At 51.8% G+C, this 134,252-nt stretch overlaps 3 protein-coding genes across 7 annotated transcripts in view; 1 reads left to right on the top strand and 2 right to left on the bottom strand.

The window, feature by feature from the left end:
- Positions 1 to 15,205: 15,205 nt before the first annotated feature.
- On the bottom strand, positions 15,206 to 24,814 carry Izumo2 (IZUMO family member 2). 3 transcript variants are annotated; one of them, XM_026406426.1, is made up of 7 exons: positions 24,583 to 24,814; positions 24,341 to 24,415; positions 20,619 to 20,705; positions 20,358 to 20,378; positions 19,399 to 19,479; positions 16,848 to 16,974; positions 15,206 to 15,248 (listed from the first exon to the last, which is right to left on the bottom strand). In XM_026406426.1, the coding sequence occupies exons 1-7, from the start codon at positions 24,812 to 24,814 to the stop codon at positions 15,206 to 15,208; spliced, it is 666 nt and encodes a 221-aa protein (XP_026262211.1). The 3 variants fall into 3 exon arrangements, with proteins under 3 accessions (XP_026262211.1, XP_077649477.1, XP_077649476.1); XM_077793351.1 differs by lacking the exon at positions 19,399 to 19,479; XM_077793350.1 differs by lacking the exon at positions 20,358 to 20,378.
- Positions 24,815 to 56,522: 31,708 nt separating this feature from the next.
- On the top strand, positions 56,523 to 127,911 carry Myh14 (myosin heavy chain 14). Of its 3 annotated transcripts, none has more exons than XM_026406419.2 (41): positions 56,523 to 56,581; positions 61,385 to 61,792; positions 65,812 to 65,968; positions 68,439 to 68,466; positions 68,594 to 68,696; positions 70,495 to 70,587; positions 71,148 to 71,211; positions 72,645 to 72,743; positions 73,580 to 73,720; positions 83,254 to 83,349; positions 85,490 to 85,608; positions 86,072 to 86,224; positions 86,375 to 86,548; positions 86,836 to 87,009; positions 87,876 to 87,990; positions 91,945 to 92,132; positions 92,281 to 92,402; positions 93,039 to 93,108; positions 93,234 to 93,394; positions 94,136 to 94,244; positions 95,356 to 95,487; positions 96,457 to 96,663; positions 97,667 to 97,804; positions 99,077 to 99,200; positions 99,678 to 99,849; positions 101,362 to 101,574; positions 101,987 to 102,131; positions 102,529 to 102,735; positions 104,047 to 104,151; positions 104,235 to 104,387; positions 105,224 to 105,472; positions 110,163 to 110,375; positions 112,716 to 112,928; positions 114,350 to 114,511; positions 116,111 to 116,239; positions 116,764 to 116,852; positions 116,938 to 117,061; positions 120,854 to 121,062; positions 124,677 to 124,785; positions 126,338 to 126,510; positions 126,966 to 127,911. In XM_026406419.2, the coding sequence occupies exons 2-41, from the start codon at positions 61,388 to 61,390 to the stop codon at positions 127,120 to 127,122; spliced, it is 5,994 nt and encodes a 1,997-aa protein (XP_026262204.1). In that variant the 5' UTR covers positions 56,523 to 56,581; positions 61,385 to 61,387; the 3' UTR covers positions 127,123 to 127,911. The 3 variants fall into 3 exon arrangements, with proteins under 3 accessions (XP_026262204.1, XP_026262207.1, XP_026262205.1); XM_026406422.2 differs by lacking the exon at positions 56,523 to 56,581 and adding an exon at positions 57,093 to 57,130; XM_026406420.2 differs by lacking the exon at positions 56,523 to 56,581 and adding an exon at positions 57,178 to 58,179.
- Positions 127,912 to 131,411: 3,500 nt separating this feature from the next.
- Positions 131,412 to 134,252, bottom strand: part of Kcnc3 (potassium voltage-gated channel subfamily C member 3) — an 11,900-nt gene continuing 9,059 nt past the window's right edge. The window contains 1 exon segment of the mRNA XM_026406385.1: positions 131,412 to 131,548. Within this exon segment, the coding sequence (XP_026262170.1) occupies positions 131,412 to 131,548 (137 nt within the window).

Here is a 134,252-nt window from a genome sequence, read left to right as displayed (position 1 = left end):
TTTCAAATGGCATGTGTTTAATTATCTAAGTTTTTGTGGGTCCCTGTAGAAATACCCTCCATGTGTGCATGTTGGTTGGTTCTCTGATTAAAGTTTTGAGTTTAAAAGTATTTCCTTCTTTGGGCTGGGGTTGTGGCTCAATGGTAGAGCACTTGCCTAGCACATGGGTTCTATCTTCAACGCCACATAAAAAATAAATGAATAAAATAAAGCTATGAAAAAAAAGTACCTCATTTTAAAAAAAAAAGTATTTTTTCTCTGGTCCCGATGCCACATTGCCTGGCTACCTGCTGGGCCTGCAGAGTCCCTGGCTACCAGGTGCTCATGTGCCAGTGGGGAAGGGCTTGTGAAAGTGAAAGGTTCCATCCAGCTGGAGAGACAGACAATAAAGTGAAGTCAGCAGTCCTCCAGTAGATGAGAGCAGGGAATGGGTTCTGGGGTGTATGGAAGCCCAAGTGTATTGGGCTGCTGTAACAAATGGCCATTGACTTGGTAGCTTGTAAACAACAGAGGTGTAGCATTCATATTCTGGGAAGTCTAAGATCAAGGTTCTGGCAGGTTCCGTGTCTGATGAGGGCCCATTTCCTGGTTCCTGGACAGCACCATCCCACTGTGGGAGGGCCAAGGAAGCTCCTTGGGTTCTGTGATAGGCGCACTAATCCCATACATGAGGCCCGGAGGCCTCATGCAAACAATCACATTGGGGATTAGGTTTTAGAACATGAATTGGGCTGGGGGGACCAGCTGTGTGAAATGAGTGCTGAAGAAGGGCTTCTGAGGTGACTAGTGGAGGTGCAAAAGCAAGGAGGAAACCCTGTGAATGTCCAGGCAGAGGGAGCAGCCCGGGAGAATGTGGAAGGATGGGAGGGCTTGGCACATTCAGGGGAGCAAGGAAGCCTGTGTGCTGGAGCAGGAGCTGTGGTGTGCAGGTCAGGTCTAGACTGCATGCCTCAGGCGGCACTGAAGGGCTTGACAGGCCCTAGCAGAGATGTGGGCTACTGCTGGAGGGCTGAGGACAGAAATGGGATTGACAGGCCTGTTTAGCAGGATTTCCTCGCTGTGTGACAAAGTGGGGCAAAGGTGGAAGAAGGGATCAGTGAGGAGGCAAAGGAGTGTAGTGGGAGGGGTAAGAGGTAGTATTGGAAGGAATGGGGGGTGAGGTGCTTTCTATATTTGGGCTGCCGAGTTGACAAGAGAGAAACCTAGAACTGCTGGTGGGCACTTTGCCACCATGAAGAAAGACCCTACCGGAAAATGAACCAAGGGAGCTCCCTGGGGTCTTCGATAGGCACACTAATCCCCTTCACAAGGCCCGGAGGCTTCATCCAAACAATCACATTGGGGATTGGGTTTTAGAACATGAATTGGGCCAGGAGGACCAGCTATGTGAAATGAGTGCTGAAGTTAGAACTGAAAGCAAAGAACAGATTACCAGCAGACCATGTAAGCACCTGGATTCATCTGTACCTGAAGGTGAAACTTTTTAATCATCTTAGCCAGTGAATTTCCTATTTTCCCTGAGCACCACAATACTCTTGGCTGATAGCAAATCTCTACTTCATACCATTAACCATTTAAAAACCTGGTTGGATAAAGTTTTAATTCTAAAAAAATCATAAAAAACTCAGGAGAACTCCCCCCCCCACCCGCCCCCATAACCTTAGGGATGAGAAAGGCTGATTTCTTAGCATGATAGTTGGTTCAAGAACTAAAAAGGAAAACAGATTTGAATGCCTGAAAGTTTAAAATTTCTGTATAGCAAAATACACCATATAAAATTGAAAGAGAAATAACAGAAAACATTAGTGACATATCAAAGGGTAAGTATACACATATATAAAGACTTGCTGTTATGTAAAGAGTGAAAATGGGCAAAATATATACATAGGCAATTCACAGAATGCAAAATATAAATGCATAAAAGATGATTAATCTTTAGGACATTTTTACCTGTAAGATTTTAAATGTTTTTTTTTTTTTAAAGCAACTAATACCAAGTGTTTGTGAGTAAAGTGGAGGAGCAGAGGAATAGGTACTCACATACTTCAAGGAATCATGTAAAATGGTTGGTTCATCCTTTTGTGGAGGACTTGAGCAGTAACTTGGAAAAAAAACCAAAACACTTTTCCCAAAAAAAGTACCAATACTGGGGATTGAACCCAGGGCCTTACACATGCCAGGCAAGTGCTCTGCTTGAGTCATGTCCCCAGCCTCCCTCCCCCGCCTTGTGAGACAGGGTCTTGCTACACTGCTGAGGCTTCCCTTCAACTTGTGGTCCTCCTGCCTCAGCCTCCTGAGTTGCTGGGATTATAGGTGTGCACCACTATGACCAGCAATAACTGAAAAATTTAAATGTCATTTTATGACCTCACTTGCATGTTTGGAACTCTTCTTATGCTACACATGTAAAATATGAATGTCTAATGATGCAAAAGAAAATGGAAACCTAAATGTACATTCGTGGGGGTTGGTTGCATAAATCAAAGAAGTATGGCATGAAATATGCAATTGTTGAAAGATACATAAGTACATGTTCATCTCTTTGTATAATGTGTTTAAGGTGTACAGACTTTGTGCTCTCATGGGAAATCATCTACATTATGTCAAGTAAGCTAACTTCTAAGATCAATATGTGCATGTGATTATGTGACATAAAAATACCACACATCTGAGTAATTATATAATGTTTCATAAAAACAAAAAGGGAGATTCATATTTATAGAAAAAGTCTCAGGCCTTTGGAATGAAGATTTACTGGGCACAATACATTTTTTTCAGTTTTTGTAGCATCTGAATTATGCACAGTGAATATTTCAATCATGAAAGAAGCCCCAAAATATTAGAAGAAATACCAGGCAAAGGCTTTAAACCATAATGTTACCACAGGTTAGAATTAGGGTTAGACACAGCACCATACACTGCTGGCAGAGTGCCAAGTGACACAGGACTTCTGCAAAGCCACTGGCGATGTATGTGGAGACTATGACTTCACTGCCCGGATTTCACCTGGCAAGTGATCAGGTGCTCATCCCTGCTGCAGAAAAGATGTTCCATGCCACATTTATAAAAGTCAAAGAAAAAAAAAAAAAAGAGCTGGGCCCAGTGGCACACATCTGTAATCCCAGCGGATTGTGAGTTCAAAACCAGCCTCAGGCACTAAGCAACTCAGTGAGACCCTGTCACTAATACAAAAAAAAAAAAAAAATAGGGCTGGGGAATGGGGCTTAGTTGTTGAGTGCTCCTGAGTTTAATCCCTGGTATCAAAAAGGAAAGAAAAGAAAATTAGAAAGCTAGAACATCCAAGAAGGTCTTGATACTATGTAGGTAGAGTAAGTGGCAACTGCAGAAAACTGCAAAACATTAGATGTTAAGGATTACTTAATGACACATTGATTGACATTTGTTGCCATAGAAATGCAGTTGTGGTCCTCACATCCAGCTTGTGTGAACTGCATTGACTCCAACTGCCCCTTTGGAAAGCAGTTTGGCAACACATTTGAGGAATCAAAATGCTTGGAGCCTTGGTGCCCATCATTGCCACCCTGGGAATCTGCCTACAAGAAATTATCCCCCAAAGAAGCTGGAGGAGGTGAGCTTGGAACTGCTCATTGCAACATTATTCACAATTGGAAAAGCTGGTGAACCTGTCGGTTTTAGGAACTTAGGAGAAAGAGCTAATTGGGAATGGATCTGTGAACTGTCCTCAGTGATCAATCATTATCATTAACGATGAGTGTGATGCATGGGCGACAGGAAACTGCTCATGGTATGATGAGGGCAGATTGACTCTCTGGGACTCCAATGAAATAAAATTACATTTGTTTAAAAGATTTGGAAGAAAGTATGAAAAAATATGGCTTCTGAGGGCAGCTGAATTGTGAAATTCAAAATTTCTGACAGTTTAACCATATGAATATAGAATACAGACCAAAAATAACCCACAAAGAAACACCCAAGAATGACTACTAAATCTCTCCGAGCTGTGGTTTTACAGGGAATTGATGTTTTATTTCATACTTCTCCGTACTTCACAAATTATCCTTTATAATGAAAGTGTATTATTTCCTACCAAAATTGTTCCTATTATAAAAGTATAAGCATTATTTTTAATATAAAATAATTATGTTTAAAATATGAAAAAAGTCTCCTTTAGACCTGAATAAACATGATGTTTAGTGGGATAACAGCTTTTTAAAGCATAAATCCCAGAAATATAATAGGCACAAATAATAGGACACTAAAAGTAGCTGTGTGTGAAAGATGTTCACTATTTAAACCAACTTTACACTGTGAAATTTGTTGTTTAAAGTTTTTAAAAAATTGCCTAGCATGTGTTTAGCTACATATACTTGAGACTTTTACTCTCAAGGGTCAATTTTCATAACTTTCTTCTCTTTCTCTTGACTTTTTGGGCTACAATTTAAGGGAAGAAAAATCAATTTAAAAAGCTCAGAGAGACCTGTTCCTGGGAGACCCCCCAAACAATGAGAAGCTCTCTTGGCTAGTGATAACCCGTGACATCCTCCTTCTAAGAATGATGTCAATATATGGGGTTAGTGTTCCTCTCTGGAACTGGCCTCGAAGATGAGCATTTGTTGCCAGTGTGAATCTGATGTCGGAGAAGGTTTGAGATCTGGGTGTAGGCCTTCCCACAGTCCTCACATTTGAAGCGCTTCTCCCCGCTGTGGGTGCTGAGTCAGGTGGCTGCCCTGACGGAAGGCCTTCCTCATTCCTTACAGGCACAGGGCTTCTTGCCAGTGTGGATTCTCTCATGTTGGATGAGGGATGTGTTGTGGCTGAAGCTTTTCCTACACTCCTTACACTTATGAGGCTTCCTGCCCGTGTGGGTCTTCTGGTGCTGGGTGACATGGGTGCTGTGGCTTAAAGCTCTCCCACACAGTCCGCACTTGTAGCACTTCTCCCTGGTGTGGGTCCTCTGGGGTTCAGTGAGGTGAGGGATCTGGGCGTATTCCTTCCCATACACTTTACACTCATAGGGCTTCTTCCCAGTGGGGGTCCTTTGGGGCTGAGTCAGGTGGCTGCTCTGACTGAAGGCCTTCCCGCATTCCTTACAGGTATAGGGCTTCTTGCCTGTGTGGCTTCTCTGATGTTGGATGAGGGATGAGCTGTAACTGAAGCTTTTCCCACACTCCTTACATTTCTGAGGCTTCTTCCTGGTGTGGGTCCTCTGGTGGTGGGTGAGAGAAGAGTTCTGGTTGAAGATCTTCCCAAACTTGTTACATCTGCAGGGCTTCTCCCCGGTATGGACGGCTTGTGCTGGGCCAGGGCGGAGGAGGGGCAGAAGGCCTTGCTACACTCACTGCATCTGTAGGGCTTCTCCCTTGTGTGGGTTTTCTGGTGGTGGGCAAGGTAGGAGACCTGTGAGTAGAACTTCCTGCACTGGTCACATCTGTGGGGCTTCTCTCCAGTGTGGTCTTGCTAATGGAAAGCAAAGTTTGAAGGATAAATGAAGACTTTCCCACATTCCTGGCAGTTGAATGGCTTCTCCATGAAGGTTCTCTGGTGTCTCAAGCTCTTTCCTGGCCCTCTGCCATTCCGGGTTCTCTCTCCACCAGGTGCTATGTGCTTCCTAAGGAGGGCCACTGCCTGCCTCCCTACCCAGAGGCATCTCCCTTGGGAGTGGCCAGTAAACACATCAAATGCCTCTGCTGCTTTCCTAGGTTCTCTGGTGGATGGCGACTGCCGGGTTTCTGTTCTCGAGACTAAAAGGCTCAGGGGTCACTCTAGTTAAACTGGGCTGACTGGGCTGCTCGAAATAACCACACAAGAGACACAAATACCTTTATCTTTGGTGTTGCTGTGATGGCTCCTCTGACCTTAAGGGTCCACAGAAAGAGAGTGAGCGAGAGCACGTGCTGACCCCTTTTATTGAGGAGAAGCCATTCAAATGAGACAAGGGGTCAGGTTTCAGGGGGCTGAGTATCTTCATGATGTCCACTGTCAGCAGGTTGACTGACACCTGGGTAGGCCACACCCAAGGGCACAGTAAGAGGAGGGGACACACACAAGGCACTTCCATAGGAGATTCTACCCTAAACAGGGAAGGGGTTATATTACAAAGGAACAGGTGAGCATAGCTTCACCCATGGGGCTGTAGCAAGACACACCCATTTCTGTGATTGAGCGCCTCAGCACCCAGCTGGGGAGTGTAACACAGTCACCGTAAGGTTGGCCTCCCACAGGCGACACCATGGAGCCTTGGTCTCCCCAGTTTGGCATCTCTAAGCCAGTCCTTACAGCGCCCCCAACTGGGGAAGCTGACTCCTCAGGACGCTCTTTGTGGAGGCATCACAGAGCTCATTTCCAAGTCTGAAAGAAATGGAGAACATGAATACCATTTGTCTCAGGTCAGAGGAAGCTGATTCTTCAGAACTGGTGGTGCAACTCTAAAAAGAAGGGTGGCCTCAATATATTCTAAAAACAAAGAGAACCACATTGTCACAAGCCGCCCATGGGTTGCATGTGGGTCACCATGCATGGAAGCCTAGTGGATAGAAACATCTCGTGTCTGGGAATGACCAGTGGACATTTTCTCTGGTCAGCTGCCCAGAGACAATGTGAATCTCTATCCTGCTTTGCTGTGGCCTACACAGAACCTGAGATGAGTGTGACCTGCCAAGATGTCAATCAACCTGCTGACTGCAGAAATCACAAAGCAAGACTCTGTCCTTGAAACCTTATCCCTGCCTTTGATGTTTCCCCTTAAATAAACCACTGGAGCCACCTTTTCTTTGTCTCATTCCAGCTCCCATATGGATTAGATTTATCAGGGGCTTTGCTATTTGTAAATGTATTTCTGGCTATTTGTGTTTTGTTATTCACTAATTATTTGAGACTTTAAGTTTTAGGGTGGCTTACATCCTCCTGGACAGGAAGAAGAACCCCTCAATGAGATGCTGGCCATCACCCCAGTACCACATTGCAAAACAGTTCATGTGCACATGGGTTGATTAGCTACGATATAATAAACATTTACAAATCAATAAGAAAAGTGACAGAAATAATCTAATAAACTTATGAAGAATAAATATGAATAGACACTCTCAGAAAAAAATAAATGCCTGAAAAATTCATGTAAAGACTGGAACAGGGGTAAAGCCAGTGGTGGAGCACACACCTCACCCGCACAAGGCCTGGGTTCCATCCCAGCACCACACATACACACACACACACACACACACACACACACACACACATAAATATGCTCACCATCAATAAGGGGAGAGAAACCTAATTGCTAAAATGGTCTTCTATCCTTTCTAGATGGGAAATTGTTAAAAATAATCCCACGTTGGCAAGTGAGTCTGGTGTGGACATTCTCACCTGTGTTTGTGGGAGTAGGCAAGGAAAGAGCTAACACAGAAGGTCTATTGTGTTTAGTTTTTGCTCATCTCTGCAGCTGTGGCAATGACCTCTGGCAATGACACCTGGGTAAGAGGATGAGATGTTTACACAGTTACTAGTTAATGATGCTTTTCTGTGGGCTCAAAACCATGGACATTCTGGAGTCCCTATAAATGGGTGGGGTAGAGATCCAGCAGGAATAATCAAAATTACTAAGGCCTACACCCAACCGGCTGACAAGCAACACACAACATGGCCCAACCATACTAAACCCACACCTAGACCCCCTCGGCGCACATTTCCCAACACAACCATGCAACTCCTCACTAATTCCCATCCATCCTATACTTTGTGTCTCTGCGGCCCTCTTACCCCCAGCTCATTGATAGCAAACCCTATCCCTCTCCATGGACTTCCCATCTACGCCTCTCTTCACCACTTCCTCATGTAATTTCTTGGGACCACTGTATTCCAATGTCCTCTACTTTGCTGCACCCTCTCCCACCCTATGTCTCTATTCCACCATGCTACTAACAGTGTCCTGTGTAACACAGCTGACAACGTCACTCAGCCACTCGGGAGCCAACCTGGCATCTTCTTCCTCTGCGGAGCTTCATTCTTTGCTGCTGACACCCCTATTCCCACCTCTGCCTCCCTGTCCTCTTCACACCAGATATAACCACATACTCTGAGGGGGAGGTTGAACTGGCCCCTTTCCTCCACCTCCCGGACTCCATTCAAATCCCAGAAGCCAAAGAGCCACCCTGCCCCAGTCCTCATTGGATCAGGCATATTGGCAGCAGTTGGCACGGGGACAGCAGGAATAGGCAGAGCCACCCATCTGTACTAGAAACTCTCCCAAGAACTGAATGAAGACTTTGAGCAGGTGGCAGACTCCCTAGTCTCTTCAAATTCAAGTCACCTCCTTAGCCAATAATGTAGGTATCCAAAACAGGAGAGGCACTGACTAACAGCAGGGAAGGGAGGCACTTGTGTTATTTTAGGAGGGAAATGCTGTTATTTCGCCAACAAATCCATAACAGTCCCAGGAGAAACAGCCGAGCTCTGAGAGAGCACCAAGAAACACCGCCCGGAGGACCACAGCCATCCCCCTGGAACCTTTTGGGCCAGTCACTCCCCTGGCTGTTCCCCTCTCGGGCCTCTCCTTACATTCATGACAGTGCTCTTAATAGGACCTTGTCTGGTAAATTGCCTGAAAAGTTTTTTGAGAAACAGAGTAAAGGCACTCACTAACCAGACCATAAACCAGCTCTTTCTGAGCCAATATAGCCCCTCCCTGCAGCTCCAGCCTGCACCCTTCTTCCTCCTTCAGCTGCAAGGAGCCCAGGCCCTTGTCATTAGAAGACAAAGGGCTGGAATGCTGGGTCCTCGGGCCAAAGTAACTTCTGACGCGACCTCCCCGTAGGCCCACCCCAAGGCGTCTGACTACCGAAACCACAGCAAAGGCGCCAAGTGACCATCACAGGGGCAGACAGGTATTTTTAAGCTGTTTCCAGCAGGCAGAAGGGCAGAAGGGCAGCCTGGCAGATGGTCTCTGTCAATAAACCTTTGCTTGAACCCAGAGCTGCGTCTCCCTGGATACTTGCGCCACCTACCCTAAGACCACTTAATGGCTCTGTGACGTGGGAGGCATGGGAGAGCCTCCTGGAGTCTGCTCCTTCACAGCAAAGTGAGGAAAGGGGCGCACCCATTTCTGGGAATTGGCAAGCGCCCAACTCCCGCGTGGTCTGGGCTGCGAGGGCGCTGAGGCGCTGGGGCTGGCTCGCGTGAAACAGGAGGGGACGACGCGCCACGCACAGCCGATTGGGTCCTCGGGCTGACCACCTGCCCGCCTACCTAGCACGGCCCACGCTCTCCTGCCCTGGTCTGCCCTGCAAGGTGCTGACTCACCTGGGCGCAGCCGCTGTCCTGATACTTGGACGTAGGCCTCGCGACTGGACTACATTTCCCAGAAACCTTTGCGACCCGCGCTCTTTGACCCTGAAACCTCTCTTTGCCACCTCCCTCTCAGTCTTTCCCCTTCTTATGATGAACTCTGTGACGCTGGAAGTTACAAGTTGAGATGGAAGTAGCCTACGACCCTGAACTGTCACTTTAAGGAAAGCTACATTCACTCAGAAGCACCAATTATAGGTGAACTCAGCCTAATTCCGTTTTAAAATTAGGAGCCATATCATCACAAAGTCAGGAAAAAGTTGATTTCTGTTTTACTATAAATTACTAAGATTTCTAAACTTGTTTGGAATTCCCGCCCGTGTTCTGAACTCACCCATGCCTGGCTCTCCTTGACAAGATAACAATCCTCTCTGAAACCTCAGCAGCGTCTCATAAATTCTGATGTTGGGATCTGAATTTACTCCTTACCTTGAAGTATCATGCATATAGATCATTAATCTGCCATCTGCCCTTGTATTATGCTTGCCAGAACCCTGTTAGCTGTAAGTTCCCAAGACTCCCGCTTTGTAACTTCTTGTGCTATTGAAAAACCAGCCTCTATCTCAGAGCAAAGCCTGTCCAAGGAAGGGACATGACCTTTGTCCTTGGAAAGACCCACAGAGCACTCCTAGGTACATTCCCACCCTGCTAAGTTGTTTATCTACAAATAACAGGAGAGATCTGCTGCGCCAGGTGTCCCTGACTCAGTCAGGCTAGGTGGAGATCCATAGCAACCCCCTAGCAGCCACCAATCAGCATGAGACAGGGAAATACCTGGGATACCAGATGACCCTCCCAGTAGTTTATGGTGGTTGATAACATTGGGAAACCATGTAGTTCAGCACGTACACCCCTCTTGGCTCAAACCAATCAGTTCAAACCAATACCCCTTTTGTTCTGACCAATCACCCCTACCCAACTTGTTCCCACCAGTGAATGTGCTAATCATGTTTTAGAGTTGTTATTTGATTTTCCCACGGTGTGTGATGATTTGCTATGATGTATGTGAAGTCACTGCCCTCTCCAAAAAATGTATAAAAATGCTGCAAACCCTGGGCTCAGGGCCTCTCAGCGTCACCAGTTGCTGTGTGTGCACGCGGAGGCCCAAGCTAGCTCGCAATAAACACCTCTTTGCTGCTTACATCGATCTTGGGTCTCTGGTGGTCTTTGGGGGTCCTGAATTCGAGCATAACACTATATAAACCTTTTCTTCCGAGAGCTGGGCTGATCTCTAGCCTTGCTTTGGGAGAGACAGTTGCTGGCCACCTTTTGTGTACACAAGTTTGCTTTAATTTGATTTAAAATTGGAGTCGGTGGTTGTTTCTTTGCATTGTGGTTCAACAATATACCTTACATAAGAAATCAACTTTTATGAACTCTGGTCTAGTATATATTTTGGAAGTTTGTTTGTTATAGTAGCTAGGGCCATCTTGACTAAAATATAGTCAAGTGTCAAACCACGTGTAAAAGAGGATGAATATATGCCCCCAAATTTCATGCACAAAGAAAAAAAAACTTTTTCACTGTTTAAATCTCAATCTCATTTTCCTTTGGAGCCACCGATTCCGGGGCACAGCAGGCGAGAGAGGGTGAGGTGTTTTGCAGAAACTGTATCTCAGTTATTTGCTCAACATAAAGTTTTATTGGGATGCAGGCATGCCCATTCATTTATTCATAACTGTCTACAGCTGCTTTCAGGTGCTCTAATGGCAGAGTTCAATCAATGACTTGGAAAGCCTAACACATCTATCTGGCCCTTCACAGAAAAGTTTATTGACTCCTGGCTTAAACCACCTCTAACTGGGAGAAATGTTACAGCTAAAGAGAAAAAAAAAAAATCCCGGTACCTTTTCTTGTCTGTCGCCTGTCTCTCTCTTTTTTAAAAATAAGATTAGAAAACTTCAAAGCTCAGAGAGATTACGTATTTAGCAAGAACAGAAACCTGAGTTTGTCTAATTTCACTGTGCAAGTTGTTAACTTTATAGTCTCCCAGAAAATCTTGTGCAATAAGGATAGAAGGCCATTAAAGAAGGTAGAGAAGCAGCCACACGAGGCGGAATGTGATTGTATGAGGCTGAGGCAGGAGGATGGTTTGAGCCCAGGAGTTTGGGGCCAGCCTGGGCAACTCAGCAACACTAAAATAGAATGGTAGAGAAGAAGAGATGCACTGGCTCCGCTGTATGTCCACCTGCTGCAGCATCTTGGCTGATGGCTTTTTTTCTTTCCCTGAGAAGAGTGAATATTACTCTGTCATAGCCCAAGACCTTGGCTGGGACATGTGAAGAGGGGTCAGGGTCACTTCATTAACAGGGACTCATTCTTGCCCTTGCTGTCCAATCGACGGGTTGAGGCAGGGCTCCTCTAGGCTGAGCCAAGAGGACTTCACCAGAGACCTCTGCAGCATCCCTGAGGGATCGCTGATTAATTATAAAATTGGAATTTGTTTTCCAATGTGCCCAGTAGGGCAGGATTTGGAAATCCTTAGGTCTTGGTTGTGACAGCTTGGAAACCTATCTTATGAAAACAATTGCAAAGAAGTTGATTGGCCATAGTCCACATTATGTTCATCATAGCATTATCCAATATTAATAAAAGCTGAAGATTACATTGAAATGGTAATAAAACTAAATAGGACATACAGTTGAAAATAACCTTTGATTCCAACATCAGGGAATCTATGAAACAGCAATACATCCTGCCCATGTGAAAAAACAATTATGATGACAACCAATGACATAGTGCTTATAAAAGAATGTTTAAAGTCCTAGTCATGTACCTTGTATGCTTATAAAGATATAAACCATATGTGTGCGCATGAGCCAAAGCCAGGTGGACCGCTGCCAGAATGAGAACAGCAGCCATCACTTACTCTGACCACATGCTACCAGCTTTATTAGCTCATTTACCTGGCACGGAGCCCCTGTGGAAGGACCATTGCTCTCTCCATGTTATACACAGAGAGTCAGAGACAGAGGATCTGTGTAAGCTGTCCTAGAACTATGGAAAACAGAGGCAGAGTTCAGGTCCAGCTCATATGGGCCACCGCTGCATTTACTACCACCGAGTTCACCTCTTTTCCCTGTCTCAGAAGGCTCCTAACACAGGCTGCTCTGTCAGCTGGTGCCCTGGAGTCGAGGTGGGCATGGAACTAATATGCTGTAAGTTACTGAGCTGTGAGATTTGGAGGTGTTTTCACTGTAGCATTAACCAGCCTATCCTGGCTGATACAACCATCTCCTAAGGCTCAAATCTGATGTCGAATACAAGCCAATTTTCAGTGTTTGGTAGCTACAGAACACAATAACTCCTGGATCCTGTAATAAGGACAGCACAGCATAATGAATTCTGCTTCTTGTGGGACCCCCTGAAATTCATTAACTTCTCTATGCTTTTGTTTCTTCATGATGGGCGGGGAGACAATAAATACCCTTATCAGCTTATGAAATTTGAATATAAAGCCATTTGAACAGCATGTAACAGAAAACACCACAGAAGTGTTTGCTATTATTATTAAAAACAAGTTTTTAATAGTTCCCATGGTATGACTTTGCTGTCCTTCCTCCTCTACTTCTTGTAGTGGAAAACCCCCACCCTCCTTGCAAGAACAAGTTCTTACAGCCTCTGCTATAGTTAGCTTGTTGTCATTCCCACCCAGGCCAGCTGGGGTTGGCAACTCCCTCCTGGGGTTCCCACAGGTACACCCCAGTATCCCAGCGCTGGCATTGTAATAATCGCTGTGTTGTCATTCTTTAATAACTGTCTGTCTCCCCCATCCCAGACTGCGCTCACCGGTAGCTCTCATCACACTATAATGTATGCACAATTTAATTATCCCTGTACTGTGCACTTCTAGGAAAATCCCACGAAGTGAAGGGAGCCTCTGGACCTGTAGCGGGAAGATATTAACAAACAAAAAACCCTCACAACATTGCTGGCTGCGACCCAAACAAAAAGCACTAGTTTGCAACCTTCAAGCTTGGGCTTTTCCCAGATGGGATGAGGTGTGGCTGCCCTGTGTGAGGCACTGTTCCATTCTCAGCACGGCATATAAATAAAATAAAGGTCTATCAATAACTTAAAAAGAAGGATAAGAAGAGGAAGGAGGAGGAGGAGGACGAGCCAAGATGAAGTCAAGCATCTCAAACAAGCCTGCGGTGGCCACGTCCCTGGACCATGACTTCAAACGCGCTGGGGAGGGAGCGTCGCCATGGCGACCAGCCTAGTAGTGCCCGGCAGATGGTGGCACGAAGAAGCCCAGCCGTTGGTTCCCTCGGGATTTTTTTTTTTTTTTTTTGGAGGGGGGGTACTGGGGATTGAACTCAGGGGCCAGGCACTGGACCACTGAGCCACCTCCCCAGCCCTGCTTTGTGTTTTATCTAGAGACAGGGTCTCACTGAGTTGCTTATTGCCTCACTTTGGCTGAGGCTGGCTTTGAACTTGCAATCCTTCTGCCTCAGCCTCCCAAGCCGCTGGGATTACAAGCCTGCGCCACCGGCCGGCTTTCCCTCAGGATTTTTTCGGTGCCACAGAAAGGAAGGGGTCGCAGCAGGTGAGCTGGCGCGCTCCATTCCAAAGGCGCTCAACTGCGCAGGTGGAAAAATTGGTGTCTTGGCAACAGGCGCGCTGGAACCAGGAAGTCAAGTTTCCGCCTTTCATATACCGCCTCCACCACCTGCGTTTAACCTGACTGGGTGACAGTATCTATGGCGACAGACGCTTTCTCAGGAGAAGAGCATTCTGGGAAATGTAGTTAATTAGGGAGTCTAAGGCCGCTCAACAAAGCTGGAAAACCCTAACATACAATCTACAACCCCCCAAAATTTCCGGTCATCTCACAGAAGTAACAAGACATGTTTTGGTTTATCTGCAATACTTGAAATACAGTTGTGGAGAGTGCCAACACTAGTGATAGAGAAATTGAATGTACAAATCTGAATATGTGTTCTCTGGAAAAATCTTAAGATCTGAAAACACTGGGGCTGTTTCTCCATGACCACAGTAGGATGGAGCTGAGTAGAAAATTCTATTTCATTCTGAGATAGAAAATTTCATCACTATGAATTGGGATTTGCAGTTACTTTACCTATCTGGACCCATAAATTATTTAAGGTCTCAATCCCAGATCCTGGGAAAAACCACCAAATTCCTTTTCCTGGCATTTAAAGTAAGTCTTAGTTTATGGATCAAAATGTCTGTGTGGACTTTTATACCACACACACACATGCACACACACATGCACACACACACACTCATTTATTCAAAATTTACTGGGCACAAGGTCCAAGCCAGGCACTGTGTTAGGTACTAAATCTTCAGCCAATCAGCTTTTTTTGTCTATCAGTGTCCATTTCCTCATAAATCCCTCATTATCTGAGCCCTGAATTAGATAATGATTGTTCTGATGGCAGATTAATAGAAGGGATTCCATGGTTTATGGAGTAGCAAGAGTTCCACTTACATGAAAATGTATTAGAATCTTTTCCGGTACACAGTAGGGTAAAAAAACAGGTTTAAGATAGAGAAGGAAACTTGGACTCTTCCCTTGATCACTGCTCTTTTATTTAACCACACTTGAGGGTCCGACCACATCATCTTCTTTAGGGTGCATTTTCTCTCCCAAAGAAGAGGGTTGTCCCTTCAAACCTCACAAGAGGTTGTCTATCCCCTTTGAAGGTCCAAATCACTTTGGCCTTGAATCAGGATAATTGGTGGCTCCCAATGAACAAGTTCTGATCTCAACCCTCAAGGAACACATAACCATTATAAAAACAGTTGGACACCAATTGGTAGGAGGGTGTCCAGGAAACTGTCAAACACATGAAGAATTTGTCACAGCTTTTATTAAACTTCTTTCCTTTCCCTTCAGGAACCCCAAAGCACCATCCTATTGCAAGAGGAGTTTTCGGTTTTTCCTGTATGTACAACCCCTGGTTAACAGAGAGAAATTCTGGAGGTTAGAAAGAGAATTTCGGGGTCCCTCCAAGGCAAATTACCTCCCCCCCCCCAAGGTTCCCCCTAGTCACTGGTCTGATTTGGCCAAGCCAGTGACATCATGGGTTTTGGGGAAGATTTCCAGCCAATTCATGATGGTACTTGAGGAAGGAGAGGAAAGTTGGAATGGAAAAGTTGGAGTTATGGCAGAATGTGGGGAAAAGACCAAGAGATAAGAAAAGGCAGAAATGGAGAGACATGAAAAGACAAAACCAGAATGTAATGGGTTAAACTGTGTCCTACTTCTAAAAATATAAATCCAAGACTCAACTCCCAGTACTTGTGAACGTGACCTTATTTGGAAATAGGATAATTAAATTGAAATGAGATCATCTTGGACATAGGCAGGGCCCTAGATTCAGAGACCGGTGTTCTTATGTGATAGGAGAGGGAGCCCTGAGGCACACACACAGAGGAATCATGAATGCAGGATCAGAGACTGGGGGAGAGGCCATGGGCTAAGGAATGTCACCAGCAGCTAGGAGATAGGTATCCTCCAAGAAAGAACCAGCCCTGGAAGCCTTGACCTCAGATTCTCGGCCTCCAGAATTCGGAGAACAAATTTCTGTTGTTTTAAGACACTTAGGTATGGTCATTGGTTGCAGCAGCCCTAGGCAACTAATACACAGGGAGAAAGAGAAATGGAGAGTCAGAGATGGAAGACAAGACAGAGCCAGCTCACAGTAAGAGCAGAGACCCATCAAGCCAACTGCTGTGAAGAGCAGTTCCTTTATTGATTTATACGTGGTGCTGAGGATCCAACCCAGTGCCTCACACATTCCAGACAAGCATGCTACCACTGAGCCACAGCCTCAGCCCCAAGAGCAGTTCCTGATTCATCGATCATCACCACCCCTGAGAGGGGCCAAGGCCAATGATTCCCATTTTGAATATGGAGAAACTGATGTGTTCAGGAAAGGAGACTCGTGGGGCAGTACGAGAAGACACAGAGGGAAAAAGGACAGAAATCCAGATGGAGAGGAGAGGAGAGAGGCTGGGAAAGGGGCTGAGGGGGCACAAGCAGACAGAAGCCGAGGGAAACCCTTACAGGAGGAGAGAGGAGAGTGAGGTCCACCTCTCTCCTAGGCGCTGTGCCTGGGGCTCATGGAAATGTTTTCATTTTACTTTCTCTCCAAGCAAGAAGGAAATAAATGAATAGAACAATAATGACGATGATGGTGAAGAATGCATAAGAATGAAGCCAACTTGGATGATAATTGTTTTTATGCCAACACGTTTACCAAATATAATTCCAAGTATTTTTTAATAGAATAAGGGGCTCACAAATGGAAAATTTCTGAAAACTCTTGTATGTGCTGAAGTGACTCCCGGGTGGGGGAAAGAAGAGATCGGAGAGAAAGAGACTCACAGATGAAAAGGGAGGAGAAGAGGGAAGAAAAAAGAAGGGAGAGGAGAAACAGGAGAGCAAGAGGCAGGAAGGGATCAGGGAGAAGACTCCCAAAACACACAGTGAGGGCATTTTGAGGGGCCCAGTGAGGCACTCGGGGACTTAGCAGGGCGCAGGGATGACTCACGCGATCAGGATGACCACGAAGAGAAAGATAGCCAGAATCACAGACACGATGATGCCCAGCAGAGCCTGGTTCTTCAAGTAGTCATCATCCGTCTTGTACTGCAGGGACATGCGGGGCTGCCCGTCCACTGGGGCGGGTGGCGGAGACAGACCCAAGCTCCAAGTTACCACTTTTCTTTAGCCTTGCACCCACCCCCACATGCGTTCACTCGGCCACCTGGGAGGGCAGGGTGGAGCTTGCCTGACCTCCCCACGGGGTCCCTGCCCTTTCCTGCCTTCTGACCCTCCACCTATCCATTCCTCCAGGGCTGCGTCTCAGGCACCGTTCTGGGCACTAGGGATCTATCCTGGAACCAAGCAGGCAAGCGTCCTCGCCCTCCTGGACCTGAAGGTCTGCCACCGTGACAGTGAGAGCCTCTTGATGGGGTGGGGGTGGAAGGCAGCAAGTAGGACTTGGGGAGTTCAATTTAAATTTAAGAAACACCATGCGCAAGGGAAGGGGTGCGGAATGCCCTCAATCTCCCAAGCTGGGTCCGCCTGCGTCTTAGCTGTGAACCCCGAAGGTGGCCTTGGGAGGTGAATTCTGCACCTTCCACTCTTTCCGCCCCGACTTTTCTAGCAGCAAAGCCTTTTGACTTGGCCTCTGAATAGTAACCAGAATCCAGAATCCAATCCACCGCTATAGCTACCAAACTGGTCTAGCCCCGACTCACGAGATTCCCTGCACCTTCCCCACATTTCCTCACATGGCCTCCAGAGGGCGCAGTCAACACACCACCTCCGGTCCCTCCTGAGCCGAGTCCTGCCGCGGAGGCTCCCATTGGAGTAAAAGTCCAAGCCCTCACCACAGCCCACCACGACCCACCTGGGCTCCCAAGTGGCTTGTCCCGGATTCTGGCTGCCCACTTCTCTCCTTAACCCACTTGCTCTCTTCACGCACTCAGCGCTGGCCACGCCAGCTCACCTTCCCTGTGGTTTAATCTTGCTGGATCTCTGCACGCTATTCCCTTCGACATTCTTACTGTTCCCCTCACTCATTTTCTCAGATCTCAAAGCTCAGACCTCTTCACAGAGGCCCCTGAGTCTGCACTTTTTTAGTGACTAGGCTCCCTCTTCCAGACTCTTTCCATCAAGTCGTTCAGTTCTGTTTTCATCAGAATGCCTTTTGCTGTCTTGAATTAGTTCATTTATTTGTTCATGTAACTATCATGTAACTGTAGTTCTCAACCAGGGACAATTTTGAAATGTGTAGAGAGATTTCTGATCATCCTGGCTGGTGTCTGGAGGACCAGACTAGGGAGGACTAGGCTAGGGAGGAGAGTAAGTATCCTCCGACACACAACTCAGGCTCCAATGAGGGCCGGAACTCCATCTGTCTCCCACTTCAATGACCCACAGTTCGGGGCATTACAGGGTGCTCAAAATATTTGTTGTTAAACTTCATAGAAAGGAAGCTGACATATGTGGAAATGGGACAGTCAATAGAACATGTCAACTCCCCATGTCACCGAGGAAAAATTAAAAGGAGACATTTCTGGATTAAAAGAAAAGTGAAAAAACGAACAATTGAATGATACGGGAAGTCCTTTTGTTGAATCCTGATTTGAACATCAGGTGTGAAAAATATTCTGATGACCATCAGAGAAGCTGATAGAGGGACTTAGAAATTATTTGCTATTGAGGGATCACTGTTAGGTTTGTTGGGTGTGGCAACAGCATTTGATTGTGTAAGGAAATGTCCTGGAGCCAAGTATGGTGGCATTCGCCTGTAATCCCAGCTACTCAGTGGGCTGAGGCAGGAGGATCACAAGTTCTAGGTCAGTCTTAGCAAATTAGTGAGACCACCTCAAAACAAAATAAAAAGAGCTGGCAATGTAGTTCAGTGGTTGAGTGCCCCCAAGGTCATTTCCAACTACTGCAAAACAAGAAAATCCTTATTTTTAGAGGCTGACACCATGAATGTGTGTGGTTTCTTTTAAAGTACTATGGCAAAGAATAAAATAGGTGAAGAAAGTGTGGAATAATAATAATTGTGAACATAATTTCATGGAAAGTACCATTTTAGGGAGTGTGATCAGAGAGGCTTTTCTGGAGAGAAGCCTTTGAGACCTCTATGAAGTGTGTGTGTGTTGGGGGGGAGCAGTGTGACAGAAAAGGAACAGCATGTGCAATGATCCAGCATGGCTATTCAATCCTGAAGGACGGACGTGGATTCATTCTACTATTATCTCTGCTATAAGGAGATATAGAGATTTCTGAACAAATGAATCAATTTGGCACATCTTTTTGGACTTCTAAAAATGGCAAAGGTAAGAAAAAGCTATTTTTCTAGCACCTGCCACTCTGGTGTTGGGACATTGTAAAGTTCCAGAGGATTGTTCACATTCAACAGAAGAGACACAGTGAGTTTCAGAATGGGGAGGCAACACCTAGGCAACGCCATATGCAGATGGTAAGGGCAGAGCTCAAGGCCGCATGGGTAAGTCTCAAAACACATATGCACTGCCTCCATCTCATGCACTGTCCCATGTCTCCTTAACCCAGAACCTTACCAAAGCAGAACTTTTCATTGATACACGCGGGATTGATTTTCTGGCATTTTAAACAGTCCCAGACCTCTTCTTTGAGTAAGCCTAAACAGGGGGAAGGGGGAAGTAGTAGGATGAGGTTGTGTCCAGAAAACTGGCAAGGGGCGGAAAGGAATAATGAAGAAGTGAGGGGGGGGTCTCTTGATCCTCCTTAATTTCGGAGGACCCACTGCACTGCAGAGTAAGTTGAGCAAAATGCACTGACAGTTCACGTAAAAAATAACCTTTGTATAATTATTGAAGAGTTAAATTGAGTTGCATTAGTCCAGTTGATCCAACATTCCATTTGTAAAGATTCAATTAAACATTTGTTAACTTTGAATTTGGGATTTTTCCCTATTTTAGAACCCCAGGGGCATAGACAGGGTGATGAGCATTCATCTGTCTTTTCCTCTAACTGTGGACACAGGAAAACTACATTTCCCAGGCTCCCCTGCATCCGGTTGCAATCATGTGATACAATTCTAGCCAATGAAAATGAACAGAGTAGTGTGTATCATTTCCTAGCCTGAAAAGAAAACATCCGGTGTGATCACTATTGTCTTCTGAATCACGTTTGGAAGGTACAGTATGGGGAAGGTACAGTAAGTGGTGACTCCCGATGTTACCACTTAGAAGAGTTGCCTCTCAATGGAATTTAGATCAGAGAGAAACAGATCCTTATAAGCCCCCATTTACATCTGGGGGCTTATTTGTTGATTCAGTACCCTATCCTATACTGATGTGACTCCCAAAATACTTTTTTGCAGGTTGTAACCACTTTATAAGTGCCCCCAAACCAAGTTTTCCTAAGTACTATGCTTGGGGCAGGGGAATTGCCCAGTGGAGTATGTGTGGTACCAGGACTTGATATGGGGGGAGAACAGTGTAAAAACTGTGGGAAGGTAGAGAAGGGAGGAGTAGACAATAAATCCGGGACTCACGGCAAGTTTTTCGATCACAGGCTGCAAGAGAAAAGAGCGGGAAGTGAGTTTACTTGGGACAGCACTTTGGGGATTTAATTGGGAAGGAACCAGAAAAGGGAGGGAAAGGTGAATCTAGGCAAGGAGAGAAAAAGACTATTGAGGAGAGATGAAGGTTGAGTTGCGGGGGAGGAGAAGAAGAAGTTTGGAAGAAAAAAAATAGGAGAAGGGATTCAATGGGGAAAGGGAGGAGGGGATTTGGAGGAGAGAGCTATATTGCACCTTTGGATTCATAGGATTTCAAAACTTTCTTGAGTTCCTTGGTCACTCTCTCCCTAAAGTCCACCAGTTCTTCCAGCAGAGGCCCATCTGAGAACAGAAAGACACGCTTGTGGGGTGGAGTATCCAGCAAACCCAATCCAGCAGCTTCCAATAGTAAGGATGAGGAAGTTCCTCTCCATTTACCAACAGTAACCAAGACCAGGGTTCCTTGGGAAGATACAGGTTGGACCACCCCTAATCTGAAAACCTGAAATGCTCCCAAATCCAAAAGCTGGGGGTGCATTCTGGATTTCAGAGTTTCAGACTGTGGATGCTTAACTGGTAGTCTGTAAAAACAATCCAAATCTGATAAATTCTGAAGCCTGAAACACCTCTGGTCTCTGATAGTTGGATAAGGGATGTTCAACCTGTGTAAGGCCTGGCCGATACTGCATCTACCTTCTGATCCACTGTGGGGGCCTGCTCCAAACCACACTCTCTTGGCCTCAGTTTCTTTATCTTGTAAGTGGACTTGATATCCTCTGCCCTAATCTTTTCTGTCTCTATGCCAATTTCTTTCTGATTTCAGTCCAATCCAGCCAATGGCTTTAGTATTACCTGGACTAGTATTGTCCAGTATGGTAGCCACTAGCCACATACTTGGATGGGCTCAGATGGGCTGAAATGTGTTTTGGGTATAAAACTGGATTTCAAAGACACAGTAATAAAAAATGTAATCGCATGTTGAAATGGTAATATTTTTTATATTTGGTTAAATACCATATTCAAATTAATTTCACTTACTTGTTTGCTTTTTATTAAAATGTGACTATTAAAAATTTCAGATTAAGGATGTGACCCCAACTGTGAATCACATCCTGTTTCAGTGGGACAGAGCTGTTCGGTACACTAACAACTCTCAAATTTTACAACAGCCTAGAACGCTCACTGAAGTCCTGATTCATATATCCAACGACCCCCTCAAGGATATCTAAGGAATCTCAAACTCCTAAGTCTAAAACTGAATCCTGGATATTCTTGTTCAATTCAATCCCAAGTCACTGGTCTCTTAGTAGATAGAGGCACTGTGATTCTAATAACATTTTGAATCTTTTGTTTTTCCTTCTGAGCAGTGGATCTCAACAGGGGATTAAAATAAACCATGCTGTAAATACATGTGCTCTCATGCAGGCTTTGTTGTCCCCTCATAGAGCATCGGCAGAAATTTAATGAAATTCTTAAGGGTCCAAAGATTTCTGGATATGGTGAATGAACACTGGTTCCAATGTGGATTCATCATTTGAAGATTAGAAGGCAGGCACTGACTTCTAGCTGTGGAAGTCCTAGACTCATCGACTTCTGACATAGGGCCGTTTCGTCTGTGTTGGTAACCCACTGGAGAGTGCAGCCGCCCCTCTCCTCCATCCTAGCTGCACCTTCAGGATAACCTGCTGCAGCTTCTCCAGCAGCACTTTGCTGATATGGAGATGGCTTCTTTCCTTGAACCTCATGAACCAGCTTCTGCTAGGCTCTGACTTTTCTTCTGCTCTTTCCTTACCTCTGGGAGCCTTCACAGAATGGAAGCGAATTTGGTTCTCTCTCTGGATTAGTCTTTGGTTTCAGGGAATGTTGTGGCTGGTTTGATCTGCCATCCAGATTTGGCATTGAACTTGTGATCCTCGTGCCTCCGCTTCCTGAGCTACTGGGATTACAGGCATGAACCACCATGCCCAACTGGAATACAACTTTGTTTTCCTCCAAGAACTTTTCCTTTACATTTGCAATTGGCTAACTGGTGCAAGAGGCCTATCTTTTGATTGCCTTGTTGGCTTTCAACTTGCCTTCCTCACAAAGCTTAATCATTTTTAGCTTTTGATTAAAATGAGATCGGCTCTTCCTTTCACTTGAATACTTAAGAGGGCTTTGAAAGGTTATTAACTGGCATAATTTCAATACTGTTGTGTCTCAGGGAACTGGGAGTTCTGAAGAGAGGGAGAGAGATAGGGGAACAGCTGGTCCTTGGAGCAGTCAGAATGCACACACACACACTTTTACCAATTACAATCATACTATCTTTCATGGGTGCAGCTCATGGTGCCCCAAATAATTACAATGGTAACTTCAAAAATCACTGATCACAGATCAGTATAAAAGACAGAACAGGGGCTGGGGTTGTGGCTCAGTAGCAGAACACTCACCTAGCATGAGTGAGGCCCTAGTTCAATCCTCGGCACCACATAAAAATAAAACAAAGTTTATTGTGTCCACCTAGAACTAAAACAAAACTTTTTAAAAAATATTTTATTCATTTATTTTTATTTTTTTTGATAGAGATAGAGAGGAAGAGAGAATTTTTAATATTTATTTTTTAGTTCTCGGCGGACACAACATCTTTGTTGGTATGTGGTGCTGAGGATGGAACCCCGGCCGCACGCATGCCAGGCGAGCGCGCTAACGCTTGAGCCATCCCCAGCCCACAAGACTTTTTTAAAAAAGACAGAACAATGAAAAAGTTTGAGACACTGCAAGAATCACCAAAATGTGACCCACGGATGGGAAGTGAGCACATGCTGTTGGGAAAATGGCTCCAACAGACTCCCTGCTTGCACGGTCCCCACGAATCTTCAGTTTGTAAAAAAATGCAGTATCTGGCAAGTGCAATAAAGTGAAGCAAAGAGAATGAGGTTTGTCTACAGGCCCTGTGAAGGGCTCTCTAGGAGTGGCTGGGGATTGGGGGCAGGAGTGGTTAGTGATAGGGAACAGACAGTTGTGAGTGGTAGGAACATTAGATGAGGGGAATAATTTTATAAACTGGGCTAACTGTGCTGACCTCATATGCTTTCACTTTTAAAAAGCAATTTACCAGGGAGCTCGGGACATGGTTCAGTTGGTAGAGTGCTTGCTTTGTACGCATAAGGCCTTGGGTTCGATCCCAGCACACAAAAAAATTTGCTCTCTCTCTCTCTCTCTCTCTCTCTCTCATATATATATATATATATATATATATATATATATATATATATATAAATTTACTCAACTGGGATTGTGCTCAGTGGCAGAGCACTTGCCTCCCATGTATGAGGCACTGAGTTTGATCCTCAGCACCACATAAAAATAAATAAATAAAATAAAGGTATTATGTCTATCTACAATTAAAAAATAGATTTTTTTAAAAAGCAATTTACCTGCAACTTGGGGCTGGGGATATAGCTCAGTTGGTAGAGTGCCCGGCTTGCAAGCACACAGGCCCTGGGTTCAATCCCCAGCACCACCACAAACAAACAAACAAACAAAAAATTGTCCTGCAAACCTGCCTGGTTTAAGTGCAGAGGACATGTTACAGTCCTCAGCAAACTACCTGTTATCTGCAGGAGAAATATAGTCCCGAAAGGCCAATGATAAGCAGAACACAAGTTGTCACTTTTGTGACCCTTATGCAGACCAGAACTCCGGGAGATAAGGATAATCCCTCCAACCATAAAACCTGTCAGAACATGTTCCAGTTAGAACTGGTTAGCGTGAGCCAAAGTGACCTGGAGTTGTCACGGCAGGGGGGACTTGAAAGTCTGATGTCATAGGAGCCTCAGCCTTTCTTCCTGTGTAAAGGGCAGCTCCCACCTGCAGGAACGGTCACCCACACCGGCGCCAGACACCCAGAGAGGACAGACAAGGTGGCTTTTGTTTTTCTAGCGGAAATGGAGGAGGGCGAGGAAGGAGCTGGGGAAGGCTTTCCAGGCTCCTACCTGACAGAGAGCTGACCTTTATGTGCTCGGTTTGGTTCTTGATAAAGGTCGCCACGCCTTCCAGTTGGTTTACCTCTGGCGGGAGAGGAGAGAAAATTCCAGAGGTTCCTTACGCAGCCCAGTGACCCCCACCCGCCTTGCTCCCGGCCGGCCCGGTGCTCCCGCTTTTGGGGAGCGATCCCGGGGCTTCCCTCCCACCCCGCTGAGGGCCGCCGGCCTTCCTCCTGCAGCCCCGCGCGCACCCACTTTCCCCACAAACGCGTTCATCGAGTAGTCCCGGAAGAAAGGCCCCTCCATGCCCAGCAGCAGGGCCTGCGCGCGGGCCTGCAGCCGCTCGCGGTGGAAGCGCCCGGGGATGAGCGCGGAGCGCAGCTGGCTCAGGGCGTCCTGCACCGAGCGGTCGCACTGCAGGCAGCCCCAGCCCCCACGGGCGCTCAGGCCGCAGAGCAGCACCAGGGCCAGCGCCAGAGGCATGGCGGGGGCCTTTGTGACGTCACAGGGAGGGGCGAGGCCCCAGAGGCCCCCCGGAGGGCGCTGGGGCGGTGAGGGCAGGAGCTGGCTGCGCACCTACTGTGTGCGGCACGTGGTTCTAGGAGCCAGGGAGACACTCTCTGCTCTGCTCTCCTGGAACTTCGTAATTTCTCTCAAGTGCATTCATTCCGTGTACACATATTTGTTGAACACCTACTATGTGCCAGTCCCTGTTCTAAGAACCAGATGCAGAGCTCAGACAGTGTTTTCATCCACACGAAGGTCCCATTCACTCAAGTGTCACCAGCACACCTACTATATGCTAGGTGCCCGAGATTCACTGACCTAAGCTGCGTCTTGGGGTTTAGCCTAGCAGGGGTGGGAAGGGCTGGGAGAAGAGAAAGGTCTGGCCTGGTAAACATTTTAAAATGCAATAATGACAAACTGCACTCCAGGCAGGAAGCCAATAAGCGGAGGTGGGGTCTGGGGGCTCCTGGCTCCAATCCAGTGAGTGGCACCTTTTAGATGGGAGGCCACCCCGAGGGGACTGGTGAGGGAAGTGTAGCCTGAAATTTTATCTTGAAAATTTTCAAATCAAGAGAAAAGTTGAAACGATACTACAATAAACAATCAAATATGCCTGTCAATACTTTGCATTTGCTGTTTCTATTTCTCCCTCTCTCTAATGTCTTAAATGACATTAAATATCAGTTTAAACAGACACTCGGTAAGGTGAAATTAATCCCTATTGCTATAATAGTTAAGCATTCATTTAATAAAGATTAAATTAATAAAAACTAAATATTAGTGTGTGTGTATATATATGGAGAGAGAGAGGGAGAGAGATGGGGGCAAGAGGGAGAGGAGGAGGAGGAGAGGGGAGGAGGAGGAGAGGGGGAGGGTGAAGAGGGGGAGGAGGAGGGAGAGGAGGAGGGGGAGGAGGGAGGAGAAGGAGAGGGGGAGACATTGTCTTAGTTCAGGCTGCGATAAGGAAGTCGCATAGATTAGGTCTCATATTCAGAATTTATTTGTCATAGTGCTGGTGGCTGGAAATGCCCCACCTGGCTGCCCATGGTCAGACCAAGGTCATCTTGGGGGGGAGTAGAAGGAGGGGGGGGAGGGAATTGCCTTAGTTCGGGCTGCCATAATAAAGTGCCATAAATTGGGTTTTATAGAATTTATAAGAAGGACCAAGGCCCTTCTAGAAAAAATCACAGTGGTTGCCACACTTAGGAAATGTAATATCAGCACTAATCCATCCACACTCAGACTTCCCAGATGCCTTCTACCCTTTGGGTCAAGTCACCTCTTCCCAGAAGCCCTCAGATCACCGTCGGTAGAGCAGGTGTGCTGGGCACAGTTTTTCTGTGAGGAGCTGGACTGTCAATATTTTAGACGGTGGTTCCTAGGTTCCCTGTCAATACTGTAAAAGGCAAGCAGCCGCAGTGAGCATGGTGGGTTTCTATAACTTCATATGTGAACCCTGAAATTTAGAATTTCATGATTTTCATATGTCACCAAATATCATTCTCTTTTGACTGTTTTGAACCATTAGAAAAGTAAAAACCTTCCTTAGCTCACAAGCCATAGTTGGGCAACCCTTGCTCTAATTCATCATGTTGTTGGCTTGTTCATAGCACTAATTATAATCTCTCTCTCTCTCTCTCTCTCTCTCTCTCTCTCTCTCTCTCTCTCTCTCTCCCCTCCCCTCCTCTCCCCTCCCCTCTCCCATTCCTTGAGACCAGGATTTATGTCTATCTTTCTTACCATTATGTCCCAATCCTGAGAAGAAATGTGACATATGCTAGGTGTTCAATAAATATTTATGAATGAGAAAGAAGAGGAAAAGTCAGTTTCCCTTTCTGAGCTGTTTCCCCTCTGTAAACTGGCCTCCAGGACATCCCACCTTGTTCCCAGGGTGAGGTGGTGTGAGCCCATGGTCCTTCTCTTCAACATTGTAGCCACTAGTCACCCGTGCCAACTGAGAACTGGGAATGTGGGGTGACTGGCAAGCTGAACTCTTAATTTTACTTAATTTAATTTAGACCTAAAATTGAAAAAAAAAATCTTATAGTCAGGGAAACATAGATAGAACAACATAATTCTTGATGCAAGGAAATTAAAGTAGCTTGTCCATCATTTTTATATTGGTTATAAGTTGAAAGGATAATATTTTGGATATATTGGATTATTTAGAATGCATTCTCATAATTAAAATCATGTCTTTCATTTCCTCTTCCTAATGTGGCTAATGAATTAAATTAAAATATAGAGATTAAATTATATATAGAACGTCCATTATATTTTGATTGGACATTGCTGGCCCAGCATGTAGAGGTACCCAATACCACTCGAATTAGATGTGATTAAATTAGCTGGTTGCTAATGGACATTCTCAGGGTGTATTGGAGCCATCGTACCACGAGGGGGCGCTCACACCGAGTAAAATTCTCTCCTCTTCCCCTTGAGGGAGCTGGTCTTGGCTTGCAGCTGTGGACACCTGCCCTTTCCAGCATTAGCCCGTGACAATACTAGCTAAAGCAGTGGGGACAGTCATTTATTATTGACGTGCACATTCTTTCTCCCTTCCCCTCTTATCATCGCCTTCCAGGCAGCTGGTTAAGAGGCTGTTATTGGTCCTAAGAAGCAGCTGTGGGAAGGGGATGGGAGACCAAGTTCACTGCCAAACCCCCTCCTTTAGGTTCCTGTCTTAGATGGGAAGAATCAGGACACAGAACTGGCTTGGTTTCTCTGCTGAGCCATGCTGAAGAGCAATTTGGTGAGACGTACTTCAATTAAGGTCCATCCAGTTCCACATTCCAAAGGTTCTACCCCTTGTTAAAAGCACCTGAAGGAGTTTCCACAATTTCCCTCCAGGCACAAAGATGTTCACCACAGCGTTGCTTAGGGCGGCCGGTGTCCAGCACTGAGCGGGTGGGGGCCGTGGCAGAGGGCGGCAGCAGCCAGCAGGGACAGACCAGATTGTCCACCTGGCCACAGGAATGGATCTGAATGAAAGCCAGCACAAACCAGAGTGACACCTGTAGCTCCCTACCGTTGACATAAACTCAAGAGGAAGTAATTGCATCCATTCGAAACTAAAATAAACAATGTGTAAAGAACACCTACAAACAAAAAGCCACACAGCAAACCGGGTAGAAGAGTGGCTTCTGGCAGGAAGGAAAACAGAGCCATGGGGTGGTGAAGGAGGAAGTAAGAAATAAAATCAGAGCAGGACTATATGTGAGCCAGTGGTGGCTCCAGTTCAGCTGGGGTCAGACTGCTTGGGTTTGAATCCTGGCTCTGTCCCTTCATAGCTGGGTAACCTCACCCTAGCTAACCTCTGTGCCTCATTTGCCTCACTCATGAAATGGGAGAGTAATCATACATACACTGCAGGGTTGTTCTGAGGATTAAATAATATAATGTGTAGTGAGAGTAGTCAGCACAATTTAGGTTACTGGCTATTTAATTTAATTCATTTATTTTTTATGTGGTGCTGAGGATTGAACCCAGGGCCTCACACATACTAGGCAAGCGCTCTACCACTGAGCCTCAACCTCACCCCGGGTTACTGGCTATTTTAAAAATAAGTTTTATAAACTAAAGACTATAGTTTACTTAATCTTTTCTACTTGCTGTTACTAAATATGGAAGGGAAAAAGGATACTCTTGGAGTTGTGGGGATGGGATCAGGCAGGGAAGCAAGTAGGAAAGAAAACAATGTCTTTGGATATGAACATGGGGCTTCCTGAGTCTGGCAGGGATAGGGGATGTGAAAGATGTCATATTAGTCAGTATGGAATGGGTTATGCTGATGTAATAGGCATCCCCAATATCTCAGTGACTTAAAACAATATTTTTTTTCTCACTCATATCATGATAGTTGGCTGGTCTGGAGTCATCCAGAGAGAAAAAAGGTGAATCTCACAGTCATCTTAAATGCTTTCACTCACAAATGACAGCTGCTTATTGACTCAGCTGAGTCACATGGCCACACCTAACTTCACAAGCGTGAGCAAGAACAATCGTTTAGGTGCCCAGAGGAGACAAAACTGGAGAATTTGTGAATAGCTCAAACTCTCTTTGAGTTTAGGGATCTAAGAACCGAGACAACTGGTGCCTGAAGTCTGGCTCACAGAGAAGGTGAACTGTCAGAGAAGCTCTCTCATGCCTCATGGTTGGAGAGTGTAATAGTCACTCATTGCTGCACACCAAATCCCCCCAAAACATAGTGTCTAGAAGCAACAAGAAATGCCTATCCTAAGGTTGCAGTTAAAATGTCAGCCAGTGCTGCAGTGCATGCAGAGGCAAGACAGCGCTGGAGAATCTGCTTTCTGATGGTGCACTGGCAGGGTGTGATTTCAAGAAACGGGGAATTAGGCTCCACCTTTTAAAGGGAGGAAGGTCAAAGTTTGTGGGTATATTTTAAAGCCACCCCAGGCTGCCATGTGATGGAATGATAGTGTGTGAGTTGGAGACAGCTCTGTTAATGTTCTATAGGCTCACGTGCCTTAAGCAGGTACTAATTGTCAGGCACTGTTCTAGGTATGTATTTGTGTGAATTTCAGTTACTCTGCCAACAGTCACGTGTGGCACCTACAATACTAAAATTTGTTGAACGTTTACTATGTGTCCTGAGCGCTTCATATGTATTAAGTCATTTAATCCTCAGGACTGGGTGAGACAGGTACTGTCCTTACCTCCAGTGATAAATGAGGAAGCGGAAGCTCAGAGAGTTTAAGTTACTATTCTAAGGTGGCTCAGCTGGCTAGTTAAAGAAGTAGAATTGGAACCCAGGCAGCGTGTCTGCTGCTCTAAGATTTGTATTTGCAAAAGATTTTCTGGATTCCGTGAACCTTGCGTGGTCATTCCGTAGAAGCGTGTGTTTTGCTGTCTTGGAGGTCTGCCTGATCACATTTAATTCACACACCACTTGTGAATGTTTGGATTCCCACTTGACAGGCTTGGCGGGACCCAATAGCGCAGGCAGAGGCAGAGGCAGGTGTGGGGCTGCGGGAATGCCCTGCTGGCCTGAGGCAGAGGAAGGAATGCGGGGACCTGGCTCGAGGGAGCTGGCCGCCCGCCCGGAGGAGGAGGAGAGGGGATTAGAGCACGCGGCTCCGGTACCAGCCGGGAAAGCCGTTCCCACCGTCCACCGCCGGCCGGGCCCTCCCCCACTCCCTACTGCATTGTCGCAAAAACAGTGGCCCATTCTCCCGCACGCTGCAGGGGCTGCACCGGGACAGCCGCGCGGGAAATCTGCTGGGCGGGACCCAGGAGAGCGGGCTGCTTGCACACGCCGCGCGGTCGTGCGGGTGAGACGTGGGCGCTGCCAGCCGCGGGACCCGCGGGCAGGGACCCTCGCAGCAGCGCTCACTGCGGGGAGCCCCCGCTGGGAACCGGCCGGACACCCACCCCAGGAGGCCCTCCAGACAGACCCACCCGCTCACCCGTGGAACCGCCCAGGGCCGCGGGGACGAGATGCCCGCACAACGACCTGGGGACCTCGACGTGAGGTTGAGCGGAACCCCCCAGGGCCGATCAATGACCACCGGCAGCTCGAGACTGGTGAGGGGTGCCAGGCGCTACGCCGCCCCCCGCCGCCCGCCTCCTTGCGGGGCGCAGCGGAGGAGGGACGTGGTCTGCGGCGGGACCCGGGGCTCTGTCTGACCCAGGCTGAGGTCCAGCCTCTGTGCGGGGGACCACGAGGAGTTCGTTTTATATTCATTAGTGAAACTGCACGTCGTGGCTCTGTGATCATTTCATGCTAAGAGGACAAATGACGAGATCCAGCTGACACCTTTGAAAGCGGCGGTAGAACACACGTTCGCCCAAGTTCACCGTCTTCACCACCTCCCAGTCCGGGAGGTGAACGCGTTAAGGTGTTCAGTGTTGTACCATCGTCCTCTCCGGAACTTTCCAACCTTGCCAGTTTCCCTCGGTCCTTTCCCCTCCCGTGGCCCCGGGCACTGGGCTTCTATTTTTTTGGGTATGAATCCCCACCCCCAGGTGCGGGATCTGAGCGGCTCCCGCAGCGTCTGCCCCTCTGCGGGGCTCCTTTCATTTTGCGCAGTGTCTGCAGGGCCGAGTAGGAGCGCCCACCGGGAATTCCTCCCTTTTTAAGCGGAGGGAGCCACCTTGCTTCGCCCAGCCGCCCCTCGAGGGGTCTCTTGGGTTGCTTGCACATTATATTTTATAGCCTTTTCTGGATGTGTGACATATTTCACAATAAAAAGTTTCAAAAATAAAATAATATGCTCTGTTATTTGCTGAGTAAATTGTGCGCACACACCCACACCCACACACACCCCAGGGTAGGCCTGGGTGTTGCCCTAGGCGAAGGTGGGACCCATGCCCTGTCTCCTGGGTCACTTCTCCCCTAGTTCAGTGACTCTCACGCCCACAGGCAGGTCAGGACCCCACCCAGCTTCCTCTCTCCATCAACCGCCCAAGGGCAGCTCTACCAATCTCTGCTCAGTCACTAGGGGGCTGGGAGGCTGCCCCTGGGGTCAAAGTGCCCGGGTGTGAGGGACAACAGGTCGACCACCTGTCTCAGCTGTCTCTCCCGTCCCTCTCACTCTGTGGCTCATTCCGTGTTTTTCTCTTTGTGTCTGTTCTTCCTACCTGGGATCTGTCCCTTTCTCTCTGGGCCTCTGCTCCCCACCCTCTCTGAGTCTCTGCCCCCCCTCTGAATCTCAGTATTTCTGTCTCTCCTTTCCCAGTTTGCCCTCCCTCTAGCCCCCTCACCTGTCAAAGTAAAGTAGGGAATCAGGGGTGGGACCTGGAATTGAACCCAGGCTACCTGGCCCCAGATCTGGGCTCCTAACCCTGTGTCCGAGGCCTCCCTGGATGTCCAGGTCTCCACACATCTCAGGTTTGGGGCTGGAGGGTTCTTCCTGGTGCCCACCCCCCCCCCCCCGCAGTGCACTGTAGGTTATGGAGCAGGAAACTTGGCCTCCACCCACCAGATGCCAGGAGCATCATCCCCTGCAGATTCTGGAGCACCCTGGGACCTGCTCCCCACTTCTGCTACATCCCTCTGCCCAGGATACCCTCCCCATCATCCTTGCTCCACCCTAGGTCCCAGGTTAGCATATGCCCTTTGACCCAGCCAATTTTAGGAATTTTGCCTCCGATAAGATAACACTCACTCGTAAGCTCAGAGAACTAAGCAAAAGGGTGTTCATTGCAGCACTCCCAATCTTAGCATTGGGGGAAATGACCTCTATGTTCACTGGGCCTGGGGGGGGGGCTGTTAGATAAATCCCAGGAAGAGGCTGTTAAAACTCAAATGTGAGAGCTGAACACAGTCACAGGTGGAACCCTCCTCGAGATATAGCACAAAGGGAAAATGCAGGGGGCAAAACCAAGTGTGTTCTGTGCCCTGCCCCTCCCTCACTTGCTGTGAGATCTCCAGAAAATTGCCTCCCCTCTCTGAGGCTCCATTTCCTCACTTGTAAAAGGGGAGAGTCCTAATTTCAAAAGTTGCAGCGAACACTAAATAATAAAACATGTAAAGAACCACAGAGGGCATCCAGTAAGCATTCAAAAAAGGGTGTTTTAGCTTTTAATGTTAAAAAGAGGTTGGCCAAGGACTCCTGTGAAGGGCCGGATGGTGAGCACTTTGGACTCTCTCTTGGGATAACTCAGCCCTGTTCTTGTAGTGCAGGAGCAGTTGGTGGCAGCGTGTAGACGAACTGGTGCAGCTGTATTCCAGCAGCATTGTATTTAATAGACACGAGGCCCCTGGGCCACCGTTGGCCAGCATTTGTACTGGAACCGAAAAGAGGCAATAATGTACTTTTACAGGCTTTGGATGCCTAAAAGCCTCATGGAAGTATTTGCAAGAAATTTTGTTTACCTATAGAAATAGCTTCTGGGTGTTTAGGTGGGAGGGAACTTTTGTTGTATATCCCCAATTTTTTCACTATGTACATACACTATTTTGGTCCAAAATTTGGAGCTTGATTATGGCACAGCCTTTCATAAGAAATAAAAGTATTAAAGATGGTAAGGCATTGTGCAATTATCAAAAGCTAATTATTATCTGTTCCTCTGAGACAAGAGGTCATAATCTCAGTCTAAAAGAGGCGTCTATAAAATGCACATTAACTCTCTGACATAATGAGCTCTTAGGTGTGGTTTTGAGTTGCAGAGTTTGGCTGTCATAAGTGACATTTAAGTCATTCATGCTGGAAGCACTCTCAGGAATGGTGCTGGGGTTAACAATGAGAGGGTATGACTTCAAATACTCACACTGCTTTTATGGAATTGATAAGTGATCGTTCATTACACATTCACCAGTATGGCTAAAATGAGAGACACTGCCAATTCCAAGTGTTGACAGGGATGTGGAGCAACTAGAACTCACACACCGCTGCAAGGGGTGCCACATGGTGCAGCCACTTCGTGACATCATTTGGCAATTTCTTGTAAAGGGAAGCAAGCAGTCTCCTTTGACTCTATGTCACTCCTGGGAATTCACCCTGGAGAAGAAAGCTTGTGTTCATAAAAAGACTAGTGCAAGAATGTTCACAGTAGCTTTATTCACAGTAACCATAATTGGAAATGATGCAAATGTCCTTCAGTAGGTGAATGGCTGCAAAGACTGTAGTGGATCCACAGAGCAAAATGCTCAGCTCTAAACAGGAGGAACCACCGAGACACACAACGTGGATGAACCTTAAATGCAGAGTGGAAGCAGTCAGTCACAAAAGATGGTAGACTGCACCCACCATCTTGTGCAAAGAAACGGTGAAGCAGATCTGTAGGGACAGGAGCAGATTAGCATTGCTTCTGGAAGGTGAGCAGGAGTATTGACTGGGACAGGGCACAGGGGAGCCCTCAGAGGGCTGGAAATGTCCCACATCTTAGTCTGAGCAGCAGCCCCAAGGGTGTGTTCAATTTGTACAAACTCATTGATCTGCACACTTAAGAGTCAAGGACATTACTTACACCACAATTTCAAAGTAAGACAAATAAACAAGAAATCCACTTTAAAAGATAGCATCTTTATGAAATTTGGCCTGTCTTGAAATTCAGTTTGTACTGGTCCCTGGCAGTTGATAGAGTGCTTAACCTGTGAGTTCTGTTTCACCCACAAAATATTTCTCACTCAGTTTGAGTTTACATTAATTGTTCCAGGGGTGCAGCTGATGAGTAAATTGAAAGAAGGTCGTACCCCATCTTGCTGAGACCACCAAGAGTTGGCTGCCATTTTGGAAGAAAAATCCCACACATGACAGCAAAGCTGTCAGTTGGTAATATAAGTGCCAGGTCAGGCTGGCTTGGTAGCTCTCACTTTCAGGACAATTGTATTATCCCATGGATAATAATAATTGTGTAACCCATCTGGCTGCTTCATTATTTCACAGAAGTCAGTGATTCTCATGCTTTAAAGTGCACACAAATTCTCTGGGCATGGGGATGAAGTGCAGATTATGCTTTGCTGGGTCTGGTCTCAGGCCCGAGAGTCTACATTTCTACCAAGTTTCAAGGAGTTGCTGATGCTTCTGGTCACTTTGGGAGTAAGCCTCTGGGCAGTTTCTCATCCTTGGCACTAGTGACCTTTGGGGCTGGATGATTCTTTGTTGTAGACACTCTGCTGTGCATTGTAGGATGTTGACAGCATCCTTGGCCCCTACCCACTAGATATCAGCAGACTTCACCACCAGTCATGACAATTAAAATTATCTCCAGACATTGCAAAATAATTTCTGAGGGACACAGGGTTGAGAATCACTGATCCAATATCATAATGGCAATAGCATGAAATAGTCAGAATAAAGTGGGTCATGCTGCAGTAACAAGCAAACCCCAAATCTCAAAAAGACATCACACTGCAAATATGTTTCTTCTTCGTGCTAATGCCTTCAAAGTTGACTCAGGGCTTCACTTCCACAACCTCGCAGTCTTGCCTATTGCACCCAGGCTGAGGAAACATCTACTCTTGGGATTCTGCTGCCAGTCATTAAGTAGAGGAAGAAAGCAAGCATTTGTTGCTCCTAGAAATGGCACCTATTTCCATTCTCATTTCATTGGCTGGACCAAGTCACACTTCAGGAAGTATACAATCTTATGTACTTGGAGGAGAAATAAACAAAATATCTGTGAGCAGTTTGTCATCTTACCTCAACATGTGCATAATGAATTTCTGCCAAATGCCAATGTCTCGGCTTGGCACAGAATCATGAGCCACCACACAGCTTTGTAGGTTCAAACAGCAATTCTTTATTCCGGATCTCACGCCAGGCTCCACACACGTTCAGGGGAAATTCTCCAATATATCGTCCCCAAATCCTACTCCACGAGGCTTTTTCCAAATCCCATTTTAATCTCACGAGAACTCCACAGGAACAAGCAGCAGGAACACCCTAATCCCAGCAGCCATAATCTTCAACCTCTAACTTTCCTAAAACTCCTATTGTCACGCCCTAAACCCAAGGATGGGGATACTTCCTGTAGGAATACACCCTAATCCTGGATCCACCCTGGTGATTGAGCAGGGTCACCTTTCTCAAACACACAAACAAGGTCTCAGCAAATTTCCAAGGCAAGTCCATTTAACATGGGGTACACTGGCAAGGATTATGATGCGTCATACCTACTTGGTAATGGCCCTCAGCAAATTTCATATTATTTTATTATAAATTACCCTCACTTTATCCTTTGTTTGGTGATTAATTGAATTTTTAAAATTATATGTGAATTTCATTTTAGCAAAGTCAAGGGGAATAACAAAACATTTGTTATAAAAAGAGGACGTTAGCATGCCAAGCAACAGAATGTGTGTGTGTGTGTGTGTGTGTGTGTGTGTGTGTGTGTGATCAAAACGCATGCACTAATGCAGGGACTGACAAACTGCAGCTTGAGAGCCAAAACTGTATTGCAGCCTGTTCTTATATGGTCCAGAGATAAGAATGGCTTTTTATACTTTTGAAGGATTGTTAAAAAAAAAAAAAAAAGAAAAAAAGAAAAGAACATGTAAGAAAGATTGTATGTGACCTGCAAATTTGAAGTATTTACTACTGATCTTTACAGAAAAAGTGAGACAACCATGTTCTAGAACATTCTTAAGGGTCATATGGTAACTATGCCAAACTGGAAACTAGGAAAACACCCACCCTCCATTAAATAGAAAGACTGCTGTTATTTGTGTTTTTGTCACAGAATGCCACACAGCAGGCGTGAACAAACTTCTCCTAAGGGCGGAGAGTAAATATTTTTAGCTTTCTGGACATAAGGTCACTTCTGCAGCCACAGGCCGCTGCGAGGGGAAGGGCGAGGCTGTGTTCTAGTAAAGTTTCACTTACTCAAGTAGGCAACGGGCCAGGTGGGGCCCCCAGACCCCGCGGTCCCACAGGAGCATGGACAACAGGGTGGAACCTACTTCACTGGAGATGGTCAGACTCAAGAGCACAGATTGCACGGTCCACCCAGGGAAATCCAAGAGCGGGAAGAATCTGAGGCGTTAGGAGTGGGACAGTGGTGACCGTGGGGGCGGGGGCACCAGGAGGCTTCAGGGCTGGAGTCTGTCTGCTTCCCAGGCTGGGTGCTGGCTTCACGGGAGAGTTGGCGAGTGGCGACCCCCTGAGCCGTATGGTTATGGCGTGTCCTCTCTTTGGTGTGCCTGTTGTTCTAAATGAAGGTGGCAGGGGCGTTGGCCGTGACAGCGTGAGACCTGGCAGAGCAGCTGGTGCTCAGCCGGGGCACAGACTCTCCCTGGAATCAGGATCTGGTGGCCTCTCTCCTCACAGCTGTCAGGGCTGCCCAGAGCTGCTGATGTAGTTAATTTGACACGGCGGAAACATTCTTGGGTTGTTAGGGGACCCCGCCTCAGTGACTCCTCCTGATGAATCTCACCAGGAAATGAGAGGGGACAAAAATCAAAAACAATTGAAATACCTCCGAGATGCCGAGGGAAATGTCTGACATGCCGGGCAGTGGAATCCATGCCCTTCCCTCCTGAGGAAAGCTTGGTTCACAGGTCTCCCTCGGGCCTGTGACTCATGTCCCTTGCACTAAGAGGCCTCCCCAGGCCACCGGATCCAGGGGAGCAGCTCCTCAGGCCACTGCTTCCTGGCTCTCTTTTCTGCATCTTATTTGACATTCATGTGTCTTAGTGGTTAAATTGTGTGTCCTCCAAGACAAAATAATACAGCAGAAGAATTGTCACCCTAACCTCCAGGACCTCTCGGCAGGTGAACTTTGTTAACTGGGAAGAAAGAAAGATTGCTCCAGAGGCAAAAAGGAAATAGATTTTATTTGGGAAACAAAGAATTGCAATCAAGATCCCCTGGATCAGGGGCAGGCCTAAGGCTAGCTCAGGAGAGGGTTTCCACGGGGGATTTCCACAGAAAGTTGTCTTTGAAAAATCTGTCTTGATTGGTGAGTTGATGGGGGTACTCCCAGCTGAGAGATGGGGAAGGCCATGGCTATTGATTTCTATTGTTTATCCATCAATTGGAATATTCTGTGGCCGGGCCTTTAGCAGATGTTTGTGAAATCCTCTCCCCTTGAGACCCCTCTTAGAAAGTATAGGCTGAGTCACTTCATTTTCTCTCATACCTTCTTCAGAAACAGTCACTGAAGACGTCATTAGTTCAGATGAGGTCCTGCCAGAGCAGGGTGGGCCCCAAATCCAATACAATTGGTGCCATTTAGAAAAGAATACTGCGTGAAGACAGATAGACCAGAAGGACCAGGTGACAAGGAGAGTGGAGACCTCAGGGATGTGGCCACGAGACCAAGAGGGACAATGGTTCCAAGCAACCACAGAAGCTGGGAGAGATGGCAAAGATTTCAGAGTTGGCTTGACCCTGCTGACACCTGGATTTTCAGACTTCAGCTGTTAGAATTAGAAGACAATACATTTCTGTTGTTCTAAATTAGATTGTTTGTGTGCGTGGTTTTTTTTTTACAGGTTGTCTTAGGAAATCAATATAGTGTGTATCACCATCTAACTTACTTATCTTGCTTATTCTCTTTCTCACCTGTTGGGGTATAAAATCCAAGAAGGAAAGGATTTTTTTTTAATCTGTCTTGATCACTGCTGTGCCCCAGAGAAGTAGCACAGGGCTTGTTCCTAGTAGGTGTTCAATAAATATTGAATAAATTTATTGGTTCATTCTGAAACTGTAGACTGAGCATTTTCTTTCTACCAATGCACTGTGGGGACAAAAACAATTACAAAACCCAGATGAAAATTCCTAGACAAGTCTGCATTTAATACAGACTGGAAAAGGAAGCTCTGGAGATTCGGTGAGCAGAGTAGTGAGTGTTGGGCGATTAGAGAATTTTTTTAATATTTATTATTTTTTTTTAGTTTTAAGTGGATATAATATCTTTATTTTATTTCTATGTGGTGCTGAGGATTGAACCCAGTGCTTCACAGGTACTAAGCAAGCACTCTACCACTTGAGCCACAACCCCAGCCCCGAGAGAGAGAATATTTCAAGGAGGAATCAGGAGCTAGCATTTGCAGCTGGTATTATGGGTCAAAAGATGTCCTCCTCTCCCCCAAAAGATGTTGAAGTCCTAACCCTTAGTAACTGTCAGTGCAATCTTATTTGGGAATACGGCCTTTTCAGATAACCCAGTTAAGATGAGGTCCTTAGAGGGCCCCCAACCCAACATGACCAGTGTCCTCATAAGAAAGGGGAAACTTGAATACAGACACAGGCCGAAGGAGGATGAGGAGGAGATGCAGGGCGAAGCCATATGTAGTTCAAGGAATACCTCAGGCCATAAGGAGCTAGGAGAGAGTCCTGGAACTGACCCTTGTCATAGCCGTAGGTGGTCACCAACCCAAATGACCCTTTTATTTTAAACATCTAGCCTCCAGACTGGGAGACAAGCGATTTCTCTTGTTGGAGGCACCCAGTTGGTGGTATTTGGTTATGTCAATCCTAGCAAGCTAATATGGATGGGAAAGATTCGGATGTGTGGGGAAGGGTTCAGCCTGTCAGTGGCACACAGTCAGGATACCATGGAGCTTCTACAAGGAACACACAATTTAGTTTCATGCAGAGCTACAGGGTGCTGCATCCTGAGGAACCCAGCCTTGGCCTTCTCAGTTTCAGATTTGTCTCCATTTTCCAGGTGACCTGAAACCACGTTGGGTCTTTCAGTAGAAGGTGACTGAAAGTAGGGGACTGGTCACCTTGGGGAGCCAAGCTGTGCACAGGGAGGCTTCCAAGAGAGAGGCTGAGGGTGGAACACAGCACTCTGTAGTCTTTCAAGTTCTCCAGGTGATTTCCAGATCTGCTCAAGTTCAGACCCTGGGCTTGCTGCCCAAAATATGGTCTATGGAGAATCGGAATCTGCTGATCTATGAGGGATTGAGGGGTTCACTATATGTGATTCATTTTCTTTTAATTTTTCCTTCTGAAATAATTTCAAACAATGAAAAAGTTGCAAAAATAGTGCAAAGAAGTCCCATGTACTCTTCACCCAAGATTCTTTGAATGTCCCCACCTTAAAAATGATCAAGACCTTGAAATTAGCACTGTCACATTCCTATGAATTAATTCCTTTGTCAAATTCCACGGAGATTCCCTCTCGTGTCTTTTTTTCTGGTCTGGGGTCTCACTGTGCATTTAGAAATCAGGTCTTCTTAATCTCCCCCAGCGTGTGGGGGGGCTCAGCCATGGTCTTTCTTTGATGGTCAAGATCTCGGCTCTTTCTAGACGTACTGGCCACCCAGTTTGAAGGCTGTCCCTTGGCTCAGCTTTGGCTGTTGTTTTCTTTACAGTTGGACCCAGGCCACGCACCTTGGGCAGTAATGCCATGGCAGTGATGCTGTGTCCTTCTCCCTGCAGGACATTGGGATCCCTGGCCCTGGAAGGTGACATCACTGATGATCACTTACCTATGATGCTGTCTTCCTCACTTTTTCCCTGGAAAGTTCCCATTCTGCACACAGGGTTCATTTGAGGTTGACGGTCCTGAGTGCCTATGACGTGCTAGGCTCTGGCCTGATGTCGTGGTTACGAAGAATAAGAATTTGCCCTTCTGGGAGATCGACTCTCAAAAGGAAGGTTTAGGAGAGGTGGTCAGCAACTCCTAACAGACCAGGTCGACAGGGCAGAGCCTCAGAGGAGGTGTGACCTGGCTGATCTGAAGGGATCAGGGGAGGCTTCTGGGAAGAGGAGATGTATGATTTGGGTGTTGAAGGCTGAGTAGGAGTTCACCAGAGATGGAGAAAGAGAGTTCTCGGTACAGGGGAATGTGCTTTTGCAAAGAAACAGAACATTTCCAATGCCACATGGAAAGACTGGGATATTGTCCTACAAATACTGGGGGGCTGTGGGAGGGCTGTGAGCAGAGGCGGGCAGAATCAACACTGGGTGTGGAAAGACCCTCCAGAATGTGTGAGTGTCGGGGGATGGGCTGGAGGGGTGAATCGGAGGCCTGGAAGGAGGCTGGGGCAAGGGACCAGGTGGGAGAGGCTTGAACTGAGGCTGTGCCCATGAGGGTAGGGAGCAGGAAAGCCACCCGCAGGGCTTGGGCGAGGGGTGCGGCAGTGAGGATGGGCCCCTATATCTAACACCACCGGCTCTGCTCACTGGGAGAGGCCCTGCTCTGTGAGGGGAAGGGCCAGCCTTAGAGCAGGTTTGGCAGGGGAGATAGTGAGCCCCGTTCCAGCATCTCAGAGAGATCTCCTCGCCAGATGGCTGGCCCTGGGGCTGGGCGGAGCTGACCCTGTGCGCCCCTCGGCTCTTTGGGAAAGAAGGGGCCTGGGTGAGTGTCCCCTCTCCTGCGGGTCCTAATTCCCTGAGCACAAACACAGGTCAGATAGCGCAGTCCAGAAGGCCCCTGGCGCTCAGGAAGCACTCATTAGACGGTTAGTGGTGTAGTTTTGCAGATGTAACGAGTACTTAGAAAGCGCCAGAGGATTATTGTAATTACGGTTGGATGGTGTTTTCTCATTCTCTCCTCTCCTTGATGTCTTCCCTTCCTCACCCCCAGTGGGAAAGGCAGGCGTTGAGCATAATGACACATCTGTGCGGTCTTAGAAAAGGCGCTGGCTAGGAGAGACAGGTTGGTCCTCCCCCAGCCCGGAGACTTCTAGAACGTTCCACCAGGACGGGAATGTGGAGCCTCTGTGCTGCCAGCACGGTAGCCAGCCACGGCCTCCTGTGCCTGTGGATTGCGTAGGAGAGGACAGACGAGGCCCAGGAACCGAATTGTTCATCTGACTTAATCTTAATCCATTTATATTTCAGTAGCCTCCCGCGACCTGTGGTTCCCATGTCAGACAGGAGGGTTCCAGAGCTAAGCCTCCTTCCCAGGAAGTGTCCGATTGACCCTGTTGTCCCCAAAGCCGGGAAGACTCTTGAGGAAGCAGGGGAGGGAGCTGGCAGAGACTGAGGGAGAGGAGGACGGAAGGAGGGCGAGCGAGACGCGCAGTTGTGAGTGGAGCCAAGGTGGCAATTAGTTCCTCTCCAAAACATGCTCCTCCTGGAACTCAGACACACAACCCGATGCAAATAGGAGCAAAGGATCTGAACGGACACACCCCAAGGAGGAAAAGCATGTGAAAGTGAAGGCTGAACGGCACCGGTCACCAGGGAAGAGCAACTGAAGGCACACTGGGGCGCAGCCACCGGCGAGAACCACAGGACCAGGGTGCAGGAGGAGGAAGATGTCGGATCCCTGGGGAAAGACCTGAGCAGAACATCCCCCAAAATGTCCCACCCCAACCCCAGAGCCTCTGACCACGTTGTCCTGCCTGGGAGAAAGGACTCTGCTTGTGTGGCGCGTCAAGGCTCCTGAGACGGGATCCTGGGTTGCCAGGGGACCCGGTGGAGCCACAGGGTTCCTGGCAGGAGACAGGCAGGTGGGTCGGAGTCAGGGAGGGAGGTGTGATGACGGAAGCAGGGGTCAGAGTGACCAGGTCACGAGCTGAGGGGGAAGGCGGCTTCTCAGACCTACAAATAAGATGCAAAACACTTCTTCAGAGCTTCCAGGAGAAGCAGCCCCCATGACACCTAGACGCCCACCCTGTAACGCCCACTCCAGACATCGTGGTCTCTACAATTACAGGATAACAAATCTGAGCTGTTTTAAGCCACCAAATTTGTGACAATTTGTTATAGCAGCCATAGGAAGCTCATACAGACACCCTGGGGAAAGTTCTGGCATTTTCTTGTAAATTAAAACTACACTCACTCTATCACCAAGACATCCAACTCTCAGATATTTCTTCCAAGAGAAAGGAATGCAAAATATCTTCGGACTTGAATACCCCCAGCTGATCATCCATAAGACAATGAATGAACACACGAGTACAACCGTGTCTTGGAATATTACACAGCAATCAAAAGGAAAATGGCTTAAGAAACATTCCTACAACAAGATGAAGAAATACCAAAAGTGTTATGTTGAATTAAAAAGGCAGACACAAAATTATCTACGATAGGATTCTATTGATAACAATTTCTAGAACAGACTAGTTTACACTGATTAAAACCCAAACAGTAGCTGTTGGGACAGATTTGGGAGTTTGCAGGGGCTGATGGCAGAGGAATATGAGGCAACTCCCTCAGGTAGGGAAAGGTTCTCTATTTTTGATGATTGGATGTGAACATTTGTCAAAACTCATTGCCTGGTATAGGCAGGAGTTATCTATTTTATTGTATGTACCTTTTACCTCAAAAGGGGAACTGTAGGGCTGGGGTTGTGGCTCAGCAGTAGAGCACTCACTTAGCATGTGGGAGGCCCTGGGTTCGATCCTCAGCGCCATCTAAAAATAAATAAATAAAGGTATTGTGTCCAACCACAACTAAAAAAATAAATATTAAAAAAGGGCAGCTGTAAACAATCACTGAGCTTGAGTTCATAATGTGCCCAATGATGTGTTTATAACTGAAGCACACTGTTAGTCTAGAGTCATTCTTTTTTTTAAAAAATTATTTATTTATTTTTATGTGGTACTGAGGATCGAACCCAGGGCCTTGCACATGCTAGGTGAGTGCTCTGCCACGGAGCCACAGACACAGCCCTTGAGTTATTCTCATAAGCAGATTGACTGCAGAGTCCCTCAATGTTGGCACTTTTGACATTTGGGGCCAGAGAATTCTTCATTGTAGAATGCTGTCCTGAATTATAGGACGTCACTGGCATTTTGGATTCTACCAAGCAAATGCCATCACTCTCTCCCATGCACAGATTGTGACCGTAGTAAGTGATCCTAGACATTGAATGATCCCCTGGAAGGCAAATTTATCTCTGGCTCAGAATCATTGAGATAAGAGAGGCAGACAGGTGGATATACATGGAGTCAAGGAAATGCATCTGGAGAGGCTCACAAGCGGAGAATCTAGCCAGGGCCTACTTGGGTGATCCTCCCACAATTCTTTTCTTCCCAATTTTCTACATTTCTATGTGCTCCACAGTGAAATGTGTGTGTGTGGGGGGGAAATGCACGGAGATCCAGCAGTACTACTCACAGTTTCCATCCCAGGGGAAGGAACTGGCCCGTGTTTGTGAAGAGGCACGGTAACACCGTCTCCACTTTCTTCTCTATCAGAGCAAAACACTGGGAATGATTTAAACCTCCATCAACCCATCTGTGGGTTGTTTAAAATAAACCACGGGACGTCCGTGTATGGAATTCTGCGCAGTAGATTTTGTTTTTAATGCCAAAGAAAAGAAGCCTGCACCCACAGAGAATCAGAGTGCTGCCCAGAGACCCAGGGAATCCCTGTGCCGGGAGCTGAGTCGACGCCCTCTTACCACCCACATGCACGTTGGACTCCGGGAGCCAGGGCACCTTCTCCACTCAGGGTCTAAAATTTAATTAGTTTTTAAATTTTTTTTATTTATTCTTTTTAGATATACATGACAGTAGAGTGTATTTTGACATAAATTACACATGGAGTGGAACTTCCCATTTTTGTGGTTGTCCATGACGTGGAGCTACCCTGGTCGTGTATCATACATAACATAGGACACAGACATAAATGTTATACGTACATAAAGTGACATTCTATTGTCTTTCCCATTCCCATCCCCCTTCTTTTCCCCACTCTGCCCTGTCAAATCCAGCGAACGCCTCCCCACCTATTCTGAGTCAGTATTTGCATACCTTGGGTTTTTTTTGGAGTTGGCTTATTTTACATTGCATGATAGTATCCATCTCCATCCATTTACCAGGAAATTTCATTCTTCTTTATGGCTGAATAATACTCCATTGTGTATATGTACCACATTTTCTTTACCCATTCGTCTGTTGAGGGGCATCTAGGTGGTTCCATAGCTTAGCTCTTGTGAATTGAGCTGCTATCAACGCTGATTCCACTCAGAATCTAGTGTTCATTGCCGACACAGCATGACCCAGATCCCTAAACATCCACTCTGGTGACCAACATTGTTTGGGTCCCAGGATGACACAGCTTCATAGCTTTTGAATTATGTCCTTAAAATAAAGTCTGCACCCAAATGCCAAGACAGTTTTGGGGTGTATTAGTGTCAGGACACAACTTTAGGATGAAAAGAGAATTTTGTACATGACGGTTCTTAGGTCAGAGGAAACTCAAGGTAACACATTGTCAAATTCCTTCCCCCAGATAACTTGACAGTTGTTATTAAACTGCAAAGTATTGTTGACGGCTAGGGATGGACAGCTAATTCCTTTTGCACTCCTTGTCCCAACGTGTGGTTCTGGGGGTGGCCCAGTGGTGCGCAGAGCTGCTGAGGAACAGCTGTGTTCAGCTTGGTACTTCTTTCTCCTCCTGCTCATCCAGCCATTGTCCGTCTGTCATCAGGACGCCCAGACATGCGGTAATAAACTCAGCCACTATTTTTTTTTTTTTGAGTATCCAAAAATCTCAGACAGCAAAACCACAGATAAGGGAGACGACTGTATAGACACACAAAGATTATAAATTTGAACATCAATTAAATCTTGACAAACCTGACTTTAGGAATGTCTGCTTGGGAAGGGTCCGTCAGCTTTATCTGAGGCCAAGGGACCCACACACATGCACAAGACTGAGAGTGATTGTTGTCCACTGTATCACACCTGCGTCACCTGACACAATGACAATGGAGAAGGGGGAAGGAGAGGTGTCCCTCCAGGTCCAGGCTGAGGCTCAGAGCCGGCTGTGGCCTGGGTGTGCTTCCTGGGAGCCTGGAGGGCAGGGGCAGCCCGGGGGGAGGAGGCGGGTGGGTTGAAACCGGTCGGGACTCTGCAGGCTGGTCTCCCCGTCAGCAGGCTCTTATCACACACAGCCCGCTATATATTCGTTAATTATACACCTGCCTTATCTGCCCTCCTTGCCCGCATTCCGTTCCGATGGGCAGATGGTTCTAGAGGCCAAGGGACACCAGCCACTATGCCAGGCTCTGAGGAACTCAAGGCCAACCCACCCTGGTCCCGGACCTCGAGGAGTTCCCGGTCCAGCGTGGGAGACCGACAGGTGAGCGGGCAGTGTCCACACCTGGGGGAGATGTGGACAGAGTGGCCACAGGAGCTGGAGGGCTCCCTGGGAACGATCAGGAAGCCTCCTGAAGGCGGGGGCGTGGGAGCGGGTCATTCTCAAGACCCCGAGGCCAATCCCAGTAACAATATTAGTGATGCTGAGGATAACGGTGGCCACTCACTTTTACCGAGGGCTCGCCATGTGCCTCAGTCGCTGTGCACAGCGCAGGAGGTGGCTTAGTTAGCTCGCTTCCCCAGCAGCCCATCGGAGAACTGAGTCAGGGGCTGGATTTCCTCCTCCAGCGCCTTCTGCTCTGGCTGGAGACGGTCACCGACATTCAGTGAGACGGTGGTGTCTCGGTGCAGCGGGAGGCACCGGCAGGATCTGAGAGGGGACAGTGGCTGGTTCTGGCTGAGGAAGGATTGGAGGACAGGGGCACAGTATGGGGACAGCTCCTGCGAAGAGACGACCCTCTAAGATGGACCCTTTGGCAGCGGGGTGGCGTCTGGTGCCTAGAATCTGTGTCATACGTGCATCTCTTGGCTTGTCATTTGTCCGTGTCCCTCTTTTGCTCTTGTTTATTTTTCTCTTGACGTCTCCATCCTACTTCTTGCCGCTCCCCTGCCCCTGACCCGTAGACCAACCCCAATACCTGGAGCCGCCATTCAGCTTCAGATGCACAGACCCCTGCAGCCCCGGAGTGCCGCTGTGGGTAGTTACGTCTTCTAAGTTGACACCAGAGATGATATCGTTTAAGTTGTGCTGTGGACCCCGTTTTGTTTAGGATCCTCTCGTTACCCTGCGGAACTCTTGATTTATTGCTTCTAGAACATTGGAGGGGAATCCACCTCCTTCTAACTTATTCATTCTCCAAGTGACAATACCCAGGGTGTCTCCACATCCCCCTTCTGCCCTGGGCATCCTTGGGCATGTCCTTGTGCCCACTGCATGTGCCTCCCTGTGGGTACCCACCAGGGGCTGGGATTGCTGGGTCCCAGGATAATTGCACAGTTAAGGCCACAAATCCTGCCCTGTCATTCTCGATGGATTTTGAAACCTTAGCGACATCTCAGCAGGCAGAGAAGGGCGGAGGATGGGACAGTCAGCACAAAGGGCTGAGAGTCTGCGGTGTGTCCTGGGGTCAGGGAAACCTCCCAAGGGGTGGAACCTCTCGCAGAATAGCCATGTAATAAATACCTTGACCGGACTGGTTTCTTTTCCATTAGTTTTTTTCCTAAGAAGGAAAACAGTACTGTTGTGGGCTGCAGCTTGGCAACACCTATTAAAATCTTAACTGCACATACACTTTGACCTGGCATCATCCCCCTGCACGCAGAAGGAAGCAGGAAGAAGGGTGTTCACTGGATTGCCATTAGTGAGGGTGAAAAAACAGAAAGCCACTTAGAGCCCCACCAAAGGGAGAGGTGCCAACGGAACTGAAGGCTGTGGTCATGGAATACTATACACATGTGGAAAATGATCAAGGTTAATCCAAATGTATGAAATAAAAATTTGCCAAGACATATTGCCAAGTAAGAAGAACAAGTCAGAATTCCCTATGTCACATATCTTCCTATTTTTCTAAACATGAGAAATCAATAAGGGATATTTCTCAGCTATTTGTCCTTGACTCTGTCCTGGTAGCCTGAAAGTGGCCTTAGACAATAATGAAACCCAAGAGCATGGCTGTGTTCCGATAAAACTTTAATGACGAATAACAGGTGGTGGGGGGACAGATGTGACTTGTGGACTGTCATTTGCTGATCTCTGATGTAAATAAATAGTGGAAGTTTCTGGAAGAGTTCACACTAAAATATCATCAGGGAAATACATCTGGAAGGGGAGGTGGGAAGGAAAGAGCTGGTCAGGGGAACTCTTACCTTCTTTGAATTTTCCACCTTTTTTTTTAATTCAAAAAGAAAAGAAGGTTTACAAAATATCTTTGATGGCCTTTTCCCTGCTCCTGATCTTGGGGTAATAATGGTCACGTTAGATAATGCCAATGGCACAGAAAAGCAGTGAGGAATTTGAAGCTCCTTGCATTCTACGGGCTAGAGCAGAATTTCTCAAGGGTTAATGTATTTAGTTCATCTGACAGAGAGTTACTTAGCTCACTGTGTGTGCAAGGAACTGTCCTAGGTGCTGGGAAGACAGAATAGTGGATGAAAGAGAGTCCCTGCCCTTTATGGGACCGATGTTCCTCAGTTCAGAGAAGCAATCGGTAACAGACACAGTAAATATGTCAGTCACGTAACATATTAGACAGTAACAAATCGGTGGAAACAGAGTCAGGAGAGGTGAAGGGCATGGAAGGCCCTGGGGTGTGGCTGAGGTGTGAAGCAGGGTGACCAGAGAAAACCTCCTTGTGAATGAATTGGGGGAAAGCCGTGTCGGGAGAATGCATGAAGGAAAAGCTTTCCAGCAGAGGTGTTGGTCCAGAAGGACCAGGCCAGACACAAGCTTTATGGATCAGCTCCGGACAGTCCTTATTCAGGAACAGAGTTACCTTCTGATGGAAAAAGAGCCATCGGCCAAAGGAAAAGGTTTTGGGTTCTATAGGTTACACCAAGAGGTGACTCAATTAATGAGTGTGTCAATTTGGGCTATCTTAACTGGGCCGGATGGAGGGCGTGGGGTTAGTGGGTGTGGGGTCAGTGGTCATGCCTAGGATTTATCTTTACAAATAAAGATAAATATCAGTTGGGGTTGTGGGGTCAGTTTAGGGTGGGATCAATGCTTTTGGACTCTTGCCAGAAACCATCATTTCAGACTTGATGGAAATTTCCTCCAGGGGCCTGTCTTGTCCCTGGGAAAGACAGTGACTTTTTCATTCCCTTCGCCCTGGGCCACATTATTTTGGGGTTTGTCCTTTTCCATATCCAACAAGAGGGAAGCTGTCTGCAGAGGCCCTGAGGTGGGAATGTGTCTGCTGTATTTGGGGTGCAGCGAGAGGCCAGGGTGCACATATGGAGTGAGTGAAGGGCAGCTGAAGTCCAAGACAAGACAAAGGGGCCATATCCTGCAGGATCTGGTGGTCCATGGTGAGATCTATGATCTGGGTGAGCCCGGAGCCAGAGGAGGGCTCAGAGCCAAGGAGGGATGTGAGCTGTCCTGGGTTCTAAGGGGATCTGAGGGCCATGTGGGAAGTAGCGACCCAGGGCGGGGATGCACCAGAGTCGCGCTGCTGCCACGGTCCGGGCAGGAGACGCGGGTGGTGGGGACCGAGAGCAGCCGTGGGGGCCACACAGGGGGTCAGATTCTGGCTATCTGCTGAAGGTCAAGTGGATTATATTTGCTGTGGGACTGGATTTAAGAGGTGAGCGAAAAAGGGATGCAGGAGGTCACCAGGCGCCGAGGTTCTGGTAGGTGAAGCGTCAGATCAGCCCGCGTCGTGGTCCATTTTCTGCGGCTATAGACGAGGACCTCGGCCTGGGTGATTCAGAAAGAAAAGTTTAGTTTTCCCAGCTCTGGAAGCTGGAGAGGCCATATGGGACCTGTGAGGGCCATTTTTGCCCAGGTGGCTGGATTTGGAAATGCCACTCGGCACGCCAGAGGCCCAGAGCTCGCTTTTATAGCAAACCAGATCTAAGCTGTCCCCGAGGTCAGGGCATGAGTCCATGCACCAGGGTGACGTCATCACACCTTAAAGGTGCCGCCTTCCCCAACGGTGGAAATGGCCATTAAATTTCATCCTAGGGGGCTGGGGCTGCGGCTCCGCAGTGGAGCATTCGCCAGCACAGGCGGAGCACTGGGTTCGATCCTCAGCACCGCATATAAATAAATAAATAAAATAAAGGTATTGTGTCCACCTACAATAAAAAAAAAAAAAAACCAAATTAAAAAAAACTTCAGTGAGGGTTTTGGAGGGGTCATTAGGATCCCTGCGCCGGGCCAAGATCTGCTCAACCCCCACCACGGGGGGGAGGGGGTGGGCAGGAACCCACCACCATGGGCTCCTCTGCGTCCTCCCCTCTAAGGAGCAGAGCATTAGTGTCGGGGCAAGACTCCCCGGGTTCAAATCCCAGACCTGCCACTCTGCCTTCGTGAGCTGGCGGACGCCTTAAATTCTGCCAGCCACGATTGTCTTCATCCTCAGTAGAAACTTTGGATGGTGCCTGCCTCCCAGGGCCGTTGAAAGATCGGAATGAGCTCACGGTGTATAAAATATTTAAAACGGTGCCAGCACATAACTCTCCCAGTACAGGGTGACTATAATTAGCACCTTCTTCCAGAGATGATAAATACTTAATAATAAAGTCCTGGTGCTTGTTTTCCCACCTTGCCTAATTAAAATTGTTTTCATTAAAAAAAAAATAAAAATAAAAGAGCTGGTCCTCTGCTTCAGGGTCTCCCAAGGCCGAGATCAGGTGGGCGAAGGCTGTGGTTCCTCTCAGGGCTCGACTCACTTGGTTCTTGGCAGCATTCAGGTTTTCATAGGCTATTGGTCAGTGGTCACCCTCAGCTTCTTGCCACATGAATAGAGCAGTTTGATTTATCAAATTACCAGAAAGGAGAGTCACCTGATAATAGAGTTACATTGTTTTCTAACCAAATCATGGAACCGACACCCATCACTTTTGCCTTTTTCTATTCATGAGACTTCTCTCCCATTCATAAAAGAGAAATGATATCTCCCCCAAATCTTGTTGTGAGTGTTATTTGGCCGCCAGAAGGAGGCAGAGATGTATTCTTGGAAGAGGTGTACAAAAGATGGATTCTTTGGAGTTGGGTTTTTTATTGGGGGGTGCTGGGGATTGAACTCAGGGACACTCGACCACTGAGCCACATCCCTAGCCCTAGTTTGTATTTTCTTTAGAGACAGGGTCTCACGGACTTGCTTAGCACCTCATTTTTGCTGAGGTTGGCTTTGAACTTGTGATCCTCCTGCCTCAGACTCCCAAGCAGCTGGGATTATAGGCTTGTGTCACTACGCCCGGCTTGAGTCAGGATTTGAAGTGTGAGTAGCAGCTCACCCAGTCCTACTTTCATTTCCTGAGTGGCAGCCTCCCCTGAGGCATGCTGTGCTCCAGATCTAGTGCTGGGATCCTGGGCACCTAGTAAGCATCGGACTCTGGCTTTGGGGGAGTTAACAGATGCAGGGATGGGTCAGACCCAAGCCCTGCCCTCAAGGGGAGGCAAAGAGGGATGCAATTCAGGGTGAGCATGGCAGGCGGAGGCAGGAACAGGGAGGGTGAGAGACTCGAGAAGCTCAGCATTGAACTGGGTCTGGCTAGAGACGCAGACCTGCCCTCTCACACACTCTCCACGCAGACACTCACGGGGTCCCGGGTGGGGCCACACACCCAGGCCCCACACTCGGCCCTGCAGAGCCCCACAGACAGCAGTGGGGTCAGACTTCTGCCTCGCCAGCCCTGGGAGGAGGGGAGGCATGTGCCATCCCTTGCTCAGGCACAGCATGGCTCTGAGAGAGCCCTTCTGGTCCTTTGCGCCATCCCTGGCTGGGTCAGGCTGTGGACTCTGGACTCAGGCCCAGCCCTGGAAGGGCTGCTGGTGTGTGAAGTGCCACAGACATCACTATGATCCACGTGATCAGAGCCTGTGCAGGAGGGAGCAAGCTGGCAGGGCCGGGCGGGAGCCGGCTGAGATCGGGGAGCCCTCTGCACATTCTGAGCATGGAGGGGCCCTGGGAAGCTGACCACAGGTGGTGAGACGGGGAAAGGAGTGACAGGCCAGAAGGCACAGCGCGTCCAAAGGCAGGGAGGCTTGAAAGACCATCCGCCACCCCTGCACCCACCATCCCTGCACCCACCCACCCATCCATCTGTTCATCTGTCTGTCCCTCCATCCGCCTGTCCACCTGTCTGTTCCTCTCTCTGCCTGTCCATCATCCATCCACCCATCCACCCATCCATCCATCTGTTCATCTGTCTTTCCATCCACCTATTTGTCCCTCCCTCTGCCCATCCCTCATTGTCTGCCCCTCCCTCTGCCCATCCATCATCTGTCTGTCCCTCCCTCTCCCTGTCCACCCGTCTGTGTGCTCACTGCTCATCATCTTGCCCTGGTTGATCCTCCACCCAGCTGCCCCCTGGCCCTGCTGTGGGCTCTGCTCACTGACTCGTCCACACAGGACCCTCAGCTCCCTCTTCATCCTCCTGTTCACCAGCCACCCATCCGTCCATTCACTGATGTACTCACATATCAACCGTCACGTGCTCCTTCTCCAGTGTCACCTGTCTCACGGATCCACCCCAATGTCACCTCTTCAGAGGGCCTTCCCTGACCCCCTTCTAAAACAATGCCCCTGTCACCGTGCTCCTCTCGCCCGCCCGTGGCTCTTCTCTCGGCACTTTCCCTGACTTGCTGTTGTGCTCTGTGCCGTGCATTCACTTGGTTGGCATCTGTGTCCACCCTAGAAGGCCATCATGCCGCGGACAAGCGTTTGTTGACTCTCAACTCTGTGCCAGGCTCTGTTGTAGGTACTGGGAACACGGCAGGGGACAAGCTGGACAAATTCCCCACCTACACAGCGCTGCCACTCTAGGGGGTGTTGGAGAATAGACAATAAAGGTAACAAGCAAAGGACTGGCAGGCGGGGTGCTCAGGATGCTGAGCGCTGTGGTGAAGTGAAGAGAGCAGGGTGAGGGGTGTAGGGGGCCCAGGGGAACGAGTGCTTGCTCGGGGGAGGCCTCCCTGAATCTGCAAGGAACGGCCGGCCGGGAAGAACATTCCAGGTAGAGAGAGTGGCAGGTACAAGGGCCCTGAGGCAGGATGGTGCCTGGTGTATTGGAGGAGCAACAAAGAGGTCAGTGTGGCTAGAGCGGAGTGAGGGAGGGACAGAGAGCAGGCAAAGGGACCAGATGACACCAATGACTCTGTGGGCCATGGTGGGGACTCTGCTTTCACTCTGAGTGTGACTGGGCAGGATTCTGAGCAGGGGAGGAACAGGGTCTGACTTAGGGGTGAGCTGGTTTCTCCTGCCTGCTGTGCAGGTGGATTAACATCTGCGTTTCGTGAGAGCCAAGGCCAAGTCTTGGTGTCTTCTCTCTTCTCTAAAACAGGGGATGACAACTATAGCCCAAGTTCAAGTTCTTTCTGTTTGTGTGAACAGTTTTGTTCAAACGTGACCCCATTCGTCCGTGTCTACACCTTGTCCCTGGCCGCTCTCGAGCTGCAGGCGTGGCGTGGAGCAGTCACAGCCCAGGCCATCTGGCCCTCAAAGCTAGGGACCTTCACTGTCTGCCCTTTCACAGATGAGGTTTGCTGACGCCTAGTCCAAAGCGATGCATGGCACACAGTAGGCGCTCAATAAATATTTGTTGTTGCAGAACTGAGCCTGTCATTCATCCATGACCCACATGTGGCTGCCAGCTTGCTCTTGTCTCCGAGCCAGTTCCAGCTCTGGGTCACATGCACCAAAACAACAGCCCAGCAACCAAAAATAAAATACTGGAGCCATTCAAGGCTGCCACGGGGAAGATGCCCAGGCAGAGCTGCCGCGAGGCCCCAGAGCAGACTCACAGCCTCGTTCTCCCGGTCCCCCTCCTCCCACCAGGCAAGGAAGCTGCTCCCCCCAAGTTTGTTTTTTGATTCAAAAAAGCCCCTGAACCCTCTTCCACCCCCAAACAGTCCTGTCCCTAACCCTCCTGTCTTCTCCCCTTTTAGCTCCAGTTTTTATCTGTGTAGGTCCACTTAGTTCTTAAGGGCTTTCCCCCACACCTATCTGCCCATTATGCAGATTGTGCACACCAAGGTCATGCCTGTGGGTGGCGCCAGCTGGCGGGAATCCATCTGCCCTGGAGACTCAGGATGCTCCACTTCCTCTTCCCCAGCACACACCCGTTCCTGTGTCCCACTCACCCTCATGTCTGAGTCCCCTCTCTCATAATGTCCCCTCAGGACCCAGGGAGGGATCAGTGCAGTCCCTGAGAGCCAGGCCTCGTGACTTAATAAGGACCGTCGCAGCTGGTTGGTGGGGAGGTCTTGAGCCTAAAGGGAATGAGTTTGGGACTTTATCCGGAGGATGTTTTCTCGCAGGTGTAGATGGGGGACAGAAGAGGGCTCAGAGGTGGTGTGATGCCCGCTTTGGACCTGGTTCTCTGGGCCTTGGTTTCTCTCTGGTGGTTTTGTGTAGTGATCTGGAGACAGATTACATGGGTTCCAACTCGCCTCTGCCACTTTGGAAATGTGCAAACTTGGGCAACTGTGCCTGGGTATTCTCACCTGTAAAGTGGGCATGCTCTCAGTGCTGACCGCTGAGAGTAGTGGGAGGATTGTGGGTTTTAATACTTACGAAGGGCTTAGAAGTATTAAGCACTCCATAAATATTGTCAACTATTTTTCTGAAGCCCTGGGGATTGAACCCAGGAGCGCCCTACCACTGAGCTGCTTCCCCAGCCCTTTTCATTTTTTAGTTTGAGACAGGGTCTTGCTCCATTGCCCAGATGTTATCAACAATTAAAGGGCTTAGCGCAGGATAGAGAACCCTCACAAAAAGCAGCTCATTATCATCACCCAGTGATGTCATCAGTGTCCCCAGAGCTGAACAGCAATGACTGCCCTCTCCAGTTCCCAGGCAGGTTTCGACTCGCGGTGGGAATGACGACATCACTACACGCCAGGCAGATATCGCACCGAAGGGGACTGATGGCGTCTCTGATTTCCAAACAGCTTGTGGTTAGACTCGGGGTGCCAGAGCCCTGTTTCCTGTGTGAAACTCTGTGGCATCCCAGTGCCCACTTTTCCCGGGGCCTCCAGCCTCAGTTTTCTCCCCACCCAGTGAGGATGGTAAATACCCACCTCACGGGGTGTGAGATGCGGCTGTGAGTCCTACACGGAGGCACCACGTCCAGCACACGGACAGCACTTTGTAAACCATCTCTGTTTCCCTCCCTGCAGGATGAGAGTGCGCCAGCCAGAGTGACAGGAGCCCTCAGCTCGGTCCTGGTTAAGAGCTTGGATTCAAGGGTCTGACCCGCTGGTGTTGGATCCCAGATCTGGAACCAGCAGGAGTCAGGAGACCCTGGGCACTTGCTGGCTGGAAAGTAGGGTGCTGATACTGCCCATCTCACGGGGCTGGCATTGGGGGTGTTGAGATAACAATGGCCGGGTTCCCAGCAGCCATTCAGATCCCCATCACTGCCGGTCCTCGTGGCAAGGCCCTCTCCTCCATGGGACTCAGTTTCCCCAGCTGCCTAGAGGTGGGAGGGGCTGGGCAACCGTGAAGCCATGGCCGTCCCAACACTTCATGACTCCTCCAAGACAGTTCAGCAACTCATTTTTGTGATTGTGGAGCAAATACACTCAGGGCAGATGCTCAGACTTGCACACGACACATCTCTGGCTTCTCTCCCCTGTCTCTTTGTCTCTCCATTTCTTAATTCCCAACTTCTCCCCTTCCCGTTCTCCAGCGTCTTTCCCCTGTTCCACAGTTAGCAGGTGTATAGTTTTTCTCCTGTGTGCTGTTTGTAGGGCAAAAGATAACAACCATTACAATAATCACTGTTTATTTAGCCTTTGGCCCAATGTCAGGACTGAACCAAGAGCATATGTACTAATTCATTGACTCTACACCATGCGAGGATTTACTACTGTCTATTCAACAAATATTTTTATCTGTTTGTCTGTTTTTGGTACTGGGATTAAACCCAGGGGCACTCTACCACTGAACTACATTCCCAGCACTCCCACCCCCCCTTTTTAAGTTTCAAGACACAGTCTCACTAAGTTGCTGAGACTGGCCTCAAGTTTGCTATCCTGCCTTAGCCTCCTGAGTTGCTGGGATTAGAGGTGTGTACTGCTGCACCTGGCTGACAAATATTTATTGAGCACCTATTGTGTGCCAGGTCCTGGGGATTCAGCATTGAATAAAACAAAGATCCTTGCCCTCCTGGGACTGAAATTCTAGTGCAGAGACATGATAGACAGATACATAAACAAACAGTACCAGTGTCATGAGGAAAAACAAAGCAGGATCCAGTGGGGAGAGAGTGAAGAGGGAAGTGGTTTTTATAGAGGATAATCATAAAAAGCCTCTCAGAAGAGATGACATTGGAGAAGAACTGATACCAGAAGAAGGCCGCTGTGCAAACCTGGGAGAAGAGCATTCCTGCTGGAAAGACCAGAGAATGCAAAGGCCCTGGGGCAGGACCATGCCTAAGGAGCTCTGAAGGAACTGAAGAACAATCAGGAGCAGAATGCAAGAAGCAGAGGTGGAGGGAGGAGTGAGATCAGAGGGATAGGGGCCTGAGTACGAGGTGCAAGGCCTGTGGGCCATGGAGAGGACTTTGACTTTAAGTGAAATGGTTGCCAGACAACGTTCTGAACCAAAGAGGGGCCAGGTCTGAATAGAGATCCCAGTGCACACCCTTGGCAGCAGACAGTGGAAGGGGTGGGGGGAAGGGGAGAGGAAGGGACATCATCATCCCCGTTTTACAGATGCAGAACCCAGCTGCTGAGCTGCACTGAACCACCTGGGAGTTCCGTGGAGCCCTTGCTTTGTGACCTTGGGATGTCTCTGGCCTCTTCCGAGCCTCGATTTTCCTGTCTGTGAATTAGGAATCATGTCCCCACGTTTGTGCAGAGCGTGGGGACTAAAAGCCCAAGCTCTGGAGTCAGACTCGGAGTTGTTTGTCCTGCCATTTGTCAGCTCTGACGTTCGGCAATTAACACTCTTTCTCAGCTTGGGTTTACCTCATCTGGAAGATGAAGCTCTTAATGGCACCAATTTCAAGGGGTTCGTTGTAAGGATTAAATGAAATCATGCAGGTAACGCGCTCTGCAGAGCTCCTGGCATACACCGGGCGCTCAATAAATGATTATTATTACTGCTGGTGTCAGCGCCCACACCTCCCCTGTGGGTGAGGGCCCGGGATAGTGCCGGATACGCGGTCGGCGGTGGACAAAAGCGAATTCTTTCTCCCGTCTCTCCTGCCGGCCGGCTCCCTGGGGACCCAGGCATTCCGGCCTCCAGCCGCACCCCCCACGCCGGCCCTCACAAAGGCCCCCATTCAAACCGTGCGCACAAAGCGGCCCATTCACTCGGTCCGCTGGGGCCTCCTGCCCCCGGCCGCCCCCCGCTCCTCTCCATTGGTCACGCCCGCTGCCCGTCAGGCCTCGGGTCCCACCCTCGACCGCGCGGCCGGCCTCGGCTCTCGGGCCAAGATCTTTTCCCACGGCTGGCACCCTTCGGCAACTTGTGATTGGCCCTAGCCACCAGCCGCTCTTCTTGATTGGCGGTCGCTGGCCCCCATGGGCGGGGCCGTGGCTTGCCGCAGCAGGCGCGGATTGGTCCCCGCTGTGCTCGTGGGGGCGGGGCTGTCTTGGCAGACCCTCCTCTCTTTCTCCCCAGGCCGAAGCCTCTGGACGGCCCTGCAAGCCGGTGAGTGTCCTGGGCCAGCAACGCGCTGGGGGCCGCAGAGCGGGACTGGGCCCGGGGAGGCTGTAGGCTGGGGGCTGCGATCGGGCCCCGGAGGCCGGTGCGGGCAGCCGGAGAGGGGCGGTGACGCGGACACTCACCTTGGGCGCGCAGGGGGACCGCGGCGGGGGAGGGGGGACAGGGGAGCTGCACTCCCCCAACCCGAGTTCCTACTGTGTTGGAGGTCGGGTCTGGGTCCTGGCTGGCGTCGCCGGGCCTTTTCCACAAAAAGGGAAACTGTGGCTTTCTTTGGGACTGTGGACAGTTTAATACCTGAGTCATTGCCTTCAGTCCCCCGCCCCCAGGATGACAATGTCTCTCTTTTCACGTGTAAAAACTGCGGGCCAGAGAGGGGTGGGGAAAGAACTCTTGAACACCTACGATGTCCTTGGCCGCTTTTATTTTTATGACTAAAACTATTTCCTTTTATTATCAAATTAACTCGGAGTGATTATATTGTACCCATTTCACAGAAAAGAAAACTGATGGAGGCAGGGACTACAGAGAAACCAGGTGAAGAATACTTTGGCGACAAAGTGTGTGCTGAGGCTCTCGACCTCTTTTTTTTTTTTAAATTTATTTTTTAGTTGTAGTTGGACACAATACCTTTATTTTATGTGGTGCTGGGGATCGAACCCAGGGTCTCGAACGTGCTAGGCGAGTGCTCTACCGCTCAGGCACAACCCCAGCCCCTCTCAACCTTTTTAATCCCAGAGTAGCCCCCTAAGGATGGCGGTGGCCACTTTGAGGACCTACCACATATTTGCCCCCCCCCCTCTTCTTTAGAATGGCAGCTGACAGTCTGGGCTTGAGTCCCAGATGTCCCTCTTAGTGTGTGACCTTGAGCACATTTCTTCATCTCTCCATGCCTCAGTTTCCCCGTCAGAGAAATGGAGATGCTAATGGTCCCTATCTCATTGGTTGTTAAGATCATTCTATGAATCAAAATTCCAAGAGCTGTTCTAGGCGAGCAGAAAGACACCTGGCCCGTGGGGGACACTCTTACCGGTGTTTCATCCTCCCTTCACCGGTGAGGAGCCCGCAGCTCAGCCGGCCTCAGAATTGCCTTTGGTCCTTTTCGCTTCACTCTGTGGACTGTGTGCTCCACTTCCAGGGGTGGGGACACTGAGGCTCAGAGGGAGTACCTGGTGACACGCTGGCCTGGGCCTTTTCTCCACATCGCTTTATTAATTTCATGGACCCAATCCCCAGCCAGGGAGGCTGGGAGCGGGATTGAATACTGGGAGTCCTAAGCCCTCTCCGCCGCGGGCCTTGACCTTCGCCCGCCGAGGAGGAGGAGCCCCTGGCGCCGCCGCCCATCTGGCAATAGGATCCCTCTGCCCTCCGGCTCGTCCCCCTGTCAAAGGCCTGCAGCTCCAGGACCCGCCCCCTTCCCCAGCCGGGCAGGTGCTGGGTGACATCAGACCCGGGCTCCCACCCCGTGACGCGACGTGGCCCCGCCCCGCGCTGGACCGCGGAGGTAGACGCACCTGAGTGCTTTGAAGAGGACCCGGGATTCCTGCGCCCCCTCCCCATCTTCCCGCTCCAGCTGGCGCCCCCAGGTAGTCCCGACGATCAGCGGATGGGGAGGGGGCGACACAGGCGCTTGAGATGGGGTAGATGAGGTTTTTGGACTCCTGGATCCGGAGATGGGCCCTGGGGGCCGGGTACCCCAGGTCTGAGCAAGGTCGGCAGCGCAGCAAGCGGGGATTCCTGGGCCTTGAGAGAGGGAAGGATTGGGGCCATTCAGGGTCTGGAGGCCTGGATTCCTAGATCTGAGGAAGGAGGTTGGGGTCCCAACTCCTGGATGTGAGGAGGAGGGCTGGGGCCTGGACCCCTGGGTCTGAGGGTAAGGGCTGGGGTCTGGTTTTCTGGGTCTGAGGAAGGAGAGACTGGGTTCTGGACCCCTGGGTCTGAGGGAGGAGACTGGGTTCTGGACCCCTGGGTCTGAGGGAGGAGACTGGGTTCTGGACCCCTGGGTCTGAGGGAGGAGACTGGGTTCTGGACCCCTGGGTCTGAGGGAAGAGGCTGGGATCTGGACTCCTGGGTCTGAGGGAGGAGGCTGGACTCCTGGGTGGTAGCAAGAAGCTCAGGTTGGAGGTCGGATGCCAGCAGCCCCAACCCCTGCCCCAGGGCGGCTCCCTGGCTCCTTTTACTCCAGCCCAGCGATGTCTGCCCCTCCCAGGGCAGGTGCTCTCACCTGCCTAGGTGACACTAATGAGCCCTGGCAAAGCGTTCCTGCTGGCCGAGGGAGGGCGGGGGAGCGGGAGGGGCGCGGCTGTTTGGGCCAGGCCTGCTGGCTCACTCCTGTAGTGCCCCTGTCAGTCCTTAGAACCCAGCATCCTGCCCTCCAAGGGATTGAGGTGAGGTGAGAGAGGGCTGAGGGTTCAGACTGCTGAGTCCCCAGGGGTTTAGGGGGCTGGGGCCTGGATCCCTGACTCCAGGGAGGGAGGCCTAGGACCCAGCGATTGCAAAAACTCCCAAACCCTTCCTGGTCAAAGGCCACGGAGCTGGAGAGGAAGTGGGTGGGGTGGGGTGGAGTGGGGGGTAAAGTCCCAGGGATGGAGCTTCTCTGGGTGTATCAAGGCCACACAAGAGGCCTGGGGTGAGCCTTAGCTCTTTGGGGCCCCAGGGTGGAGAAATGCCTTTCAGTTTTCGGAGTGCAGGGTCCAGGGGTTGAAGCCCAGGAGTATCAGGGCCAGGAGAGGCTGGAAGCCAGGACTGCTGTGCTGGGAGGTGAGGACGGCAGGTACCTCTAGGCCTGGTGGCAGAGGTGGAAGCTCTGAGTGGGAGGCAGAAATGACCAGAAGTCCTGTGATGGGTGTGTCTGAGGCAGGGGACAGGCAGAGGCAGCCTTCTCCCGGAGGACACACTGCAGGTCACTTCCTGCCCATCTTGGACTGCCTTGGGATTGCTGTCTGCTCACTCCTGTCCACAGCCTCCCAGGGAGCGGGAGGGAGCCAGCACGCTCTGGTTTATGCAGTGCCCTGGGTGCTTCCAGAATCATTCACAGACTCCTTGGATTGTCTGAGACCGGAGCTGGGCCCCTCTGCAGGAGCTCCAAGAGACAGGGCCCCCTGATGCTTCCCTGTCTCTCCCCATGCCCAGACCCATCTGGGCACACCTGGTCCTGGAAGGGCATCTGCAGAGCGAAAGCGAAAGAATGGGGCCAGTCTCTGCTCTACAGAGAAAGAAGGAGGTGTTAACCGAGGGATGAGATGTTAGCAGGTGGGAAGACAGGTGTCAACACAGGTGTTCAGGGAACCAGATGACAAAAGTCAGATCAAGACCTCCCTGGGGCTCACATCTCAGAGTAAAAAGCCAGGTTGTGTCCTTTGTCCCCTCCCTTACCTCACCTGCTATCCTCTGTATCCCCATCTCCTGGCTCTAGTCACCCTGGTCACTTCACAGTAACAGGGCTTTTGCACTGGCTGTCTGGAAATCTTTTTCTCCCAACATCCCTGTGACTTCCTTCTTTTAAATCACTCAGGTCTTTATTTAAAAGTGCCACATCAGAGAGGCCTTCCCCAGCCACCCCAATTAAAACTTCAGTACCTCCAATGATTTCTTTCATTGGCATTCATTACCATTTAACATACTATATAATTTACTTACTTATCTTTTTATCGTCTCCTGGGATTAGAATAGCACTGCCAATATAAATACACTGCAAGTCCGATGTGTCATTTAAAATTTAAAAAATTTCTAGTAGCCACATTTTAAAAAAAGTAAAAAAGAACAGATGACATTAGTGAAATGTATTTTACCCAACCCGGGGCATCCAAAATAGTATCATTTCAATATACTAAATGGCACCGAATAGTATCATTTCTTTTTTTTTTTTTCGAATAGTATCATTTCAACATGTCACCAAATTAAAAAAAAAATTCTGACGGGTTATCTTTCTGTCACACTGAATCTTTGAAGTGTAGGGTGTATCTTATCCTCAGAGTCCCATTGGGTTTGGACTCCTTATTTCAAGTGCCTGATAGTTACAGGGTGCTATTTATATTTAAGTTTAATTAAAGTAGAAGGGGGCTGGGGTTTTAGCTCAATGGTAGAGCACTTGCCTAGCGTGTGTGAGGCACTAGGTTTGATTTTCAGCACCACATATAAATAAACTAATAAATAAAGGTCCTACTACGATTTTTTAAAATATTTTTAAAAATAATAAAATAGAAGAAAATAAATATTCCCATTCTTTGGTTCTACTTGTCACATCTCAAGTGTCCAATAGCCCCAGATGGCAGAGGCTCCTGTGTCGGACAGCCTGGGACTAGAATGCACCTGCTTCTGAAGGCAGGAACCTATGACCTTGACAGTTGCTACCTTGTGAATGCATAGAGCTGTGCCTGGTTCCCCAAGCCTGGCCAATTATGGAATTATTGAATGGATGGATGGATTATTGAATGGATGGATGGATGGATTATTGAATGGATGGATTATTGGATGGATGGATTACTGGATGGATGGGTGGATGGATTATTGAATGAATGGATGGATGGATGGATTATTGAATGGATGGATGGATGGATAATTGAATGAATGGATGGATGGATGGATTATTGGATGGGTGGATGGATGGATGGATGGGTAAATGGATGAGTAGAGGTGGAAAAATGGAAGCCAACTCTATTGACCTATTTTGCAGAAATGCAGAAGAGGTAAAAAGAGGTGAGGGTCCTGCCTGGGGGTTTGGAGTGGGGCTGGGGGCACCAAGGGTGGAGCCCCATTGATGGGACGTCACCCTCCTTCTCGCCCCTGCAGACCATGGCAGCCGTGACCCTGTCGGTGCCCGGACGGAAGGCGCCCCCCAGGCCGGGCCCTGTGCCCGAGGCGGCCCAGCCTTTCCTGTTCACGCCCCGAGGGCCGAGCGGGGGCAGCGGGCCTGGCGCGGGCAGCGCCCCGCAGGTGGAGTGGACGGCGCGGCGCCTGGTGTGGGTGCCCTCGGAGCTGCACGGGTTCGAGGCGGCCGCGCTGCGCGATGAGGGCGAGGAGGAGGCCGAGGTGGAGCTGGCCGAGAGCGGGCGGCGCCTGCGGCTGCCGCGGGACCAGATCCAGCGCATGAACCCGCCCAAGTTCAGCAAGGCCGAGGACATGGCCGAGCTGACCTGCCTCAACGAGGCGTCCGTCCTGCACAACCTCCGCGAGCGCTACTACTCGGGCCTCATCTACGTGAGTGGCCGCGCGAGGGCCGTGTCCCGGGGAGGGGGCGCAGGGTGTCAAGGTCCCCACCTGCATTGACGTCTGTCCTCCAGGTCCTGCGACTGTGCCTTCCCCAGGCCAAACACTAGCAGGACAGCCACTGGGGTGTCCAGATGGTAGATCCCCTGGGTTTAATGACAGGAACCAAAGAGTAGAGAAAACTCCATGCTCCGGGTTAATCTCCCTCAGACAAAAACCAGCCTATTATTACCCCATGTTATATAAGAGGCAACCCAGAGAGTTATAATATTGAAAACTAACCTCTATTAAGTATTTGATAAGCACGCTTCTAAGCTTTCTAAAGAACACTGTCTCAAAAAAAATTTAACAATCATAAAGCATTTGGTCCCCATTTTACAGATAAAGAAACTGAGGCACAGAGAGGCCAAGTTCCCTGACCAAGGGCATCCAATTACACCTGGAAGTCAGGAAGGGTCTGGGTCCAGGCTTGAGAGTGAGATGGGACTGACTCTAGTGAGGCTGACTGTGGTGTCTGTCCACCTCTGGGCTCATCCTTTAATGTCTGTCTCACTATTGAAACTTTACAGCAAACAGATGGTGGAGGGCAGCAGGCTTAGTCTTGCTTCATGTGGGAACCCTCTGGCGAGTTCTTAGAAAATACCCACATCCTACCTCAGACTGTTTAAATCTGGGTGTGTGACTTTTTTTTTTTTTTAATAAGCTTCCAGGGAGGTTCTAGTGGGGTGATTAGTTCATTCATCATAGGGGCAAACAGGATCGGAGAGCATGACAAGGAATGTCCACAATTATAATGAAAAGCAAAAATAATGGCTGGCTAGCAAATATTTATCAAGCACTTATGAAGTGCCAAGCTCGGGTCTGAGCGCTGTGTGTGTTATCAGCTGCCCTCTAGGGCAGGGTCCGTTGACACCACCTGATGTTCAGGAATGTTAACTGCCCTGGGCCTGGGTCACAGGGCTGTGGAGGAAGCACTCCTGGATTCGAACCCAGAGCCACCTCTGAACACCCGCCTAGAGTGCCAGGGAATCTCAGCCTGGCCCCTGCCCTTCCCTGTCCAGGGCCACTAGGCACAAGATGAGGGTGTTTTGAGGATGTTTGATTCCCATTTGGAGACAGGGGCCCTGGGAGGAGCTGCAGCTGGCATGGGGGTGGCTGTGGGGCTTGGCTCAAGGGCTCTCTGGCCCCGGTGGAGCTGGCACCCTCTCCAGACTCTTTGCCCCAGGGCACTGCTGAGGCCCCGGAGGTCAGAGTGGCACCCCAAACGTTTGGCCACTATTTTCCTTTGAATGAGCACTCTGAACCCTCACCACCACCTCGTGGGGTCTTTGCTGCCATCTGTGTTCTTCAGATGAAGCCTCAGAGGGGCGGGGGGAGGGGGAGTCCTTGAACCAACCCCGCAGCTGGGAACTCTGCGGCTGGATCTGAACCCAGGTCAGGAACCCAGACCCCAGGTCCGAGCCGCTGCGCTAGGAAGATTATCAGTTCGTTCAGTGGGAAAACTGTAGGCTTGAGCAGGGGCTGTGGCTAGAGAGCCAGAAACTTGGGTCTGGAAGGTGGTTCCAGAAGTCCAGCGGGAAGCGAGGGGGCCCTAATAATGGTCACTAGTGCTGAGCGAGCACCCGCTTCCTGGGTGCCCCACCGCCATCTACAGGAAGCCAGGAGGCTGGGATTGTCACCTCCGTCTCCTCCTAGCCTGGAGGGGGAGGCCATGGACCCGGGAGGGGCTGGTCACAAGTGGAGCGAGCAGTGTTCCTGGATCCACTCTGGGTCCTGTGGTCCTGCTTGCACGTGGCTCGCCCTGTGTGGGAAGTCTTTTCCTGTCCCCAGTAAATGAGGACAGGGACACCCACAAAGGCTGCTTGCTAGGCAGGGTCAGCAGAGACTCAGCTCCACCCTTCTTGTCTTAGGACCGTGCTTAATACACACCCGTGGTCCAGCTGGTGGAGGGCAGAGCGTGGAGGCCCGGTGGAAGGTGGGTTCCCAGGGCTCCAGAAACCCAGGTTCCGTCCTCGAGAACCTGTTGGCCTGGAGTTGCTGAGGAGCCCTTGATGCAGGGGTGCGGGGGAGGCCTTTTAAGGCGCTCCCCGAGTCTCTGGAGTACACCTCAGGCCATTTCGCCCTCAGAACCCTTTGAGGTGACAGGGGTTAAAACCCCATTTCCCAGGGCTGCATACTGAGGCTTAACGAAGGTGAATTTTGGCTGGGGGGGTGACTCGGGGGCAGAGCGCTTGCCTAGCACGCGGAAGGCTCTGGAATTAATCCCCAGCTCTGCAAAGCAACAGAAAAAGAAAAAAAAAAGGCAAATCTGTCCTGCAAAGTCCCCCAGAGCTAGAAAACCCCTCCTCTGGTTTCCAACGCAGGATGGAGTGGCTTCCAGGAGCCAGCCCTGGGTCCCCAGAGGGACAGGTAATGTGAGAGGCCCAGAGCCCATATTTGGAGTGGCGGGCCCTGCCTCCGCCTGGCTGCGTTTTATTCATTATCTCTAATCCCCGGCCTTTGTAATGAGGCGGCTGTCTCCTTGGTTTCTCAGGAGGAAACTGAGACTGTGGGGAAAGTTGCCGGCTGAGGAGGGGAGCAGGCTGCCTCCGGAGCCCGGGAGCTGGGTGGCCCTTCCAGACCCTTCCACTGGGCTCCCCCAGCTGTGCCCTGGCAGTTCGGATGTCCCGACCCTCCCGCGGTGCAGCGGCCTCTACGCCGTCCCCTGGCCTTGTTGGTCAACTCAGGTTTCCATCCTGGGTGTTGCCCTGGGAGCCAGGTGTGGCTCGCGGGAGGGGGCTGGCGCAGGGGTGGGTTCCCCAGCCAGCCAGGAGTGGGGGCCGGCGCCGGCGGCCATGAGATACCCACCCAGGGAATGCGGTCCGGCCACCCCACCCTGGAGAGCCAGCCGAGAGCTCCCGAGAGCCTTCCAGGCGAGGAGAGCAGACACCCAGCAAACCGGTTGTGCTGCTCCTGGCTGCCACCCGCCTGCCCTCCCTCCGTTAGAAGCTTGGCACCTACCAGCCGGCGGCCTGTGGTGGCCACACCCTACCTGCTTGAGAAGCCCCAGTTGTCTGGGAGTTCAAAGCAGCTCTGCTGCGAACCGGCTAAGTAACAGCCAGCCAGTTAACTAGCTCAGTGCATGACCAACTGGCTGAGCCGCTGACGGTTCAATGGTTAGTGAAGACGATAGGCAGCAATTCTGCTTGATGACACCTGTTAGTTTCTTAGATTGTGACGAAGCCCCAAATCTGGGCCTAGAGCTCAGGGTGCCCAACTCAGTGCAGGGGTACACACTTGTCATCCCAGAGACTTGGGAGGCTGAGGCAGGAGGATCATAAGTTGGAGCCAGCCTCAGCAACTTAGTGAGGCCCTAAGCAGCTTAGCACGACTGTTTGGGGCGGGGGACACAAACCTGCAGTTCTGCCAACAGTCACCTAAGCAGACAGGTCATCTGATGGCCGTAGGGAGCACAGACGGGTTCCTGTTGTGTCTCCCTGCGGCAGATGCCGTGGTGCTGAGGGGAACGTGTAAACCTGGCTCTCCCAGCCCAGCGCAGGCGGCCGCTCCTCTCCCCAGCCCTCCGCCCCCTGCTTCCCTCATAACACCTGGGAGTTGGCCCCACATCTGTGCACCAAGAGCTGGTGGGAATCCAGAGTGGAGCGTGCACTCAGGTCCCTTGTGGTCTTCTGCTGCCACAGAGGTGCTTCAGGGGGACCCTGCTCACGGTCCCTTCCTGCATGTCAGTTGAGGCAGGCTCAGGCTGTGACCCAAGTCTGACTGGCTGCAAAGCCCATTTCCTCTCCTGTGGGGACCCTTGATCTGCATAGCACCTTTATGTAATTTGGGAAGCTTCTTTCATGTCATTAGCCTGAAGATGTTTATAACAGACATTCAGATCTACATTGTCTGGTATAGACAGGCCTGGTCCAGATGCCCTCGTGCAGTGCACAACCTGCCCAGCTGTACCCAGTGGTTTTGTGCTGCTCTCGGCCTCTTACTGAGGCCCTCTTCCTTCCTGCCTGCTGCAGACATACTCAGGCCTCTTCTGTGTGGTCATCAACCCATACAAGCAGCTTCCCATCTACACGGAGGCCATTGTGGAGATGTATCGGGGCAAGAAGCGCCATGAGGTGCCACCCCATGTGTATGCAGTGACAGAGGGGGCCTACCGAAGCATGCTCCAAGGTGAGTGTGGGCTGGGGCTGCAGGCTGCAGCGAGAGCTCGTCACTGGGTGCTCTCAGGAGCCGGGGCTGAACCCCAGGCCGGGCATTTCCGACTCTGGGGGCGGGTTCTTGGGGAACTGGAGGGAACACGAATGGAGGCCTGGGCAGCCAGGCGCTGGGTCCTTCCACACAGCCCTGCTGTGTTCCCCTTCTTTCTGCCATGTTGTTTGGAAACCAACTGGTGTCGGGCTTCTACAGGAATTTCCCTTGAGAGACGGTAACTCCTAGAGTGTCCATTCATTGGACATCGGGGCTGAATTTCAGACCTGCTGTACCTTGTCATGGGGTGAAATGCAACCTTGAGACAGATGACAGCCAAGGCTGCTGTGTACAGCTGGTCAAGTTGTGCACTTCCAAGGGCGTCCTAAGGATGGGTTCCCTGACAACATGGAGCAGTCGGGTCAAGTTACAGAATTAGTGTACCTAACACACTCCTTATGTATCACCTACTTTAGTAAATATTTAGTACATAGTAAGTATATATTAGACTCACAACATTTTACCTCTGATTATATCCAATGACATGGTAGCAAACAGCAGTGTGTGTGGTAGACGTATTGTATTGATCCCCTGCATTTCTACTGTGTGTTATTAGAACACACGCACGCCATCTAATGTGGTGGTCCCCATAGCGGGGTCAGCATTGGCAGCTCCCCCTCCCCCCACCTGCCGAGTCCGACGTTCTGGGGCTCTGGGGACACCCAGCAGTGGGCATGTGCTGCGGGGCCCGGCGGCTGCTTCATGCTGAGGGTTGGAGAGTCACGGGTGCAGGGTGCCTGGGAGGGGCCTCTGAGTGTGGGAGAGTGTCCTTCCAGGTGATGGGTTCAGGCCCACGTGACCCAGCTGTGCGTGGTGACAGCCAGCCGCGTCTGGCCATGTAACGTAACCTTGTTCCTTATTTGCTTTCCTCATAATCCCGAGCTATTGTCACCTGCCAGCTATTGTGATATCTGAGGGATAAGCAGCCCAGTCAGGCGAGCCCGCACGCCCGCATCTCTCCCAGACCTGCTTCTCCGGGAGCCTGCCTGGGCCCGCGCGTGGCTGGCTCTGGGTGCGGGCTGCGATTTCCAGTTGTCTTTCTGATTCCGTTTCTGTTCAACTCCGCTGTGGTCTGAGGGCAGCCGGGGTTCGCTCTGGATCCCCCCCAGCCCGTGCGGTGTGTCGGGGTGCAGAGGCCCCGTCTGTCTTGAGATGGTCGAGGGCGGGGGTTCCGCTGCGGTGTGTGAGGCTGGTGGCCCACGGTGCCCGGCTGCTCCACGGGCCCTGGTTCAACTCTGACCTCCTGATCTTCGTCCTGCCCGTCTGTCTGTGTTTGTGCAAGGGATGTTGACGTCCCCAACTGGAATAGTGGCTTCCGCTGTTTCTCCTGGCGGTCCTCTGTTTGTATGTCGCTGGGTTACATCATTAGCCTCGCGGTACCCGCTGTCTCTCATTTCTAGATGGGGACACTGAGGCACGGAGCAGTGCAGCCACTCTGGGGTGACACCGGTGGGTGGGTGGCTGGGCGCTGGGTCTCTGTGTCCTGCTGTAAGGTCTGGTCCCTGCTGGGCGAGTGGAGGACATTCTCCCTGGGCTGCTGTTTCACGTCCTCTTTGTCAGATGTGGCCCCAGGCCACAAGAGAACTAGCCAGGTCTCAACGCTGTGTCCCTATGACACCCGAACCAGGCTGCTCACCCCGAGGTCCCGCTGGGGGCAGCTCATCCTCCCCCCACCCCTTAAAACCACACAGACCCTTAATGAGGCTCGAAACCCAGCTGCCCCCTCCCACCTCGCCCCCGGGCCTCTTCTGTCTCTCCACCCCTCGGCTCAGCCCTCCTGCAGGCCCTGGGGCTGTGTCCTCCGCCCGCCCCAGTGCTGCCCCTGTCTGAAAGGTCACCTCTTCTGAGCTGGCCTGCTCTGTCCCCATGCCGTCCCCTCCGAACCCAGCTTCGGGCCTGGCTCTATCCACCTGAGGAGCCAAACACGTCTTTGGTGTTGGTTCCCGTTTTGTCCTTCCCCCGCTGGAGCTGAAGCTCCATGACACCGTCCTGTCCCTGAGTCCTAGGCGGCTGGATTTTAGCAGGTCATCCTTTGCGTGGGAATGATTCTGCAGGGCCCAGGTGGGCAGATCGGGGCTGAAGTTCAAGACTTCATTCTGTGTCTTTGAGTCTCTAAAGCCCAGATGAAGTGGCACACAATAGGGACTCAAATTGTGATTATGATCTGTTCAGTGGGGTTTGTGGTCTCCATTTCCAGGTGAGGAAACCAAGGCACAGAGAGGGGCAGCTGCTTTCCCAGGGTCACACAGCAAGCAAGAGGCTTAGTCAGGGAGGGATATTAGAATCCAGGAGTGTCGTGCAACAAAACCCAATCATTTCCTTACCCTTTGGACCAGAGGGTCCTGTGGGAGAGCCCCTCCCACATGACATGCTCCCCTTCTTTCCTCTACAGATCGCGAGGATCAGTCCATTCTCTGCACGTGAGTAATCTGGAAGGACTTCCTGGAGGAAGAGGGTCCCGGCTGGGCATGTTCTCTTTGCAGTGGGCAGGGCAGGGGCTACCTGGCCTCCTTACCCAGCCTTGTGCTTCCCCGTGTTCCCCCACAGCGGGGAGTCTGGAGCCGGGAAGACAGAAAATACCAAGAAGGTCATCCAATACCTGGCCCACGTGGCATCATCGCCGAAGGGCAGGAAGGAGCCTGGCGTCCCCGTAAGCCATCCAGCCTTGGGACACCCCAGGCCTGGCCAGGAGCATCGTCCCCTCTGTCCTGGGTTTTGCTCCCCACACACTGCCTGCCTCCCTCACGGAGCTGCTGTCTCCTGCCCCTAGGCTGCCCGAGCACCTACCGCGTGCCTGAGCACCTACTGTGTGCCTGAGCACCTACTGTGTGCCTGAAGCATCTACTGCATGCCTGAGCACCTACTGTATGCCTACAGCACCTACTGTGTGCCTGAGCACCTACTGTGTGCTGCAGTGGTGCTGGGAGTGAGGCGGGTCCATACACAGATAGTCCTGAATGGCACCCAGCACTCTGAGCCTGACTGTGGTGTCCATGTGCCTGGGCATGGGGTCTGCATGGCCGCCTGTGCTGCTCCCACTTCCCACATCTCTGTCCTGTGACTCAGCAGCCCTGAAGCAGGGCCTCTGTCTCCCCGAGGTAACCATGAGAAACCCCAGGCAGGGGCGGGTGAGTCCTGCTCGCACCCTAGAGTGGGATCACACCCGGGCCTGTGGCCCCGCCCCGTGCCATCCCACTCCACAATCCTGGTTCCTCTGCCCCCTGGCCCTGCCTCTGTCCAAGGCCACCTGTTCACCTGTGTGTCTGTCCACGTTCCATGTGCTGTGTCCTGGTCCATGTCTCGTGTCCCGTGACTTCCTCAGGCCTCCGCCAGCACCGTGTCTTATGTGAGTAGCAGGGAACTGCCTCCAGTCTTGCTGCCCCTAATGTGCCCTGGCCACCCAGCCCGCGGTCATCTGGTAGAGAGGGTCCAAGAGTGATTGCACCAGCCAAGGACTGCGCACAGTAGGAGTGCACTTATCAGTCCTACTGTGTGCACGCCAAGGCCCATGCTGTCATTTGGTGCAACCCTACTGTGTACACACTGCCCCCTGCTGCTGTTTACAGTGGCCCTACTGTGTGCATGTACCCAGGCCCCATGCTAACATGGATAGCCCAGATACCAATGTACCTCTTACTGCTGATCCACTGTGTGTCTAGAGGTGGCGGTGATACTGCCTCCACACACGCAGAGCGGGCAGCCGAGCGAGGGAGGCAGACTCATGTATTGAATGCTCATGTGCCAAGCCACATGTTCATTTCGCTTTGCATATATTTTTTCACTCTTCAAAACCGTCCACCAGCTGAGACCATTTCATCCAACTCAAGCAAGATGCAGACTGAGAAGACACACGTGGGCTTCTGTTTAGCTGAGCACCTACTATGTGCCAGGTCTAATACTGAGGGTCAGGAGGGAACGTCAGTGAGGGTCCTGCCATGGAGCAGGCTTGTTGGGGAAGGAGCCCACCCCTTCCTGAATGCCTGCTTTGTGCCGGATGGTTTGAAGAGCTTTTCCTGGATGGTGTAGACTTAGTCTCTAAGTGACACCTGGGCGCATAGGCATCACCACCACGACAAAATCAGACAGGGTGGAAGTCCCCTCTCCTCCTCGCAGTCCCGAGTGGCTTGCGCGGCTGACAGCTTGGTGTGTGACCTGGCAGTCCTTTCCATGTTTACCAACGTGTGTGGAGATCAGAGTCCTGTTTCCTGGTGTCTCTCCCTCCATTTATTTTTGATTAATGGGCGCTGCTCTCCAGCTGGTTGTTTGCTGTTTGGTTCCATCTCCCCTCGGGATGTCTTGGGGGCGCTTCCCGGTTGCCCTCGTGGTAGAAGGAGCAGCAGGACCCGGATGTGGGGGGTCGGGCAGGACCCCCAGGAGGGCCCCTCCCACACAGACGCTCAGCCCGCCCCTGGTCCCCTCTCCCTGACGCCCATGTCCCGCACCGGCAGGGGGAGCTGGAGCGGCAGCTTCTTCAGGCCAACCCCATCCTGGAGGCCTTCGGCAACGCCAAGACAGTGAAGAACGACAACTCCTCCCGATTTGTGAGTGCTGGGGACGGCTGGGCGCCAGGGGTGTGGGCGCTGGGCACCTGGGGTGGGGCCAGATGGGTGGGCTTGCTGAAGGAGGGGGCTGGGCCTGGACCCTGGGTCTGAGGGAGGAGGCTGGGCCTGGACCCTGGGCCTAGGGAGGAGGCTGGGCATGGACCCTGGGTCTGAGGGAGGAGGCTGGGCCTGGACCCTGGGTCTGAGGGAGGAGGCTGGGCCTGGACCCCTGGGTCTGAGGGAGGAGGCTGGGCCTGGACCCTGGGTCTGAGGGAGGAGGCTGGGCCTGGACCCTGGGTCTGAGGGAGGAGGCTGGGCCTGGACCCTGGGTCTGAGGGAGGAGGCTGGGACCTGTGTCCCTGGGTCTGAGGGAGGAGGCTGGGCCTGGACCTTGAATTCTCCAGGGAACCCTTCCCTGGGAACGCACAGTTGGGGTGGGATTCTGGTATCAGTGGAGAGGAACTCAGAGGCATTCCCGCTGTGGGCGGGTGTGGGGTGGGGTCCCTTGGGGTCTGAGGGGTAAAAGACCCTCTCTGAAGCTCCCATGTCGTCCCTCCCAGGGGAAATTCATCCGCATCAACTTTGACGTTGCTGGGTACATCGTGGGCGCCAACATCGAGACCTGTATCCTCTCACAGCCCTGAGGGGTGCCCGGGAGGACCTGGGGTGGCCGAGGAAGGTGGCCCTTTGAATGTGGACCGTACAGGAGGCAGACTCCAGTGCAGGGCTGCCACCCCCCACTTCCTGAGCTCAGATGCAGTGTCTCTGGCCTAGGCAGCAGGGTGTGGGTGGCTGCTGGTCTTGCAGGTGCTGGGCTAGGGGTCCTCATGCTCACCCACCTCCAGTGATGGACTGGAAGGATCCCCAGACTCAGCTGCAGAGCCCTCGGTTGGCTGTGGCTCACCACAGTGAAGAGGTGCCAAGCAAAGTCAGGAGGGGGAGATGGCTCTGGGGGCCAAATCCAGGGAAGCCAGCTAGAGCTTCCAGAACCCTCTCTCAGTGGAGACACTCGAGATGTCTCCTGCGGTGAGGTATGATGACTGCGTCGGGTGTTGTCCAGCCTCAGAGTCTTGGGTGCAGGGTGTTAGGGGGGCTAGTCACATGGCCCTCCCTGCCTAGCATGTGCCCAAATCCCCAACTCCTAGAAGGATGGCAGGTGTTCAGTGCAGACCACACAGATGCCCCAAACATCCAGTCCCAGTGAGCCCCTCCTCAAATAGGGAATGCCAGGGACCCTCCCAGAATCTGGGTTCCCAGGCGCCAGCCCACCTTGCCAGCAGGCCTTACAAGGAGAGGCCTCGGGCTGCCCTGTCTCGCTGCCCTGTCACGCTGCCCTGCACGGCTGGCATGCAGCGCTCAAAGGAATTTCCAGGATGAGACACCAGCCCTCCAGGAGGGCAGAAGGAAGAGAAAGGGAGTCACACCTCCTGGCTTACATACCGCTCCGAGGCTTTGCAGCTGCACCTTGGCCACTCCATTTGCACACCTTCTGCCTCAGTGTCTCCTTCTGTAGGCAGAAAAGGAGCACAGAACCTGCCTCAAGGGGCTCGGAGGACTGTGTGAGTCACAGCTTAGCGAGGGAGCCCACCGCATAGAAAGAGCCATCGTTGCCAGCCATTCATGACTACAGTAGTTAGCCCTGCGCTGAGGGTGATAATCGATTGACAACCATACAGCAATAACGCCACCAACTGTGAATAAGAAGCCACACCCCCACCTTCAGGCTGGCTCCCCGCACCTGGGGAAAGGGTCTCTGGTCAGGCCAGACCAGGTGCTTCTGGGTGCTTCCTGCCTGGCAGGTCATTTTCTCTGGCAGCAGCTCACTCAGAGGTGGTATTTTTAAGCCCCTTGAGCAGATGAGGAAACTGAGGCGTGAGTGCTTAGGTGACATGTCCAAGTCCACTTACCCAGTTAGTGGCACAGTCACTAGCCAGGCTGCAGGTGACTCCACAGCTTTGCAGGGGTACGTGGGCTGGGGGTCCCCTGTCTTGGCCTGGCAACACCCAGGGCTCCTGGGCTCCCTCCTGTCTCTGGCTCCTTGACTCGCCTCCCCTGAGACCTGCTGGAGAAGTCCCGCGCCATCCGCCAGGCCAAGGACGAGTGCAGCTTCCACATCTTCTACCAGCTGCTCGGGGGCGCTGGGGAGCAGCTCAAGGGTCAGCGCACCCCCAGCCCTGCCCAGCCCTGCCCAGCGCTGCTCACAGGGAGGGGTGGGAGCCGTTGGGGGCCGGGGAGGAAGGAGCAGGACGCTCCCTTGCGGCCCTTGCGGCCCTTGCGGCGTGTCGGGTCCTGGGTGGATTCTGCTGCCCTCTGGTTCCAGCTCTCTCCTGACTCTCGCTCCCGCTCGCTGTCCTGGCTCGTGGCTCCGCTGCCTCCTGGCCCCTGCTCCTCCTGGCTGCGTGGCCCCGTGGCTCCTGCTCACACTTCTGACGCTGCGGGCTCCGCTGGCTGTGGCTCCTCTGCCCCTGCTCACACAGCCAGGGTTACCCGGTGACTCCGGCTCTGCTGTGGCTCCGGCTGCCTCTTGCCTCCTGATGGTCCTGGTGTGTGCCCCTCTCGGCTCCTGCGGCCACGCCCCCTCCGCGCCTGTCCCCCACTGCCTGGCGGCTCCTTCCCATTTCTGCTCTTTCACCCTGTAGCTGGCTTGTGCTTCCTCTTGCTCCTGCTGCCACATGGCCCTTCATCACTCAGGGCCACTCTCTGTGGCGTCTGAAGCCACACGTCCTCTGGTGCTGGTGCTCACCTCCCATGGCCTCTGTAACTCTCATTCCCAGCCCCGCTGCACCTGCCAGGGATAGCTCCTGCCTGATCCAGGAGCACCCAGGAGGTGTCTAATGTGTGCTAACACCAGCTCCATGCCCAGCGCTTTCTGCCAAACCTGTGAGGGAAGGACCCTGTCCATGCAACAGAGGGGAGGGCCTGGTCCCGGTCCACCATCAGGGGACCTGACTGTGGCTGACCCCTGACCTCGTCCCCCTCCTGCCCCCTGCAGCCGACCTCCTCCTGGAGCCCTGCTCCAACTACCGCTTCCTGACCAATGGGCCGTCATCCTCTCCGGGCCAGGAGCGGGAGCTGTTCCAGGAGACGCTGGAGTCCCTCCGGGTCCTGGGATTTGCCCCTGAGGAGATCACCTGTGAGTGAGCCCCAGCCCAAGGCCGGGGCCGAGGTGGGGGTGGGGGGCTGGCTCATCTGCTGAAGCATTTATCAAGTACAGGCCCTGGGGCCATGGACCCTGCCTTGGGGAGACTGACGGGCAGATAAACAAGGGTTTCTGTGGTCCACTAGAAGATGATGAGAGCGTGGAGGAGAACAGACCAGGGGGCGGAGAGAGGGGCTGTGTCACCCGGGGCTCAGGAAGATGCCTGGAGATGGGGGTATTTGAGCAACGAGGGAGGCGAGGAGGTGACCGTCAGAGATGCTGGGGGAGGGTGGAGGAAGCAGCCTGTGCCAAGGCCCTGGGGAAGGAAAGTGCCACACTGGAGGCCCTCAGTCCAGCGAGTCTCAGGCAGGTGAGGTGATGGCGCTGGTAGGGCCTCAAATGCTGGCCTCAGGGTTGGGGCTTGTGCTGGGGCTGCTGGGGCACCCTGGGGACTCTGGGAGCAGGGACAGGATGAGGGCAGCTCTAGGAGAAGAAAGACGCCTTGGTGGCGTGTGAGGACGCACGAGTGGAGGGGTGGGGGCCACCTGGGACGCTGGCTGGGGTCTGCTGGCAAAGCCCCCACCTTCTTCAGTGAGTGGTTTGTCCCGCCCGTGGCTCTGCATGTTGTGTGTTTGTCTGCTCCAACTGCGGTGACACAGAAATCGAGGCTCTGGCTGTTCCCAGACGTCTGGGACCCGGGGGTCCCCAGGCAGATTGGTTCCGTTTTCTGCCTCTGCCCTGCCCTGGCTGGCTTCTGGCAGCCACTGGCAATCTCGGGTTTTCCTCGGCCTGTCCGTCCGTCCGTCTCTGCCGTCGTGTTCACGTGGGGTTCTCCGGGTGTGTGTGTGTCCCAGATCCCGCTTCAAAGGACGGGGGTCACCCCGCAGCCTCCTCTTAACTCAGTACATCTCAGTGACCTTGTTTCCACAAAGGTCAGTTCGGAGGACCTGGGGTTGGGCTTCCACACATCTTTTGTGTGTTTGGGGGTGTGGACCCTGTCGACCCAAGGCCCCAGGTGGGGAGGTGGACTCCAATGTTTTCAAGGTGGCCTAAGGTCTTGTGTCGGCTGAACGCTGAGTCTTTAGCAGAGCTGGGGAGGAAGATTCTCCTCTGGTCCCTGGCACTGTAGGAAGGAGCTGTTGTTGCTCGGGGTGGCAACGGGAGGTATGGAGTGCCACTTGGCCCTCTACCCAGGCGGAACAGCTCGGCCTCTTTGGTCACATTGACACAGCCCTCCCCCGCCCCGCCAGAGTTTCCAGCCGGGTTGTGTAAGGCCCCAGCAGGCCTGTCCCAGCAGCTGGGCAGCTGGCAGACATGTCCAGCCCCAGCCCCATCCTGCAGGTCCTGGCTGACCCCTCCTGCCACCCCCTGCAGTGCAGTGAGCACAGCCAGCAGCTCTGATTTCTGCATTTCCAAAGCAAAAATTTTGGAGTAACCTGTGCCTTCAAGAGACATGGCCAGAATGGGGCCAAAGGTCAACTGAGAAATCCAAGTGTCCTTCCAGCCCTGGCCCTAGTTTCCCACCTGTCTCCTTCAGAAGTGCTTCAGACACATAACAAGACGTGTACAGCTGTACCCCTGTGTCCACGGCGTGCCAGCTCTCCCACGGGATGCCTGGGACCCTCACATAAAGTGGCACAGTGTTTTTATACAACCCATAGTCCCCGCCCACATGCTCTGAATCATCTCCAAATGACTTGCAATACCTAATATCAAAGAAAATGCTATGCAGATAGTTGTCACATTGTGTCACTTAGGGTTAACTGATGGGGAGAGTCTTTACGTGTTCAGTACAGGTGACACATTTTCTCATGTTTGACTCGAGTCTGGCCGAGTGTGCAGATGCGCTCTCTTTCAGTAGGGAGGCGCTCTCCGCCCCGGGCTGGCGTTGGCCGTGCTGCTGATAAAAATGCGATGCTGTCGTCTACTGCATTTTAAAGCTGGTTGTTCTAGGAGGGTGCCTGGCTCCCTGGCCTCCCACCAGGTCCCCAGGGCTTTCAGAGGCAGGCACTACAGGTTAGCACCTGGCACGGCCGCCTGGCAGCTGGCCCAGCTTGGTGTGGTCTGGTCTTCTTGGTCTGGTCTTGGTCTGGTCTGGTCTTCTTGGTCTTGGTGTGGTCTTGGTCTTGGTGTGGTCTTGGTCTGGTCTTCTTGGTCTGGTCTTGGTCTGGTTGTGGTATGGTCTTGGTGTGGTCTTGGTGTGGTCTTGGTCTGGTCGTGGTCTGGTCTTGGTGTGGTCTTGGTCTGGTCTTGGTCTGGTCTTCTTGGTCTGGTCTTGGTCTGGTTGTGGTGTGGTCTTGGTCTGGTCTTGGTCTGGTCTTGGTCTGGTCTTCTTGGTCTGGTCTTGGTCTGGTTGTGGTGTGGTCTTGGTGTGGTCTTGGTGTGGTCTTGGTCTGGTCTTGGTCTTGGTGTGGTCTTGGTGTGGTCTTGGTCTGGTCTTGGTGTGGTCTTGGTCTGGTCTTGGTCTGGTCTTGGTCTTGGTGTGGTCTTGGTCTGGTCTTCTTGGTCTGGTCATGGTCTGGTCTTGGTCTGGTCTTGGTCTGGTCTTGGTCTGGTCTTGGTCTTGGTGTGGTCTTGGTCTGGTCTTCTTGGTCTGGTCATGGTCTGGTCTTGGTGTGGTCTTGGTCTGGTCTTGGTCTGGTCTTCTTGGTCTGGTCTTGGTCTGATCTTGGTCTTGGTGTGGTCTTGGTGTGGTCTTGGTGTGGTCTTGGTCTGGTCATGGTCTGGTTGTGGTGTGGTCTTGGTGTGGTCTTGGTGTGGTCTTGGTGTGGTCTTGGTCTGGTCTGATCTTCTTGGTGTGGTCTTGGTCTTGGTCTGGTCTTGGTCTTGGTCTGGTCTTGGTCTGGTCTTGGTCTTGGTGTGGTCTTGGTGTGGTCTTGGTCTGGTCTGATCTTCTTGGTGTGGTCTTGGTCTTGGTCTTGGTCTTGGTCTGGTCTTGGTCTGGTCTTGGTCTGGTCATGGTCTGGTCTTCTTGGTCTGGTCTTGGTCTGGTCTTGGTCTTGGTCTGGTCTTGGTCTGGTCTTGGTCTTGGTCTTGGTGTGGTCTTGGTGTGGTCTTGGTGTGGTCTTGGTCTTGGTCTGGTCATGGTCTGGTCTTCTTGGTCTGGTCGTGGTCTGGTCGTGGTCTGGTCGTGGTACCGGTGGCAGAGGCTCCACCTATGTGTGGGGGCGTGATTCTGCAAGAAGTGGACCTCAGACCTTTCCCTAACTTAACACTTCACGGCATTTCCTTTCTGTCACTGTTAGAGTTACAAAGACAAACCGGATGGAGCACAGCCTTGCCGGGGAGGTCCATGTGGTCCCCTGAGCACGTCTGTAGGGCCAGTTCTGAGAGGTGAAGTGTGGAATCCAAGGGGGCAAGGAAGGTTTTGTTTGTATCCAGCTTAATGTTTCTTTTTGGAAGCATTGGGGATTGAACCCGGGGTGCTCTACCACCGAGTCCTCGTCTGTTTTTTATTCTGGCTAAGTGGCTGAGGCTGGCCTTGAACCTGTCTGTGATCCTGCCTCGGCCTCCCAAGTTGCTGGGATCCTAAGTCTGCGCCACTGCATCTGGCAGCTTAAGAAATTCTGACAACTTTATTTCAGATACAACTTATCATACCATTTGTTTCTCTAAAGGGTACAACTTGGTGGCTTTAGTACAGTCACGGCCTTGTGTGCTGTCACTGTGATCATTCCGGAACATTTTCAGCAGCTGAGAAGACCTGTCACACCCCTTGGCCAACACCCCAGCTTCCTGCCCTGGTCCCACCAACCACAGACCTGCTTCCTGCCTCTGTGGATCTGCCCACTCGGAGCCCTCATGTCAGGGAGATGGTGCCACTTGGGTCCTTGTCTGGCTTCCCTCACGCAGCGTGGTGTGTTCAAGGGTCCGCGCTGTAGCACGCGGCATGCTTCAGTCCCCCTTTTTGCAGATTAGTTCAGACTTCATCTCTTTACGGTGGCAAGTGTCAGACAGGTGTACAAGCAGGGTGGAAGGACCCCGTCACCGCTCCAGCAGTTGTGGCCTTTCCTGTCACCGCCCTGCCCACCTCCCAACTTGTTTTTACTGTAGGGAGCTACCATGCTGCCATCCATAAGATGGTGCTAGTTTCCAGTTACCCCAGGAGCGCCTGTTGTCCCCCATCCCTGCCAGCAACCACGGTGGGAAGCCATTTGGCTTTGGCCAGTGTAGCTGGTGGATGGAGCCATGCTACAGTTTTATTTCGTGCTTCCCTTGAGAGGAGTGCAGCCCATCACCTTTTGGTAGATGCTGCTTCTGACAGAAGAGGAGACGGAGGGTCAGGGCAGTGGGTGCCTGCTCCAGGGCTCACCTTAATTCAAGAGGAGGGGACAGAGTTGTGGAAGAATCCAAAGTCAGGCCATGATCCGTTTGCCGAGAAGCAGATGGATACCTCAGTGTCACCCATAGGCCGTCCAGGCGGAAAGCATTGGGGCCTGTTGAGGCAGGGCCTCCTCCACCCACATCAGGTCCTGTCTTTCCTTGCCAGTCCTCAGCACCAAGTGTGCCAGGCCCAGAGATTGTGCTGGGGACACAGGGAGGCATGGTAGCGTCTCATGTGAGCCAGGCTCAATGTCACCAGCCCCCATGGTCCCCCTGCCGGGGCTTGTGTGTGATCAGAAGCTCTGAAGTCCTCAGTGAGCGCTGACCACCCCGTCCTCAGGGCGTCCCCTTTGCCCAGGCACTTGACAAAAACAAGATTCCTGAGCTGACCTCACGGGACATTTTCAAGGCCACCAGGGAAACCTGAGTCAGGACGGGTCCTAGCTGATGTTCGTCAGGCGAGATGGGACAGGTGATGGGGACGGGTCTGGGTGGAGGGCATGTCCTTATTGATCTTTTGAGATGCGTTCCGAGAAGAGTTATCACTAGGGGTGAAGTGATACCCTCTCTGGGGTTTGCTTTAATGCATTCCTGCAAAAACAATCATAACTAGCCAGAAAGAGGAGATGGGGGCAAGGATGGCCGACCTGTGGACCTGTAGAACCTGGGCTTTGGGGGCCTGAGGGGTCACAGAATCTTCTAGGAAGTTCTCATAGAAAGAAGTTAAATAGCCCACGTGCACACGGGGCTGGGCCTGCAGCTGCCTCACCAGAGAATCCAGGGAAAGGTGGAGTGTGGCTGTGACTCTTCCTTAAGGGAACTTTGTCCCGTGTTCTGAGTGATGTTGCACTGATAGTTATAACCACCCCGCCAGCGGTTCCCACAGGAAGTTCCTGGGGTGTTGACAGGCCTTGCTCTAGGGACACACACAGGTTTTCTGGCTCACCTAAATTTTGGGATGTGCAGGGTTCAACAGCTTCCCTTGGGAGCTTTTTGAACCTGTACCCTGCAACCCCGGGAGGTGACAGGAAGCTGGAATATTCAGCAGTCAGGACTGTGGAACCCTTCCTCAAGGTTGGCGTCCCGTGGGACGCACATTGAGAAACAGGTTTCCCTGGCTCAGAATGGGCCTTGGCAGTACTGGGCAGGAATGTAAGTCCGAGGCAGGCCTCAACTCAGAGGGTCCCAGTCTGCAGAGGAGACAGATTTAGAGAGAGGGAGTCTCTATCCAGGGGCCTCTGGGCTACAATAGGGGTGTCCCAGGCTCAGGAGCCACCACATGGGCCAGAGGACACAGTGTCTGTCTCCTGCGGACCTGTCGATCTGTGCTCATGCCCTCATCCATTTGCATATTGATTGACTTGTGATTGATTCCTTCCACACACACTGCCTGGACCTCCCCAGGAGCCGCATCCTGTGCTGGGCCTGCCGGGGGAGGAGGCCTCAGACCAGCCCAGCACTCTGACCCCAGGGAGCCCGAGGTGGAGTGGCCGTGTCACATCCCTCTGCTGCTCCTGCCTGTGGCCCTTCCTAGGTGTGATGGTGATGCTCACGGTAGTCCCCGGGGTGCACCCCCATTTTACAGCCTAGAGGATCAAGGCCCAGATGAGGGAAGGGGCTGCCCATCATATAGGGGTCAAGGGCATGGACTCCAAGTCTCAGCTCCCCTCCTTACTTTGAAGGGCAAATATTGTCAGTTTCTTATTTTTTAAAACTATTTTTTTAATATTTCTTAGTTGTAGATGGACACAATGCATTTATTTTTATGTGGTGCTGAGGATCCAACCCAGGGCCTCACACGTGCGAGGCGGGCGCTCTACCACTGAGCCCCAGCCCCAGCCCCTCAGTGTCTCATTTTTCCGAGTCTCATTTTCCTCATCTGAGAGCAGGACTATAACAGTCTCCTGAGTCCTTTGGATTTGGGGACTCCGATTGTTCCAGACATCCCCATGCACCTTCTTTTGCTGGGCATGATTCCAGGCACTGGGGACATACCTGAGACTCCCACCCACCCTCCCCCGACCCTGCTGTTGGTCTTCAGGTGGAACAGCATGGAGCTGGAGACAGCGCCGTCCTCGCCACCCTGCCCAGTGGTGTCCCCTGGAGGACTCAGTTTTCTCATATGTGAAGTGGAAATGGCGACAGACCCCAGATCGCAGGGCTGGCCACTGAGCACATGCCTGTTGCACACAGGAGGACACAAGGCCTGTCCTCTCTGTCCCCAGGCTGGCTGAGACCAGAGCTTATGCCCTGCCCCTGCCTGGCCCCAGCCTTCCCCCTCGTCTCCCCTCACAGGTGGGTTCCCTCAGAAGTGGCCCTGGGAGCCCCTGGTGAGGTAGCAGGGCTGCCTCATCCTGTCCCTCCTCCTGTGCATCCAGGTGCCTGCTGGCCTGTCCCTGCCGCAGGGCTACTCCACCTGCCGGCCTGTGTTCTCCAAATACCTCAGCCCAGGAGAGACCAGGGCCTGGGGCAGGATGGGAGGAGGCCCTGTTAGCATTCCTGGGGCCCTCACTGTCCCTGTCTACTCAACCCCCATCTCTGAGAGGGCAGCTAGAGGACACTGCCCAGTGGGGGAGTCTGAGGCCCAGGAGGCCACCCAGATTTCCACAGCCACATGGCGAACTCCGCTGGTCAACAGTGAGCCCCATTTGGCCAGCTCTCTGCTGTGTATCGTTAATCTGTTGATTCGTTAGGCTCAAGGTGGACTTTGCCAGAAATCTGCAGGAGAAAACTAACGGGCCCAGACAGACGGAGCCCTGCCCCGTGGGGTGTTCAGACTAGCAGGAGCATCGAGGGACCCAAATGAGTTAAAATTGGACCTGCCAAAGGGTGGAGAGGTGTCGGCATCTGGCCCCCCAGGAGGCAACGCTTGGCTAAGTCCTGTGCTTGGGCAGAAATAACCAGATGCAGATGGTACAGGGATGGCGTCTGCCTGGCGGCAGCTGTCTGGGCAAAGGCCCAGGGGCAGGAGCGAGTGTGTTGGCGGAGCTGGGAGCAGGCTGCCCGGCTGGTAGAGCTGGATCAAGGTGGTGGGCTGGAGGGGCTGGGGGGCGGGGAACCCGGTGCCACGGACCCTGACACCAGAAGCAGGGGCGCTGCAGAAAGAACTGTTCCCCGCAACAGGCCAGAGGAAGTTCATTTGTGAAAACACTTATAGAGTGCTTACTGAATACAGAGGGCAGGTTTGGGGGTAGATGGGAAGTAAGGAAGGTCGTTTCCACAAGGAATTGGGGTTTCCCTGGAGACACAGAAGCTAACATTTGTTACACACCCTTCAGACTTCACCAGGTGCCCCACGGGCTTTACCAAGACCTTCTGTTTTTTAGAATTCACGTTCACGCCTGGTCCAGGATTCCGCGTCACCTTTGAGATCACACCTCTGAGTCGAGCCCTTTAGTCTGGGCCTGTTCCTTATCACTCATGGCCCTGGCACTTCTGAAGAGGAGACTGGTGGTGTGGTCTCACTCTGGGTCCATTTCCACGGGGTTAGATGCCAGTTTGTGGTTTTGGCAGGAGTGTCCCAGAAGGCATGCCAGCCCCCTCCCCTCAGCCCACACGCTCCTCTTCCAAGTCAACCTGGTGCTGGGTGTGACATGAAAAAGCACACGTGGGTCCCAAGCATGCAGCCCCCGGGACCTTCACAAGGGGGCATCCTGTATTGACAGCACCTCAAAGGCCCCCCCCTGTGTCCCCTCACACCCCCAACACACCCTAAGTGCACCCCCCTGCCGCCTGCTGACAGCGAGGAGCTGTTTCTCTTGCTCTTGGACTCGGTGCAGATGAAGTCAGCGCCCACCTGCATGACTTCACCGAGTAAACAGATGAGGCAGCTTCCCGCAGCGTTGATCCTGGCATTTCCATGAAAGCCCCAGGTGCAGACAGCCTGCCCAGGCGACCCCCTGCCTCGGCTGCTGAAGGATTCGGGAGGTTCTGGAAGGGCAGCCACATCTTGATAACGCCCGCAGCCAAGCACAGGCTTCCCTGGGATTGCAAAAGGGGCCGCCCTCCTGGAAAATCTGTTATTTTAAAAACCCGGAATACTTTTGTGTTCATCTGCAAAACAGTTGCGAATTAGAATCTCAGAAAATCACAAACCATTATTTCATGCACTCAGATGTCCCATGGGACATTTAGAAGTCATCTAGGGTGGGAACAGTTCTTTGTGATGCAGGATGTTTGGGACTGGATAATAATGAATGTTTGGACACCTGGGACACTCCTGCCACCTTCAACCCCTCCCCCAGGAGACTGCAGGACCCTCTTCTCACAGGCCACCAGTACCACCCTCCTTGTTAGGCTGCATTTACAAATCCACCTGTTCAGTAGATTTATTTATAAGCCCCAAATCAGTACTCCTGCTGTTTCTGTGGGCACTTGCTGTCGGTGTACAACAGGGCAAAATTTGTGCCAGAGAACAGTCAATTGCAGAGAGGTGCGGCCCACGGTCTTGCTTGGTCTCTCATTCTGTAAACCGTTTCCCTGTCGTGGTGTATTTAGTAGAACGTTTTCACGTGTTTCTGCTTTTTTGTTGGTGATTTCACTGTCTAAAAATGTCGCCTGAGCAAGTGTTGAAGTGCCATCTAGCGTTCTAAGAGCCTGAAGGCTGCGATGAGCCTCACCCTGAGTCTGGTGAACCTCACGGGAGTGTGCGCCAGGAGCTCAGGGCGCACAGGTCTGCAGAGTACTAGATCAATAAGGTGTCTCTAGAGAAACGCATGAAACACGAGGTGACTTATTGATCAGTTGGTGAGAACGTAGTGAACAGAGCTCGCAAGAGCCAGACCTGGCGTTTCCACCGAAGCCTCGGTCCATGTTCTCATCCGCGGATTCAGGGCCCGCGGTGACCGTAGACGGGAACTAGCGCCAGTCCCGAGAATCCAGGGCACTTTGTTTTCTCCCATTTCTCCATTGACAGGTGGATCTTACCTGGGATTTTCAGTCAGTGGTTTAGAAACCTTTGCGTAGCCCTGTGGACCGTCCTCGTTCATTTCCACTGTGGGACGGACCAAGGGCCAAGCAAACCCCCTGAGTGCTGGTGAAGCAACCCCAGCGCACATTAGCGGCCTGCGTTGATCCGGTCTCGTTTTCAAAGGCCTGTCCAGGTCCAGACAGGTTTTTAGTCGAGGGGTGGTGGCATGCTTCGCCTTAGGGTTGTCAAGTTTAATTTTCAAGTGGCCGGTGACATCTGGCTTTGTCGCCCCCAGCTATGCTGCGCACGGTGTCCGCCGTGCTCCAGTTCGGCAACGTGGTTCTCAAGTCGGATCGGAACACGGACCAAGCCACCATGCCCGACAACACAGGTACTGCCCCCGCGAGACCTGCCCATGGGGTGGGGCCCCCTCCCCAGCCTCCCGCCCAGGGCTACTCTGACTCCCTGTCCCTGGCAGAGGCCTGCCCCAGTCACATCCCGCGTTCTTCCCGTCATTCGAAAAAGCTTGAGCTCCGCTGGGCCTTTCCACGAGCCCAGCAGCAGGGCGCCCTGCCCACCGGCCCCTCGGAGAGAGCCACCCATAGCATTTGGCAAATCTCCAGAACTGTGCCCTCTGCTTATATGCCTTATTTTTTTTTCCTTTTCAAAAGCAGAATTATAGTCAATATTCCTTTTTTTAACCAAAATGAAAATATCTATGCTTCTGAATTATTACATACTAATACAGGATGGAAGGAGAAAACCTGTTGAGACAGAGAGAAAATGCCTGTAACCATATCTCTGAGAAACGACTGCTCTCTGGGTTTTGCTGTGTATCTGTACTAGTGTGGATGTAGATTGTCACAGAAATATGGTCATATTTCACATGGCTCCCCCTAGAGATCAGAAGAGCCTTGTGCCCTGGTTATAAAATCCTATGGGCTCATTTTCAAAACCTGCACAGCCCAGAGCATCTGAGGCAGCGGGGCGACCCCAGCAGGCTGTGGGCTGGGGGACAGGCAACCCTATCTGGGGCCCTCAGGGCTGAGTCGGGAACCCAGCAAAGGTGCCATGCACATGCACATTTTTGCTTTATGAAATTGGGACCAGACCTCATAAACTCTCTTGAAACCTGCTTTTTCCTCTTAGTGCATTGAGGGCAACTTTTGAGGTTGTTAACTATACAGAGATTTCTTAATCTGGGGTCCACCGGTGGAGCTGTACGTCTCTGTCATTGGTCCCCTTTGAAATCTGTGCAATTTTGATTTCTGCATTTGCAAACATAAATCAGAGAAGCACTCTGTGGGCTTTTTTAGCAGATGCCACAGGGCCCACAAGGCTGGGAACCCATGAACAACACTCTGTTGACGGCTGCATAGTGCCCCACGGCCTGCTAACCACCTGCTGTTTTGAGCCCCGTCCTTTAGCTCTGAAACTCCACATGTGGAATGCACAGAGACCCAGCAGAATCCGAATGCTGGGCTGGGGCATGGCTCAGGGTAGAGCTAGGGCTTAGCATTCCAGGCCCTGAGTTCCATCCCCAGCATCTTGAAAGAAAGAAAGGATTAGAAACTGCAGTCACATGCCCACACCAAAGGAGAAATTTAAATCCTCCTGTCCTCACCTCTCGGATGTAATGACCGATGACATTTTGATGCTATTTCCTTCCGGCGTTTATCTTTAATGCTGAGGCTGAGCATTTGTAGTAACTGTTCCCCATGATGGAAGTGACAGAGGCTTGAGGACATTTCTTTATTATGGGTTTAACCCAGAAACGTGAAACTCCCTTCCAGCACAATCTCGCCCTTCTCCTGCCCCGCATTGTGCTGTCCATGCATTTCTCCCTGCAATTTTTACCTGTAAAAATAAGATGGACTTTGCATGATTCTTTTAAGACATTTGAGAATTAAATGAAAATTGCAAAGTATTGCACATTTTATTCAAGTTCATAAACTATTTCCCAATATAATGCCCCCCCCATTATTTTCTTGGTAAAACACATTGAAAAATCAAAAGGATTTATGTTTCATTACTAATTCTTTTGGCAGTACTGGGGATTGAACCCAGGGTTGCTCTGCCACTGAGCCACATCCCCAACCCTTTTTATTTTTTACTTTGAGACAGGATTTACCTAAGTTGCTGAGGCTGGCTTCAAGCTTGCAATCCTCCTGCCTCAGCCTCCTGAGCCTCTGGGATCACAAGTATGCACCACCCCACCTGGCTTGAAAAGGATTGATTTAGAATTAGGTTGTGTTTCTGCCGACGTCAAAGGATCCCATCCTGCTCCTTCTTCTACCCGCAGTCACTGAACTCTAGGCTATTCGCTGGCCTCTGTTAGGAACAAGGGTGTGATGAGCAGCGTGGTCTTTGCTCACGTCCTGGGTCATTTTGTCTGGTTATTAATTCTCTAACTCCTACCGTAACTGGACCGGAACATCACACTTAGGACTGAAAACACCCCACGGAGAAGCCCCGGCTCTCCACCCGCCCCCTCTTGGTACTGATGGTCTGCCTTCCTCCTTTCTCTTCAGCTGCACAGAAGCTCTGCCGCCTCCTGGGACTGGGAGTGACCGACTTCTCCCGTGCCCTGCTCACACCCCGCATCAAAGTTGGCCGAGATTATGTGCAAAAGGCCCAGAGCAAGGAACAGGTAGGCGGGGCCTGGCACTGGGGCCCCAGCTGGGGAAGACAGAGTTTGGGAGTGATTCGGACCCGGTTCCACTGTCAGCTGGGGTTTTTCCGTTAGTACCCAATTTTCATATGAAGGAACTGAGGCACAGAGAGGTTTATTTTCATGTCTGAAGTCACACAGCCTTTAAGTGTTAGAGCAGGGATTCCAGCCCAGTTTATCTGGCTCCGGAGTCCAGCTCTTAACCCCGACATGGAAATTGACTTGAGGCATGGCCGGACTGGTGAGCCGGCCTGCTGGGAGCGCTTGGCCCCATCGTTGGCAGCAGTGGGGCTTCCTTCATGGAGGGCTGTTCTTGGTGACGTTCGTAACCAAGAAGCTGGGGGTGAAGCTCGAGGGGCCAGGACTCAGGGCCCAACCACGGTCTCCTCCATGGCCGGGGACAGGCTGGGGCCTCATGGTGCTGCGTCCCCGTCCATCGCAGGCCGACTTTGCGCTGGAGGCCCTGGCCAAGGCCACCTACGAGCGCCTCTTCCGCTGGCTGGTGCTGCGCCTCAACCGTGCTCTGGACCGCAGCCCCCGCCAGGGCGCCTCGTTCCTGGGAATCCTGGACATCGCAGGCTTTGAGATCTTCCAGGTCTGTCGCTTGGGCTGGGACCGGGCTGCCAGACTCCACCGCTGCCGCTTCCCTCGGGGGTCTCTGCCACGCCCCTGTCCCTCTCTGGCTGGGCGACGGTCCCTCTCAGGCCCACCCCTGTGCCGCTCACCCCTGTGCCGCTCCCCGCAGCTCAACTCCTTCGAGCAGCTGTGCATCAACTACACCAACGAGAAGCTGCAGCAGCTCTTCAACCACACCATGTTCGTGCTGGAGCAGGAGGAGTACCAGCGCGAGGGCATCCCCTGGACCTTCCTCGACTTCGGCCTCGACCTGCAGCCCTGCATCGACCTCATCGAGCGCCCGGTGAGCTGCGCCGGCCAGTGCCCTCTGCACCCACCAGCCCTGGCCTCGGGGCTCCAGGGGCTTTGGCGCCCCCATTGGTGCTTCTTAGAGCCCTGCCACCAGGAGGCAGTAGGGACCCGGAATGCCCTGCCACAGGGCCTTGTCACTGGGTTCATGAATGAATCTAACTATTGTCCTCACATCTGGTTCTAGGCCCAGGTGTTGCTTGTAGGACCTAAAAATCAGCAGCAACCTAAGTGGCCAATATTTGGGGATCCGTCTTACTCTCCCCTCTTGTCCATGGTCAGGCCAACCCTCCCGGACTCCTGGCCCTGCTGGATGAGGAGTGCTGGTTCCCTAAGGCCACAGACAAGTCATTTGTGGAGAAGGTAGCCCAGGAGCAGGGAAGCCACCCCAAGTTCCAGCGCCCGAGGCACCTGCGGGATCAGGCTGACTTCAGTGTCCTGCACTATGCAGGCAAGGTAGGGGGCTGGGGATGGCCTGGGGACAAGCGGGCAGGAGTGGGGATCGGGGGTCTCTACTTAGCTGCAGGGACGGGGAGGACGCAGAGGGAATGCAGGGCCCTTGATTTCTAGTCACAGACAAACAGGGGTCAGGAGAGCCCCGGAAGGAGCCAGGACTCCAATGAAGTCAGGAAAAAACTTCCTCCAAGAGGGATATTTGCAGGGTTTTGATAAATGGGTAGGAGTTCAGAGGGTGTGCATTTTTCAGTCATTCAGCAAACGTGTGCAAAGGCCTTTTGTGTGCCCTGCTCTGTGCTGAGCATAGCTGGAGACATAAGTCAAGTAGGGTTTCTGTCCTCACGGACTTCCTTATTGGGAGGGATAGAGTACAGGCTGTGAGGATGTGAGGCTGGCAGGAGCTTTAACAGGGGCAGCTACGTGAAGAGGAAGACCAGGAGGCCTCCACGGGAATACTCCTCCATCAGAATGGCCCACTGACGTTTTCTGTAAAGGGCCAGACAGCAACAGTGTCAGCTTTGTGGGTCGATGGCCTCTGTCACAGCGACACAGTTTTGTTGTAGCATAAAAGAAGCCACTGCTAACTCAAAAGAACACTGTATCCAGTAAAACTTTCCTAGAAAGAGGCTGCAGGCTGGATGTGGTCTGTGGTCTTAGTGAGGAGGGGCCGCAGGCAGCCAAGAGAGGACATCAGGAGGTGGGTTGTGCTCTCCAGGCACAGAGCACAGGCGGATAGGGTAGGGGATGTTGTTCCCACTGCGGACACCAGGTGGCGCCCACGCTCTGGTCCCTGGGAGCTGCCTGGGGCTCAGCTGCCCAGGGAGCTGGTGAGCCCAAGACACACGGTCTCTCTCTGGCTCCATCAGGTGGACTACAAGGCCAACGAGTGGCTGATGAAGAACATGGACCCACTGAACGACAATGTCGCAGCCTTGCTTCACCAGAGCACTGACCGGCTCACGGCAGAGATCTGGAAGGACGGTGAGGACCACCTTCCCAGGGCCTGTCCCTGGGTGCCTGCACATCCCTCTCTCTGCTCACAGTGTGGCCATTTTGATGAGCTCTCTGCTCAGACCCAGAGCCTAGGGCTCACAGGTAGTGTTTCCAGTTAGTGGCGGATAGAAGTATCATTTGTTTGATATCTTCAACCAGCATCCCATTCAAGGATAAAACACTCCCTTCATCAGAAGCAACACATTGATGTCTACTATTGATTGGCCTGCTGTCAATCATTGTTTTTAGCAATACTAGCCTATGCAATCAGACCAGAAAAGAAATAGGTACAGTCATCCCTCAGTTCACTAGGACTTGGTTTCAGCATTCCTTTTAAGTACCAAAGTCTGTGAATGTCAAAGTCCTTTGTATACTATGGAGGATTAGTTGCATACAACCTACACACATCTTTCTATATACTTAAAATCATCTCTAGGTTAGTTATGATACCTGATATATTATAAATGATATAAATAATTATTACTCTGTATTCTTTAGAGAATAATGATGCCCCCCCCCCAAAAAAAAAACAAGTGGTAAATATTGAGTATGGATGCAAGAGGTTTTCTCTGAATATTTTCAATCCACTATTTGTTGAGTCCATGAATACAGAACCTGCAGATATGGAGAGCAAGTTGCATATGGATATTCTAATGGAAAAGGGAAACTTATTTGTAGATCTATGTATAAACATATGTAGGAATACTTGTAGACAAATGTTCCCTAAAATAAATGAGGAGATTCTACTAAAAAGGGATTAACAACTACAAGAGAACCTAGAAGAGGATTCTTAGGCTCATTGGCTTTGGGTCTTTGCTTTCTTCACTTGATTACAAAGTCCCCTTCCAGCCCCTGAGGAGGAGAGGAACCACAGGCTGAGATATGGTTTGCCAGGGTTTTCCTGCTCCAACAAGGAAAGAGTTTGGCCATCCATGTGCTTGGGGGCATCAGCAGAGTGTCAGGTGCCTTCAAGCAGGATCCTGACCTTCACCAGATGTTTTGTCTGCTGCCCTCATCTTGAGGGCAGGTTTGAGAAATGATTTTATAAACTGGCAGAACCAGCATTTTGATTTTGAATTTGTGAATTTGCCATAACCTTTTACTGATCTGGAGAGTGTAGCTGTAGAAGTGCCAGCCCATGCAATTAGGCAAGAAAACAAAATAGGTGAGTTGCTTCTAGAAAAAAGAGCACAAAATGCCTTGATCTTGTGAGCTGATGTCATCAAGAGGAATTTGATTTTTGTGTTTACACCAGAGAGTGAAAAGCAGCATTTGATATTCAGATTCTGCTATGAAAATCATCTCTGAAAAATCTTCCCTGCTATTCTTTAAAACAGGTGCCCCCTCATAGATATACAAATCCCCCAGTGAGCCCACATTTTTCACATCCAATGTGTGCCTGGCTCATGAGAGAAAGTGGAGGCTGTGAAGCTTCCTGAATCCAGGTTGGGAGCTGGTATAGTCGCACTTCCTCCAAGCTCTCCTAAACAAAGGCACTCATGAGGCCAGTCCAGATTCAAAGCGTTAGACGTCACAGGCAAAGGATTCAAAGTGAGGGAGGGGATGGAATTGGGGCCATTTTGGGTTATTCATGTCTACTGTAGCAGCCTTGATCATGAATTGGGCATACTGCATCCTGGCAGCCAGGGGAAAGGTAGAGGAGATAAGCTGTCCTCTGAGCGGCCGAACTAACAAGTGTGCTGGGAGCATCAAGTTAGTTCTTGAGCTTCCTGGAAGCCTGGGGAAATAGGGGATGTATTGCCATCTGTCCTAGCTGGCGACCTAATGCTGGGATCAAAATCTGACTATGCCAGTAATTTAAGAAAATGACAAAGCACAAAAACACACAGAAGAACCTTTTCAATAATGGTAAGGAGATGGCTCTGCGACGTTAGGAGTCTGTGGAAAGAGAAATAGCCACCAGATTTCTTTATTCTTATATAGGGGGCACACAAGGGCAGGTTCCATGGAACATTCTATCCCAAAAAGGGCAAAGGTAGGATTACAAAGGAACAGGTGAGGGTAGCTCATCCCCATGGGTGACGCCTACACCTGGAGCCACATTGTCATCTGAGCTGGGGTAATGCCCAAGTTCCTGGGACCTGCCATGGCCCTGCCAGACTGCAGGCAATAATTGATCAGAAGCCAGTGCATCGGGACTCAAAGGCATCTGCATCCAGGGCAGCTCCTGACAGGGATCCCTATTAAAAACAGACAGACGCATCCTCTAGGAAGAGAGTTTTCCCCTTGTGCTCAAGGCCCATAGGACATTCATCCTGTCAGCCAACACCAGTGCCCTAAGTGGGTAGATATAAGGTGAACAGGACTTGAAAATCTCATGGCCACCATTCAGGTTTCCCCCTGCTCCCTCTGTGCTCTTGACTGACGACCTCTCCTCTCTTTCTTCATGCCATCTCTCTCCCTCCATGTATCTCTCTGCCATCTCTCTGCCATCTCCCCTCCCTCTCATCTGCCCTCACTCCCCAGAACACGGGGGCCTCCAGCACCTCTCCTTCCTTGGCTCCTTCCCCCCGTCACCCCCAGGATCTGCAGGGAGGCGCGGCTCGGACACTCCTCTGCCAGGGGGTGGGTGTCCCTGTGCATCGACGGGTGAGGCTGCTGGACAGGGAGGGTGGACTGTTGGGCTGGGGACCTGGCTTGAGCATCATGCAGCCCCTCTCCTCTCTGCTGGAGGTCTCTCCCTCCCCCTCCCCCCGTGCCGGCCCCTTCTGCAGTTTCCAGTGTCTAATTGACCCTCAAGGAAAGTACAGGCAAGCATGGTAAAGCTGTGGGGTTTTGTTTTTAATTTTTAATTTGTTCATTTAGTTGTGTTTCTTGAATGCTTCCTATGTGCTGTTCATGATATGGAGCTCTATTATGATCGACACTCAGAATCCTCCTCACAACCCAGTGAGGAGGATGTTAGGACTGTCACCCCCATTATGCAAATGAGGAAACTGAAACACAGAAAAAGGTTAAGTAACTTGCCCAAAGTCACACAGCCACTAAGTGGCCGAGCTGGGATTTGAACACAGAACCTGACTTCTTCCCTGTGCTCTAAGCACTTGATAATTATCGTTTTGAAAATGACTGAAAGCTTGAGAGTAGGGGAGAGTTGAACCCAGGGAGGAACAAGTCACACTCCAGGCCCTGCCCTAAGGCTGGATTATCCAGTTGACCACTGATGGCCTTTAGGTGGGTTGAGTTTCACAGGACATCAGATGCTGCCCGGCTGCAGGTTTCTGAGAACCCGGCCTGATTCCGTGCACAGAATGTGAGATGACACAGAAGGAAGGTGTGTGGGGTTTATGTTACTAGCTGAAGTGGCCCCGCCAAGTGGCAACAGAGGGCACAGGTTACTGTGAAATCGAGGCTTTCTAGAAAAGGAGCTTAGAGGGAAGCACTGCGCCCTGTTCAGAGGTCACACGTGACAACTGGCTTTATCACATTTTCAAGGTGTCACTGTTCCGTGCTCCTGCAGTTGCACTGGGGTTGCTCTCCCTGTTTCCCTCTCTGGGCCTCAGTTTCCTCCTCTGTAAAATGGGAATGACCCTAGGCTTACACGCAGTTGTGTGTGAACTGCTCTGAGCACAACCAGGGAGAGTCTCTACAAGTTGTAGGTGAGGGGCATCCTCAGGCCCATCGTCAGACGCCGCTTGTGTCTGATGAAGGAAGTATCTCATCCTTGAGAAGAGGGATCTGAGGTCCCGGGGAGCTGGAGAAGGCGCACACTGAATCTTCTGAGCCCTGGGACCTTGTGCACAGTCTCTGGTCCCTCAATCTGCCCTTCTATCCAGTGGGGCTGACAAGAGCCACCTCCCGGGCTGTGTGCTCTGGGCATTTATGATGATATGAAATGATAAAGTTCCAGGGCCCATAGGTCCCATAAGCGCAGCTCCTTCAAGCTGACCGGACTCCCCCTCTCTGTTTCGCCGCCCACAGTGGAGGGCATCGTGGGGCTGGAACAGGTGAGCAGCCTCGGGGACGGCCCTCCAGGCGGCCGCCCGCGCCGCGGCATGTTCCGGACGGTGGGACAGCTCTACAAGGAATCCCTGAGCCGCCTCATGGCCACGCTCAGCAACACCAACCCCAGCTTTGTTCGCTGCATCGTCCCCAACCACGAGAAGAGGGTGAGTGCGCCCGCGCAGGGAGGCCTGGCCGGTCCTTGGCCGCACCCACACGGGGTCCGTTTGCGATCCGCCGCCCGCTGGTTCTGCCCGGCGCGTGGCGCCCCCTTGTGGCCGCCGCCGACCCCGCGTGTCCGCTCCCTCTCCGCAGGCCGGGAAGCTGGAGCCGCGGCTGGTGCTGGACCAGCTGCGCTGCAATGGCGTCCTGGAGGGCATCCGCATCTGCCGCCAGGGCTTCCCCAACCGCATCCTCTTCCAGGAGTTCCGGCAGCGGTGAGCGGGCCGGCCCGTGGCGGGGCTGAGTGGCGCGCAGGTGTGGGAGCCCCCGCAGCTTCAGTACCCTCAAAGCTACTTCTGAAGTGGGGCCGTTGGGGACAGGGACACACTGAGTCCCTGGTGTCCTCCTCCGTGAATTGGGAGGACAGTATCCACTCAGTTGCCCTCCATACAAAGCACGCGGAACGCTTAGGGACCTGGGCATGTCGTGCCTCTGTTGGGACCAGGGACCCTGAATCATGACTGAACTCACCCCAGCGTGTCGCAGCCTGCGCTTTAACACGGAAGCAGAACAGGCTGGAGAGGACACTCTCAGAGTCTGATAAGCAAGGGTAACAAAAAGTGTGCTACCCCAAGCCACAGAGAGCGTGTCACCCCTTAAACACAGAAGCGCTGCATGGAGCCCTGGAAACATTCTAGTAGCCACGTTTTTAAAAGTAAAAGCACCAGGCAAGACTGGCTTTAACACTCTTACCTAACCCGGTGCATCCAAAGTATTTTAACATGTGATCAATATGAAAAAAAAAAAAAATTAGCAATGGGGTATTTTGCAAAACTGCTTTCCTGGCCAGTTTAGGAAATCTAGTCTATGCTGCTAGAACGCTGTTCCTCTGCCCTCACTGCCCACCACAGGTATGAGATCCTGACGCCCAACGCCATTCCCAAGGGCTTTATGGATGGGAAGCAGGCCTGTGAGAAGATGGTGAGTGTGCCCACCCACTTGCCCACATAGGGGCCCAGGCACGGGAGGGGGACTGGGACCTCCTCTCCCCCACCTCCTGATCCTCCCCCTCTTCTCCCCCCCACTGACCACTCCATCCCTCACAGATCCAGGCCCTAGAATTGGACCCCAACCTCTACCGTGTGGGACAGAGCAAGATCTTCTTCCGGGCAGGGGTTCTGGCCCAGCTGGAAGAGGAACGGGACCTGAAGGTCACCGACATCATCGTGTCCTTCCAGGCTGCTGCCCGGGGATACCTGGCTCGCAGGTGGGGGTCTTGCCATTCCTCAGGAACCTGTTGGCTGAGGGCAGGTCAGGGAGAGGTTGACCAGATGACCCTGTGTGTGTGTGTGTGTGTGTGTGTGTGTGTGTGTGGCGGGGGTGGACACAAAGGTGGAAGGACTCCAGGGAGTTGTGCCCTGGCTTCTTGGTCCCGTGGCCAAGTGCTGTTGAAGACAGTGAAGACAGCCGAGTGGCCCAGCCCTCCTGGGTTTGCATGGGTCTTGATTTCCTGGGATGCAGGACCCTCAGGTTTGAAGCAGAGAAGGCCTGGGGTAAAGGCCCTTGGTGCGGGGCCTGGCATGTGTTAGGATGCAGGAAGTTTGGGGGTGCCTCCTGCCCCCTTAAAGGTGGCTCAGAGAATGCAGAGCATAGCAGAAGAGGGAATCCCAAACACCAGGCTGGGGGGCGCTGGGGAGCCAGGGAGGGCTGGGATCAGGGAGGGCCAGCTCTGGAAGGAGGAAGATCCCTCTGAGGGCCTGCTGGGGTGGACACAGGGGAGAGGGTGGGGGGTGGGGGGGGGAAGAGGTGGGGGAGGGGCTAAGTCAGGAGGATGTCACCTGAACGGGGACTGGGGCTCTGGGCCAGGCAGAGAGAGCTGAGGACAGGAGGACTAACGAGACCCACCTACAGCAGAACAGGCCGCACACCCTGGGCATTTAGGAATGGGCAGGCGGAAGGAGCTCCAGCCCCTTGCTAAAGGGACTCTCCATCGCCTATCCCCGCCCAGGGCCTTCCAGAGGCGCCAGCAGCAGCAGAGCGCCCTGAGGGTGATGCAGAGGAACTGTGCAGCCTACCTCAAGCTGAGGCACTGGCAGTGGTGGCGGCTCTTCATCAAGGTGAGGGCAGCTGGAGGGTGGGGGGCTGAGCAGCCGGATGACAGTGTCTACCTGGACAGTGACTTCCTCCATTCAAGCCTCAGATTTCTGTATCTGTAGAATCCGTGCAAGCTTTGTTAACCAGGTTTTTTTTTTTTTTTTTTTTTTGTAATTGTGCATGAACAGAATGCCTTTATTTGTTTTTTATTTATATGTGATGCTGAGGATTGAACCCAGTGCCTCACACATGCTAGGCAAGTGCTGTGCCACTGAGCCACAACCCCAGCCCTACCCAGGATTTTTTTAAGTAGCAAGTGACAAGAAAATCTGACTCAAGCCAACATGGTTAAAAGATACAGGGAAGCTGCAGTCAGCTGGATCCAGGGCAGAAGGAGCCCACCTGAGCTTGTTGTTTAGGGTTTTCAATGAGATTTTAATCAGGTCCAGTGGGAAGATATCAAGCAGAGTTGTGTAAAACTGAATAGAAAACAAGAGAACCAAAATTGCCAGAGTGCATCCCACTTAGCAAGGCTGGAGCAGTTTGGTGAGGCTCTGGTTGCAGTTACCAGGTGCAGACCCTGCACCTGTCCTTCCCACCTACAACAGGCAAAGTAAAGTGCATCTCCCACCCTGGGACTTTGGGTTTAGGACACTGCACAGAGGAGCAGGGGCCCCAGGCCACAGAGGATGACTTCAGGGGGAAAACAAATGTGTTAATGCACTTGGTGGGGCTTGCTATGTCCCTGTCAAGGTTTTACACCCTTTAGAAGGGGTAACTTATTTCTTTCTTTATTTTTGTACCAGGAATTGAACCCAGGGGCACTCAGCCACCGAGCCACATCCCCAGCCCCCTTTTGTATTTTAGTAGAGACAGGGTCTCACTGAGATGCTTAGGGCCTTGCTAAGTTGCAAGGCTCCTGCCTCAGTCTCCCGAGTTACCGGGATTACAGGGGTGCGCCACCCCGTGCGGCCTACAAGAGGATAATCAGAGCACCTTGTCAAGTAGGGGCCGTTAGATGGACCAGGAAGCAGCTGGGGGCTTCCCACAGCACCAGGAATGCTTAGCCCCTGGGCCTCCAAGCGGCCTCCCACCATGGGAGCCGCCATTCCATCACCCCTCCCCTCTCTCTAGGTGAAGCCACTGCTGCAGGTGACACGGCAGGACGAGGTGCTGCAGGCGCGGGCCCAGGAGCTGCAGAAAGTGCAAGAGCTGCAGCAACAGAGCGCCCGGGAAGTAGGGGAGCTCCAGGGCCGAGTCGCACAGGTGAGGGGCGGGTGGTGGGCGGGGCCACCGGGGCGTGGTCAAGAGAGCGACGGGGCGGGGCCACAGGAAAGGAGGACTGGGAGGCCAGATGTGAAGGGCGGAGCTTCTGCTCCAGCCCCAGTGCGGGGCAGGGCTGCAAGGAGAACTGTGGGGCACAGCAGGGTGGACTGCGGCTGTGCAGCGCGGCTGAGCCGCACCGTGAGCGCGGAACTGCAGTCTGGGGTCAGATTGGGGTCGCAGGGTCCGCAGAGGTGGGATGGGAGGACAGTAAGGTGGCGGAGTTCTAAACTGTTTCCCGCATGTTTCCTATCTAAAATGCTTCTGGGGTAGTTTTCTGTTGATTTTATTTTTATTTTTTATTTTGGTCCCAAGCATTAAGCCACCGAGCACTTACCCACCGAGCCACATCCCCAGCCCTCTTTTGTAGAGACAGGGTCTCGCTGAGTTGCTTAGGGCCTCGCTAAGTTGCTGAGGCTGAGTTTTGAACTCTAGATCCTCCTGCCTCAGCCTCCACTGGGATTGCAGGCATGCGCCACCGCACCAGGCTCTGTTGACTTTTTCTCAATTCTGTTGGTTGGGTCGCTGTCCGAGTTAGTTGTATTAAATGAAAGGCGAAGTGGAAAAGCTCTGCTGGGTTAGCTGGAGTACGTACTGAAAGGGGAGGGACTGGCCAGGAGTCCTGAGGAAGGGCTGGAGAGAAAAAATCCAGGACAGAGAGGATGAGATCTGAGCCTGCGAGGCTGTGGGGACAGGGAGGAGGGGCCAGGGCAGAGTCTAGGACAGGAGGGACAGAGCTGGGGACTGATGGGCGGTGGGAGGTGAAGAGGGAGGTGCGCGGGGGCCTGAGGAGGCGCCTCCCACCCACTCCTGCCCCCAAAGCCAGTTAGGTAACAGGAAGGTCATGGCGCTCCACGAAGGGCCACCTTGGGAGCCCGGCCTGCTGACTGCTGACCTCTCGCTGCTCCCCAGCTGGAGGAGGAGCGAACCCGCCTGGCCCAGCAGTTGCGAGCGGAGGCAGAACTGTGTGCGGAGGCCGAGGAGACTCGGGGGCGGCTGGCAGCCCGAAAGCAGGAGCTGGAGCTGGTGGTGTCGGAGCTGGAGGCCCGCGTGGGCGAGGAGGAGGAGTGCAGCCGGCAACTGCAGACCGAGAAGAAGAGGCTGCAGCAGCACATCCAGGTCTGGCCTCGACTGCCCGCCACCTCCCTGGACCCCTCTTGTCTACCCCAACCGCCTTTGCTTCTATATATCATGTTTCTTTTGCCATGAATTTACAGAAAAAAAGTCAGCTCAAAATGACTTTTTTAGGGGAGACCCTAAAACATGTAAGCTTCAGGTATGGCTGGGTCCAGGCACTCAAGTGATATCTTCAACATTCCGCCTCTCTGCATCTCCTGGCTCTGTCTGCCTCGTGCTGCTGCGTTCACAGGCAGCTTCACTTCCATGGCTCCCCGTCAAGATTTAGTGTGTTTCACACTCAAGGCCTGGCTCAACTTGGACGCTGTGTTTTCATTGGAAACATTTGATCTATACTTACATTTCAAATCTTCTACAGTTTAAAAAAAAAGTAGATTCACAAACCCAGCTTGTTCCAGACACACTTAAGAGTTTTCATAGTGTCTGGTCTTAAGTTTCAAATAAACAAAGTCGAAAATTTGGTTCCCCAGCTACAGTGGCCACATTTCAAGAGCTGTGTGGCATTTTAATGGCCTCCTCTTCAACTCCTTGGTGGGGGAGGGACGGTGCCCTAGAGTTTGGGGACACTGAACTCAGGGTACCTGAAGGATTGCAGAGACAGACCAGATTGACAGCAGCTCGTGAGTCATAAATACAGCTCCCTAGAATCATTTCATGGCAGGGAACTGACATGTCCTCTCAGGGTTAGGCTGCAAGTGCCGGGTCCCCTGCTCAGGAGGGGAGATGGCCAGGGAGCAGAGTGGTCAGTACCCGTCTGCGTGATTTGTGTCTTTGTTACGCTTACCGGCCTCCATCTGCATCCCCCAGTGCATTCAGGGGAATGTGATTTCCATTATCCCTCCCAGGGCTTTGGGCAGCCCCTGGGGCTCCCCAGGCCTTAGATGCGCTTATGAACCAGTGAAGGAAGTGGGAAGGGCAGTGACCTGTCTGCACCACAAGCCCCAGAGGTCTGCGGGGCGCCCTGCCCACTCCCTTCTCCCTTCAGGAACTAGAGACCCACCTGGAGGCGGAGGAGGGGGCCCGGCAGAAGCTGCAGCTGGAGAAGGTGACAACAGAGGCGAAGCTGAAGAAGTTTGAGGAGGACCTGCTGCTCTTGGAGGATCAGAATGCCAAGCTGAGCAAGGTGGGGCCTTGGGAGCTGGGGGTGGAGTAGGGGTGTCTGCCAGGTGACAGGGATGAAGAATTGGGGTCCAGGTGCTAGAACAGGCTCTGGACACCCACAAGCAAAACCCAAACTTCTCCTACACCTTAAACCATCTCTCGGCCGGTCCTGGTGGCGCAGGCCTGTAATCCCAGTGATGTGGGAGGCTGAAGCAGGAGGACTGCAAGTTCAAAGCCAGCCTCAGCAATTTAGCAAGGCCCTAAACAACTTATCGAGATCCTGTCTCAAAATAAAACTATACAGGGCTGGGGGTGTGGCTCGGTGGCTAAGCGCCCTGGATTCAATCCCATCGCAACAACAGAAACAAAAATGCTGCGGAAATTGGGCCGGCTGGGCTCAGCCTCAGGCTGAGGTGCGCCAGGAGCCAGCAGCAGCCTGGGCTCTCTCTTCTCATGGGAGAAGGACGAGGCCAGGTCAGACCAGACCTCACAGCACCTCTAACCTCCCACCTGCACTGCATTCACCACCTCTTTGGCTAGAACAAGTCATATGGCCAAACCCAGTCTGGATGGGGCTGGGAGTTACATCCCATGGACTGTGCAGAGCAACAGCTCCAGGGTGGAGGTGTAGAGCAGTGTGACAGGAAGACAGTGTGGGGACCACCGAGCCAGCTCTGACCCTTTCTATTCGATTCTACTACCTTTTCCGTGTGCTGGGGATGGAACCCGGATCCTAGTGCCGGGCAAGAGCTCCACCCTGAGCACCCCCTTGTCCTGAAGGACAGTGCTAGCCCATTGCATGTGTTTCCAAAACCACTCAGGGTTTGGAGAGCACTCCCCAGTCCAAGGTCCTCAAACTCCAATGTGCACAGGAGTCGGGAAGGAGCTCATTGAATGCAGATCCTGGTCCAGCTGGTCTGGAGGCCCCAGGCTCTGCATGCCCACCCAGGCATGCGGGTCCACAACCATCCTTTGAGTAGTGCAAGAATCCCGAACTCACACGCGGGTGCAGCCTACTGGGTGCCGGTGGCCATGGTGTTCATGTTAGCGATGCTGGAGCAGCCTCAGTGTCCCTGAGTGGAACTAACAGTCACTGTCCTGCAGCTAACAGCCATGAACTCGTGGGGGAGGGGAAGAGCCCAGAGGCGCCAGGGAATAGGGCAAAGGAGGCAGGGGTGAGAGGAGGGTGACCAGGAAGGTGACGCTCCAGACGCAGGTGAGCATGGGAGAAGCCACTGGTGAGGACCTGTGTGGCTGGCCCTGCTCCTGACCCCTGGCCTCCACTACCCCTCAGGAGCGGCGGCTGCTGGAAGAGCGCCTGGCCGAGTTCTCCTCCCAGGCGGCCGAGGAGGAGGAGAAGGTCAAGAGCCTCAACAAGCTGCGACTCAAATATGAGGCCACAATTGCAGACATGGAGGGTGAGCGCCATGCACTGCACGTAATGGGGGACTGAGGGCCGTGCTTGCTCTAAGGGGACCTCAGGCACACCTCCTGCGCTGTGCGCCCAGCGGTCACATCAGTTAAGTGTGGGAAAGCAGGCCCAGGACAGGAGGGCGTCCCAGGGCCCCATTCCTAAGCATCTCAGATCCTACTCTCGCTCCCTCCCTGGGGGGCTGGCTGCTCCCACCCTCTCCACCTGACTGTCCCTGTCTACCTCGCCATGTTGTCCCTCTGCCCCTCGCTGCTCGCTTTCAATCGGAAAGGAAACAGCATAGGGAGGAGGCCAAGCTCCTCAGAGGCGGGAGTGAGAACTCAGAGCCCGGGGTCGGCTAGGGTCTGGAGAAATTGGTCCCTGAGACCCGGGAGCCTGGGAGGAGGAGGTGGCGTCCGGGGAGGCTTGATCCATGGCCACCTGGGTCTGGAGCCCCGTGCATGACCCCACCTCCCGCTTGCAGACCGCCTGCGGAAGGAGGAGAAGGGCCGCCAGGAGCTGGAGAAGCTGAAGCGGCGGCTGGACGGGGAGAGCTCTGAGTTGCAGGAGCAGATGGTGGAGCAGCAGCAGCGCGCGGAGGAGCTGCGGGCCCAGCTGGGCCGAAAGGAGGAGGAGCTGCAGGCGGCGCTGGCCAGGTGCGGGCGAGTGGGCGTGGCAGGGCCAGCAGCAGGGGCGCAGTGCGGACCCCGGGAGCTCTCCCGGCTGGCTGTGGGCAGACCCCGGCCCTTCCCAGCTGCAGTGTCCCTGCTGCCCAGTGCAGGTAGCAGCGGTGCGAAGCCACCGGACAAGGAAAAGAGGAAGGACCCTGCAGCGCTGGGCGCACAACGCTCCGCCCCCTCAGCCTCCAGGGGCCAAGCTGCTCAGAATCTGCGTGATTTACCCCGTGTGGCTCGCCTGTAATCCTGGTGGCTATGGAGGCTGAGTGAGGCAGGAGGATTGTGAGTTCAAAGCCAGCCCCAGAAACTGAGCGAGGCCCCATCTCAAAAAAAAAAAAAAAAAGTTTGGAGCCTGCTGTATGCCACACGCGCTCCTGGGGTTCCCAGTGTTTTTCTGCACTGGGCTTCACGCAGGCGAAGACACCTTCAATTCTGGGTGTGACTCCATTTCAGAGAGGTTAAAATGTGAAAACTGTGTGTTAGAATCACTACTACACTGTGTGTGTGTGTGTGGGGGGGTGTAAGAACGTGCTCCCTCGAGGCTCCTCTGCTCTCTGCTCTCCAGCTCCTCCGCTCTCTGGACCCGTGACCTCACCTGTCTAGCCTTGGTTTCTTTCTCTGTAAAACAGGGACAATTGCAGAAGCTACCCTAGGGTTAGTGCGGGAAAGCACGCACCCCATACCTCCCTGGACACCGGGTGTTTTGGCTCCTACTTGTATTACTCTTGCTTGTTTTGTTTTGTGGTGGAATCCGCACAGCATCCGCCACTCCAAAGCGCACTCTGCAGTGTGGCGCAAGCACCTCTCCATCCCAGTCCCACACGTTTCCATCACCCTGAAAGGAGATGGGGGCCCTCTCAGCCGTCACTCCACCCTCTGCCTCTTCCCAACCCGACTCCACTCCACCGCGCTGCTCTGTCTAGGCCTGGGGGCAGTTCCAAAGGTAGAAGCAAGCTCCCAACATCCCTCTCCCCTTCTGTGTCGCTGAGCCTGCAGCAGCCCCATCCTCAGAGCCTCTTTCAGCACAGGAACCTGTGCTTCCGAGGTGCCATGCAGGCAGGGACAGGGACGGCAAGCCCTGCCTGGGTGGCACTGAGTGTTGAACCCCCAACAAGTACTGTCCCCGATGCAGAGTTCTGCAGGGGTGCTGCCCGGGGCCACGAGGGACCCTCTGGTGGGTCACGGGCCTGGACAGTGCTCTCCCCCTCGAGCCCCAGTTTCGTCCTCTGGCGGGAGCATTCCAAGAGACAACAAAGCAAAGGACGAGTGGGGACTCTGCCAGCCTCACCTGTGATTACCATGGGAGACATCCCCACCTCACAGCGGGGAAAACTGAGGCCCAAGGACTGAGTCACATGCCCATGGCAGAGCCGGGGTCTGAACCTGGGACTGGCCACTCCCCAAACCCAGAAATCTGGCCTCTCGACCCCAGAAACCATCCCTCACCTCTGCCTGCCCCTGTGCCACCCCCATGGTCCTTGTCACCCCCAGGGCAGAGGAGGAGGGCGGAGCCCGAGCCCAGCTGCTCAAATCCCTGCGGGAGGCGCAGGCAGGCCTGGCCGAGGCCCAGGAGGACCTGGAGGCCGAGCGAGCAGCCAGGGCCAAGGCCGAGAAGCAGCGCCGCGACCTGGGCGAGGAGCTGGAGGCGCTCCGTGGTGAGCTGGAGGACACGCTGGACTCCACCAACGCGCAGCTGGAGCTCCGGTGAGGGGCAGGCGTTGGCGCTGCCCGCCCTGGCTGGGCAGGGTGTGGGAGGAGGACGGAGAGCCAGGTCTTCGCCTGCACCAGCTCTGGGCCAGCTTGGGCACAGAGACAGACCCAGTCCAGGGCAACAGGTGCTTTAAGGCAGTGACACGACGCAGGGAATAATGAATGAAGGCCCCAAAACCAGGTCTATGGGAGACGGTCCAGAAAGACTTCCCGAGGAGGGCCTTTTGAATAGGGCTTTGCATGACGAGTAGGAGTTCACATTCAGAGCCTCATGCCGGCACAGCATCACCACCCGGACCTCCTGTGTCCTCAGAGGAAGCAAGAAAGGAGCCTCAGCCAGCTCCCCCAAGGACCTGCCACCCTCTATCCTGAGAGTCTGTCCCTGTCATCCTTCCCCCAACTGAAGGTCCAAGAGGGAACAGGAGGTGACGGAGCTGAAGAAGGCTCTGGAGGAGGAGACTCGCGTCCACGAGGTGGCAGTGCAGGAGCTGAGGCAGCGCCACGGCCAGGCTCTGGGGGAGCTGGCGGAGCAGCTGGAGCAGGCCCGGAGGGTGGGTTGGGGCTGGCCGGGAGGGTGTGACCTGGGTTGGAGGAGGGTCACAACAGCCGTGCGGCCCTCCTGGGGGGCTCTGTGTTTGTAGGAGAGGAGAGTCAGCAGGCTCCACTCCTTCATGGTCTGTCTCGGGGGAGCAGGGGCCCTGGGAAGGTGAAGGTGACCAGGGAAGGTCCCCGAGCCAAGGTGCAGGTCTGTGATTTTAAACAGCTGTGGAGGGCTTCTGTGAGGAGGTGGCATCTGAGTAAAACCCAGGGAGGCACGAGTCAGCCACCTCTGGAGCGCTGTGTTCCAGGCAGAGGAAGCTGCCAGTGCAAAGGCCCTGGGACAGGCATGTCCTGGCCCGGTGGGGGGGGGGGATGCTCAGACACCTTGCCCATCTCCTGCCCCAACAGGGCAAAGGTGCGTGGGAGAAGACCCGCCTGGCCCTGGAGGCAGAGGTGTCTGAGCTTCGGGCAGAGCTGAGCAGCCTGCAGACTGCCCGTCAGGAGGGTGAGCAGAAGAGACGCCGCTTGGAGTCCCAGCTGCAGGAGGTGCAGGGCCGGGCAGGCGACGGGGAGCGGGCACGAGTGGAGGCTGCTGAGAAGCTGCAGCGAGCCCAGGTGAGTGGGGTGGCCGTGTGGTGGTGGTGTCTGCTGTGTGACCTCAGAGAGATGCCTGCTCTCTCTGGGTTTGTGTTTGGTCCCCATCAACCCTGTTGCCCCCCCCCCCCCCCAGTTCTTCACACATCGGTGGCTGAGCATTGGTGAGCAGTAACCGCATGTCCAACACTTTCAAGAGAGAACACTGCTCACCTTTCACCTACGAGGAAGCTGAGGCCCAGAGAGTACAGTTGACTGCCCTTAGTCGCTCAGAACTGAAGTCCAGTCCCAGGCGTGCCTGACCCTTTGGAGTGTACCCTGCCATAGCCCCAAGCTCTTCTTCTCTTTTCTGCCTTTGAATAATTCATAATCTGATTAGAAAACTCCAGAGGAGGGACACGGAGCAGCGTGAGCGCAGTAGCATTCTGCATCCCTTCGAAGCAAAGCCCATTTTTTAAAACTTCATTTTATTCTGTTTCAAACTGAACGGTCTATACCTGTTCATTACTGAGAACACAGACAAGCAAAACGAAGATGACTTGTAGCCCCAGCTCCTCCAGGGAGACCACCAGTACCGTGCAGTTTTAATTCCTGATTGAAGTGGTGTGATCAGTAGCGGGGTGTGGTGTCCCTCGCCTGTAATCGGGAGACAGAGGCAGGCGGATTGCAAGTTCGAGGCCAGCCTCTGCGATTTAGGAGGTCCTATCTTGAAATAAAAAGGGCTGGGGATGTGGCTCAGTGGTTAAGACCCCTGGGTTCACTCCTGGCTTTAAAAATAAAGGTTGTGAGTTGGTTCCCTGAAAACACTGGCCCCATTACATAAACGGGATGTGAGTGGGGTCTGGAACCAGTCCCTGCCCAGGGCACTCTCCAGCCCTCAGAGCTGCTCAGCCATCGCCACCATCTACTCCTACACCATTGTCATTAGCCCCAGAAGAAACTCTAAGGTCCTCGCTGCCACCCGTGGTCCTCTGCGTCCTGCACACGCAGCTACGACCCTGTCTCTGTGGCTCTTCCAAAGCTGAGCCTCGAGCCAGGCGGCCTGTTCCACAGCACATCCTAGGACTCCATTGCTTTCTTGCTGGCTGACACCGGTGGTCCTGGTGGCCCGGGTGGTCCTAGTGGCCCGGATCTCCTGCACAGCTGTCCCGATCATCGTCCCAGGGCATTTGGGTCTAGGCTGCCGGGAGCCTCTCGCCCCGTCGGGCACCTCCTGGGAGCGGAATTGCTGCCCCCGCACTTGGTCTTGAACCCTTGGAGCTGCTGTTCCGAGGCGCCCACGGACGTGTGGGTGGAAGTCGCCAGGAGGCTTCACCGCCCCCTTCTCCGCAGGCTGAGCTGGAGAACGTGTCGGGAGCCCTGAGCGAGGCCGAGTCCAAAGCCATCCGCCTGGGCAAGGAGCTGAGCAGCACAGAAGCCCAGCTGCACGACACCCAGGTGACGGCCCTTCCGCCCCGCGGCACCCTCCCCACCGCCCTTGTGCCGGCCACGCCTGACTTCCGTCATCTCTCCACCCACAGGAGCTGCTGCAGGAGGAGACCAGGGCGAAGCTGGCCCTGGGGTCCCGGGTGCGGGCCGTGGAGGCCGAGGTGGCCGGACTGCGGGAGCAGCTGGAGGAGGAGGCCGCGGCCAGGGAGCGCGCAGGCCGGGAGCTGCAGACCGCCCAGGCCCAGGTGGGCGGCCCCAGCACCCCGCAGGGAGGCACAGCGCACCCCTCCGCCTGGGGTCCCCAGCTAAGGGACAGCCCACCACCCACCTGCTCCCCCTCACTCTCCCTTGGCTGGCTCCGTGTCCACCCAGCCCCAGCCCTGGTCATCCTCTCCCCTCCAGGCCCTCCTGGCCTCCAGTCTGCCCTTCCAGCTCATTCCCCATGCCCAGGGTCTCTTCCTGCACAGACTGGCCGGCCCTGCTCTGCTCCCGTACCCCTGGACCAAGCCTCTCAGCTGGGCCCCTGAGGCTGGGACTCTCTTGACTACTCAGCAGATTTTCAGCCACTTCAAAGGGGAACTCCAGAGTTAGATCTGGTCCCCAGCACAGCCCAACAAGCCTTGAGAAATGCCTGTTAAGTGACTGAGTGATGACTTACGCTGCCAAATATCCTTCAGTTGTCAAACTCCTACATATACTTCAACACCCATCTCAAGTGCCCCTCTACCAGGAAGTCTCTTCCAAATATTCAAAACGGATCCTGAAATCCTCCTGTGGGATCCTGTGAAGCCTATAACTTCTACCTTAGCCCCCGTCATTCTAACTCAGTCGCCCCCTTCAGACTAGGGGCTCCCCAAGACCAAAGCCAGATCTGATTCCCCCTGGGTCCTGCCAGAGGTCACTTGGGTACCCTGAAAGAGCTGGGGCTCATGGTACTCAGAACCTCAACCCCCTCCTGAGGCAGAGGAGCCCAGTGGAATGACTCCTTTCCTTCCTTGCGCCTCAGTCTCCTCATCTGGGAAATGGGGCCTCACAGCCACGACAGCCGCCGACCCTCCCTCCCTCTCTCTCCTCTCCCCAGCTTGCAGATTGGCGGCGGCGCCAGGAGGAAGAGGCCGGGGCACTGGAGGCAGGGGAGGAGGCTCGGCGCCGGGCCGCCCGAGAGGCCGAGGCCCTGGCCCAGCGCCTGGCGGAAAAGACAGAGGCTGTGGAAAGGCTGGAGCGGGGCCGCCGGCGGCTGCAGCAGGAGCTGGACGATGTCACCGTGGACCTGGAGCAACAGCGGCAGCTCGTGAGCACCCTGGAGAAGAAGCAGCGCAAGTTCGATCAGGTGAGGGCCTCCGTTTACCTGGCTGGGTGATCTGATCTGCAAGCTCATCTCCTGGGAGGAGTCGGGGCCAGGTGACGCCCAGCTCCCTGACGGGACTGGAGGCCGGGCGCCTCTCCCCCTGAGCCTCCATAAAGTGGGACACCCTGTCTGTCCTGGTTTCGCCTCCCGTCCTAGCATCATTATGAGCGGTGCTTGCTGACATTCTCGGGGCGTCCTGGTTTGGGTACTGAAATCCAGGAGCACCCTTTCAGTACCCCAGAGGGTGCCTGTGAGGCGTCAGCGGAGGCTGGAGAGTGGCTCAGTGGCAGAGCACTTGCCTGGCATGTGGGAGGCACTGGGTTCGATTCTCAACACCGCCTATAAAGATATTCTCAGCATCGACAACTAAAAAAATATTTTAAAAAAAGATTCAATGGAAGAACACATCTCACTTGCCCTTCAGAGTCCCTGAGTGCCTCAAGCAAGTTGCTTTCCCCCTCTCAGCCTCAGTTTACCAACCTAGAAGGTGGGCATCATATTGAGCATTTGGCAGCCTGAGGGAGAAATAAAAATTTCACGGAAAGCTCCAGAGCTCAGGTTGTTGGAGGGTTAGTCAGCTTTCTGTTACTGCGGAGATGATCAACTTGCAGGGAGAAAAGGGTGCTTTTCATTCATGGTTTTGGGGGTTTCACCCATGGTCAGTGGGCCTTCAGGCCTGTGGTGAGGCTGCACATGACGGCAGGGAGCACAGAGTGGAGGAAGCTGCTCACCTTATGAGCAGGGAAAAGAAAAAAGAAGGGGCTGGGTCCCACTGTTCCCCCAGTGACCTAAGACCTCCCACTAGACCCCGCCTCTTAAAGGTTCCACAACCTCTTCCCAGTAGCACCACAAACTGGGGCCAAGCTTTTGACACATGGGCCTGTGAGATCCAAACCATGGCATCCGTCTAGAAAATGGGAATGATGTTGAGAATTGGACCACCTGCCAGTGCACATCTGTAATCCTAGCAACTTGGGAAACTGAGGCAGGAGGACTGTGAGTTTGAAAACAGCCCAGGCACCTTAGTGAGACCTTGTCTCAAAATAAAAAATAAAAAGGGCTGGGGACATGCCTCAATGGTAGAGCACTCCCGGGTTCAATCCCCAGTATCAAAATAAATAAGTAAGTAAGTAAGTAAATAAATAAATAAATAAAAATAATTCTGGCTACTGGACCATGAAATAAAAATCACAGACTGCCATAGATTGAAGATCAGGCTATCCTGAGATTCAAACCCAGCTTAGCCAGGCACAGTGGCACATGCCTGTAATCTCAGTGGCTTGGGAAGCTGAGGCAGGAGGATCTCAAGTTCAAAGCCAGCCTCAGCAACTAAGCAAGGCCCTAAGCAACTTAGCAAGACCCTGTCCCAAAAGATGAAAAGGGCTGGGGATGTGGCTCAGTGGGTTCAGTCCTTGGTGCCCAGAACAAACAAACAGAAAACCCAGCTTAGCCCTTTCTTGCTGTGTAGCTTTGGGCAAATGCCCAACCTCTCTGTTAATCTAGAAAATGCAGTGTGGCCGTGTCATTATGTCCCTCATATCCGAAAGATCTTTCCCTGGGTATAGAATCCTAAGTGAGCACTTTTATTCTCTCAGCACTTTGAAGATGCCCTTCTGTCTGTCACCTCTGCCCTCCATTGTTTCAGGTGAGAAGTTAGCTGTCATTCAAATCATCGTTTCCCTGCAGGGAAGGTGATGTTTTCCTAGCTGATTTAGAAGTTGTCTCTTGATCTTTGCTTCTCACAGTCTTGGGCTGCATTTGTCCTGCTTCAGCCTTGCTGAGCTGCCCAGCTAAGGGCTTTCTGTTGTTGTTACATGGATGTTTTCTGCCATTATTTCTTCACATATTTTTCTGGTCCACTCTTCTTCTTCTTGGACACCACATACGTGTGTTTTTGATTGCTTAGCACTGTTCCGCAGGTTATCCAGGCTCTGATAAATTTTTTTGCAACTTCTAGAATTTTCTATAAATTCTTTTCATTTAATTATTTTTGGATTGGCATCTTTGACTTATAGTAGTCATTTGAAGTTTATCCATATGTTTGCATGTATCAATAATTTATTCCTTTTTATCGCTGAGTATTATTCCTTTATAGGTAAACCACATTTGTGTTTCTGTTAACCTAATGATGAACAATGTTTGGATTGTTTTCAATTTGGGGCCATTCAGAGGGAACCTTAGTCTTTCTAATAGATGTGTAGTGGCTTTAATTCACATTTCCCTAACAGCTGATGATGCTAAGTATCTTTTCCTGACTTTTGTAATATCCACGTATCTTCTTTGCTGAAGTGTCTGTTCCTTCATCCTTTGTCTTTTGATTGGGTTGTGGTTTTCTTATTATTTAATTTTGAGAGTTTTGTATATATACTGAGTACAAGTTCTTTGTCAGATGTATGCTTTGTAAATATTTCGGGCCAGTCTGCAGCTTGTCTTTTGATTCTCCTGAAAGAGTCTCTTTGAGAGCAGAAGTTTTTCATTTTGATGAAATCCTACTTATCAATGGTTTTGGTTTTGCATGTATGAGATCTGCACCTATCTTGAGGTTGGAAAGGTTTTCTCCTCATTTCTAGAAGTTCTCCAGCCTTAGGTTTACATTGAACTCTGATCCTCTATGAGTTAATTTTTATGTGGCAGTATTGTGGCTCCAAATGATTTTTTTTCCCAAATTAATTTTTGTGAGTATAGATATCCAAGTGTTTGCCGGGTGTAGTGGTGCTCACTTGTAATTCCAGCGACTTGGGACACTGAGGCAGGTTTGAGACCAACCTCAGTAACTTAGGCCTGTCTGAAAATAAAAATTAAAAAGAAAAAGAACTGGGGCTAGGATTGTGGCTCAGAGGAAGAGCACTTGACTCGCATGCGTAAGGCACTGGGTTCAATCCTCAGCACCACATAAACATAAAAAATAAAGGTATCGTGTCCACCTATAATTAAAAACTAAATTTAAAATTAAAAATAAAATAAAAAGAACTGGAGCTGGGTGCAGCGGCGCATGCCTATAATCCCAGTGGCTTGGGAGGCTGTGGCAGAAGGAAGAAGGCAACTTAGTGAGGTCCTGACTCTGAATAAAATATTTAAAAAGGGGGGTGGGGTCTGGGGATGTGGCTCAGTGGTTAAGCACCTCTGGGTTCAATCCCTGGTAGCACACAGACACACACACAGACACAAAGACACCCAAGTCCCAAGTGTTCCGACACAATTTTTTTCTCTACTTAGTTTGTGTACATATTAAATTCTTTTTTCTTTTTTCTTCATTTCCATGTGTGTTTTAGAATTAATATTTCAGTTTCCAAAACAACAACAACAACAAAGGCACCTCCTGGTTTGGGACTATTGAATCTGTAGGTCAATTTGAGGAGGATGCACCTCTTCTTCTTTTTTTTTAATATTTATTTCTTTTACTTGTACACAATGCCTTTGTTTTTATTTATTTATTTTTTATGTGGTGCTGAGGATCAAACTCACACGTGCTTCTTGGTTTTTTTTTTTTAAAGGTTTATTTATTTATTTAATTTTCGGCGGAAACAACATCTTTGTTTGTATGTGGTGCTGAGGATCGAACCCGGGCCACACGCATGCCAGGCGAGCGCTACCGCTTGAGCCACATCCCCAGCCCACACACGTGCTTCTTAATCCTATTAAATTTTGGGTCCAAATAACTGGGTATCTGTGATCATTCATTTAGCTTTTCTTAATCTTGGAAATGTTTTGTGGTTTTTAACTGTATATCTTTCCCATCTTTTGTCAGATTTACTTCTAAGTTTTTCATAGTTTTGATGCTATCTTAAATGGAGTTATTTTGTTTACTTCTGATCGCTACTGTACAATCATACAATTGATTTTTGCATATTTGTGTAATATTCTGCCACGAAGCTAATGCACTTATTACTGCTAGTAGGTTTGTACATAGATTTCACTAGATTTTTATCACGTTTTCTCTGAATAAAGACAGGTACCTCTTACTTTACCCTCCTTCTGTGACTCCAAATACATGCATGTTTGATTGTTGGATGCTCTCTTAAAGGTTATTAAAGTTCTGTTAATTTTTGCAATTTTTTTCTTTTTAAAATCTATATGGATAACTTCTATTGGCCTGTCATCTTTTGCTGAATGATGTGTCCAGTATGCTCTTATTTTCATGCAGTGACTTGTTTTATTTCATACATTATATCTTCAGGTCTGTCATTTCAATGGGGTTCTATTTCACAGTTTGAAATCCCTCCTGAAATAGCCTTTCTATTCCTCCATTAAGTCGATCTTGTTCTAAAATTTACTTATCATAGCGGAAATCCTTGAGTGATAATTCCAATAGAAGATTCATCTGCAGATCTGTTTGTATGGACTGATTTTTTTTTGTCTTAACTATGCATCCTGTTCTCTTCCTTCTTTAAATACCTTGAAGTTTCGTTGTTTGCCAATTACTGTAACTTTTAGAAAACAGAAAAGGTCATAAAAATACATATATATTTTCCTACCATCACCCCAAAGAAAGAAACACTATTTCCTAAAGATTGGTTTGGTCCATTTGAGGGTCGAGCTGGTTTGGGGCATGGTTGCAATCCTGCTACCTCCCTTTTGTCAGTCAGTCTTTCTGTCTGTCTCTCTTCCCTAACCCCTGGACACTGCTTTCGGCTAATCTATTTCCCCCACTCCTTTTCCCTTGTCCTGGAAGCTCCTGGCTGAGGAGAAGGCAGCTGTGCTTCGGGCCGTGGAGGAGCGTGAGCGCGTTGAGGCCGAGGGCCGGGAGCGCGAGGCTCGGGCCCTGTCTCTGACCCGGGCGCTGGAGGAGGAGCAGGAGGCTCGCGAGGAGCTGGAGCGCCAGAACCGGGCGCTGCGGGCGGAGCTGGAGGCTCTACTGAGCAGCAAGGACGACGTCGGCAAGAGCGTGAGCAGGGCCAGCACCCCCAAGACGCGCGGGTGCCTGTATGAGGGGAAACACTCATGCACACACACACATGCCCTTGCACGCACGGGAAAAGAACCCGCTGTGGAAGTCATTGCTCCTGCACAAGCAGCAAGGGGAATGCAGCTCACCAAGCACAGGCATCCATGCACATGTGCAGGGAGGGTGAAGGGGGGCTTTCCACCAGACACACGTATTCACACCTAGAACACGAGAGCCACTCACCAAGCTCACATTCTGACTTTAGTGGACATGGAATGTGCTGAGAATCTCCATGAAACACACATTCAGGCATGTGCTCAGAGTGGGGAAAACTACTCAATACACAGGTGTGAACAGAGAGAACTTACCCAGCACACAGCCTAAGAACCACCCGGACATTCCTGCACACACCACGCACATGCATGCGCACACACGTGCCACGTGGGAACTTCCACTTTGCCTCCTCCAACCCCAGCACATGCAGGCTCCCCCACCAGGCTTCCCTCTTCCCTCCATAGAAGGGAGGGACCCGAGGCAGCGAGCAGATGTGCCCCTCCCAGTTCATGCTACCAATTCAATGCTACCAAGCACCTGAGTCTCAGGTGTGCAGAATCATCCTAGAACGTGTTTTATGAACAACCTGTGCATGAAAATTCTGTTGTCTGAAGCTACATCCCTCGTGGCCTGTAGGGGGTGCTGCAGGTCTGTCCTAGGCCCTTGTCACACCACTTTTGTCTCAGTCCCCTGAAAGTTCAAGGTGGCCTGAGGAATGCTCCGCTCCATCCATCCAGTGAGGACTCTTGCAGAGCAGCACAGGCCCCAGGACACAGTCCACCCTCGCTGGTGATGGGGGCACTGTCAGAATCTGTGTTTAGTTGAGTCTCTGGGCGCACACCCTCCGGACACCCTTATTTCCTTCATACCCAACTGTGTGCTCTTGGGGGTGCCCAGATAGGAGTTTTGTCTTCCTCACAGACCGGCTGGTCTGCTGGGGCTTTTAGCCAGGACTGGGGAGAGCCCTGCCCCCAGAGAAGCACCTGGCCTGCAGCCCCAGAATACCAGAGCTGAGTCCCTGCTGGTTCTAGAGCCATGAAGGTCTGTCCTTTAGGAAAACTGCCCCAAAATTATTTATAGTGATCCAAAGGGTTTTGCAGAAAATAGGATGTTGAGGGGAGAAAGTTTGATCCTTTTTGAGTAGACAAAATTAATTTGACAGGTGCCAAATCAGAGAAGGCTCAGTGGGCCCCTTCCAAGGGCTGAAAGTAGCCACCACCACTGACCAGAATCTTAATGAGGGCCACTTGACCTGCAGTGATCCATAGAAACAGTCCCTGCCTGTGGACTCAAGAGTTGGGCACATCAGTGAACGTTAAAGCGCAATCTTGACAAGGGCTAAACTGGAGAAGGACTCAGAGCCAGGAGCATGGGTCACAGGGAAGACCTGTAGATCAAGGGTGGCTTCTCTAGAAGGTGACAGTGAAGGTGAAGCTCCAGGGGTGGGTGCCCCAGGATTCAGCCACTACTTGGGGTTTTAACTTGCACCTCTCTGAACGATGAGAATACCCAAGTGCAGACAGGAATAGAGGTACATGGGAATCTGTGGTACCCAGGAGCCTGACGGCTCTGGAGCTTCTTGCCCGCAGTCTGTTTTCACATAGCATTCTTGAAGATGAAGCCCCCGGGAAGTGAGCCCAAATCCAAAATTAGAAAACTGTAGGAAATAACTCGGCATAAGGGCATCAGCTGACCTAACAAACATTTGAACTGGACTCTCAAGGCTTCATATGATAGAATACAGGTTGAATAGCACCTATCTGAAATACTTGGGACCGAGTGCTTCAGAATTTGGTGTGTTTGGGATTTTGGAATACTTCCTTTTATGCAATAAATTACTTTGGGGTGGAGACCAGGTTGAAACACCAAAGTCATTTATGCTTCATATACACCTTATACATTAGCCTAAGGTGAATTTTTACAATATTTTTAGTGCACCTTCTGTTGACTGCAGCATGTCAAATGAAGTCAGGTGTGGAATTTTCCATCTGTGGTGTTAGCACTATTAAATTTTAGGTTGTTCGATCCCTAACACTAATAAAAAATAATTTTGGAGTTTGGATTTCCAGATTAGGAATGTTCAACCTGTATCAGGCACAGGCTATTCATAAAACGTGTTAAGATAATTTAGAATGAGACAATAAAGGATGAATGGATCGGGGAAGAACCCGAGGGGCACAGCTGCTGCTGCCTCCTCGTCCTTCAGCTTCCCCAACTCTGCCCAGGATCCCCACCTCCCCTACCCTCAGTGCCCTGGTACCCTGTGCTCACTCGCCCTCCCCCCAGGTGCATGAGCTGGAACGCGCCCGAAGGGTGGCAGAACAGGCCGCCAGTGACCTACGCACACAAGTAACAGAACTGGAGGACGAGCTGACGGCGGCCGAGGATGCCAAGCTGCGCCTGGAGGTGACTGTTCAGGCTCTCAAGACACAGCACGAGCGGGACCTGCAGGGCCGGGACGAGGCTGGCGAGGAGAGACGAAGGCAGCTGGCCAAGCAGGTACGGGGGCAGGGGCTGAGGGCACCAGACCAGCTGGGTGCACCCTGTTGCACACAGGCACCAAGGGGGTCCCATCCTCCTGTCTACCAGTCATCGTGTCCACCAGCATCCCTCTTGCTGGCCAACCATCCTCTTGTCCCCAAACCACCTTCCTATCCCCAGCCCATTGAACCCCTGTGTTTATCTATGGACTGACCCAATCATGCACCAAGCTATCACCCATCCACCACCCTCATCTACACTACCACCTCCACCACCCACCAGCAGACAACTACCCAGCCAACCTGGCATCCAGCTATTCCTCCATCCTCCCAGCTGCCCCTTCCAGCTGTGGACCTCAGTAACACCCAGGGAAAAATCATATAAAGAACCAAGTTCACCATTAGGGATAACAGCATTGCAGTGGGAATACACGGGCCATAGAACTGTTGAAGTTCTCCAAGGAGGTGAGGGCAAGGGGAGACCCGAAAAGAGAGATGCGTGCACAGGCCGCTTAGATTCAGGGTGCACAGATCTTGGAGACTGAGGCAGGTGTTGGCATCATGGCATGGGTGGAGGTGCCCTGGCTGGGCAGCTGTCTGTCTGGAGCATGTATGAATTGCTACCATGGAAAAGAACATAAAGATAAGCTTTATTACAGAAATTCCGTACATACGTGCAAGGCTTGTGCTGCAAAGCATGGGGACACGTGGACCAGGAAGGAATTTCTTGAGAGAGTTTTAGGAAATCTGTGAGAAAGTGATTATCTCAGGCAGGCCTGAGCCCTCCCCCTTCATTACTTCCTGGCTCCAGAGTTGTCTGGATCTGACTGGAGTGAGTTCAGGCGGGTATCAGCACTTTCCCTAGCCCCTCACTCCACCGGACCCCAGCCCCCAGTTTTGTTCACCCAGGATTTCCCCTGCTCTGCCCTCTGTGGCCTTGAGTACTGGGCATGGAAGGGGCAGTGGCAGCCCTAAGTGTCAGAAAGATCCCTCTGGGGCCAGGTGGGCAGCAGACTTGGGGTGGGGGTGCCAGCAGGTGGGAGGGGAGGGAACAGTAGCAGGTAACCAAAGGCAAGGGCTCTGTGGGTGTCAGTTCCCCACAAGACCCTTTGCCCCATGGAGATGCACGTCCAAGACTTCTCCCTGGCGACCCTGGGAAGCTCCGGGAGGACTGTGAGCAGGATTAGCTCAGTGTGTACAAAGAACCTTCTGGAACTGTGGGAATGGGCTGGAGGGGAGAGATGGGAAACCAGGAAAGAGGCTCTTGTGTAAAGGGAGGTCTAGGCCAGAGCCAGGACCATGGGGAAGAAGAGGGAGAGGAGAGGAGAGGGAGGGGAGAGGCGAGGCAGGAGGATCTGGGCTTGAGGTGGGTGGACCTGCCCCGCCACGGGGGAGCCTGGGCGTCCTGTCCTCTGACCACCCTGCCGCCCGCTCCCGCAGCTGAGGGATGCCGAGGTGGAGCGCGATGAGGAGCGCAAGCAGCGGGCTCTGGCGGTGGCCGCCCGCAAGAAACTGGAGGCCGAGCTGGAGGAGCTGAAGGCGCAGACGACGGCCGCGGGGCAGGGCAAGGAGGAGGCGGTGAAGCAGCTCCGCAAGATGCAGGTGAGCGCGCTCCGGCTGCGCAGGCGCACAGAGCAGCCCGCCGCCAGGGAGCTCGCGGGCTGCTTCTGTGCATTGCATGTTCTGTTTTCTTTTACACACACACACACATATTTTATATATACATATATATATACGTGTATATATATGTATATATATATGTATATATATATGTTGTAGATGGACACAATACCTTTATTTTTTTAATATTTATTTTTTAGTTGTAGTTGGGCACAGTACCTTTATTTATTTATTTTTATGTGGTGCCGGATCGAACCTAGTGCCTCCCGCATGCACCACAAGCACTCTCTACCACTGAGCCACAACCCCGGCCCAACCTTGCATGTTCTTTAACTCCGGTTTCATCACTTTATTTTTCGATATGGAAATAGCCTGCAGGTTTTAAAAATCTACCTATGAATTATACTTGGTTTTTGTTCAACAAAAAAGTATAGATCTGCCCCCTAGCCCCAGGTAGCTATGAGACATCTGACACTTGGGGTCTGAAACACGAGTTACATACAGGATTTTAAAAACAGTACCCAAAAAAGTGACAGTACCCCAAAAATATGATTTTACCATTATGATTTTTATGTTGATTATAAGGGGAATATAATATATATTTGCTATATTATATATGATCACATATTAGGATATTAATAAAATATAGCATCTAAATTAATTTCACCTACTTCTTTTTGCCTTTTGAACGTAGCCACTAGAAAATCTAAAACCACATGTGTTCTTGACGTTGCATTTCTGTGGGGAAGAGCTGGTGTAAAAACTGCCCCTCGTGTCAGCACTGAGGAAAACCCCTCATTTAAAATTACATCAAAAATCATATTAAGAACAGTAATAATGGGGCTGGGCTGGGGCTCAGCGGCAGCGCACTTGCCTGGCATGTGTGAAGCACTGGGTTCGATTCTCAGTGCCACAGGTAAATAAACATCAACAATTTAAAAAATAGAACAGTAAAAATTGTCTGTCACCACCTGATGTCATTATTAACAGCTGTGCCAGGACCCACTGTAAAGGTGGAGTGTGTCTTTTATTTTTTTAATGGTGGTGGACATTTGGGTGGTTTTAAATTTTTCTGTATTTTAAGCACTGAGCAGAAATCCTTTGTGTTTGCATGTCAACACATTCCCAGAAGTGCCCGGGGGGCAGCCTGGCTTAACCTGAGAGGGCTGGGTGGGAATGCTGGCTCTGCCACCCACTGCCCTGCGTGTTAACTGTGTGCCTCGGTTTCTCTCTCTGTGGACTGGGGTCGTGGCACTGAATTGTCAGCATGTGTAGGTGCAGGGCCTGGCCCAGGTAAGCGGTCAGTGTTGCCATCCTTATCGTTATTCAGAGTCCAGCTGTGACACTCATTTTAAACTTACTTTAATTTTAAGACGCGTTTTAAGAGGAAGCATCTGAGGCCCAGAGAGTGGGCAGAGATGGCCCAAGGTCACACAGCAAGCGACTTGTAGGCAGAAGCCCAGGTCCTTAGGACTCTGAGATGGATGGGAGCCAAGCCCCCTCTGTCAAGCTGGTACGAGGGTTGGGGCTCCCTGGGAGGCACAGCCAGGCTGAGCCCACCACCCACTCCGTTGTGCCCAGGCCCAGATGAAGGAGCTGTGGCGGGAGGTGGAGGAGTCACGCAGCTCTCGGGAGGAGATCTTTGTCCTGAACCGGGAGAGTGAGAAGCGCCTCAAGGCCCTGGAAGCGGAGGTGCTGCGGCTGCAGGAGGTGAGGCTGGGAGGTTGGCAGGGGCGACCACTGGCCCTGGGAGGTCAGGTGGGGGAGGTGGGCGGGCCTGATAACAGACTGCCAGAGGCAGGGATTTTGTCCTGGGGATTTTGTCCTGGGGGATGTCAGGGGGTGAAACCAGAGGCAGGGAGGCTGGAGAGAGAAGATGAAGCCTGAGTTGGTTCCAGGGGACACGGAAGAGGAACAACGCAGTCAGGGGCAGGAGGGAGGGGGCAAAGAGTACTGAGGGTCTGGCCGGGTGCCTGCTTGGCACCTGGAAGAGACAGCGAGCTTAGCAGCAGAGGGCTAGGGCACCCAGAGGTGGGCACGGGTCAGTGCAGGAGGCGGACCTAAGAGAAACCTGCCTGTACACTGACGTTCACTCCTGAGTTGCTTGGGGACAGTGTCTTTCTGATCAGTGGAAGAAAGACCCAGAGACTTGAGGTGTGAGGACCAGGAGCGGGTGAGATCAGTGTCCAGATAATTCCCCTCACCCCACTGACCGTCCGCCCCTGTCATCACAGGAACTGGCCGCGTCGGACCGCGCCAGGCGGCAGGCCCAGCAGGATCGGGATGAGATGGCAGACGAAGTAGCCAACGGCAACCTTAGCAAGTGAGTGGCCCCGGGAAACATGGGACGAGACGTCCTCCTCTGGCCACCCTGCCCTCTCACACCTGCCCCTTCCCGTTCTCTCTAGGGCAGCCATTCTGGAGGAGAAGCGCCAGCTGGAGGGGCGCCTGGGGCAGATGGAAGAGGAGCTGGAGGAGGAGCAGAGCAACGCAGAGCTGCTCAATGACCGGTACCGCAAGCTCCTCCTGCAGGTGCGTGTGCTCCGCCATCCACTGCTAGTCTGGGTGTACACTCGCCTGGGATCCTAATCTTCAGTCCTCCTACCCAGCAGACATGGAAAGGGGAGTATCTGAGTTGGGTTTTGAAGGTTGAGTAGGAGTTTGTACTCGCGGGGAGGCTCGGTGCATTCATTCACTTGTGTTTCTGCAGTATCTCAAGGTCTGGGTACAAATATGAATTAGATGAGGCCTATGGAGTTTCTGGAGGTAACAGACTGTCACTTTATAGGGTGACAAGCATGATAATAGGAGTATTCTGGTCAGCCAAGGGTGGGAGGAAAGAGAAAGAGAGTTGACACTCTCTGCAGGAGTCACAAGAAGGCCTTTGGAAGGAGAGATGTTTGTCTGGATTTTAAAGCATTAGTAAGTGGTCAGCAGAGAAGAAAAGCATGTGTTTTGAATTCATAAATATTTTCTGAGGCTTCTGGAAGCCCAGGTCCTATTCTGGCTGGTGCTGGGGACCAGCAAATGGATCAGTCTAGGTCCCTGCCCCTGAACACATCCTGGAGTGATGGAGAAGACAGACGAGCCCATGCAGGAGTCCCCTAGGATTCCTTCTGGGAAGCGGGCAGGTCTTGGGGGGACAGCAGAGCCATGAGATTGCCACAGAGACCTGTGCCTACTTACGTCATTCATGTTGAGTTGTCTCATGCACCAGATCCCTGCATAGCTGGGGGCACAGGAAGGAGTCAGACCCAGCCCTTGTGGGGCTCCCAGGGTGGGGGTGGCAGGCGTGTTCCAGGATGTGGCTGCTCCCATCACTCAGAATAAAATCGCAATCACTTCCGAGGCCTGCAGGTTCTGAGGCCCACTGCCCCAGGGAGGGAGGCATGCTGGGGGTGAGAAAGAGAGAGAGAGGTTTCCGCAGCTTGCAGTTGTGGAGGCTCTCGTCTGTGAACAGGCAGAGCCGTGGCTCCTCGGCCTCTGTCAGGGGTTCCGGATGGCAATGGTGGGGAGCATGTGGCAGAGCAGGACCCCTCTCCATGGAGTTCCCCTAGAGAGCGCGCCCCCAACGGCCTGAACACCTCCCTCTAGCTCCGCCTCTCAAAGGTTCCACCCATTCCCAGCAGCACCAACCTGGGGACCATGCTAGGGGTCCTGAGCCTTCTGGGGACATTTAAGAGTCGAACTATAGCAGTGTTTTAACGAATCTTCCAAGTAGCTCCAATGTCAGCCAGACTGAAGCCACTGCCCAAGAGAACAAGGTGCGAATTGCCACCGGACAGACATCAGCAGAAGAGTAATAATGTTTCATTTCTTCCTAGTCCTAGACTTGATGAAGGTTAAAAGGGTTGGAGTGAGGAAAGTGACGGCCACATGCTCAGCAGTTATGTGGAGTGTGACTTTAAAATAAGGGGAAACATGCGAGAACTTTTTTAAAACCAATTTTCATTCATTCTATTGGTGGTAAGATTATAAGCATTGTTTTTCTGGGATCACTGTGCATGTCACATGGAATAACGGAAATGACAGTATGGGATGTGCTGATTCTGGCACCCACCATGCCCTGGACATGAGGATGCTAATGTGGAAGAATCTAGCAGGCATAAGGAAGGGGTTAAAGTCAACAGAACAGGCCGGTGACCCTGATTTGGATGCAGTCATATCCACAGGGGCTGACAATGTAATTGATGTGATCCGTTTTCTCAGGGTCCACCCCCACGGGTTGGAAGCAACCTTCAACCCAGTGGCAGTGGGCATCCCCGTGCCCAGGTTGTGGTCTGGAAAACCATGTCCCACCAGAGAGAGAGAATTCTTCAAAATAGGAATTCTTCAAAAATGGCTGCTTCCATATTTGGAGCAAGAAAGGAGCAAGAGTTGAGCTGGGAGTGTAGCTCAGTGGTAAGGCACTTGCCTTACATGTATGAAGCCCCGGGTTCCATACCCAGCACAACGCAAAGGAAAGAAGAAAAGGAGGTGAACAAGGATAGCCTAAACCCCTGCCCGTCCCCTCAGGGATAAAGATGGTGCAGCGATGTCAAAAGGAGTTGGAAGTTGACGCAGTGCCTTCCCCTGGCCCACGATGGGGCAGTGTGAGCTTCAGAAGGACAATAATGGCAGCTGATTCGAACCCATCAAATATGTAACTGTGTCTAAGTCTAGCTCACAGTGATTTTTTTTTTTTAATACTGGGGATTGAACCCAGGGGCACTTAACCACCGAGTCACATCCCCAGGTATTTTAATTTTTTATTTTGGTACAGGGTCTCACTAAGTTGCTCAGGGCCTCACTAGCCTTAAACTTGTGATCCTCCTGCCTCAGTCTCCTGAGTTTCTGATATTACAGATGTATGCCACTGTGCCTGTCTTCATAGTGACATTTAAAAAAGAAAATACTAGTCACCACACTGGTGTCCTAGAACTTCTGTTAGCAAATTATCTCAAACCTGGTGGCTTAAAACAAGAATTTATTCTTATACTTCTGGAGGCCAGAAGTCCAAAATCATCAAGGTATCATCTGGCTTGGTTGGTCCTGTCTCTCCCTGCTTCAGTGACTGCCAGTCACCCTTGGTGTCCCTGGGCCTGCAGGGTACCACTCCAGCCTTCGCCTCTGTCCTCCCGTGGCTTCTGCCCTGCGTCCTCTCTGCCTGCCTGGGCCTCCTCCCTTCTTACAAGGACACCAGGCTGTGGGATCTAGGGCCAGCCCTACGCCAATATGACCTCATCTGAATTAACTAATTACATCTGCAAAGGCCCTATTTCCAAATGAGGTCACATTCTGAAGTTCTGAGTAGACGTGGCTTTGGCACGGGCAGATTATCCAACCCTGTAAAGACACCCTTGGCAGATGACAGAGAGCCAGCTCATCACCTTGAAAACTCACAAATAGAATTGAGTCCTTGGACCGACTGCCAGTTTGCAGGAAGCAGAGAGGACAGAGAACCATGCTGAGCATGCGTGTGTGAGCAGAGGGGTGCAAACAGGGTGCAGCCCTACACGTGCAAAGGGTGCAAGGAAGAGACAGCCCTGAGAGTCAGGATGACGAGCTATTTGGGAGGCAGGGTTGTTAATACTAACATCCTAACACCTTTACCTGGAATGGTAAGGTTTTGTTTCTTGACTGGGAGAGTGTTGACAATATATCACACTTTTATTTTGCAATAAAAAAGTTGAAGAAATAGAGGAAACTATGCGAATCCCTGGGTGGATGTGTTCAGGTGAGTGGGAGATGAAATGAGCACGAATCAGCCGTCCTGACCTGCTTCCCTTGCCCAGCACGAGGCCTGGCTCAGAGCACCTGTTGAATACATCAGCAGGACTACAGGAGTGTGTTGACCCAGCCACAATGGGGTAGCTGCTCTTTACCGAGGACACGATCCTCACGTCCTGCGGGTCTCTCCTGTCAGACCTGCTGGGTTGCTCATGACAAATCCAGACCCACTGAGGCAGAATCTCTGGAAGGTGTCACCCTGGAACTTGCATGTTCTTCACAAACTTCCCCAGAGGATCCTGCTGCAAACAAAAGTGATAAACCCCTGGAACAGACTCAGTCACAGTCAGAGGTAGAATTCAGAGCATTTCAACAAGTTTGTGGTGGTCTCATGGACTTGTTAAAACAGCAAAAAAACTACCCAAAAGGTTAAAACCCAGGATTGGCAGTGCTGTTGGGGGATACAGCAATGGCTAAAAGTACAAGTTAGCGTTTGTATTTAGTATGTGTGCAGGCTCTGTAATATAAAACTCATTAGTCCTCTTAATTCTTGATTGGTCACCTGTTTGCTTCTGAGGCTCCATCACCATGTCCTGCCCTTACCCACCTCTGCAGGTGGAAACTCTGACCACAGAGCTGTCTGCAGAGCGCAGTTTCTCAGCCAAGGCTGAGAGTGGGCGGCAACAGCTAGAGCGGCAGATCCAGGAGCTACGAGGACGCCTGGGTGAGGAAGATGCTGGGGCCCGGGCCCGCCAGAAGATGGTGATTGCAGCCCTTGAGTCTAAGTTAGCCCAGGCAGAAGAGCAACTGGAGCAGGAAAGCAGGTAGGTGGGAGAGGATGCTTTGGGCTGCAAGTAACTGCTTCCTACGGAGAGTGCAATTTATACAAGAATGTAGCAGTTAGCTATAAATGCATAACAAACCACCCTAAAAACTTAGTGTTTGTGAGTTTGGGGGCTGGCTGGTTCACTTGAGATTGACTGGGTGAGCCACACTTTTGCATCTTTGCTCAGCTAAGGGTCAAGTAGATGGTTTTGCTGGTCTTGTCTGGGCTCAGTTAATAGTAAGCACTTGCCTCTCTGCTCCATATGGCCTCTAATCCTTCAGCAGGCTTGCCTAGGGTGAGTCAAGTTCCCAAGAGTAAAGTAAAGTGTTTTAAGTTTTCTGAAGGCCTACATTTGGAGGCTGTGCTGCGTCACTTCTACCATAGTCTATTAACCAAAGCAAGTCATGGGCCAGCTCAAGTTCAAGGGCATGAGAAAACAGATCACCACTTGACAAATGCAGCTCTGGTCATTATTGCCAAGGGTGTGGGTACAGGAAGGGGTAAGAATTAGGGTCATTGTTTCCATAAATCTACCACAAAAGGAATTTCTTTTTCTCACATGATAAGAGTTGGAGTCAGTCAAAAGAGGAAGAGCTCTGGGTGAGCAACTGTGTAGTCCTTCCCTCATGATCACAAGATTGCTGTGCTTTCACCAAGCACATATCCACATATCCACATTCAGAGTAAGGAAACAGATGCAATATCTGGCTGAAAGATTTTCCATCTTCAGTTTTGGGAGGAATTAAGAACAGTCCCGGGCTGGGTTGTGGCTCAGTGGTGAGTGCTCACTTAGCATGCATGAGGCACTAGATTCGAGCCTCAGCACCACATAAAAATAAAAATATTGTGTCTACCTAAAACTAAAAAACAAATATTTAAAAACAAAAGAGCAGTCCCATGACATTCCCAGGTGAAAACTCTATGCTAATAGGACAACAAAACATTTATTACTAAACTTAATACAAATAGATCTTCCTACTGCTCGACACTATTTGGCCACAACAATACTAATAGTTCTCATTTACTGAGGACTCACTATATAGTAGGTGTGTGACTACCTGTATCGACATGTGTGACATCATGTAATCCTTGTGAGAAGACCATTATTATCCCTATTTTAATATAAGAAGACTGAAACAGAAATAAGCTATAAATCTAGGATGCCTGACTTGCAACTCAGCATCTACCATTGTCTAGAGAGGTGAGTGCTGTCACATAGGAAAAAGTATGGTAGGTTCCCTTTTCATTCACTCACTCTCTCGTTCATTCTTTGGTTCAGTCAGGAAGCCTGTAGTAACAGTATACTGCATACCCTCCCATGCGTATGGCACTGAGGAAACGGTGAAGCTAGACATCTCCCCACAAAGACATGGTTGGCTGGGATTCCCCACTTGAGATATGCTCAGGTCTGGGAGTAGGTGTGGGAGGGAAAGGTATGGAGGGCACCAAGGCACGTGGCAGACGGTCATTGGTTATGGGAATCTGAGATGCAAGAAAGGGATCAAGGAGATGAAATGGAGACAAGACTTGAACTGCACAGAGCCTTGAATGCCAGGCAAGGGAGCTCTCTTCTGGAGCACAGGGAAGTCATGAGGGTGCCATGATCCAGAGGAGGAGCAGGACTAGCTCACATATAGAGCTGAGAGGACTAGAATAGAGAGGCTGGAGCTGGGAGGCCTAGAAGGAGGTTGAATGAGGGGCCAAGAGCCCAGGCAGAGGATGAGGCCTGAGCTGGGACTGGAGTCATGAGGATGCACAGAGGGGGATAAAGAAGAGATTGTGGGGGGAAGATGGGGGAGCTGAGGACTGGTGGGCTGTGATGGGGAGGGGAAGAGCAGATAATTGGGGGTTAAGCCTGGTGACTGGGGAGTACTGGGAGCTGGAAGGAAGCTGCTGGATTCACTGTGAGAGGCTCACAGACAAGAGAAAGGACTCAGCCCTGGAAGCCCACCAGAGGAGGTCCACAGGCTTGCCAGGCACCCAGGGACTCATGGGAATTGTAGTTTAAGGCCCATAGGGAGGCCTTCCAGGGGCTCATGGGCAGCCCAAGCCCCTGTGCTCTCTGCTCTATTATAAAGATGAGGACACAGATTCAGAGGAGGTGAACCACCACTCAAAGTCACCCTGGGAGCTACAAGTGGTCAGACGATTTGTAGTTGAAGGGGTCTCTTCCCTTGCCCCACTTTCCACTTCTCAGTGTCATCCCACTCCCCCTGTCAGCCCTGTGCCTGATTCTCAGCCAGGGATGAAAAGGTCCAGTTGTAGCTGTTGAGCACTGCCCATAACTAGGGGCCCATCACGTGGACTTTACCCCGGGTGTGACAGGCCCTGCAGGAGACAGCAGGCAAGCAGGGACTGTAGGTGGGGGAAATTCAGGAGATGGGAGGAAAAGGATGTGAGGGGAGTTAGGAGATAGAGAAGGTAAGGATGACTCCCAGGCTCTCACCTGCAGCTCCAGGTGGATCATGAAGAACCCAGAGGTGGAATGGGCTTGGGAGAAGGCGCTGAGCTCCACAGGGAACTGAGGGACGTGTGGTCTGGTGGAGGCCCAAGCTGGGGGCTGGGCCAAGCTGCAGCTCTGAAAACAGACAGCAGACTTCAACCTGCTGACGTGGGAGAGCTGAACTTGTCCAGGGAAGTGTGTGAATGAGAAAGAGAGAAGGCGCTTATGGACAGACAGAGAGGGAGGCTGAGAAGAAGGACAGGAAATTCTATGCCAGACAGTGAAAGTAGAGCAGGAGAGACTTGAGTCCCGAGTGGACAGGGCTTTGAGCTCAGAGAAGAGGGAACAAGACAGAGTTCGGGGGATTGCTGGGACAGGGTCCAGGTACTGAGTGGCCTAAAGATGAATGGGGCAAAGTAAAGAAGAAGGCAAATAATCTGCGTGGTGATGTGGCCTGGAAACTGGTTTCAACCCCTAAAGAAGCTCACTGGAGACAGCTCTCCAGAGTGGAGGGATGGGGTTGGAGGGAGCAGTGGGGCTACAGGAAGAGCAAGCTGTAGCATCTGAGGTGGTCAGGAAAGAGGAATTCCATGCGAGCTGGACCAGAGGCCACAGGATTTTTGTAGGAGCTGGTGTTGGCTAATTGGTTGACAGGGCATTGCCCCTTGAGTGCCCTTGTGCAAGCGGTTTTGAGAAGTCCTGGACAAGCCCTTAGACCACTCTGCCTAAGAATGTCCCATGATGAGTCCTCTTGTGGTCATCTGGGCATCTGTGCATGAGAGCTTCCTGGACTTGCTTTTGTTAGAGTTGTGACACAAGTGACTCCAGTTTTTATGTCACTTTCACACTGGGTGGTCAGTGGGTCAGTCAGTCCTGAGATGGAGGACTTAAGAGGATCAGGGGGGAAAGCTGGGGAATGTGAGGGAACTAGTGGAGACTGGAAACTGTGAAAACATGGATGGGATCCTCAGGAGTGACTGGAAGGGAAAAAAAACAAAACTGCTTTTTCTCTATACTCCACTCTGCACAAAACACTTCTGGCTCCAAATGTGCGGTGGTTTCTCCCCCACACTCAGTTCTCCTGTGCTTGTTTCTTTGTTGTTGTTACTGCCCCTGCTGTTGTCAGTCCCAGGGGAGTCCCCCTGAGCCTTCTCTGAATCTCCCTTTAGAGAGCGCATCCTCTCGGGCAAGCTGGTGCGAAGAGCTGAGAAGCGGCTGAAGGAAGTGGTTATGCAGGTGGAGGAGGAGCGCAGGGTGGCGGACCAGCTCCGGGACCAGGTAAGCAGTTGATGTCATTAGGGAAGAGTGGGCAGTGGGACTTCTGACTTAAAAACAGCACAGACCATCTCAAGAGGCAGTGAGCTCCTCTGCCACACAAAGACCAACATGCAGATGCTGGACTGTACTGAGTTCTAGTCAGATGCCAACCTGGGGTTTGGAGCATCAACAGAGGGTTTTAACTAGTGATTTGGCTTTTCACAAAAATTCTGGTGCCTGAAAAGGGCCCAGGTAGGAAGCTGAGGCAATCAGGATGAGGAAAGAAATTAAGCCCTACCAAGAAGCTAGACCCATAATTAACAATAGATTAAGTGCTTTTTATGTGCCAGGCACTGTGCTAAAGACATAACATGTAGTACATTCATTCTTATCAGAACCCTATAAAGTAGGTACTGTTACTTCCCCTATTCAAGTGAAGAAACTGCACAGAAATATAAAGTGACTTGCTCAAAATTATTTAGCTAGTATGAGGTGGGATTGGTGGTCAGACACTGACCCAGAATCTGTGCTGTTATTTATTGATCAGTTATTGTGTCATAAGTAATTGCTTTAAAAAATAACTAGTATTTTATCACTAGCCCTATTTCATGGGTAAAGAAATCAAAATGTTAAAAAGGGATATAATTTGCACCCAAATCACAGAGTTTGTAGGTGATTGAGCCTGGAGCAGACTCCAAGTCTATTTGGCTAGACTGAGTCCCTGTGCCCTTAAAAGCTCAGCAGTGCTTTATTTGCTGTTCATTCCACAATTATTGAACACCTGCTACATAGCAAGCACTGGGCTAGGCATTAAGAGATATGGATGTACATGAGACAGAAGGTTCTGTCCCTCATAGAGTTCACATTGTCAGCACAGAGAAGGATGCAGTAAACATATAAATGGGCAAAGGTAATTGCAGATTGTGGCAAGAGATATAAAGAAAAAAAGGGAATGAAGAGAGAGGAAGTCAGAGGAACAGGGAATCCATTTTATCAAGAAGACCTCTCTAAGGAGGTTAAATTTGAATTGAGATACATAGGATAAGGAAGAGCTAGGAAGAAGGAGTAAGTGCAAAGTCCTTGAAGAGTGGAAATAAGCTTGGTGACTTAAAAGCAAAAAACAAACAAGCATGCTAGAGAGAAAAAAGGGGTGAGGTGTTGAGGGATAAGAAATGGACTATGTGGAGAAAGAGATGAGAGGGTCTGAGAGGATCTTGATGAAGTTGTTCTGGTCAGTGGGCATATGAAGAGCAGAGAAATAGTCAGGAGTGAGAGCCTGCCCACCTGAAATGCTGGGACCTTCTGCCAGCAGTACTGGGGAGCCATGGAAAGTTGTGAACAGGGGACAGGGTCAGATCTGGGTGTAGGAAGAACCCTCTGAGGCCATGTGAAGATTGGCTAACAGAGGATCCACTGGAGGCCCACTGGAGACTGGCATGACAAGAGTGAACAGAGAGCAGGGGATGGGACAGAAGGGGTCAGGGGGCAGGTGAGAAGAAGCTGGGAATTAGATGGCTGTGGGAGAAGGAGAGTGAGACCCAGAGATAAATCCTGGGCCCCCTACTCTGCCAAGCTGGAGAAAGGGAACCTTCGGGTGAAGCAGCTGAAGAGGCAGCTGGAAGAGGCTGAGGAGGAGGCATCCAGGGCTCAAGCTGGTCGCCGGAGGCTTCAGCGGGAACTGGAGGATGTCACAGAGTCAGCTGAGTCCATGAATCGAGAGGTGACAACGCTGAGGAACCGGCTCAGGTAAGGCCTTTCTAAACATGCCTGATGTGTTCTAGGGATAGAGAGGCTGGGTCCTTGGATGCGGGGAGCCGGGAGCTTGGGAACAGGGCTGGAATGGAGGAGCCAGGTCCTCAGTTATTCCCTTTTGTTCCCACACCCATTGCTCTGGCTCATTTCTGTGCCTTCTCTTTCCTCCTTTCTTCCTCTATTTTTCTGTCCATTTTCCACCTCATCTTCCTCTGTCCTCCATCTCCCTCTGTCTTCACCTCCTCTTGTCCCCCCATCTTTCTCTGCCCCTCAAATTGCCATCCCCCATTTCTCGGTCCCCCATCTCTTCATCCCTCTCTCTCCTTTCTGTCTCCTGTCCCTCTCTCCCCATTTCCTTTTCTTTCCCTGTCTCTCTCCATATTTCCCCGTCTCTCTTCTTTCTGCCCCTCTCTTTTCATCTCTGTGTTGGTTTTCTCTTCTTTCCACAGAAGGGGCCCGCTCACCTTCACCACCCGAACTGTGCGGCAGGTCTTCCGCCTGGAGGAGGGCGTGGCTTCTGACGAGGAGGAGGCCCAGGAGGCGGAGCCCGGCTCTGGACCACCGCCCCCTGAACCTGAGGGCCCTCCATCAGCCCAGCCCCAGTGACCCACCTTGCCAAGGTGCACTAAGGGCAGCAGGCACTTGTCCCATGCACCCCACCCTTTGGCTTCTTGCACTTTGGAAATGATGTTGCCCTTTGGCACTTTTTGGCATTTATCAACCACCTCCCCTCCCTGAGACATCCTGTCAACTGGTGGTCCCCCAAGCACAAAGGAGAGAGACTGGCTAGACGGCAACCACTGGGGCTCTATTGCTTGAGGGGAAGCTATGGTCCCCTCAGCTCCCCATCCTTTCTTCAATTGTTAAGGATCCTGAGCCCCTTGCAAAGACAGGACAAGGAGCCCCTCTTATCCTCTCCTGCCCACTCTGTCCTCCTTTCTAATTGGTCTTCTGTAGTCACAGGTTGGAGTTCCCAGAGGGGTCTGGTAGCGTCTCCCTTACTGTTCCAGCTTCCCAGCCCTGGCAGAAATAAACTCCAATCCCTGATTGGACTCTTAGCTGTGACTGTGTGTCCCTCCAGGGAACCTCTGATGGGGTGTGGGGGCTTCTTCAGTTCCCCTGGGTTGGAAGGAGGGGCTCTGCTGGTTTTAATCACAGCTTATTATATAGTTGAGAAAGCCCAGGCTCTCTGAGGCCTTATTCCTCACTCCAAGCCTCCAGTGAGTGCCAGGGGTGGGCTGTGCCAGACCAACTCTCAAGTCTTTGCAATAAATAAAAATTTTTAAAACGACTGATCATTTGGGGCTGGGATTGTGGCTCAGGGGTAGAGTGCTCGCCTCACACGTGGAGACCCTGGGTTCGATCCTCTGCACCACATAAAAATAAATACGTGAAATAAAGGCATTGTGTCCAACTACAACTAAAAAAAAATAAAATAAAAATAAATCTTTAAAAAATGATTGTTTGAGCTGGGAGATCTGTGCCAAGCACATGATGCTTGTCTCTACCCCTGGCAATTCTTTAGAGAGAGGCATGTCACTGCTTTCCAGTACCTGGAACAGCTCCTGGCACTTAGTATACAGCAAATACTTGCTTATTGATAAACCACACCCCTCCCGCCCTTTTAGCATGATGAAAAACAAGCTCAGCTAGACTGAGTTGCTTGCCCAAGGACACAGCTGGTTAGAAGTTGAGTCAGGATTCCAACCCAGGCATAATGCAGAGGGTGGGGCCCTCAGCCCTGAGCTCATGGTGGGTGCTCAGGTCTGCAGCTCCTGTGCGGACTAGGCCCCTCTCTATAAGGGCTCACATTCCCCAGACTCCACCAGGTTTTTAGTTGGGAATGCTGATCCGCATGTTTGTCACCAAAGAAACTGAAGAAGGCTCTTGCCCGAATAGGGTGAGAGTCCGCAATCAAGGGGATGTGTGACCCACCAAAGTCACACCCTTGCCATTTTAATACCAACCCACTCCTGAAGTCCCAGTTCCTCTGCGTGCTCCCAACCCCAATCAGGAGAACTTCTCAACAAATAGGAAGCAACTTAAATGAAAAGGAAGTTTTTATTTCGATGGGGAGTGAGAGAGTGGGTGGGAAGGGGGCATGACAGTTTTTCTTTGGGGAAGGTGTGACGACATGCGGCAGCTTCTGCATTGGGCGGTTCATGCACCCTGGGTGGGCGTGGGGGAGGCTTGGGGGAGTGGCCTTGCCGACCCCTCCCTCCCTGCCCTGCGGGTGGGCTGAGAAGACCCGCCGTTAGCACCAGAATTGGACGATTTGCAGACCTCCCCTCCCCACACTTGACTCCAGACCCCCGCCCCCATCCCTGAGAGCGCCCCTTTGCCATTCCCTCCACCCCCCCTCAGCGACAGGCCAGGCCCGCCCCGCCCACAGTTGAGTGAGAGAAACTTATTGCTGTGTGTGTGTTGGGGAGGGGGAGCCGCTGAGCTCTGGAAAACCCCCAGCCATTCATTCCTCCCCAATCGCCCCGCCCCCTGCCCCGTTTCCGTGCGTTCCCGGAGCGCTGGAGGGGCGTGACATGCGTGTGGGGGGCGCGTCATGCAGCGCATGCGTGTAGTTGCAGGCACCCTGGCGGCCGGGGGAAAGTAGGGAGCTGGACTGTGAACTAGTCGCTTTAGCTCGCTCTCCCTCCCCGAATCCCACACTGTTGACTTGGGAGATGGGGAGGGAGGGGACGAAAGTTACGTTTTGTAGACATTTATAATGATTGTGGTTATTTTTTAAAAGCTGAACTAAAAAGCTGGGTACTTTTGGCGGATTGGCGAGCTTGGGGAGACTTTGGGAAGAGGTCAGTACCCTTTGGAAAAGACCCTCACCCCTTTCCCCGCCCTGTCCGGCTTCTGTGAGGGTCAGGGAAACTGGGGGTTGTTTAAAGAAGTTGAACCCTTTGGCAATATAATCAGTCCCCACCTCGTACCCTGGTGTCTGAAGCCCCTAGCCCTTTGCCCCGCCCCCACCAGAGCCCTCCCCACCCCTCACCCCTGATTCAGGGTTTAGGGTCCGAGGGAAGGATGAGGGGACTCAAAATGCCCCTTGCATAGGAATCATTGCATCAAGAATCGTGTTCAGTGACCTCCCCACACACACACCATCGGGTGGAAGTGGGGGGTTCTGAGCCCGTGGGAGCAGAGGGAGGTTGCTGATTCACGTGGGCCCCCAGCTGCAAAAGTGGGGGGGCCGCTAATGATTCTGGGACCAGTGTGATCTCTGGGCTTGGGGGAGGTAGCGCATCCTTGAGCCAGGATGGGATATGAGAAATGATTTTCCACCCGCGAGTGTAGCGGGACGAGGAACGCTGGGGAAGGGAGGGCTGGAATCCCAGCCAAGTGGGGTATGTCGTTGTCTCCCAAGCTTGATATCAGTGTCCCTCCATTCAGGCACAGCCTCTATGATCACTTATGGACTGCTTTAAATGGAAACATTTTTAACCTGCATAAATGGTGCCCTGGCCAAGTAGCAATACGTGCACTTATGAGCTTAATATGCAAGATGTGCACATTAAAGAATTCTTAACAGGAGTTTGTCCTTGTATTGCCTAATACCTTAACACACCAGCAGGAGCATGAGAACAACACTTTGGAAACACTGGTGGCCATGAAGAGGGTACCTTTGGGGCACCATCTTGGGGAAGGAGCCTCGTGAGGGGCAGGGCTAGGCTTACCTAAGAAAGGGGGTGCTGGGATGGGTCTGGCTCCCTGGATTTAAAGATAGGCTGAGCCTATTTTGTAAGTTTAGCATTAGTGGGACCTAGGGTGGATGAATCTGATGTTAGGGATATGGGGGTGTATGGGGGGCAGGCCTAAGGACTTGGGGGTGTCTGGGATATGTCAAAGTTGTGGGAAGGATTTGGAGCATCCCAAAGGCTGAAATTGAGCTAAAGAGCTGGGTCAAGTCTTGGAGGTTTAAAAAGTGCTGGGATGCGGTCCAGGGAATTTGGGGGTGGGCATATTGGGGAGGGGAAGGGAAGCATCTGTGTGCAGAGGCAAGGCCCCTGGGGTGTGTGGGGATTTGGGGGTGTGGGGTGCCAGGGTCCATCTCAGGAATCCTAGATGCAGGTCTCATGTCCTGGGAACAGAGGGAAAGGGTTGGGGAATTTTATGTGCTAGGGCCAAATCATCCCAAGAATTCTAGGATGGCAGGTCTGAGTCCATGCAGCAAGAATAGAGGCGAGCAGATCCCTGGGGGTGGGGTGGGGGATGAGAGGGTGGAATTCACCAGAGGGATCCTCCTAAAGGCTGAGGGAGCAGCTGGCAGCAGCCCACCACTCCTGTCTCATCCTGCCATCTGAGCTCAGCTCTTTGTTGGCCTGGTTAGCAATCTCTCCTTTCCCTGAGCCCTTTCTAGGATTTTGTTTCTCCTTAATCAATGCGTGATGGGTTGGTTGCCCTCTTGGGGTGAAGGATAGGAAGCCAGGACACCCTCCTGTGGCTTAAAGGCCAGCCCTACTCCTGGAGCTCCCAGCCCCCTACTCGCAGCACGCAGCCCCTGGTGGCTTATTGCTGAGGAGTTGGAGCAGGGTCCGGATCTGGGAGGCATGCAGAGTGCGTTTGGGGGGAGGTGCCCCAAGTTGTAACTGGCATAATTTGGACTTATTTACACGAGTTGATGGGAGGGGGTGTCCTATGGCTCATGGAGACCTGAGAAGGCTTTTTTGGGGGGGTTGGGGGAACGGCTACAGCCCCTCCCCCTCCATCCTGGGGCCCAGATTGTGGGTGAGGGGCCCGGGGGTGTCTGCTGGCGTCATCATTTCGGTTGCATATTATTAATGACTTTTTGATTTTTTTAAAAAAAAAAACTTTCCCCCACCCCCCACCCCCAGCTCCTTTGACCTTCTTCCCGGTCACCCCCGAGTCCCCCCACAGGGGGGAGGGGAGCGCTAAAGGATGGAGGGCAGGGTTGGGGGAGCACGGCGGGTGGCCCGGGGAGAGCCTGGGGGGGTGGCAAGGGGTGCGAGGCGTAGGGACACCCCGCTCAGGCCCGCGATGCTGCTCAGGCTGCGGGATTTCTCGTAACCTGGGTTGGGGGGAAGGGCAGAAACACCGGGAGGAAGCATGGAAATGCGAGTGCAGGGAGAGTCCCAGAGAGAGACCCCAAGGCAGGGAGAAAAAGAGAGAAAGGGAAGAGAGGGCGAGAGGTAACCCAGAGAGACAGAGGTGGCCAGAGACAGAGACGGTGAAGAAGACAGAAATAAGAGACAGGAGAATGGGGAGGCAGAGACAGACACGGAGCACAAAAAGAGGAATGGCAAGAGACAGAGATGGACCAAGGAGATGGAGAGAGAAAGAGAGAGAGAGAAGTGAACAAATCGGAGCGTCAGTCAGCATCCACGAGCAAGGTTCAGACACAGGGAGGGGGAGAGACTCAGGATTAGGAGGCGGTGGCGCCCACCGAGCCTCCCCCCCACCCCACCCCACCCTTTCCCTGCCCACCCGTCCCTCCCCGTAGACCCCTCATCTCAGGCCAAAAGGTGGGGGGCAGCAAGGCGGGATGGTGGGCGGCAGGGGCGTGGGGAGGGGCCGGTGGAATGCATGTGGGGAGCAGCCGGTGGAGAGGGCTTGGAGGGAAACGGGCTGGGCAGGACAGCAGAGTGGGGTTGGGGGCCACCTAGTGTATGGAATGGGGACAAGGCGGGTAGGGCTGTGGGGACGAGGAACCAAAGCTGGCAGTGCCCTAGGGGAGTGAGAGAACTACAAGAGCAGTGGGCAGGGGCAAGGCTCATCCCTGGGGCATCGTTCCAGGGTCCAGGAAGGTCCAGGCAGTGTCAGTGGTGAAAGGATTTGAAGCATCCCAAAGTCTGAAAGAAATGGGCTTCTGCGGGTGAGGGGAGGCGCTAAGGGACAGCTCACGGGACTCAAGATCCAGGAGCAGTGTGTGTGGTTTCTGAAAGCTTGGTCCATCTTCGGTTCTGCCAGCGTCTGGGGGGAGTTCCATGGCTTTTCTACAGAGCCAGGGGCGCTGTCTGAAGGCGGGAGTCCTGACTGTAGGAGAGGGCCTGGGGATTTGAAGCCCAGTATCATGGGGACACCCCCTCCCAGCCATTCCCAATTGCTAACCTGGGGGGAAGGGGCAGGGGGGACCCGAGGGTCTCACGAGGTCTCAGGCGGTGACAAGAGCTGGGGACAGAAATACAGAGAGTCAAGGCGGGGGGCGGGAGGATGGTCGGGGAACCCCCCAACACAGCCTCACTGTTGGGGGGTCGGAGAAACGCCGGGATCTCTTCCTCCTCTCTGGTGTTTTCCGGGGAAGGGGAGCAGTGAAATGGGGCGGCCAGAGACTTCAAATGTGGAAGGAGCTTCCAGGGTGGCTGGGGGAGGGGCAGAGGAGCCAAGGCTGGGTGGGCAGGGAGGGGGGGGCAAAGGTCAGGTGCAATCAGTGGTTGGTCAGGGTGGAGGGCAGACAAGGAAGGAGAGTCTGGGGGAAAGGAGAGAAAGAGGACAACTGGGGTGGGGAGGGGTCTCGGTGGAAGGGAGAGTCCTGGGAAAAGAAATTGGGGTGGGCATTGGTAGGGAAGGATCCCGGACATGGGTGGAAGACTCAGCCAGCCCCATCAGCTCCAGCCATCATTTGAGTTCAATGAATGGATTTTGGCATCATAGGCAGAGAAGCAGGGACCTCCCCATCCCCCACCCATATCCCCCCTTCCTCTGGCCCCCTCCCCCCTCCAATTCACCAGGGCCCCTCAGATGTGGGGGGGAGGAACAAAGGGTGGAAGGGCTGGGTGCAAGCAGGGGGAGGGGCAAGATGAGATAAGGGAGGGGAGTGGGGGAGAGTAATGAGATGAGAATGGAGGATGGTGGGGGTTGCAAAAAGGAGAGGCAGAGGGATGGAACCAGGGAGCAGGCAGTCCTTCCTGGACTAGGAACTGGAAGCCTGGGTCCTCCCCATGTGCTCTATGGCCTGGGGTTGGTCAAACCCTTCCTGAACTTCTGTGGAACGTAGGTTTTAGACAAGCTATCCTTGGGGACTCCTCAAGCTCCCCGGTGGCATCTCCTTAGACTGCAGCAGAGTTTCTTTTTTATCTTTTTTTTTTTTTTTTTTTTTTTGGTATGAGGGATTGAACCCAGGAGTACTCGACCACTGAGCCACATCCCCAGCCCTTTTTATTTTTTATTTTGAGGCAGGGCCTCCCTAAGTTGCTTAGGGCTTTGCTAATTGCTAAGGCTGGTCTTTAGCTTATGATTCTCCTACCTCAGCCTCCTAAACTGCTGGGATTACAAGCATGCACCAGCACACCTGGCTCCTATATGTTTAAGATCAAACCCAGCCTCATCGTGCCACGGTGCTCCCCAGACCCCACTCTGTACTCCCCCCACCCCCGTCAGCTCAGCTCCAGCCCTGCTGCCCTCCTGGTCATTTCTTTGACAGATGGCCTCAGCACCTGAGGGCCTTGACACTTGCTGTTCCTTCTGCCTGGCTGGCTCTTTCCACCCTTCAGGTTTTATGTCATCTCTTATAAAAGGCTTCCACAGATCCCCCTTATTTGAAGTGACCTGAAAAAAATCTTTTTCTTTTCTTTCTTATTTTCTGCTTCGTCCAACCAGGGTTTGGCAAACTGTTTCTATAAAGGGCCAGAGAGTGAGCCTTTTTGGTCTGGGGGCTGTGTGGCCTCCACTCCACCTTTGTAGTCAAACAGTAGATGCATCCCAATAAAGTTCTGTTACAAAAACAGCTAGCTGGATGCATTGGCCCCTGGGCCTCAGCTTGCCGACCTTTGCTC

The sequence above is a fragment of the Urocitellus parryii genome, chromosome 15, assembly GCF_045843805.1.
Source record: "Urocitellus parryii isolate mUroPar1 chromosome 15, mUroPar1.hap1, whole genome shotgun sequence".
Taxonomy (NCBI): Eukaryota; Metazoa; Chordata; class Mammalia; order Rodentia; family Sciuridae; genus Urocitellus; species Urocitellus parryii.
Note: the sequence above shows the minus strand (reverse complement) of the source record. Positions and strands in the feature narration are given on the sequence as shown.

Bases quoted from the DNA above. Each gene is read 5' to 3' on its own strand.
- Izumo2 (XM_026406426.1), bottom strand. From the start codon at position 24,814: ATGCCTCTGGCGCTGGCCCTGGTGCTGCTCTGCGGCCTGAGCGCCCGT. The intron at 20,379-20,618 runs GTGCAATATAGC...TTTCTCTTGCAG, and splicing joins GAAATCCTATGAATCCAAAG to CCTGTGATCGAAAAACTTGC. The intron at 15,249-16,847 runs GTGAGTCATCCC...TCTGTTAACCAG, and splicing joins TTCGTGGTCATCCTGATCGC to GGGTTGTACATACAGGAAAA.
- Myh14 (XM_026406419.2), top strand. From the start codon at position 61,388: ATGGCAGCCGTGACCCTGTCGGTGCCCGGACGGAAGGCGCCCCCCAGG. The intron at 72,744-73,579 runs GTCAGCGCACCC...TGCCCCCTGCAG, and splicing joins CGCTGGGGAGCAGCTCAAGG to CCGACCTCCTCCTGGAGCCC. The intron at 101,575-101,986 runs GTGAGGGGCAGG...CCCCAACTGAAG, and splicing joins AACGCGCAGCTGGAGCTCCG to GTCCAAGAGGGAACAGGAGG.